This window comes from Dromaius novaehollandiae, chromosome 1 (assembly GCF_036370855.1).
Source record: "Dromaius novaehollandiae isolate bDroNov1 chromosome 1, bDroNov1.hap1, whole genome shotgun sequence".
Classification (NCBI taxonomy): Eukaryota; Metazoa; Chordata; class Aves; order Casuariiformes; family Dromaiidae; genus Dromaius; species Dromaius novaehollandiae.
The window spans coordinates 86,297,168-86,433,336 of NC_088098.1; the positions used below are offsets into that span (position 1 = coordinate 86,297,168).

At 43.3% G+C, this 136,169-nt stretch overlaps 3 protein-coding genes and 1 long non-coding RNA gene across 8 annotated transcripts; 2 read left to right on the forward strand and 2 right to left on the reverse strand.

The window, feature by feature from the left end:
* The first annotated feature begins 1,330 nt into the window (after positions 1-1,330).
* A2M (alpha-2-macroglobulin) lies at positions 1,331-33,185 on the forward strand. 3 transcript variants are annotated; one of them, XM_064518519.1, is made up of 36 exons: positions 1,365-1,531; positions 3,285-3,468; positions 4,551-4,710; positions 5,628-5,680; positions 6,238-6,258; positions 6,593-6,761; positions 8,018-8,102; positions 8,977-9,100; positions 10,401-10,515; positions 10,746-10,855; positions 11,348-11,506; positions 12,985-13,212; positions 13,552-13,615; positions 14,121-14,263; positions 16,101-16,250; positions 16,923-17,093; positions 17,727-17,874; positions 19,685-19,793; positions 20,144-20,372; positions 20,643-20,769; positions 22,152-22,273; positions 23,558-23,609; positions 24,168-24,251; positions 24,674-24,850; positions 25,335-25,419; positions 26,494-26,650; positions 26,999-27,073; positions 27,335-27,500; positions 28,107-28,330; positions 28,890-29,108; positions 29,419-29,546; positions 29,914-30,004; positions 30,624-30,692; positions 31,124-31,226; positions 32,134-32,175; positions 33,008-33,185. In XM_064518519.1, the coding sequence occupies exons 1-36, from the start codon at positions 1,443-1,445 to the stop codon at positions 33,031-33,033; spliced, it is 4,458 nt and encodes a 1,485-aa protein (XP_064374589.1). In that variant the 5' UTR covers positions 1,365-1,442; the 3' UTR covers positions 33,034-33,185. The 3 variants fall into 3 exon arrangements, with proteins under 3 accessions (XP_025974570.2, XP_064374586.1, XP_064374589.1); XM_026118785.2 differs by lacking the exon at positions 33,008-33,185 and having other exon boundaries at positions 1,331-1,531; positions 31,991-32,172; XM_064518516.1 differs by lacking the exons at positions 32,134-32,175; positions 33,008-33,185 and adding an exon at positions 31,822-31,853 and having other exon boundaries at positions 1,331-1,531.
* A 2,505-nt stretch (positions 33,186-35,690) lies between these two features.
* Positions 35,691-76,164, reverse strand: LOC112993889 (alpha-2-macroglobulin-like). Of its 3 annotated transcripts, XM_064518576.1 has the most exons (36): positions 76,032-76,164; positions 70,584-70,767; positions 69,583-69,739; positions 68,967-69,019; positions 68,192-68,212; positions 65,034-65,202; positions 62,975-63,059; positions 62,114-62,237; positions 61,317-61,431; positions 61,069-61,178; positions 60,039-60,200; positions 59,521-59,748; positions 57,763-57,826; positions 56,323-56,465; positions 55,805-55,954; positions 55,412-55,582; positions 54,590-54,689; positions 52,918-53,044; positions 52,404-52,632; positions 51,177-51,303; positions 50,469-50,590; positions 47,663-47,714; positions 46,951-47,034; positions 46,646-46,822; positions 46,077-46,161; positions 44,846-45,002; positions 44,423-44,497; positions 43,996-44,161; positions 43,166-43,389; positions 42,388-42,606; positions 41,950-42,077; positions 41,492-41,582; positions 40,804-40,872; positions 40,270-40,372; positions 39,321-39,362; positions 35,691-36,907 (listed from the first exon to the last, which is right to left on the reverse strand). In XM_064518576.1, exons 1-36 carry the CDS (start codon positions 76,118-76,120, stop codon positions 36,882-36,884), a joined length of 4,428 nt encoding a protein of 1,475 aa, XP_064374646.1. In that variant the 5' UTR covers positions 76,121-76,164; the 3' UTR covers positions 35,691-36,881. The 3 variants fall into 3 exon arrangements, with proteins under 3 accessions (XP_064374646.1, XP_064374651.1, XP_064374653.1); XM_064518581.1 differs by lacking the exon at positions 35,691-36,907 and having other exon boundaries at positions 39,324-39,505; XM_064518583.1 differs by lacking the exons at positions 35,691-36,907; positions 39,321-39,362 and adding an exon at positions 39,526-39,674.
* LOC135329638 (uncharacterized) lies at positions 75,152-102,973 on the forward strand. Its single transcript, XR_010391176.1, has 5 exons — positions 75,152-75,687; positions 76,027-76,138; positions 83,444-83,569; positions 101,395-101,460; positions 102,862-102,973. It is a non-coding gene; the product is annotated as an uncharacterized LOC135329638 (long non-coding RNA).
* On the reverse strand, positions 88,225-115,429 carry LOC112993887 (ovostatin-like). The gene is given in 35 exon segments (XM_026117873.2): positions 88,225-88,293; positions 88,654-88,759; positions 89,687-89,755; positions 90,336-90,426; positions 90,785-90,909; positions 91,066-91,281; positions 91,893-92,113; positions 92,394-92,559; positions 93,611-93,685; positions 94,099-94,255; positions 94,744-94,825; positions 95,350-95,526; positions 96,446-96,529; positions 97,340-97,391; positions 97,847-97,965; positions 98,306-98,429; positions 99,766-99,994; positions 100,464-100,560; positions 101,167-101,299; positions 101,607-101,777; positions 102,344-102,493; positions 103,628-103,773; positions 104,334-104,391; positions 104,948-105,175; positions 105,544-105,702; positions 107,349-107,458; positions 107,671-107,785; positions 108,770-108,881; positions 109,697-109,781; positions 110,336-110,504; positions 111,575-111,595; positions 112,543-112,595; positions 114,094-114,250; positions 114,598-114,781; positions 115,308-115,429. Coding segments are annotated over 35 exon segments (4,425 nt in total). The 3' UTR covers positions 88,225-88,231.
* Between the last annotated feature and the right edge of the window lie 20,740 nt (positions 115,430-136,169).

A 136,169-nucleotide genomic window follows, 5' to 3' on the forward strand; every position in this document is an offset into this window, starting at 1 on the left:
AGAGAAGCCTTAAAGCACCAGATGGAGAAGGCAGAACACAAGCCTGGGCTGTCTTTTTTGTTTGTTTGTTTTTTGTTTTGTTTTTGTTTTTTTGTGCAGTCCCCAAGAAGTTAGGCATACATTGGTATCCTCTTCTCTCACTCATGCAGGGTCACTGCAGGGCAGAGGTGGTCTCCAATGAAGGTTTATTATCTCGTTGCACTTGGATTTCTTAACTCTAAGGTCCCTGAGCTTAGCAAACTTCTGAGGATAGTAGGAAATAGGAAGGACAGAGAGAATCATTTTACCCTGTACCCTTCTTAATCCACAAATTATGCTTTATGTCCTCTAACACAGACCTCTATTTGGAGTCTGGGTTAGGAGTATGAGTAAGAGAGATGTCATACTGCAACTTTCAAGGGTAATTACCAGAGCTATTGATCCTCCTGCTGCAAAGTAAGGTGACTATAGTAGAGCCAGAAGTCAAGAAGAAATTTCCCTCCATGACACAACATTACCCATCATAGTGCATTATATGGATTTTCACCTCCATTCTGAAGCAAATAGCATGGCCCCCATTAGACAGCAATAAGTTGTCTAGATGTGCTGGTAACTTGATCTGGAACAAGAGCCAGCATAGACAAAGCAAGACACACACATCTGTTCTGTTGTGTTAGGGTAACTGCTGCTCTGTGGAACTGGTTAATATGTTACATGATGTTAACGGGATGAACTTTTGGCAGCTTCCTGTCATGTTACTGTCCCTGTTCCAGTCAGTGTGAAGGTCAGATTATCTCAGAGAGGTGATTGTCCAGCTACTCTCTGGCCCCTCTTCCCAGCATTAGCTCTGATGGGACCAGGAATGGAGAGCACAAAAGATTACAGTGGGTGGAGGGGGAAGGTTTTCACGAAGTTTACATTCAAGATTTTCAGATCCAGCAGGACTGCTCTAGCCATCATGCCCATAAGTGGGGGCTGGGTACATGATCAGCGTAGAAGCACTATCTCAACCGGGTTGAAGGAAACATTGCCTCCTCCAGCAGCCTCCATGATCAGTGCAGTGGCCAGCTTCATATATAGAGCTCTGCCAGAAATAGAGGCTTTCCCCTTTTCCCCTGCTGTCTTCTTCCCTTTAGCTACCACCTTCCCTCTTCCATTACTGCTCTCCCCTGAAAGAGAGGCAGCTCCAGGCTGTCAGGCTCCCTTCCCCCCTCTTCCCTAGTGCCTGGCCTTTTGCCAGGAATTCAGAACTGCTAGTTCTAGCTCCTCCTTACATTCCTCTCCCCATTTCCGGGTGGGCCTTGGCCCCCAGCCCATATCTCCTCCAGCCCATGGGCTGTTTGCTGCGGAGACTATAAAGGGGTTGATCCATGAGAGGGCAGAGGAGGAGTACAAGGTGCACAGAAACAGCAGCACCAGACCAGGCTGGTATTTGCTTGACTCACCACGTCCTGCTCTGCACCATGAGGGAGGACAGGCTGCTCAGCAAACCAAGCATCTTCCTCCTTCTCCTCTTCTTCCTCTCTGGAAACACCTCATCCACCACAGAACCGTAAGCTAAACATGGGGATCTTTGGGCAGGCAAGAGACCTGAGTAGTATTCTTGACTCTGTCCTCCCTCTGTCATCTTCTGCCAGCTTTCTTTTATCTGGGAATAAAGACAATAGAGCTGGGTAAAATGTTTTCAACAAACAGGAGTTCTAGTGTTTCAAAGGGGCCCAAAACAGTCTGTGCAATTGGGATATCTGTAAATAACTTCAACCAAAAAAAGAAAGAGAGAGAAGGTGCTATAAGAATACCTTTTACTGCTTGAGCAAATAGTTTGAAAACATTTCAGCAAAACTTTCTGCTCAGTATTGAACCTGTAGTTAAAAAGTGACTTTTTATAACTGTTTACACACACAGCCAGGTTTTCTTAAAAGATATATATATATTTTAAGACAATGAAAGGCTTCACTTCGGGTTGACTCCCTACTCCGAGTTCATAATGCCCACAGGAAGGGATTGTTTATTTGTTTCACTGACAACAAGAAAAAAGGAACAAATAACAGATCTGACATGACCAGATTTCTTTCTATTCATATTTTTCAATTCAGCCAATGGAGTGAAAACTTCCTTCTCAGACAGGATTATGTAACACTGTTAAAACAGGCGTATGACTGTTAAGGTCTGTGAGGTGCTAGCAGACTGCAAGGGTGGTGTATTATACCACGTCCTTTCTTCACTTCCTTTTGCCCCTAGCTGCTTGTATATGAAAGAGTGTGTGTTTTGTGTAAGTGTATGGCTGGAGGAGTGCACAAGGGGTACTGACATCCCAGAGACTTTCCTATTGGGCTTTTTGGCAATGTCCCTTCCTCCCCAGCAAAGTAAGTCTGTGCTGCAATACTTTGATTAAACACAGGGTAAGCAGATAGCAAGGTCAAGAGCAAGAGGGTCAGAGCTTTCTCCCTGAAAACTGACTGAAGGACATAAGAGAGCTGTGCCAGGGCTTCCCTTAGCCTCCGAGGTGAACACCCTACATTGCTATCGAGATGTTGAGGGCTCTTCTTCCAGCCGCTCACTGCTCTGGGGATGCCAGTGACTACTGAAAAGGCCAGCCTAGCTCATCCAAAAGGAAGCATTGTTTTCATTAGGAGACTCAGGTTTGATTCCTAGACACACGGCTGTGCACCACGACACCATTAGCAAGTTGCTAGTGCTCAGCCACGACCAGGACTGGGTAAGGCAGAGCAGGGCCCCCTCACTCAGGCTGAGCCTGAGGCGTGTTGCTTCTCAGTGGAAAAGTAATTTGCTCCAGCATTTTTGCTTAAGATCTGGCACCACGCTGTGGCCGTTTTTGGTCTCTGCAAGGAATGAGAATAATGCTACGGACAGTTGGCAGAGTGGAGTCAATGCCGTTTATTCGCAAGCTACCAACACTTGTGTGGCTCCTGAATCCTGCTAACATTGTCTAGCAAAGGCGGCAACTGACTTTTTGTTCTTCCCCATACTGGCAGTATTTTGGGGTCCCGGGAGGAAGTGCTGCTATTGTGCCAAAACCTGGTATCCCTTCCAGACATTTGCTTTGAGGATTTCCAGCTGTATTTTACTTTCGAGCCTGGTTCCTGTGCTTTCCCCTGCTGTTAGAGAGATGATGGAAAGCTTGTTACACTCCTATAAATTGCACCTCTCTCTCTGTATAGTGAAGGCTGCAGTCATCAGACTGGTTTACTTGCTCTTTTGGTACAGTTCCTGTTACCTCTTCCTGCTTCTGCACTTCCCCATCTGTGGTTCCATGTTTGATCAATGCTTCCCCTTCTTCCTAGGCAGTACATGGTGCTATTGCCCTTTCTGATATCCACTGGCACTCGTGAGAAGGTCTGTGTTCAGTTGACCCACCTGAATGAGTCTGTGACGCTGAGTGCCACAATGGAGTACCAAGGGGAAAACAGGAGCTTGATTGATGATGTGGTGTCAGAGAAGGATGTGTTCACCTGTATCCCTTTTTCAGTGAGTATCTGATGCTTGTAGGCTGACTGCTTGTGTCAGGGATAAACTGTAAGGGCTCTGAGTATTAACAGAGAGAGCAACACTGTACAGGTGTTCACTTCCCTCTTGATCACATTCATGTCCATCCTCAGCATCTTCTCATGGCTTAGCTCTCCTTAGCATCCTACCTGAATGGGAAATGCTGACTCCTGAAAATCCAGGTCCTCTCTAGAACAGGAGCAGGAGAGGCCAAGAGGAAGAAGTGGATTTAGTTTTCACACTCCTGATGGCTGTTTGGTGGACATGTTACTCTGATGGTTCTTCATGCCATCCTTCAGCAGCCACAGACTGTCATATGGGGGGCCTCAGTCTGGGGTAGAGCTTTTGTACCTGAAATGCCTTTTGCCTTGTGGATACAGTACACTGAATTAATGTGAGAACATGGAGATGTAATTGCCTGTGTTTGAAAAACAGGGAAGCAGGGAATTCATACCTTAATGTAACTGAGAGCCCCAAGGATTTAATGTTAATTAATGTAACTGAGAGCCCAAGTCCTGGGCAACTAGGAGAGTTAGTCAGCTGACTCAGACAATAGATTATATCTTTGGCCTAAAGGTTGAAGAACTGGCCTTCGGGACACTGAATATGTTGGCTGGGTTTTTCAGATACAGACTGAAGATTGAATTTGTCATTTAGAGAGAGGTGTACAGGGGTCTATTATGTCTGGTTTGGAAAAGGAAACCTTCTGCAGGGACTAAGGACAGTATCTGAGAGAAAAGGGGGATGATTCTATCTCCCCAGAGATGGCAAAAGGAAAAGGACAAAAACATTTTGGTCAAGGCAGTAAGAAGTTTCTAAAATTGGGTGGCAGGGCTGGAAGTTCATTTGTTGCGCAATACTTGCATAACCACTGCACAGCATTAGGAAAGAGTAGGAATATGGGCCAAGTAAAGATCAGTCTCTTGTTCCTGATTCCAGTTCCCCTCACCTCTGTGTTGGGTCCATCAGGATTATGTCAGACCCGTCATTTCACAAAGGCCAGTTCAGTTCAATAGGCCTTTACAAATGATCACTAACACAGTTGTCTTCTTACCATTCTCCAGCTTCCAAAATCAAATAGCCAGTCACAAGTCACATTTATCACCGTACTGGTGAAAGGAGCGACACTGGAGTTCAGGAGCCGCAAGTCAGTGCTGGTCAAGAATTCTGAAAGTTTAGTCTTCGTCCAGACAGACAAACCCATCTACAAGCCTGGACAGACAGGTACCAGGGAATGCGTGGACATTTGCATTCAAAGGAGAAATTCCTCTTGAAATTGTCGAGCTGTGCTGGCCAGATGTTGACAGTGCAGTCAGCGAGGGTCAGAACAACAGTCTGTCATGACTGAAGCATGTGTTTTAAATGCTCTGTGTGGGAATACCTTGGGGAACTGTAAGATACACACATGTACCCAAAGGCACCTGCACATGCTCCCTCTAGCCTTGGGAGCTCTGCCCATGCAATTTTGATCCCCTTCCATAACGTTTTGATCCTCTTTGCCAAAACCACCAAAACTTTAACAATGACTAGATATTTGTCCATTAGAGAACAGGGCCAAAGTTCAGGCTAGCTCATAAAATAGCTCTCAAAGTGGCAGCTGATTTTGCTCACTGAAAACATGAAGTTAGGACTATATAAGCCATTTCTTCCGGGCTATTCATCCCCTAAATTTGTCCTGGACAGGGACTAATGTCCTAAAAGAGACACTGAATACCCTGTCTGTCCAGAACTAACAAGAACTTGCAACCAGTGCTGGAATGGTTTCCTTGCATTCATCCTTCCTAAGAAGTCAGTCTGGTTAGAACAAAATTGGAAGACCCGTGTTAACTGCAATGTAAAAATGCATCTTTGCAGCTGAAGTAGACAAATACAACCTAAGTGTAACTTTGATTGTGATTAGCCAGTTTCTGATGCCCGTGGTCAGAAAGATATTCACACTGCCTGTGGACATGCTCTTAGCATCCTGTTATTAATATTGTTTCTCACATGGGCAACCTTCTCACCTGACTTAGCTTTCTAATGAATGGAATTTCCTTAGAAGAGACTGACTCTGTTCTCTGTTGTACCATGTGTGTTTGCAACTGATATTTTCTGGTTGGTGGCTGCACTGTGGAACCTCACTGTCTGCCTTTCTCCACCAGTTCTGTTCAGAATTGTTTCACTGGATGAAAACTTCCATCCCTTGAATGAGGTGGTAAGTATGGCACTTCCTTTTCAATAGTTGTTTGGCCTTAAGCCACATTTGTGGGAAAAGGGAGGAAAGAGATGTCATCTGGGGAGAACTCCCACTATGCTGACGTAGTTAGGCAGCTTATAGGCTACCTCAGCTCTTGTTAACCAGATCTCTTCTTCAGATTTCTGTGTAAGGCTGCCTTCTGCATTCTTGGAAAGGTTTGAGAATGAAACTGCAAGTGGACAACACTGGTGTAAACACCTCAGGAGTGAACAAATCTGCCATGTACACATGGGCTTGGTTAGCCTACTCTAATTGGTATTCCAGATCATCCAGAGTTAGTAATTTCAGCTGACTTTTCTGTCTTGGTTGAATGGCTGAGACAAAGAAGTGCCACTCCCTTGATGCACCTCATAATGCTCTGTTGCTCTATATCAGAGTCTTTCTTCCTTATCCCTTTGGGTGGTTAGTTTGTTCCCTGAAATGTGATGGCCTTAATCGTGGTCATTTGATCTTATTGCTTGCACTCTGTCTAAATGTGAATTCTAAATATACTGTTTCATTTCTTCTCTTTCTAGTTTCCATTGGTCTATATTGAGGTATGTATGGGCATTTAGTTGAAGTTCAGATCTATCATACTGCAACCTGGACTGGATGATTCTTGCTTATATAGAAGGCCCATAGCATTAATTCGAATATGCAAAGCTTTAACTCATATGGTGGCAACCATGTACTCTGTACCAAAGTTACAGCTGATTCTGTTGTCCAGCCCTGGGCTCCCCACATAGCTCTGCTAGTGCCCCTCACTTCCACCCAGCAGCCCTTTGCAACCCTGGGATTGGGCGTCCCTTCACTGCCTTTGCCAGTGCTTTTTAGTTCTCCTTGGAGCCACTCACCATTGTCACCATGACCTTATGGTCTTGTTTTCTGTAGGATCCCAAGAAAAACCGTGTGTACCAGTGGACAAAGGCAGAGTTAAAAGGGGGGTTAATCCAGATGTTCTTCAACCTCACCTCTGAGCCCATTCAAGGGACCTACACAGTTGTGGCACAGAAGGCTTCTGGGAAGACAATCCAACATCCCTTCTCTGTGGAGGAGTATGGTAACTACTGCTGCTGTACACAGTTTCAAGTCCCTGGCAACTAACCCAGTGGGGCATGAAAAGTTCAATTGAACAGTGTAGTAGATCTGAGCAGGATACCCAGCATGGCTGAAAAAGTGTCTCTGTGCCTTCTCCCTCCCCAGCATCATCCCCTTCTGAGGAGTGAAGACTGAAGGACTGAACTAGCACTCTCTGCTCCTCCCAAAGCCTCAGGCCATACAAGCATTCCTCCCCAGAGAAATCTGGCTGCCCACCTCAGCAAGGGTCTCATCAAGAGCGAGTATAATTAGGCAGTCAGTGCTGGCAGTCAGCTGCACCACCTTTGAGAGGTGGTTTAAGACCACAGCTCCATCTCCAGATAGTTCCACACCTAAGTGCCATGTTGTGAGTCTGGGTCTCCTCTCTGTGAGTCCCAAGCTCTGACCTTTTGGTTTAGGCTGGGGCCATAAGTTCAGATCCTGCCTGCCCTCCCCCCAGAACTAAGCTGGTAGCTCACACATTGCCTTAGCCTTTCTCTGGTGCTCTCATCCCCACGCCAGCCCATCTGGTTGGCTAGAAAATGGGATCCCAACTCCCCCACACAATGGCCTCCCTCCTTCCCATGCAACAAGCACAGCCTCCGTCACACCTCAGCAAGCCAGCTGCAGCCCCGGTTACATCGTCTGGAACGATCTGGCTCATGCAGCAGAGATGAGACTTCTGAAAGTCCTTTGTCCTCTTTCAATTGTATGACTGTTCCACTTCCCTGAATCCTTCCTAGTTTTTCCAAGACAGTCACTATCCGCTTCCCCTCCTGCATCTGGCTTTGGATGTGATGTCACCACGTGGTGAGTGCGTCACCAGGGAAGCTGTGTAGTTTTTTCTGTTTTGCAAATTGGTAAGATCTGTATGCCTTGGAAATGCAGACACTAGGCTGTGGTCCCAGCTTTGTATGTCTGTGGGAGATTTCTGCTGAACAATTCTATATTTATGTATATCCTACCTCTGTGGGACTGATAACTCATGTGCTACCTAAGAAGCTGCTGTATTTTAACAGTAATAGTCCTGTCTTTTTAACCTGGCACAGTGATTTGCTAAGTACTTGTGGCTTTCATTGACTTCAGTGGGACTTACAGGTGACCCAGGCCTCTAAAATCTGACTAGTTAGATGTGAAAGGCTTTCAGGACCTTTGTGAAAAGAGGGCTAAGCAGCCTTCATGTCTCACTCCTATGTTATTCGCCATCACATCCACTCGTTCCCATTGGTTCTGCTGCAGTGCTGCCGAAATTCGAAGTTACGGTGAAAATGCCCAGGGTGATCACCATTCTTGATGAGAAGCTGAAGGTGACAGTTTGTGGTCTGTGAGTCTGATTCTTCTTTCAATCCTTCTTGGTTCCAACTTTTACTTCAGCTGCTGCTAAAGGCCTGGTTGGGGTACTGAGATGTGATGCTTCATTATTTTTCTCAATAATTTTCATGGGGAGGTAATAGACAGAGAGGTGTGAAGTCCCAGGTCCAAACAGATTACATCTACCATTAAAAAAAAAGGTTTTGTAACAATTATTGCTTGGGGCAATTTGTCTGTAGCATGTAGAAACATTCATTGCTCTTCTGTTTGTTGGGGTTTTTTTACATGTTTACTGACGTGAGAATCATAGAGTATTTAAGACTGGCTGCAGTGCTAAGGAGGAGGCTTTCAGTATAGTTTAACTGGGAAAGACATTTTAAGCATGCTTTCTTCTGTCATTGCTGAGGGGAAAGTAATGGAGCTGCCCTATTTCCTTTGGACCACCTCATTCGATTCTACGTGGTGTGTTCCCAGCATCCTAAAGGGAGAGTCACAGCAGGTGCTGCAAACTGAGCTGAAAGAGGCAATGCAAATACATACACAAAACAGTTGTATCAGAATCAGGTGGTGGCATAGATACTTGCAACATATTCTCTAAGACAAGTTCTGCTCTCAAATATGCATTATGGTAAATGGTTTCTTCAGACTTATGTTTTATTCACAGACAGGAAATCATGACTATAAGATTCAGTGTCAAGCCATCGCCAGGCTTGATCCTAAAATACTATCAAATTTTTTGACACCTTATACTTGTAATGACCCTGATGCATCTTGGAGGCAGCTCTAGGGAAGAGTCCTGGCTCCCCTAGGGGTAGGCTAATCATTTTTCTCCATCCCTCTTACATTCCTAATGGTTATGCTTTTCTTTCAACCCTCCTTGCTGGTAGATACACCTTTGGAAAGCCTGTTCCTGGCTTTGTGAGCTTCCGTGTATGCCGAAAGTTTGAATACCCAGCCACCACCTGCTATGGTGAAGAGGCAAAGGCAGTGTGCGATGACTTCTCTGGGCAGGTGAATCATGATTACTCTTGTGGGCAGGGTGGTGTGAGAGAATATTGTGTACTGAATGTGTCCTGTAGGCACAGGTTTGCTCTGATGGAGTATATACTTGCATGAATATGAAGAGAGAAGAGATTCTAAGTATTTTAAGGAAGACTGAGGGAAGAAGGAAGATCGGGTGCAAGATAAAATGTATAAAATGAGAAGGTTTGTGCAATCAGAGGATCACAGAATGGTCGAGGTTGGAAGGGACTTCTGGAGATCATCTAGTCCAACCCCCCTGCTCAAGCAGGGTCATCTAGAGCACATTGCCCAGGATCGCATCCTGGCGGGTTTTGAGTATCTCCAGAGAAGGAGACTCCACAATAAGAAAGATATGTGTAAAGGCAAGAAGCCGATGGAGAAGGAAAATGTGAAAGAAACAGTAAAAGTTTAGGTGGAATGTAGAGAGTATCAGGGAGAAATGAGATAAAATAAGCTTGAACATTGAGAGCAGAATTGGGGTTGGCTTACACTAGAGACAGTGTGTGGATGTGTGTTTGATACAAAAACCCCCAAAACTAGGGGAGGGATGATGCAGTTTGAGCAAGGAGGAAAGGAATATGATTTTAGTAGCACTGATTAGGACAGACAGACAAGAAAAAAAAAGTTCACTCTTCAGGCTAAGAGCAAAATGGAAGCTGGTTTGCACAGGCAAATGCTACAGTGCTAGCTTCACTGATAGAAGCTAATGTAATAAGAGCTATGTAAAAGTTACGGGACAAGAGAACAAGCAGAAGACATGCATATAGTCGTGGGGCTTTCTACAGCATCATCTCTACAACTCTGTCACTGCTATTGTTATCCATGCTAAAAAAGAATGGGAACACAGCAGTTCTAACCTCTGTTCCAAGCAGCCCTTTCCTTTACTGTGAAGACCTGTCTTGTAGACAAAGAGGCTGAAGACAGCTGTCAAGCTTTGGAAAGCTGTCATCTTCTCTCTACATGTACCTAGGCTGTGGCTTATGTATCATTCATACTGCTTTTGCATTTTAAGCCAGCGGCTATAATCTAATGTGCCTGATACTTGGCAAACATTTCCACTACAACATATACCTAAATAATTTCCTGTGCTTTTATATCAACTATTTAGAATTTCAAAATTCACAAGTTATATTCTTTTCCAATCTTGCTAAAAAGTAATGAAGAGAATGCTCTGTGAAGTTATGGGTTTATCTTCCACTTCAAGGCAGTACACAGTGATGGATTCATTAGGTTGCATAAAAGTTGTGTACATGAGACAATAAGAATCTTGTTTGTTTTCCCCTAACAGACAGACAACCATGGCTGTGTTTCTGAACTGGTAAAGACCAAGTTATTTCAGCTCAAGAGAACTGGATATCAGAATAAGCTCCATGTGGAGGCTAAGATTAAAGAGGAGGAGACAGGTATGAATCATTTGGGTCAAAGAGCTGTGTAAGCAGCCCAGGAGCAGACTAGCACAGGGGCCTGCCAGGTAGGGGACAAAAGCAGACTCCCAGTTCTAGAATCCTGAAGTTTTCCTCTGGAGTCTAGGAACATCAATAGAATTGCTTGTCCAGCAAAGGAGAGTTGGCCAGGAGGCAGAGTAATTCTGGTCAGGCAGAGTCAAATTAATTCTTGATGATTCTTCCTGCAGGAGTGGAGTTGACTGGAGCAAGCTTCTCAGAGATCACAACCACGATTAGCAAAATCACCTTTGAGCAGACAGACTCCCACTACAAACCTGGAATCCCCTTCTTTGGGCAGGTAAGGAAGCCATGAGGAGTGGAATTTCGTGAGTGCCAATCATGCTACTGAACCTGTTGGATGGATACATGGCCCCCTCTGTGAAAGATGCTGGACCTCAGTAAATCCCTGGGGGCCTCCTCTCCTCGGCAGGCTCTGGAGTAAGGGTACAGCAGCTGAGAGCATGGACCTCATTCTGCTTACCCCTCTATCCTTGGGCTTCCTCTTCTTAAGGCAAGTCAAGGTTCTGCTTCTCTGGTGTTCTCTTGACCAGGAAGCCTAACAGCTGTGAGGATATGTCATCTCCGTGTCCACTACTCTGACCCAGGGTTGGAGATAATAAGATTCAGAAAGTTTGCAGCTCTCTGAAAAAGAGAAGTGATGCACATGCAGAGTACAGTGGAGACTTCCCTGTCTGACATGGACCCAACACTCTTAGCCCCATGGCATATCAGTCTGCTCAACTGGCAGGTATTGTTTTCCTTCTATACTGAACTGTTTTTGCTCCTCCAGGTGAAACTAGAGGATGGGTCTGGTACTCCAATTGCCAATGAAACCATAAAGATTTCTTTAAATGGAGGCCAGGAGACCAACTACACAACAAATGAAGAGGGCCGAGCATGGTTTGCCCTGAACACTTCCATGTTTTCTTTCAATTCTATTGGAATTAGAGTAAGTCCTGGGGGCCAAGGAGGTGATGAAGTGATCGGCAGGGCTAGAAGAGGAGTAGCGCTGATGTTTGTACTATATATGCAAAAGAGCTTAGATTCTTGTTCCTGGTTGTTCATGCCAGCCTTGACATCAGTGTGGTGGAAATAGCCATACAGCAAACCAAGTTCCCATGTGACAGTTGTATTTAGCTTTTAACTACTTGATTTCTGCTTGGCTATAGCAATATAAGGTTGGAAGGAATTTCAAGAGATCATATAGTCTGTTCTGCTTCAAGGGATCACTAACCATACCTGGACAAATCTGCCTTAGGGTAGTCTATCCTATTTTTAAAAACCTCCCATAGTACAGATTCTACAACCTCTCTAAATAAGCACTGCTGGTGCTTTGCTGTCTTTCAGTTAGATGATTTCCCAATTATCTCATCTAAATATCCATTGTGGTTGGTTAGAGCAATCTGTACCTCTCAGGGTTTAATTTAGCATTCTAAATCTCTGAGCCCTCCTCTTTCTTCTTCTTTTTTTTTTCCTGCCATATAGAGAAAAAGAATATGAACCTTTTAAAAAAATTCTCTGTGTGGTGTGTAATTTGTTAATCTAGAATAAATAAGTGCTGCTGAGTATCCTTTTGTTGGTGGGAAATGCAATGTGTGTGTAATATGCAAGTTTTCTAGTATCTCAGAGTGGAAGAGGGCAGGTTGTCTAGAATTATATTCTGTCTTCTCCTTATAATTCTCTTGTCACGGATTAAGACCTGTGAAATTTTCCAGAAATTACTACAATGTGTGTGAAGTTTTCATAAGTTTACAGGGTGAAGAAAAAGCAAGAATTCCCAAGTATAGTGAGAAAGATAAAGAAATGAGAGAATGCTTGACACACAAAATGCTGAAATAACACCCTTGCAAATGCAAAATATCATCTCCTTGCTCTCATTGCTAATAAGACCTGGACTCTCTCACCTTCTGAACTTATGTTTGATTTAGGCTTTTTAATTCTCCAGGCAGACACTTTTCCTCTGTGTCCATAGCATCCTTAGCTTGATCTTGGCACTCTTAAACCCCTATATGAACAGCCCCATCCTTTCTTCACCACCATTAACAATAATGAGAAGAAAAGTATGAATTAGCTTCTTTTCTCATTAAACTAACTGGGAATTAGGGTAGGATATTCTGGCAAAGAGCTCTTGAGCTGATACTAATAGTAAATAAACAAATGATATGATACAGCTTGTCTGAGCCAAACCCCAGCTTCTCTGGCAGTGAGATCATTCCCAGTGATTTGCTGAGGATGCGCCCATTGCCTTGCATCTTCCGAACTCTTTTTTCTGTTGTTGTTGTTGTAGACTATCTGATTGTTCTTTGTAGTCTATCTGTTTTTTTTAAATACAGGAAATACCAAACCTTGAATATTGGGCCATGAAATTTGGCTCCAGTTCAGCACCCTGTAGTTGAGGATCTATGTCAATATTTTCTCCTTTTCCAGGCAACTCACAAAACACAGTCCTACTGCTATGACCATTCTTGGGTTATTCCATATTATGAACAAGGATATCTCCAAGTACAGCGCTTTTACTCCCCCAGTAAGAGCTTCCTCAAAATTGAGCCCAAGTCTGAGACACTAAGCTGTGGCTCCACCACGGAGGTACGAGTGCACTATATCCTTACACCAGAGGCCATAGAAGAGGAGAAGAAAATTGTCTTTTACTACCTGGTAAGCTGGCACCTGCCAAACAATCAAGTTGTCTTTGGTAATTGTAGGGGGGCACAGAAATGGAAATTGTGGTTTGAGGCAGCAGGCTTTAAACAGTTTCCCATCATCCTTCACATGTTCTTTTCCCCAGAAAAAGAGGGCCTGAGTTAGGAGCAGAAGAGGGAGGATGTCCCACTGCCCCTGGGGTGAGCACTGGGATTCTACTGCAGAAGGACAGAGAGCAGCTGAGCAGAGTGCAACCAGCAGACATGGCTCAGTTGTTCCCCTCTCAGGTTCCCTTTCTTTAAGGGCTGACTCATGCATAACCTCAATCACAGGAGGGTTTCTCCTTTTGTTCAGGTCATGGCCAAAGGAATCATTAAGCGAGTGGGCACAAACACTCTGGATTTGGACCATGAAAGTGGTGAGTTCCGTTCACCCCTCAAATTATGTCTGTCCTGGGAGGCTGTATGACTGTGGCAGATACACAGGCTGCTTCCTCTTGCAATTCAGAGGTCTGCATCTCCCTGTCCCCTAAGACAGGAGAAGTGTGGAGGCTTTCTTTTCTCTACTTTTATTTTGGGCTTTGCACAGACTTTGCTCTAATGCCATGTGCCAGCTCTCTTTCTTCTAATTACTGCATTCCTTGTGGCTCCAAAGCTTTTAGGACATACAGTTTGATGGTCTGATTACAGATGTTGGACCAAAAGTCAGCATGCTTGTGCAGTGGAAAGCAGGGCTTGAACCAGGCCTTATCACTCAGACAGTGAGGCTTATACATCTCTGTGGGCACAAATGCATCCTGCTTGGTGTTCTGGGGTTTCATCATGGCTGGGATGAAGTTCAGCATGAAGTCAAACCTAGAAATTTGGATGCTCCAGGAACAAGTTTCCTGTCCCTCAGCTTTTTGCTCTTGTTTTGTTTGCTAGCCAATGGGGTCTTCTTGCTACAGCTGCCTGTACAAGCTGACATTGCTCCAGTGGCCCAAGTACTTGTCTACACTATTTCCCCCAGCAGGGAGGTTATCGCTGATTCAGCCAAGTTCAAGGTAGAAAGATGTTTCAGCCATAAGGTAAGTGTTCATTTCTTGAGGGAGCAGCCATCAGACTGAAGTCTGGACAAGCTCATTTATTTAGATTTATTATCACCGGACAAGCCACGTATCAAAAGTTCTAGGTAGCTCCATTGCTTACTGGTTTGTGCTAGCTTGGAGGAGATCAACTGCTGGAAAAGGTGCTAACAAAGACCACACAGCTAAAACTCCTCTTCGCAGCAAGTCACACCCACTGATCTCTCTGCTGGCCCTGTGTAAGAGAAAGGGAGGCCACTTATATGCCTTTTAGTCATACTGCAGCCCATGTGTTTCATTCCTTTTCCTGCAAAGTCATTCCAGCCACAGTGTGGCAGCTTCTGTGGTCATGGAGTACAAGCAAAACACACATGTAGCCTCAATCCAAGAAGCAGAGCTAGCATCTGTTGGATTTTTCATCTCCCCTACATCCCATCCTCTCACTGTAATTTTTGATGTGTGAAAATGGAGCTAAATCTTGCCTGCATATGCCATCTGCATATGAGCAATAAACAGTGCTTCAGTAGCACTGGTGAGACTGAAAGAGACCGGAAGAAAAAAGCCTTCTGTTAACATGTGTACCATGATTCCCTTATGACCCCACATATTCCTCCTGTAGAAGAGTAGAATGATGTATGAGCAGTCCTCAGAACAGAGGAGCCTCACAGCTGCCCTGGGGGATTTCATAATGGTAGACAGGACACTGCTATATACAGCCCTTTGTCTTGTTTGAAGCCAAGCTGAATGATTTCTTGAGACAGGTGTCACTGTATAAGCTTGGTCACCTGAACTTTGTTTATATCTCAGACGTCAATCTATGCACTGCAGCTAGGTCTGGGTGCAAACTGACAAGTGTCAAGTGATTTATGTGCTTATGTACTGTTTTTCTTTCCAAAAGCTTCCTGGATTCAGAGCCAGTGTCAGTACAGCTAGCACAGACTTTGGACCATATCTATGGTAGATGTTTTTTCCAGTAGCAATTTTACTGAGGCTCTTGTTCTGCCATTTCCTGAAGAATATTGCTTTTTTATTCTTAGTGTGGTGAGACTGCCCTAGGAGAGGTGGGAGTGTCAGCAGAAGGCATATTGTGCTCTGGTTGGGACACTGACGGCTTGTTCTGCTTTGTCAGGGAACGTGTTTACTCTGAGGATGCTTTGAAGGTTTTATGTCAGGGAAGAATTTCTGCTGTTGAGGAGAGGGAAAATGTATGCAGAACAGCCATCTTATTACAAAATCGTGTGAGATGTGATGAAAAACACCTTCTGCTAGGAAGAACTTGCAGGGCAGAGCTCGGTAGGGGGGTGTTAGAGTTATGAGTTAGGTTTTGGGGAGGGCAGTCCGGTCTGGCAGTGGGATGCACCCAGCAGGCCTGTTCTTCAGAACCATTGCCAGACAGCAAATATTACAATATTTCTCTAAGATGTCACTGCTTCTTGTGTTACCAGAAAATATGCCAAGTAAGCTCTCTGCAGGACTGTTGCCCCTTCACATGCAGTATCTGGGTGCAGCACAGAAGCTGAACCTGGCTTCAGACCATGCCCAACTGCCTAAACAGATCTAGCCACTCTGTGGGATTATCTCATTACATCCACAGTGGCCAGAACATCCTGAACTGCTTTTAAAGTCATATGAGTAATCCTTGTATTGAAGTTGCAAGAATTGTTAGTGTTGATTCTTCTGCCACTGCAGGAAGAAAACCCAACTCTGCAGTAGGAAAGAGGGAAGTGTGAGTGTGCATCTGTGTGTGGGATTCTTAAGGTTAGAACTGATGCACTCAACTGAAGGGAGAAGTCTTGCAAGACTTAGGGTATCTGAGACACAGCTTTTCCTGTGGCTACAGGTGGACTTGAGCTTCTCTCCTTCTGAAGGACTGCCTTCTTCTGACACTCACCTACTGTTCAGAGCCTCCCCAAACTCCCTTTGCGCCGTCCGTGCTGTGGACAAGAGTGTTCTCCTCATGAAGCCAGAAGCTGAACTGTCACCCATCTCTGTAAGTGCTAAGTCTGTGCACTAACTCAGGGCCTGGCCTCAGAGCAAGAGCAGCCTAGTGCTGGGGTGAAAACAGTGATCAATCCTTCTTGTCAGTGCTGGCACAAGAATGTTCTCCTGCCATGTTTCTCGTTTTCCTTCAATGGGCAAAAAGAACTGGGCAGCAGATGTTTCTTAAGGATTTTGCATGACTGTAGGGATAGTAATTGGGAAGCTCTTTCAATGGGGCTGCTTCCCTTGGCCAGAGCCAAAAACTGTCTTATGTTTAATGATAGTTATTTAGTTATTCTCTCTGGCCATGGATTTATTTTCTTGGAGTAGTGTCTGGAAGTGTCAGAGAGTTTACTCCCCTCATGCCAAGCAGGAAACAACAATCCCTGAACAGAGACAAAGGGCTGCAGCTGGGCCTGCCAGAGTATATAATTATTAACATATCTGAGCTATAATAACCAGACCAACATGCTGCTCATAACAAAAGAGGGAGTATCTCCAAATTTGGGTCTACTTTTCTGGACTTCCAAATTCCCATTGCTCCCACCACAGGGAGGACCATGGTTGTATGGATACATGTGCAGGTGATGTGGCTGTTATGGTGCTTGCACCCATCTCCCTCAGCTGTGTTTTGTGACAGTGGGCACTGAAAATGCAACTTACCCTGGCTCTTTCTGCCCAGGTGTATAATTTGCTGCCAGTGAAGGAATTGCATGACTATCGCTATGGCCCACACATGATCTTGGATGATCCCCTAGAGGACTGCACCCCTTTGAAGAAGATAATTCTGAATGGAATCACCTATTCTCCAGTAGTGGATGTGAACGAAGAGGACACTTACAGCATCCTAAAGGTATGGCTCTCTTCCCTTGTTGGGGGTTGGAGTGGGGGTAGGACTGAGGCTGCTTAAGCCTTCTGTGGCAGCTGCAATATAACAAGGGAAAGGCTTCTGAATCTGAATGGCTGGACACTAATTTTTATCCAGAGGCAAGTTCAGTGAGGGCCATAAATTTCACCTGTCTTGACAGCTTTGCCTCTGACTTGGTAGAAAAGAGATTTGCCTATATGAGGTTTTCTTCTTACAGAAGAAGCTTTGGGTTGACTTGACATGAGGTTCTAACTGGAGACTTTGAAGTTAAATATTCAAGGGCCATTACAATTACCCCAAATAAATCAACACACCCTTGAGCTGCATCGTAGCCCAGATGTCTCCTTCCAGAGAGAAGATTTCATATCTACTTCCTGCCTCATCCTGACTGCATGTCTGGAACTGGACTGGAACCAGTGCCCTAGACAGGAGGATCTGTTTTTTGATCTCTGAGCCTCCTAGGCACCCAGAGCCAGGTTTGGGGGGATCAGCTCAAAGTGCAGTCCACAGACAGTAGCAGGTTCTGCTTCTGAGGCGATAAAATACCAATGTCTGGTCTGTTGTGTAAACCTCAATGAGAATCAGTAACAAAAATCATGTTGTTTTTTTCTCCCATAGGAAATGGGTTTAAAGGTTTTTACAAACTCCAAGGTGAGGAAACCTTGGTATTGCAGCACTGGGAATCATGCATTTCTAGAATCCAGCCCTGCATCAAGTGCAATCCTGACTGGAGCTGGAGCACCTATGCATGCACTCAGGACAAGTGGTAAAGGACCAGGGCCTTGCTATCACCTCTGTTCTGGGCAGAGATCCTGTCTGTATTTCAGGGTGAACACTCAAACAAGGGCTGAGGTTGTGCATTGAACCTTTGGAAACAGTACTGTTGCAGTGGGTCTACAGATGTCAGCTCCTGCATTGGTGTGGGGCATGTCTCTTGCTGGGTTGTGGAAGCCTGCAGACTAACTTTGGTAACTCCCCATTAGAAGTCAGTAAGACCAGACTCTTTCCAGAAGCTCCGACAGAGCACAGGATATTACTGTGCTGCTGAATTCTCTGTTTACTAGGCTTTTACACTGGACTTTGCTTCCCAGCTATCACTTAAGGGGTCTCCAACACCATCTTCAGCCCGTCCTCACTGAGTCATCCAGTCTTCTGAGAGGCTAAAACCAAATGAAGTAGATGAGAAAATTTTCAGCGACAAATACATAGGCTCCGCTCTGGGGACTTAGAACAGTAAGATGCAGGTGGCAGAAGCCTCGGCTGCAATGGTCCCATTCTGTTTCTAAGGGCTGTCTTAACTCTTACCCTGAAGCTTTTTGGGAGGCAGAGTTGGCCATATTATGCTTCCAAGTCTTAATCAGTGGGTTTATTAAGGGTTACATGCTGGAAAATCTGAGTTATTTTTGCTGGATAACTGATTCAGAGTCTTCCCTTGGCATATGAACCTGCTCTTTTGTAGATATTCAGTTTTATATCCATACATATCCAGTTTTAAGACAATTTCAGCTTATGACACCGGTTGCTAAAATGCAGGATGGATACTTTTTAATTATTTTAACTTGAAACAGATAGCACTGAGAAGACTGAAATACCTTGCTAGAAAGAAAACTACAAGCAGACCACCTGTCACTCCTGCTGTCCTAGGAGCTATGTGATACAGCTGTGATAGCATCTTTGACTCCTTCCCCAAGACTTTCTCAGACTCTGGAGGTGCCCACTAATATGGATAATATTGATCCCTGAAACCTTCACAGTTTTTATCCAAACGTAGAAAGAAATTTAGCCTAACTAAAGATGATCAGAAATAGAGTTTAGCTCGAACACTTCAGCATGTGGAAAATGGGAACTTTTCATCTTTATTGGTTTGTTTGGAAGAATTTCTATTTTCTTTTGTCCAAGACAAGCAAACCCATCCCCCCTCCCTCCACTTTTTTTTTCCCAAGCTGTTCAAAATCAAAGTAAAACAAAGGCTTTTTTTTTTTAACAAAATTTCTTCCAAATTCAGAATATTTTCTTCAGAATGAGTTTTGCATGTGAAAACTTCCTTTTAGTCAAAAAGTCTATTTTCATCCCTCTTATTCCCAAATTTCAAAGGCATATTTTTAGTCTGTGCATCCCTCAGCCTAGTTATTTTGGAGGCCATACATCTGTCAGGGGGGTAGTTTCCCCTGGCATAGTAACCCTGCAAAAACTACTGCAACACAGGATGTTCCATTGCTAGCTGGTCTGATAGGATGGAGAAGGATTTCATGCTAAGACAGTGTACCTGAAAGGGAAAGGGCTGCAGGCACAGAAGGTCATAAATGGCTTTGTGCTTTAACATGCTTGCTTTAATCTCACATTATGAGTAGTTCTGGAGACCAGTGGGAAATTCTGGAGAGAGAGCCCTTGCTAATAAATCCTGTCCCTCCTACTATTGGTACCAGTGCTCACTGATCAGCAACTATCTACTGCCAGCACAGCTTCTGATTACCACATAGATTGTCACTTTCTCAGACTACAGTATCATGCTGATGTAGATCTTTGTTGTTAGGAATCACTGGTAGTGGATTTCTTTTCCATCTCATCACATTCAGGTCCACAGGGGGATAGGCTGTATAGTACATTAAGCACTCCTGAAGAGCTGACAGAGACAGTTCGAAAGTATTTCCCAGAAACTTGGATTTGGAGTTTAGTATCTGTGAGGTGAGTGGCTTGTGCTGGTTCCTTCCTTCCTTTTTTAATTAAATGGGTTTTATAAGGTGAATGAATCTCACATGTTTGCTAGGCCTTTTCAGTTCAAAAAAAGTCTGTCATTGTTTGCAGACATTACTTGGCAATCCACTGAGATGGAATTGCCTACAACTGTGGTTAGATTTGTCCAAGCAGTGGCAGGGGGCTGGAAGGAGATACATGGGAATGGCCCTCCAATAACAAACATACGGTGCCCCATCATTCACACAGGGAGTACTGTTTAGTAGGCTGAAAAGTATACAGATAGTCACCAAAATAACATAAAAATCCCCACTCTATCCTTGCTCTCTGTCCCTCACCAGCTCAGAGGGAAATGCTGAGCTAGATGTGACCATCCCTGACACCATCACCGAATGGAAAGCCAATGCGTTCTGCACCTCGGCAGATGCTGGCTTTGGCCTATCCCCGACCGTGTCCCTCAGAGCCTTCCAGCCCTTCTTCGTAGAGCTCACCCTGCCCTACTCTGTGGTGCGTGGTGAGGCCTTCGTGCTGAAAGCCACCGTTTTCAACTACTTGACAGCCTGCATCAGGGTAAGGGGTGTTTAAATCCTTCTGTGTACTTGTGTGCCTTCTTATACACCTCTTTCCTCCACCTACTCTCTATCTCATCTCTGAGTAGCCTTATACCTCTCACCCCTGAAACCATTATAGCTCCTACATTCTCTGAACACACAAATCCACCATTCCAGTTCCTCCTCCTTTGCTACAAGACTACTGTTGATTCTTCCTAGCTCCCTGATGTGCTCTCGCTGTCTCTCTTGATCACCCCTCCCTGATTACACCTCTCTCTACAACTGGCAGGTCAGTCTGACTCTAGCTCAATCTACTAATTTCCTGGCTACCCCAGTGGAAAAGGAAGAAGAATCTTATTGTCTCTGTGAGAATGGAAGAAAAACAGTGGCTTGGCTGGTGACTTCCAGATCTCTAGGTAAAAGCCTGAGGGCACTGAAATCTCTGCAGGGAGGCGTGAAGTTTTCTCAAACATTTCTTTTCTTCTTTTTTTTTTTTTTTTTTCCCCAGGGCTGTAGAGGGGGAGGAAGGAGAGGATCAGATTCTCCATTTCTCCGTAGTAGTTGTAGAGGGATGGATGTTCATTGTTCTTGTTCCTCCTGTCAGGTGACACTGACCAGAGTAGACTTCCAGAAATGTCTCTCTTGAAAGAGGAATGGGCTTACTGGACAAGAAGCCAGGACACCTCTGTCTGGTCATGGGTACCCTGTGTGTATTCATACTGGCACCTTGCAGAGTCTTGCCACTGTCTTCACTCTGTACTAGTATTTGGCCCTGGCTCTGTTCCTTCAGGAATTCAGCAGCCTCAGATACAGTTTTGGTTCTACACATGTTCCCTTTATTAGAAAGCATAGATCACAATACAGATTAGCAGCCACTTTGACCAAGGAGGGGAAAATATGCTAAATTAAAGCCTGGTAGGAAGTCAATCCATCAGCCAAACACCTTTGATCTTGGTGGATGTGATCATTTGAACCAGACCTGGCTGCAAAACTGTCATGGACTCATTTTACCATGAGCAAATAGGCATAGTAATGAGGTTAACCACCCCTTGCCTCTTGGGTACCTTCTACTTTTTCTTTTGCTCTGATAGGTTAGCAAGAAATTAGCCTTTAAGCAAATGCATCTCCCAGCGAAAGCCCCTGCTCTCCTTGGTTAACCAACTTGTCAAAGAGAAGGGTTTCTCCATGCTGTTCTCCCAGTTCAGTATCTAGTGTTAGAAGTACACAATTTCCTGGGAAATACTGGGCAGCTGGCTGACTGTGTCATTTTGCTTCACCTAGGAAGCAAAAGCTAGCAGACTCATAGTGTCTAAGGTCAAGTTTGGCACCACATGCAATATCACCAAACCTTATCGCCATTGGACAACACCTTCTGAAGCCAGAGACATTGCTGGCAGCAGGGACATTCTCCCAGCTAATCCAGAGATTAGACAAGTGCTCTATGGGACCCTTGCACTTTTCTTTCACTGGTGTTGATATGTACTGTGGTAACAGCTATGGTGTGCATGTGGAGTGACAGCGTGCTGAATGACAGTGGGACTGGTGAGTCCCACCATTGTGGTGTCCAAGGTTCTGGAAAAAAGGTGTCAAAACTTAGTCACCTTTCATTATAGTGCAGTCCCTCTGCTCCAGGATGGATCCTGATATAGTTGTGTTGTAATGGAGAAGAAGCAGGGGCCAGGTGCTATGGGATATCCCCACCCGTGGACCTGCAGACTGAAACTCCCAGAACTGGCAGTGAGTGACTCCCACTCCCCTGCACTGCCTGACATAAGTGGCTGACCCCTCTTTCTTCCAGGGCAGGTGGAGTTCTCGGTGAGCACTGAGGCTCTGCAGGATCAGCAGCCCTGTGGGAACGCAATAGTGGAGACCCCTGAGAAAGGACGGAAGGACACAGTGATAAGGCAGCTGCTAGTGGAGGTATGTGTGCTGTGGATGGGGAATAACTGAGCTTTGCCACAGACTAAAGCTTACATTGTGTAGCTGTGTGAAACAGAACTCTATGAGTTCTCTGTGCAATGTGATGATCTGATAGTCTGGCATCATCTTTAAACTTTGACAAGGCTGCATAAAGACTGCAGCTTAATAACACTGGGCAATGTATCTTCCCTGACACTCTGAATGTGCCCCATCTCCTACTGAAACAGAACTCCTCCTCCAATCCTTCCTTCCCTATATCTCCTACCTGTGACCTCCTATTGCAATAAACCCTCTTTACAGCTTCTCTCCTCTTTCCATGACATCCCCAGTATGTTTGGCCTGTCAGCACATTTTGCAGCTCTGCTAGCTGACTGGTCAAGCAAACTGCCTCTTAAACAGAGTATTATGCAGTTCTGATCTGCTACATAGTCTGGTACCAGGAAGAAGGTGGGGAATTCAGAAGCACCTATGGGAGTTAGATGCCTGTAGAAAACTCCCCCCAAACTCCAGATACTAAAAAAGCCCATGGTAAAGTGGCAAGATTTTACAGATTATTCTTTTCACATGGAAAGGGCAGTTGTTGATATTATTATGTTGTACAGAATTAAATACCACATAGCAGTACTGCATATTTTCCTTAGGAAAATGCTAGCTTGCTATACTTGGTGTTGTAATCTGACAGCTAGATGCTGTGTTCTTAACTCTTCTTTGTGTCATAAGATACTAGTGCTTGCCTGCTGCATTGTATGGTATCAGTAATGTCACCAGATGTTACAGTATGTCTCCAGATGCACAACATCTTCCCTCTCTATTATCAATATTCACAGTTCTTTCCCTAAAGCAGCATTATAATAAATAGTACTGCAGACATCTCTCCAGGAAAACTCTTTAGCTTTACTGTGACCTGTGCGGTTTGTGGTCTGTTGTTAACAAAAGCCCTTGTTGTAACACTGCAGTCCTCTTGTTACAGGGACGTAAGACTCTCTCACTGCATACAGCAGTTGCAGGTCACCCATGTGACAGTCCTGCAGTGTTCTCCCTTTCCTTTTCCTATCCTCACTCCATATTCAACACCAATCATTTATTATGATCATGTGTCTTTAACTTGTTTAGCATTTCAGATTTCTCTGTATACATTTCAGGGAGTGTCTATGAGTGCACCTCTTTCTCCACTCAGCCTGCCTTTCACTTTCCCCTCTGTCCTTACTAAGGATCCCTTTGTCTGTCTGTGCTTCCTATCTCACTAACTTCTTACCTCTCTTGTTTTCCTTTGTCCCACCCAAGCCTGAAGGGATTGAAAAGGAAACAGCTGAGAACTATGTGCTCTGTGTAAAAGGTAAGGCCTTCTCTCCTTCCTCTCCACTTGTTCCTTTGTGGGATGAAGAATGGGACATCCCTAGAGGAGGAAGATAGTGCTGTCTCTACAGTCTTCCAGACAGGGTGATATTTCTAGATAACCAAGGTATGTCTCCTGATTGCCTGGAAGCTAATGCAGAAAGCCGTAGGGAAGGGACTGTAGTGAGCAAGCCTAGGCACCAGGATATGACCTAGCTGGGATTTAGCATGACTGTTCCCATCCTTGATCTCTTGTTCTCTGGCATTGGAGTTTTGTCTCCTGTCCCTCTGTCTCCTGTCTTCCAGCTCCCCCAGGAAAAATCTTAGAGACAAGATCTGTAGTGCCTAGCAGTGGCTGTGGGTGTTCTCATGCAGAGACTGCCTCATAGCCAGGGAAAAATGAAATGAGTGAGGTCAGGACGTTTCTAGGAAGGGATGAAGGGAAAAGGAAGCTTATCTTCCTTTGTTTCAGTATTCACTGTGTTCCAGCGAGGCCCATTCCCTGCTGGGCATTTCTGGGGGCTGCACTAAAACTGTTTGGGTCTTGTTTCCCTCTCAGGAGAGCCTGCAAAAGCAAAGATTTCCCTCTCGCTCCCCTCAAATGTGGTACAAGACTCAGCCAGAGCGTATTTCTCAGTGCTGGGTGAGTGAGCAACCTGTGAAGGATTTGATGTGAGAAATGCCATTGTACTGTTTCTGCTTCTCTGCCTGATGGTGTCAGCCTCCTCCCTCACAGCTTTTTCTCCTGCATTTCAGCACAGCTCCTTTCTGTCTTCCATCACTTCTTTCACAAGGACCTTTCCTTCCAGTTCTGCTCTTCCTTTCCTCCTTTCTAAATCTCTTTCTGTTTTGGTTCTCTGCCTTGGTTACCGTGCCTTAAACTTTCTCTCCTTTCCCTCCTTTCCTTTTGTTTGCTCTGTGGTTCATTACAGGATCTTTATCAATATAAATTTTCTTTCTATTCTTCTCTGTCATCTCCTACTTCTCTTGTTCTGTAACTCCCTCTGATTCTGCCAGCCAGCCCTGAGTTTTGCTCATCTGCATGTGGTATCTCCTTTTCCTTAGGTGATATCATGGGCACTGCCATGCAGAACCTGCACCAGCTTCTCCGCATGCCATTTGGCTGTGGGGAGCAGAACATGGTCCTGTTTGCACCCAACATCTACATCTTGGACTATCTGAACAAGACAGAGCAGCTGAGTGAGGAGGTCAAATCCAAGGCCATTGGATACTTAGTGAGCGGTGAGCTGGGACACAGCTTTTGCTTCTGCGTTGGCTTTTTTGCAGATGCTGTCTGGAGCGCTTCTATCAATGGCTGCCAGATATGCAAAGAGAGCTTTTCCTTTACTCAGATGGTCTCTGCTGAGAAGCCCCTTCCATGCTCTTCTTTCACTATTCTCTGCTGCTTAATCATCAGGGTACCCGGTTATTGCATCCACTTTTCTGTGCTCCCTCACAGAGCTGCAATGCAGTGTACCCTTGTCAGGTGACCTGCTACAGTGGCTTGTCTGTTGTAATCAATGTGCCCTGCCTTTATTTTAAAGAAGGCAGGGATTCCTTCTCCTCCTGCAGTAGAAACTACTAGGTGTGCAGTGCTCCCTACTAGTAGGACCGACCTGCTCTTCTCTCCTTTTGTCTCTGCTGATACAGCTGGGGGGTTTTTGTTCCCACATCCCTCAGCAGACTTTCGCTGACATCTGAATCTTGCTTCAACTTTACGTTGCAGGTTATCAGAGGCAGCTGAACTACAAGCACCCAGATGGCTCTTACAGCACCTTTGGACCACGTTATGGCCAACCAGGAAACACCTGGTGAGATTTCAGTGTTGCCCATGCCTCCCCCTACATGCTCCTCCTTCTCAGCTACACAGTTACAGTAAATGTTGCATGACAGTAAATGTGACCAGCAGGCTTATGGCCACTGTGCTGCCTCCCCGTTGATGAAATAGGCTTCATCAGCTGATTGTGTAGCTGAAGCACCTCTTCCCACCAGCAGCTCTCAAGACCATGATAGGCAAGGCAGAAATAGAGAGCAATTGGGGAAGAAGGGAGCAGGGGTTTCACATCCCAACAGAGGAAGGCTGAAGAGTTGCAGTGGCAGCTCTTCTAGACTAGAATCTGCTGAGAAAGTGTCTCCATATAAGTGGAAAGGATGATAATGATTATATACTCTCTGCAGAAGAGTATATGTTGCCAGTGTGACTGCAAAGCCTTGAGCTGCTCCAGCATCTCCTTGCCTTGCATTTTGAACTTTGGATAAGGGTAAAAATGGATGATTTCATTACCTTCTGTTTGCTCTTGGTTTCTGAACCAGTCCTTGGGTCTTGACAGCACCTTGGCTTCTCTCCACATACCTCACTCTCTCTCATAGCTGCTTGTAAGAGCTCTAGCAAAGACTCTTTTAATCTCTTCTTCCTTATCCACAGTTTTACTGACAAATCTGGGGATTTCTGAGAAATCCGTGAGACATGGATTGCCAATGCAGGACTCCTGCCAGCAGACCATGAGCTTCCAGGGATTTAATTATTCTTCCCTGCCATTTTGACTTTTATTGTCATGCAGATGCTGAGTTAATTGACATGCAATTACCTGCTTTTTCCAGAGAGATCTGTTTAGATATAGATCAATGCTTATTGTCCTCCTAACTGTAACTTCAACACAGACGGACCACAGGGTTTTATGAGCCGAGAGAGAAGAAATGAAGGCAAGAAACACTGGACAGGTTTTCTGAGGTGAAGATGTAATATACTTGTGGTACAACTCATCGGCCTTGAGCTCTCCAGGCCTTCTTGCCTCCCTCCAGACAGGTGATGCCCACATGGGCCCTTTCACCTAAGATGGATACAGGGCATGGTCAGGCACTCTCACTGTTCTCTGTCCTTACAGGCTCACAGCCTTTGTCCTCAAGTCCTTTGCCCAGGCCCGGCCTCACATCTTCATAGATGAGAAGCACATCCAGGATGCCTTGGTCTGGCTCTCCTACAAACAGAGGGAGAATGGCTGTTTCCGCAGTTCTGGGACACTCCTGAACAATGCCATGAAGGTAATGTGTCTGCCTGATTGGCTTCACCTGAGCTTTGTGAGACTGGAACTTGCCAGTAAGTCAGATGGGTCCAGCTGAGCTTCTTGACATAGGCAGATGGGGAATTCTCATGCCCATGGCAACAGTGAAGGAGTCAGAGGCCATCCTGTATGCAAGCCATGATAGCAAGGAGAATGAAGGCAAACCCGCAGTACATAAATGGCATTGATACCTCCATGTGACCTGCAGGGGGAAAGAGATGATCTAAGGGTCTACAGTGCAGAGCAGAATATTCCAATAGAAATGGGAGAAGAGACTGAAGAAGAGAAGCTATGTGGCGTCAACATATACCATTGTGGTTCCCCACAGGGTGGAGTGGACAGTGAGGTCACGCTGACAGCCTACATCACTATTGCATTGCTGGAGATTCCTCTGCCTGTAACTGTACGTGACTGCACCCCAACCTGAGACACACTATACTGGCACAGTACAGGCCAGTAACTATTCCATATTGGAAAGATAAGGTGGTTACTGGGCCCTGTGATATGAAAGTAATGTGATGTCACTTTTGGCATCCCTGGAAACGATGGTACTGTGCTTGTTCCTACACCTCATTCTGACAGATGTTTCCTCAGTATGCTGGGGAACAATGGACACAAGCCTCACTTCTCCCTCACATTCCAAACACTAGTTATCTCTTCCCAGCACTCCATGGTGCGTAATGCTCTCTTCTGCCTGGAGACGGCAGCAGATGAGAAAGGAAGCCATGTGTACACCAAGGCATTGCTGGCATATGCCTTCACCCTGGCCAGGAAGGAGGAGAAGCGGAAGGCGCTGCTTGGCTCACTTAAAGAGGAAGCTGTGAAAAAGGGTGAGTGCTCCTGGTGAGACATCTCTTTCTTCCAGCCCACTAGCCTCACACCTTCCATTGATAAAATGTCTTCTGTGGGAGGGGAAAGCTCTTAAGGAGGTGAAATACTTGTGCAAAGACACAGGTCAAGCTGGTGTCATGCTAAATGGTTACATTTTTGAAAAAAACCTCTCAGTCCACAGTCCTGCATCTCTGCTCTGAGGAAGGTGATCATGGAACACTATGCACCTTCCCCATCTCTGCTGAAGAGAAGGGTAGCTCTGCTAGCATCTCACCTCAGTCAGGTCCTCTTGTCACACCAGGCACTGCTTAGCAAATGAACACTCCTTCCAGTGGACCCGCTCAGCACAGAACAAAGTTTGCTTTGCACATCGCAAGGGAAAATGTGAAGAGCTGCATGTGCTGAGGGAGAAAGCCATTATGCAGATCACTTCAGAGGTCCTGGTTTAAGCTCTGAGTGTTCCAGGGAATTGTGTGACAACTCAGAACCACCCTGGTAAAATCAGGTTGGACAGTCTGTTTAGGCAAATGTTGAGTAGCATGGTTGTGAAGGAAATATCACCATTCCTTTTTGTCTTCTCTCCACACCCCCTGCCTCTTGTGAAGATGGGTCTGTTCATTGGCAGAGGCCTGGGAGAGAGCCAGAGGTTGATCTCCCATACTATCACTACCGAGCTCCCTCTGCTGAAGTGGAGATGACAGCCTATGTGCTCCTTGCTCACCTCGCCCCACAGCCTGCACCTTCCCAGGATGAGCTGTCATTTGCATCACTTATTGCAAAGTGGATCATCAGTCAGCAGAATCCCAATGGAGGCTTCTCTTCCACCCAGGTGAGCTGCTTCCTTCCTGCAGCCTCACACATCAATGTCAGAAGATAAGAAGTGTACGAGACCAAGGTGGGAGCATGGTAAGGTATGCCAGTGTGGGCACTATCTCCCTGTGGTACATACCATGATTACCAAGTTTCCAAGAGGCTAGAGGCTAGTGTTTCAAGAAACACCTCTGGGAATGACTGGTATTTCCAGTAACAACCTGGCTTCCTTGAAGCAGTGGGGCAGAAGGTAGAGACATGAGGGATCTGTTTCTGTGCCTTTGGAGGGAACTCCCACTACAGTTTGTTTGTGCGTACAAAGTTGTTATTTCACCCTAGATGTTAGTGGAGTGTGAGTGAAGGCTGCTCTGAGCTCCACAGCAGGGAGTTCAGGGAACATGGACCTACTGTGCAGAGGACAAAGGAACAGAATGGAAACATGCAAAAGCTGATCTTCCTGTCTCTCTCTCTCTATTTAAAACCGGAGAAAGTCAAGGAGAGTACGTGCTGACAGCAAAGGACAGGCATAGGGAATGGCTAACTGTATTCCTCTGGGTGCTGTGACCTACTTCTTGCAGGACACTGTGGTGGCTCTCCAAGCCCTGTCCCTGTATGGAGCTGTCACCTATGCCAAGAGTGGAGCATCTTCCAAAGTGACCCTGCGATCTGGAGGGGACTTCCAGCAAGACTTCCAAGTGGATCCCACAAACCGGCTGCTGCTCCAGCGCGTGCCACTGCCCACAGTGCCCGGGGAATACAGCACAGAGGTGTCCGGTGAAGGATGCATCTACCTGCAGGTGAGGGTGATGGGGACAGGTGCTATCCTGGACCACGAGCTATAAGGGGAGCCCATTTCCAGGCAGAAGTCAGGGAGAAGGCGGAAGGGAAAGAGGAGAAGGGAGGAGTGAGAGAGAAGGCTCTGGGGAGAGGGAAGAGGAGAAGAGTAGAGGTATGTGGAGGTGAAAGAGTGGGGAGGACAGAGGGGAAGAACAGGGAGCATGGAGCAGCTGTAAGAAAGGGCAAAGTGGGGGAGGCTGGGCAGGGAGAAGGTGGTCTCTCTCACATGTGAGCACGCACACACTCACACAGCTGCTGGCTCTCCCCTAGACAAGCCTGAGGTACAACGTGCAGCCCTCGCAGGAGAATGCACCGTTCATGCTCCAAGTGCACACAATCCCAGAGACGTGTGATGACTTGAAGGCTCACAAGATCTTTGACATAGCCATAAATGTCAGGTAAGTCCACGTTTGGCTTGGAGACTCCTTGAGAAGCTGAGGGAGCTGGAGAAGGTCTGGTGGCCCAGGGTGAGCCACCTGGAAGCCCTGGACGGGCAGGGCACCTCCCCGGGAAAGTGGGCAGGAAGCAGCTGGGCTGGGTGGAGAAGCTGTGGAGGATGGGGTTGTCCAGCACGGGTCAGGCTGTGTGGGGAGCCTAGGGCTGGGCTAGTAAGGATGTGCATGGATGATTGGGGGGCACTGACAGAGCTGAAGAAGAAGGTGCTGGATTTCTAGGAAGTGGAGGGATGTCAAGTTATGTGGAAAAGGTGGAAGTGTCCCAGCTTTGACCTGAGGTGCAATAAATCTTTGTTGCTCGGTTCCTTAGTTACACTGGGGAGCGCAATGTCTCCAACATGGTGATTGTTGACGTGAAGATGCTGTCAGGATTCATCCCTGTGAAGTCCTCAGTGAGGAAGGTATGAGCCTGTGTGATGTTTTTCCTCTGAATGTATCGGTCCTGCATCAATTCCCTTTTTTAAAGGAGCATTTCGTTAATTGCCTGGTATCTTCTCCATTGTTAGCCCTGCCCCTCAGCTGCCTCTTCTGCCCATCAGCTGCCCCCAGAGCTCCCGTGATGCATGAGAAATTCCAGTAGCAGCACTCCCTTCCCTTCTCTAACTGCTTGTGATAGTTTACATTAGCTTACATATATCCACAGTGAGGCCCTAAGCCCGAGAGGTGGGAGGAGACCATCACATCTAAGTTTCAGGGACTCGGAAGCCTCAGAAGACTTGATGGCTGTGAAAATGCCAGTCTCTCATTCCATGTTCTTGCAGGAGAGCTACCAGAGTATGAGATGGTGGGAACTGGGGGAAGACTTATGACATGGGGCTCTTCACAAGGACTCTCCCTGTACTTTAGTTCTCAGCATCCACCTGCCAAAGCTTCATGGTTGGGAAGAGGCTTGGAAGAGTTGAAGGAGGGTTAACTAGTTTCTCTTTGGATCATCGAATAGAGCGTCCCACCCATAGAGCTCTGCAAGGGGTACAGAGAGACCACCCTCAACTCAGTAACATCTTTCTCTCCTTTTTTCAGCTGGAAGGCAACCAGCTTATTGAGCGTACAGAATTGAGTACCAACCATGTCCTAGTGTATCTGGAGAAGGTGAGCATCTGCCTGGATATGGGATGAGAAAGGGAAACACGTATCTTGGGACACTTGGCTGCTTGGAGCAGAAGACCTAGGCCTAAAAAAACCCAAGCATCTACCAAGAATAAGAAAGAATCTCACGCTGAATTTTCCCCCTCTTAACCTTACTGGTACCTTCCTCCAAACCCTTGGCATGCTTTCCCTCCACCCCTGCACACAGATCGGGCTCTGACCTCCCCCCCAAACAGAGGCTCCCCCAATGTGGGGAAGGGCCCAGGGCTTCCCCTCGCCCCTCATCCAGGCCTGCAGCCCCATGCACACCCCTGGGCCTGGGATGCTGGTGACAGGGAAGAGTGAGGGAACCTTGGGGGGAAGTGAAGAGGTAGTGAGGGAACCTGGGGTAGATGCAGAACTAACCATGAGTCTCCACCCCTTCCTTTCCCAAGCTGAGTAACACGACCCTGAACTTCTCCTTTGCGGTGGAGCGGGACATCCCCGTGCAGGGCCTAAAGCCAGCTCAAGTGAAGGTCTATGACTACTATGAGACAGGTGAGTGCTGGTGGGGGAGGGTACCCACAGGAGTGAGTCCTGGACATAGGCCATGCTGAGATACACAGGAACTTTTGGGACACACAGCTGCCCCTGGCCTCAAGCTCTCCGTCATCCTCAGCCCTTTCCCACCCCGCCTCAGCAGTGCTTTCTGAGAGCAGAGGGGCCCCTGGACTCTACCAGCCTTCAAACCCACAGTGCCAACAGCCTAGACAGATGGAGGCAACCGCTCTCCTCCTTTCTGCTCCTGCCCAGGCAGGGCCCTGCAACAATAATGGGGCACAGGCATGGGCAGTGTAGATCCCCACATAGCTGTCCTCACCTGTGGGAGCCACCATGCAGCTGTCCTCACCTGAGGCAGAAGGTGAAGGCTGTGAGGTCCTAGGGGGGAGGCCATCCTCTCCAGTCCTCAAACTCTCCCCTTGGGATCATGGTGCCTGTAAGCCTTTCCTGCATCCTCAGAGAAAGGAACCAGGCCCTGGGGTAGACCCAAGGATGCTGGGAGGAGTCCTGTGTTCAGATCCTGCCCCAGATTGCAAACATGCATGTGATTCCAGGGCAGATGCTGCATCTCCTTGTGCTTCTGTTTTCCCAGCTGCTACGTCAGGGTGACAGAGCCAGAGACCCTCTGTGTGTTTGAGGCAAGGCATCCGAGCAGGCCTTGGGCACAAGGCAGAGACCTGCTAGGGCTGTCTGTGCAGAGTCGCTCTGCCTTGCTGACACGGTACCTGGATGGGGCTGTGATTGGGGGTCTCTCCCCCCAGGGCTGGGATCTCTGCAGGGAAATCAGGGATGGTGCTAGCCGTCTGCTGTGGGACATGGGAGAAGTGTCTCTCTGGAAGCCCTCTGCCAGGAATGCTGAGGGGGTCTGACAGCCCTGCTCTCTCCCTTCCCTTGTGTCTTCCAGATGAGTTTGCTGTTGAGGAATACAATGCTCCCTGCACCACAGGTAGAGTACATAGGAACAACTGAGGTGTTTCAGCAAGGGCTATCACATCTTAGTTTCTATAAGGATCTGTGCAGACCTTGGGTTTCCTTAGCCTGGGTAGAATCTCAAGATTTGTCTTCACCATGCCCAGAGCAGTCTCTCAGCACATCTCAGTGCAGAGAGGGAAACTAAATCCACCTCCCCATGTCCTGTAAAGGTTAGATACAACTTTGCTTCTGGCTTGCTTGGGCTAGCAATCCCAGTGTTATTTCCTTCACTCACACAGAGCTCCTTGTTTTTTCCTGTGTGTATATGTGTCACATGGTACAAATAAGATTGAACTCTTCCTTAGGACCGAACCTAACACTCAGCCTTTAGAGCTTTGCCCTTTCCTTGGCCACTTTCACCCACACTGTGGACACAGAATCATCTTGAAGCACCATCTCCCAAGCATAAGCATCTTGGTGCAACGTTGAGATTGTTCACATCTTCAGTGGGGACCTTTCAAACTCTGCACTGGGTAGTTTTTGCCCTGTTTTGGAGAATCCAGGTGTTGAGAGAGAACGTGTGTACTGGGCTAGCTCATGCTCTCCAGAGCAGATGTCTCTGCCTCCCCTCCCCTCTCTGTAGCATGGATATCTTGAAAGTGACCAGCCATTGCCATTATGTTGTCTGTCTGTGACCAGGCATTTTTTAGGTGAAGCAGATGCCCAGATTTTAACAGGGAATTTAACAAGGTCTTGAACTTATGTAACATGCAAGAATGGGCCAGCTGAACATAGGAAAGATGTCCAGGGCTCTGAACACTGCTTCTCAGGAATCCTCTCTCACCGTGTCCTTTTCCCTACTCCAGCCAAGGCTGAACAGGGAAATGCCTGAAGAGCAATCTTGTCTGAGCCCTGCTGGATCAGCTATCTTATCTCTGTCCCTAAAGGATCCCCTTGGTACGGTGGCCTATTGAAATATTGGAGAAGAACACCTTAACACCAAGAAAGAAGTAATATTATAAATAAATTAAGTCTTGATTCTCATCAGCTGCCTCTAGCCTGTTTTTTGTTAATGGGTCTTTTGGTGAGCCTTGTCCCTCTTCCCATCCACAGCTAAGACTGTGGAATGATCTGAGGTTTAGATCCAGAGCCATCCATGGCAAGCAGGTTTTTGGCAAGTCCTCAGGAACACTAGGAGGCAGATAGCTTTCACAGTGTGGAAGGTTCAACTACGTATTTGCCAGTCCTCCAAGAGGAGAAGAAATCCTGCCTGATCCATTATCCCCTGGAGACTTGGTTCCGTATCTTTAAATGTGGGTGTTTTCTGTGAGATAATCCTTGAACATAAATGTGTCCTCCCATAACTTGTGTGATCTCACTGTGAAATCACTGCTATGAACAGAGTAGAACCTGCCCTAGTAGATCTTTCGCAGCAAGCCAGATACAAGTGAAGGAAGGAGTTGTGGACAATAGTTGTGCATTATAAAGGCAGGGAGACCAAGGACATGCCATGCTGCGGTGGAACTGGTGGAGCCACCACTCAGATCACCTTGGTAAGGACAAAATACTATAGTGCTGTGTTCACATCTTCTCCCCAAAATGTCACTTCTCTAAAAAGTGCACTCCTTGGAGGAAGAAAACCATTATTTGTGAGCAGGAATTAAAGGCTTCTCACAGATTAGGAATCTTAAAAAAAGAGAGCTATTCCATTGGCAGACCTATTTGCTACTGACATGGTCACAAAGTTTCCCTCACTTTGTTCTCTGTAAAATAGCCTGGAATGCTCCATCTGAGTTGTCACCAACAAATGAAGAACTGTTCACATCCAGGACTTCCATAAGTGACTCAACCCTCTGACAAGTCCATGAGCTCACAGCATATCACTAGCCATTATACTGGACTGTAGGTTGTGATCACTGCTGCCTGTAGGGTGGGTGATATATATGGTTCTCCATGACTGGAGAACCTTGTGGCATCCTGTAAAGACAGAGGGTCTTCATTCCAACCTGGAAGTGCTGACTGAGACCCACCCTTCTATAAATCAGCTGTGAGTTTGAACTTCATTTTTCCTTGAAGTTCCTTAACCTCCATGAAACCAATTCAATATGTTGAGTTATTCTGGACCTGTGGCTTTGGCTTTATGTCCAAAGTAGAGGTTCACTCAAATAAGGATTATCTAAACAGGTTATGAACAGCATTGCTATTTTTTACTTACTAGATGCAGTGCTTGTTCTCTTACCAGCTGATCCTTACACAGTTCACAAGGGTCTAGCCTGCTGGTTTCAGAGAGGTCCCCAGACCCCAGACCTGGAATTTGATTCATACAGTCATTCATCACCACTCTGTTGATCTGGCTCCTTGGGCAGATGCTCAGTTTGGCAAAGCCATCATGCAATCACTATTTAGACAGGGACTCATGCCACATCAAGCATGTCATTGTAGATGGGTTGGCAAACAGCTGTAGAGAGGGAGCAGTGTACTTATTTCAATCACCCTGAAAGCTTTTTGAGTTGTCATTGCCCACATGAGTGTCTCAAAAACCCTTTCATGAGCTAGAATTCCTCACTGAGGAAAGCAGTTAGTTCTGTTGTCTTTCATAGCTTCCCCACTGTTATAGGGTCATAAGAGACTGTACTGGAGATACACAGTCCCAGCTGAGACTGTCAGTTAAGGCCAAGCAAATTCAAAAGTGCCAGGCCTGCATACTTGTATGTATGCACACTTGTGCACAGAAACAAAGGTCTGCAAATACAGACCCTCCTTTACAACAGGCTGTACATGGATGGCAACAGCTCCTTTATTTCCAGTCACTTTTTGTCAAGTGCTCTGCTATGATTATGTTGGATCTTTGGATCTTTACATTAGATCACAAAGTGATCATCATGATAATTTATTAAAAAAAAAAATCTGTAAAAATCATTCAAGCATGTTCCATTCGCACAGTTTTGATGATGTTTTTTGTTTTCTACCATGGAAAGAGTTAACACAGTATATTGCTGCTGCCCAGTTTTAAATTAGACAACACATAAGTGTAGTCCATAAACAGCCATATCTATCATCTTCCAGGGCTCACTTGCAAGCCCACATCTTCTGCAAAGCAGTTTAACACCCCTCTGCCTGACCAGGCTGTGAATCATCAAAGTCACATGCTTGCAAGTCCTCCATGGCATACCACATGGGACACTTCAGCAAAGCTACCTTAGAAAAACACAGGAATGTCTGAACATTGAATTTCTACCCCTATGGAGCACGCATTGAAAGCTTCAGGCAGATCACAATGATCTGAAATCAAAACAGTTTCATTCAGCAACTGAAAATTAAGTACATTGTTTAGAGAGCTTGGAAAAGTCATTGTCTCATGGTAGGGAATGAAACCATTCTATTATTTCTAAATCAAATCAAAATGTAATTAGTATCTTTGCTTGTTTATGAATTTTGCTCAACTGTCACTGAACCCAGTTCATTCTGTAAGCTCTTTTAAATGTGAGGTGTTGATAATGTTTTAAGTGAGTAGACACCAAAGACCACAGGAGACAAAACCAAATGAAATAATATTAAAATCTAGCGAAATATATGAAGAACTTTATTTTTTCTGAATAATACTGTTTGGATGGGCAAACTAAGACCAGATTGGATGTAACAACTAGCTGTGCATACTTTGGGTACACAATAAGTCATGATAACCAGCAATAAGCATTTAATGAGAATAAACACAGTCATACAGGAAGATTCTCCATGCCATTCAAAAGGTTAAAAGCAGAAATGAATGTGACAAAACCAAGAAAATGGGAACGTTCCTGGTGACATCTAACTGTGAGAGGACTATGGACAGTTTCCTCAAAGCAACTCAGTAATTTAAATAAATGAGTCATTTAAACTAGACTTAGGTAGGTAGGTTACTGGAAAATGCTTCTAGGCCAACCTACTTGCCACACAAGTGTTTACCCATGACTGCCTGGGAATCTTCCAGAAACAGCAGGCATGAAATATGGAAGTTTTCATAAGAAGGACCAAGCTTGAGCTGGAGGACAGGCCATTATAAATTAGCATCTGAAGGCATAATGCATGCATGCACCCATTTGCACTTGTACAACCTCCTCATGCACACTCTAATCTTTATATACACAGAAGAGTGCAGACTGTGTATCTCCTCCCACTTTTTTACAAACAGGAAACAATCCTGCAAGGGGTGTCTACTGGGCACAGCAGAGAGATTTAATTTCACCTAACATTAGCTAGCCATCCAGCCTGCCTCCAGGCAGGAGACATGGTCAGGCACCTGCAGAGAACAATTCAGCTAAGTCATGGTGCCTAAGACAAGGGAGAGAATTTTTTCTCAAGAAGTACCTGTCCTCCATTGATTAGACAGGATCTCAGATGATAAGTTTAGAGTACATAACACCGAGAGGGCAATATAAGAGAGGCGGAACCCAACTTACATCATTCTCCTCTATCTCTTTTTTTAACCTGTCAGCCTTCTTGCTCTTCATAGAAGTGTGGCTAAGTGTGATGCTCTTCATCTTAAAAAGCCAGGGAGATTAAAGATGTGACTGGAGGCTAAGCAGGAGGAAACAGGATTGGGAATAAACTGTTCTAAAATCATTGGTCAGTACTGTTAATTTATTTGTAAAGTTCATTCCACATTCCTTGCAGTTATTTCCATGTCACTCCATCCTATCCCCTCAGCCTGGCTGGTGGTGGCGGTGAGGCCATTGGGGGTCCAGCAGCTTGGAATATTCCTCATGCATTGCCCTGATCTACTTGCTCTGCAAGAATGAAAGGAGAAAGGAAGTAAGAGTTAGAGAGAGATGCCAGTTTCCTCTCTCAGGCCTACAGTCAGAAAGGCATGGATGTGGGAAGCAAGCTGATATGTGAAGCACAGCACAGGAGAGTGAGTTGCTGTTTCACTGGAGATGATGTGTTCCTTCACCATCCATGGTGCAGGGGATATCTCAGGCTGTCAAGGATCATCCATAACATTCAACACTCATGTCACCTTCAACGTCATGTGGCGTTGAGAGAGGGCTGAGACTCTTTTTTGACCCAGTGGGACAGATACACAGAAGGGAATTTAGTACAACTGGGTTGGACACAGGGCCAAAGCACGAGCAGGCAGCAAGGACGTTCACTGTGGCAATAAGAAATGCTCTTCAAGTGTATTTCTCTGCAAAGGATGGAAGAAGTCTGCTGCCCCAGTGGACAGCACTGTTCAAGGCAGAGAAGGCAGCTTTCTACTGTGCAACTGAGATCTGCTTTTTAGTCAGTGCAGAGCACCTTGTAAGCCAAAACACAGTCCCTTTGACACCTAGACCAGGGGATGGACCTCTGAACTAGCAATATGCCATGATCCTTTCCCAGGAGGGTGAAATCTCTGCCTTTTAGTGCACATGGGGAAAAAGTAGCCCAAAACCTAAAGCTTTTCCCCGGTCTCAGACTGGACAACCAGATCACACCAACATACCCTTTAGGCTTACTTTATTGTCCATCCAGTGTCTATCTCAGGCCTTGCGCACCTTTTTCCATTGAGGGAGTCTGTAGGCCCAGCATCAGCAGAGCCCAGCTGTACTAAGGGAAACAGCTCAGGGTAGCAAATGGCATGGGATAAAAACGTGGGAGCTCAAGTGCTTTTTCAAGACCAGATAAGAACATAAAAGGAGATACATTTTATCATTTGCCACCAGCGAGAGACAAAACTTTCCTCTTTTCCCTATGAAAACTACTTTTTCTCTGCTTTCTCAGATATCCCATGGGCCACAGCCAGCCCCTGGGGAAAACCACTTCTCAGGGCCTCAGTGCTTTCCAGGAACCTCTATACTCCAAACACCTGAAACTGGTCAACTGACAGCAAGCCAGATCTAGGTTGTCATGAACCCAAGACAAAGACTTCACATAGGACAGGAGAAGAATCCCTAGTGAGGGCCTTCCACAGAAACCCCTGCATGTATTCCTGAGTCGACCACATGGGGCCTTGCGTTGCAGACACCCCCACCAAAGATCACAGCCGTTCTGTCCTGCCAGCTCAAACTCCAAATCAAGACTGAAGGCTGGCTGCCCAGGCACATACAGCCAACCTGGGATAAACAACACAGTGCAAGTGATGCCAGAAAAGGAAATGACCAAATAAAGAAACAGCATGCTTAAACACTCGTTAGCAGGAATGTGAAATGGGCAGCAAGTCTGTGAGTCACGATGAACACCTACTTCCTGTGGTTGTCACCTCCTGCTTGGGCAGCATGGTGGCTGAGCAGGAAGCAGCATATGCTGGGCTACAACCATCTTGGGCTTTACTATAGGCAAAAGGTTACTAGGTAGATTGCAGTTTCCATGCTGGAGAACTATGTCATGTTCCCCTCTGCTCCCCCCCCCCCCCCCAACCGCCGATGAATGACTTGGCTGTGTTTACAGGTGTAGGTCTGCCACCAGGACATCTTTCTGTCACCATGCAAGAGAGGCAAGTTGAAGTTCCCATAATGACCAAATGCTTACCTCTTCCATAAGAAGGGTTGGGAGGGATTCCTCTGTGATGAGGACTCCCCACTGATGGTACAGCTATGTGCTCAGAGTAGGAACTGAGGGGCTAAGAGTAGTACTTACGCTACAGCTTTAGTGAAAAGCAATTCCAAGTTTGGGCAGGAGGTCCTAGAATATGGTGTGAAATCATGGTAGGTCAGATCATGATATACTGCTTTGTGGGATATGTTTTGGTGGCCTTGATTTGCTCTAGACAGAGCACCCCAGTGAAGAGAATGCCAGGTGGTTTAAAAGGGCCAAGCCCCATCAGTATGATTCCACAGCTACACCAGCAGAAGCTCTCAGGAAGGAGCAGGAGATACCCCAATGCCAAGACAATGCAAACAATATGAGAAACATGAACTTAAAGCAAAATTCCAAAGGGTACTAAGAGGAAAATACAGACAGTCTTCATTCAAGCTAGGAAAACCTGAGTATGGAAACCAGGTTAAAAATTCAGGGACAGTGGATTTGAATTAATGAACACCCCTGTGCCTCTTGTGCCTTCTGTGCTCCCAGTTTTGTATCCAAAATCTGTGTCTCTGAGTTGGGCCATTCTCATCTGAATTATCTATTGAGCATGCAGAGACAATCATGGGCTGGAAGAACAAATGTAGAATGAAGAAGATATGGAGGACTATGAAGAGGAAAAAGCTCTTAATACTCTACCTGTGGTGCAGGGAGCATTGTATTCCTCAACAGCAAACTCATCTGGAAGACACAAGGGAAGGGAGAGAGCAGGGCTGTCAGACCCCCTCAGCATTCCTGGCAGAGGGCTTCCAGAGAGACACTTCTCCCATGTCCCACAGCAGACGGCTAGCACCATCCCTGATTTCCCTGCAGAGATCCCAGCCCTGGGGGGAGAGACCCCCAATCACAGCCCCATCCAGGTACCGTGTCAGCAAGGCAGAGCGACTCTGCACAGACAGCCCTAGCAGGTCTCTGCCTTGTGCCCAAGGCCTGCTCGGATGCCTTGCCTCAAACACACAGAGGGTCTCTGGCTCTGTCACCCTGACGTAGCAGCTGGGAAAACAGAAGCACAAGGAGATGCAGCATCTGCCCTGGAATCACATGCATGTTTGCAATCTGGGGCAGGATCTGAACACAGGACTCCTCCCAGCATCCTTGGGTCTACCCCAGGGCCTGGTTCCTTTCTCTGAGGATGCAGGAAAGGCTTACAGGCACCATGATCCCAAGGGGAGAGTTTGAGGACTGGAGAGGATGGCCTCCCCCCTAGGACCTCACAGCCTTCACCTTCTGCCTCAGGTGAGGACAGCTGCATGGTGGCTCCCACAGGTGAGGACAGCTATGTGGGGATCTACACTGCCCATGCCTGTGCCCCATTATTGTTGCAGGGCCCTGCCTGGGCAGGAGCAGAAAGGAGGAGAGCGGTTGCCTCCATCTGTCTAGGCTGTTGGCACTGTGGGTTTGAAGGCTGGTAGAGTCCAGGGGCCCCTCTGCTCTCAGAAAGCACTGCTGAGGCGGGGTGGGAAAGGGCTGAGGATGACGGAGAGCTTGAGGCCAGGGGCAGCTGTGTGTCCCAAAAGTTCCTGTGTATCTCAGCATGGCCTATGTCCAGGACTCACTCCTGTGGGTACCCTCCCCCACCAGCACTCACCTGTCTCATAGTAGTCATAGACCTTCACTTGAGCTGGCTTTAGGCCCTGCACGGGGATGTCCCGCTCCACCGCAAAGGAGAAGTTCAGGGTCGTGTTACTCAGCTTGGGAAAGGAAGGGGTGGAGACTCATGGTTAGTTCTGCATCTACCCCAGGTTCCCTCACTACCTCTTCACTTCCCCCCAAGGTTCCCTCACTCTTCCCTGTCACCAGCATCCCAGGCCCAGGGGTGTGCATGGGGCTGCAGGCCTGGATGAGGGGCGAGGGGAAGCCCTGGGCCCTTCCCCACATTGGGGGAGCCTCTGTTTGGGGGGGAGGTCAGAGCCCGATCTGTGTGCAGGGGTGGAGGGAAAGCATGCCAAGGGTTTGGAGGAAGGTACCAGTAAGGTTAAGAGGGGGAAAATTCAGCGTGAGATTCTTTCTTATTCTTGGTAGATGCTTGGGTTTTTTTAGGCCTAGGTCTTCTGCTCCAAGCAGCCAAGTGTCCCAAGATACGTGTTTCCCTTTCTCATCCCATATCCAGGCAGATGCTCACCTTCTCCAGATACACTAGGACATGGTTGGTACTCAATTCTGTACGCTCAATAAGCTGGTTGCCTTCCAGCTGAAAAAAGGAGAGAAAGATGTTACTGAGTTGAGGGTGGTCTCTCTGTACCCCTTGCAGAGCTCTATGGGTGGGACGCTCTATTCGATGATCCAAAGAGAAACTAGTTAACCCTCCTTCAACTCTTCCAAGCCTCTTCCCAACCATGAAGCTTTGGCAGGTGGATGCTGAGAACTAAAGTACAGGGAGAGTCCTTGTGAAGAGCCCCATGTCATAAGTCTTCCCCCAGTTCCCACCATCTCATACTCTGGTAGCTCTCCTGCAAGAACATGGAATGAGAGACTGGCATTTTCACAGCCATCAAGTCTTCTGAGGCTTCCGAGTCCCTGAAACTTAGATGTGATGGTCTCCTCCCACCTCTCGGGCTTAGGGCCTCACTGTGGATATATGTAAGCTAATGTAAACTATCACAAGCAGTTAGAGAAGGGAAGGGAGTGCTGCTACTGGAATTTCTCATGCATCATGGGAGCTCTGGGGGCAGCTGATGGGCAGAAGAGGCAGCTGAGGGGCAGGGCTAACAATGGAGAAGATACCAGGCAATTAACGAAATGCTCCTTTAAAAAAGGGAATTGATGCAGGACCGATACATTCAGAGGAAAAACATCACACAGGCTCATACCTTCCTCACTGAGGACTTCACAGGGATGAATCCTGACAGCATCTTCACGTCAACAATCACCATGTTGGAGACATTGCGCTCCCCAGTGTAACTAAGGAACCGAGCAACAAAGATTTATTGCACCTCAGGTCAAAGCTGGGACACTTCCACCTTTTCCACATAACTTGACATCCCTCCACTTCCTAGAAATCCAGCACCTTCTTCTTCAGCTCTGTCAGTGCCCCCCAATCATCCATGCACATCCTTACTAGCCCAGCCCTAGGCTCCCCACACAGCCTGACCCGTGCTGGACAACCCCATCCTCCACAGCTTCTCCACCCAGCCCAGCTGCTTCCTGCCCACTTTCCCGGGGAGGTGCCCTGCCCGTCCAGGGCTTCCAGGTGGCTCACCCTGGGCCACCAGACCTTCTCCAGCTCCCTCAGCTTCTCAAGGCGTCTCCAAGCCAAACGTGGACTTACCTGACATTTATGGCTATGTCAAAGATCTTGTGAGCCTTCAAGTCATCACACGTCTCTGGGATTGTGTGCACTTGGAGCATGAACGGTGCATTCTCCTGCGAGGGCTGCACGTTGTACCTCAGGCTTGTCTAGGGGAGAGCCAGCAGCTGTGTGAGTGTGTGCGTGCTCACATGTGAGAGAGACCACCTTCTCCCTGCCCAGCCTCCCCCACTTTGCCCTTTCTTACAGCTGCTCCATGCTCCCTGTTCTTCCCCTCTGTCCTCCCCACTCTTTCACCTCCACATACCTCTACTCTTCTCCTCTTCCCTCTCCCCAGAGCCTTCTCTCTCACTCCTCCCTTCTCCTCTTTCCCTTCCGCCTTCTCCCTGACTTCTGCCTGGAAATGGGCTCCCCTTATAGCTCGTGGTCCAGGATAGCACCTGTCCCCATCACCCTCACCTGCAGGTAGATGCATCCTTCACCGGACACCTCTGTGCTGTATTCCCCGGGCACTGTGGGCAGTGGCACGCGCTGGAGCAGCAGCCGGTTTGTGGGATCCACTTGGAAGTCTTGCTGGAAGTCCCCTCCAGATCGCAGGGTCACTTTGGAAGATGCTCCACTCTTGGCATAGGTGACAGCTCCATACAGGGACAGGGCTTGGAGAGCCACCACAGTGTCCTGCAAGAAGTAGGTCACAGCACCCAGAGGAATACAGTTAGCCATTCCCTATGCCTGTCCTTTGCTGTCAGCACGTACTCTCCTTGACTTTCTCCGGTTTTAAATAGAGAGAGAGAGACAGGAAGATCAGCTTTTGCATGTTTCCATTCTGTTCCTTTGTCCTCTGCACAGTAGGTCCATGTTCCCTGAACTCCCTGCTGTGGAGCTCAGAGCAGCCTTCACTCACACTCCACTAACATCTAGGGTGAAATAACAACTTTGTACGCACAAACAAACTGTAGTGGGAGTTCCCTCCAAAGGCACAGAAACAGATCCCTCATGTCTCTACCTTCTGCCCCACTGCTTCAAGGAAGCCAGGTTGTTACTGGAAATACCAGTCATTCCCAGAGGTGTTTCTTGAAACACTAGCCTCTAGCCTCTTGGAAACTTGGTAATCATGGTATGTACCACAGGGAGATAGTGCCCACACTGGCATACCTTACCATGCTCCCACCTTGGTCTCGTACACTTCTTATCTTCTGACATTGATGTGTGAGGCTGCAGGAAGGAAGCAGCTCACCTGGGTGGAAGAGAAGCCTCCATTGGGATTCTGCTGACTGATGATCCACTTTGCAATAAGTGATGCAAATGACAGCTCATCCTGGGAAGGTGCAGGCTGTGGGGCGAGGTGAGCAAGGAGCACATAGGCTGTCATCTCCACTTCAGCAGAGGGAGCTCGGTAGTGATAGTATGGGAGATCAACCTCTGGCTCTCTCCCAGGCCTCTGCCAATGAACAGACCCATCTTCACAAGAGGCAGGGGGTGTGGAGAGAAGACAAAAAGGAATGGTGATATTTCCTTCACAACCATGCTACTCAACATTTGCCTAAACAGACTGTCCAACCTGATTTTACCAGGGTGGTTCTGAGTTGTCACACAATTCCCTGGAACACTCAGAGCTTAAACCAGGACCTCTGAAGTGATCTGCATAATGGCTTTCTCCCTCAGCACATGCAGCTCTTCACATTTTCCCTTGCGATGTGCAAAGCAAACTTTGTTCTGTGCTGAGCGGGTCCACTGGAAGGAGTGTTCATTTGCTAAGCAGTGCCTGGTGTGACAAGAGGACCTGACTGAGGTGAGATGCTAGCAGAGCTACCCTTCTCTTCAGCAGAGATGGGGAAGGTGCATAGTGTTCCATGATCACCTTCCTCAGAGCAGAGATGCAGGACTGTGGACTGAGAGGTTTTTTTCAAAAATGTAACCATTTAGCATGACACCAGCTTGACCTGTGTCTTTGCACAAGTATTTCACCTCCTTAAGAGCTTTCCCCTCCCACAGAAGACATTTTATCAATGGAAGGTGTGAGGCTAGTGGGCTGGAAGAAAGAGATGTCTCACCAGGAGCACTCACCCTTTTTCACAGCTTCCTCTTTAAGTGAGCCAAGCAGCGCCTTCCGCTTCTCCTCCTTCCTGGCCAGGGTGAAGGCATATGCCAGCAATGCCTTGGTGTACACATGGCTTCCTTTCTCATCTGCTGCCGTCTCCAGGCAGAAGAGAGCATTACGCACCATGGAGTGCTGGGAAGAGATAACTAGTGTTTGGAATGTGAGGGAGAAGTGAGGCTTGTGTCCATTGTTCCCCAGCATACTGAGGAAACATCTGTCAGAATGAGGTGTAGGAACAAGCACAGTACCATCGTTTCCAGGGATGCCAAAAGTGACATCACATTACTTTCATATCACAGGGCCCAGTAACCACCTTATCTTTCCAATATGGAATAGTTACTGGCCTGTACTGTGCCAGTATAGTGTGTCTCAGGTTGGGGTGCAGTCACGTACAGTTACAGGCAGAGGAATCTCCAGCAATGCAATAGTGATGTAGGCTGTCAGCGTGACCTCACTGTCCACTCCACCCTGTGGGGAACCACAATGGTATATGTTGACGCCACATAGCTTCTCTTCTTCAGTCTCTTCTCCCATTTCTATTGGAATATTCTGCTCTGCACTGTAGACCCTTAGATCATCTCTTTCCCCCTGCAGGTCACATGGAGGTATCAATGCCATTTATGTACTGCGGGTTTGCCTTCATTCTCCTTGCTATCATGGCTTGCATACAGGATGGCCTCTGACTCCTTCACTGTTGCCATGGGCATGAGAATTCCCCATCTGCCTATGTCAAGAAGCTCAGCTGGACCCATCTGACTTACTGGCAAGTTCCAGTCTCACAAAGCTCAGGTGAAGCCAATCAGGCAGACACATTACCTTCATGGCATTGTTCAGGAGTGTCCCAGAACTGCGGAAACAGCCATTCTCCCTCTGTTTGTAGGAGAGCCAGACCAAGGCATCCTGGATGTGCTTCTCATCTATGAAGATGTGAGGCCGGGCCTGGGCAAAGGACTTGAGGACAAAGGCTGTGAGCCTGTAAGGACAGAGAACAGTGAGAGTGCCTGACCATGCCCTGTATCCATCTTAGGTGAAAGGGCCCATGTGGGCATCACCTGTCTGGAGGGAGGCAAGAAGGCCTGGAGAGCTCAAGGCCGATGAGTTGTACCACAAGTATATTACATCTTCACCTCAGAAAACCTGTCCAGTGTTTCTTGCCTTCATTTCTTCTCTCTCGGCTCATAAAACCCTGTGGTCCGTCTGTGTTGAAGTTACAGTTAGGAGGACAATAAGCATTGATCTATATCTAAACAGATCTCTCTGGAAAAAGCAGGTAATTGCATGTCAATTAACTCAGCATCTGCATGACAATAAAAGTCAAAATGGCAGGGAAGAATAATTAAATCCCTGGAAGCTCATGGTCTGCTGGCAGGAGTCCTGCATTGGCAATCCATGTCTCACGGATTTCTCAGAAATCCCCAGATTTGTCAGTAAAACTGTGGATAAGGAAGAAGAGATTAAAAGAGTCTTTGCTAGAGCTCTTACAAGCAGCTATGAGAGAGAGTGAGGTATGTGGAGAGAAGCCAAGGTGCTGTCAAGACCCAAGGACTGGTTCAGAAACCAAGAGCAAACAGAAGGTAATGAAATCATCCATTTTTACCCTTATCCAAAGTTCAAAATGCAAGGCAAGGAGATGCTGGAGCAGCTCAAGGCTTTGCAGTCACACTGGCAACATATACTCTTCTGCAGAGAGTATATAATCATTATCATCCTTTCCACTTATATGGAGACACTTTCTCAGCAGATTCTAGTCTAGAAGAGCTGCCACTGCAACTCTTCAGCCTTCCTCTGTTGGGATGTGAAACCCCTGCTCCCTTCTTCCCCAATTGCTCTCTATTTCTGCCTTGCCTATCATGGTCTTGAGAGCTGCTGGTGGGAAGAGGTGCTTCAGCTACACAATCAGCTGATGAAGCCTATTTCATCAACGGGGAGGCAGCACAGTGGCCATAAGCCTGCTGGTCACATTTACTGTCATGCAACATTTACTGTAACTGTGTAGCTGAGAAGGAGGAGCATGTAGGGGGAGGCATGGGCAACACTGAAATCTCACCAGGTGTTTCCTGGTTGGCCATAACGTGGTCCAAAGGTGCTGTAAGAGCCATCTGGGTGCTTGTAGTTCAGCTGCCTCTGATAACCTGCAACGTAAAGTTGAAGCAAGATTCAGATGTCAGCGAAAGTCTGCTGAGGGATGTGGGAACAAAAACCCCCCAGCTGTATCAGCAGAGACAAAAGGAGAGAAGAGCAGGTCGGTCCTACTAGTAGGGAGCACTGCACACCTAGTAGTTTCTACTGCAGGAGGAGAAGGAATCCCTGCCTTCTTTAAAATAAAGGCAGGGCACATTGATTACAACAGACAAGCCACTGTAGCAGGTCACCTGACAAGGGTACACTGCATTGCAGCTCTGTGAGGGAGCACAGAAAAGTGGATGCAATAACCGGGTACCCTGATGATTAAGCAGCAGAGAATAGTGAAAGAAGAGCATGGAAGGGGCTTCTCAGCAGAGACCATCTGAGTAAAGGAAAAGCTCTCTTTGCATATCTGGCAGCCATTGATAGAAGCGCTCCAGACAGCATCTGCAAAAAAGCCAACGCAGAAGCAAAAGCTGTGTCCCAGCTCACCGCTCACTAAGTATCCAATGGCCTTGGATTTGACCTCCTCACTCAGCTGCTCTGTCTTGTTCAGATAGTCCAAGATGTAGATGTTGGGTGCAAACAGGACCATGTTCTGCTCCCCACAGCCAAATGGCATGCGGAGAAGCTGGTGCAGGTTCTGCATGGCAGTGCCCATGATGTCGCCTGGGGAATGGGAGAATTGCCAGGGTATATAGTTCAGGGCTGGCCAGTGGACTCAGCACAGGCTGAGGAAGAATGGCAGTGCTTTAGCACAGCATATGACACTTTGAGATGCAGACTGTTTCACTTACCCAGCACTGAGAAATATGCTCTGGCTGAGCCATCCACCACATTCTCTGGGAGAACCAGGGCAACTAGCTCTGACGTTGACTTTTCTGGGAAGAAGAAACAGATCAATTTGGTTACAGTTCCTGATAGGTCTGCATGCATGGGTACCAGCTCAGAAGCCATGACATCCCCTCCACACAGGCCCCTTGCCTTCAGCAAATGCACTCATCTTTATTTTTGTTGCAAAATACTCCCATCCTGCACATTCTGCATTGGGTGTGCAATGCCCTCATGTACAGACTGCCACAGACTTCTATGTGGCACTGTTGTTTAGCCATGATTGACAAATACATTTTCCAGAATATCTTTCTGTCCCCTTTTGCTTTGGTGGGAACACCTGGCAGACAATAGAGTCCAGGTTGCGATTTTACTCCCATAGGATGAAAGAACTTAGAGATAACCCTGTAAAATCTCAGATATTATCTCCCCACAGGGTCCAGACCGGCTTCACTTCCTAAAAGCCATGCTTCTGCCTCTGTCATTGCAGGGAAAACTACACACAATCACATCTCCTTTGAGAAGAATTAGTTTCAGTTTCAGCTGGACATACCTCTACTTTGTTCAGTTTTATCACATCCCTACCCTTTTCCTCTGAGACGACTTCCTCTCAATCCTTGTCTTTTTTCTCTGTCTTTCCCTTGACAAAGAGAGTCCCAGGAAAGAAGATGCTCTTACCAGATGCACAAAGCACGGAATTGTAGGTAGTTTCCATCTCAGTCCCTTCTGGCTTTGGGGAAAAGGGAATAAAAAAGTGAAAAATAAGAAACAGAAAGAAAAAAGAAAGATTTGTACAAAAGTGATGAGGAAAAATAGCAGGAGAATGAAGATGGGGAAGCAGGCATGTAAAAAAGCAGGGAAAAAATATCAAGAAGGAAGATAAGAAAATGAAATACTTATAAACTGTCCTGTGATAACTTCATCATACTGAAAACTGTTTAGAAATTGCTTACAAAATCATTTCCTCCATGCAACAAGGGAAGAGTATTACAGGATTATAGCTAATTATGGCTAATTACAAACATGCAATTTAATATGTGTTCTTTCCTTTCTTATCACCCAGAGAGACCTTGTAGCTTCACAGGTTATGATGTTCATAGCATACAAGGTAACATTACAGATGACAGTGCTAATAGACCCACAGGGCTCTATCTTCCAAAGTGTTATTTGCCTTGGTGAGGTCTAGCAGAACATTTTAGACTGTGATTACATCTGAGTGTCAGTGATACTGATATGTGTGCAAGAGTTTTGCTGGGTGATGACTAAAGCACTTCAGTGCTCCCACAAACAACATACTAAAGCACTCAAAATGTAAATACATGGCACAGTCAGCTGGTGATTTATGGCTATATTTAAAGAAGGTAACTTGTATCCCTCTGTTTCAAAAGCATCTGGCCCAATTTTTGAAGTCAGAAAAGACGCCCTATGATCTGTAGATCTGGTCCAAAACATTCTGCATAAAACTCAGGAATCAAATCTTTACCAGAAAGCATTTTTATTGGAAGTTATTTCAGTGAGATCCCTTCATCCATTCTTTTAAACTCCAAATAGGAGAGTTCTCCCACTTCATTATTGATTTCCACCTTTTGCCAGCTAAAACTTTTTTCCAACATGAAAAATGATATTACCTTCACTTTCTCAAACAGTTAAAACACATTCTCTCATTCTTCAATATGAAAATACAGAGAAAGATTAAAAGTGTGGGAAAAATCTAAAGTTAAAAAAAAGAAAAAAGAACTCTGAACATTAAGGATAAACTAAGATCTAAATGCTTTTATTTGTAAAGACTTCTGCTTGTTTGTTTCAGTATGTCACTTTGCAATGTAACTAAACAAGAAATCCACTGATTTTGAACATTTCAACAGGAAATTAAAATCTATGAAATCATAACTATTTGAAAGATTTTCCTTTCCAGCTGAGAAATTCTTGAGTGAAAAAAAAATCCTGTTTCTCAACTAGCTCTCATTAAGGGTCAGTTTCCCCAGGGTCAAGAAGGTACCTCAGGGACTCTAGCACAATCCCTTTTCACTCCCCAGAATGCACTGCCTGCTGCAGGGGATACTGTCATCCCTGTGTCTGGGACTATGCAGCTCCACCCCCAAGCAAATTACACTGCATCCACCCTTGCTAATTAACTGTTAAGCCTTATAAGCTAATTCCTGATTCTCTCCAGTCAGAGCTAGTTATACATTAACTACTTCATTACAATAACAGGATAAGACTAGTAAAACCTCTTGTACACTTTGATAAAATTGCTTTAATGCCCATTCTGTTATTTGCACTCCTTCACCATCTGGGAGAAAACACTCTGATTCAGACTCGGTTATCTTCAAGGAACAAAGTAAATACTCTTTTTCCTAAAGGCATGTATGAATTCGGGAAAATTTCCTGAAATGTTCGACAGTTCTTCATGCCCCAGTATATGGAATGCACTACACAATCAAGTTCATTTGTAAATAAGCTAAATTGTTATTATTATTATTATTATTAATAAATAATATAATAATAATAATAATAATAATAATATAATAAGTAATATAATAATAATAATAAATAATAATATAATAATAAAGAGGTCTAATAGATAGGATTGTTGTACCGTTCTTACATTCAGGTTAATAAAACATTTTATGAAGTGCTATATTACATGAATCCTAGCTCTACCTTACTGAAAATTGGGATGTCTGTAATACAAGGAGGCATTTCAATGTCATCTATTACTCCTGATTTAACTTTACTAAATACAAGATTATTTCTTCCCTGTCACGCATAGGAGTGACAATGTTATAACATCTGATAGTGTATAGATCTCACTACACAACAAGCAAATACTATTTTTCTTGCCACTATTGTCACAAGGAGTCTTATACAATGGATTAATTTTAAGACTATTATTTATCATGGAAAAAGCTGTGATTTTATCATTGCAAAACACTGCTTGAGAAAAAGCTGTAGAAAAGAATGAAAAAAAGGACTTAGTTCCTATTGTTTTGGATATTTTTAAAAGTATAATAAAAACAATTACAAACAATGATGGTAGTTTTGCTTGGAAATATTTGTAGATTGTGGTGACTGTTCCACATTCCAGAATATTGGCCATGTGCTGAAGGAGACACATAAGGTTTCTGGGAAGGCTTCCATTTACAATCTATTCCTCTGATTTATTACAGGCAAAACCAAGGAGTTCTCATTGTTGTCTCAGATGATGTGTCTAGGACAGAGCTATCATTATTGTTTATTATTTCAATCCCAGTATTCAATACAATACCCTGCTTTTACAATAAGATGGTAACATTATGAGTTATGGGCTCTATTGGCAGGTGTGAGATATATCAATAATTGTTTTACGCATGTGTGAAGAATAAAAGTCACAAAGTCCATTAGGGCTGCTACCATTGATAAAAGAGAAGATCAGCAACAGTGGCTATGGAGCATGAAATTATCACTACTCTTCTATGCAACCAAAACTCATTAGCCCACATACCTCCACTAGCAGCTGCCTGATCACTGTGTCCTTCCGTCCTTTCTCAGGTGTCTCCACTACTGTTTTCCCACAGAGCTGCTTGTCCTGCAGAGCCTCAGTGCTCACCGAGAACTCCACCTGTCCTGGAAGAAAGAGAGGTCAGCCACTTACGTCAGGCAGCTCAAGGGAAATATGGGTTTCTGTTTGTTGTAGGCCCTCTCTGATGTGTTACAGAGAATCTTTTGAGGACAGCTAAACTCAAGGCAGTATTTTATCTTGATCCAGCGGCCTCCTCCTTTGCGATGGCCACACATGCTGGGGTTAGCCAGGCAGCAGGAAGAGCTGTGGAGGGGCAAGTCTTCTAACTCAAACACTCTTATTCTGGGAGGCTTCAGAGAAAGCAATTTTTGATTCAAATATTTCAGACCCAGCCACACTGAGGTACTTCTCAGGTCAACAATAGGAATGTCTGAGCACTTTGCATGCCCCAGGAAATTTGTGATTTTTATTGAAGCGTTGAGAAAACCACAGCCCATAGCCCTTCAATAGTTTGTCTACACCCTGGTAACTGCATCCTAATGGAGTGTCTCAGCCCCAGTGGACTCCCCACTTCTAGCATGGATGAGTTCCTTCCAGATAGGTTTGGAGTCACCTACTTTCTCACACCAAGCATCTGATGTCATCCACAGATACCTGATCTCAGGATTTTCTTGTTGTCCAGCCTCTTACCTAGAGATTTTGGTGTTACTGCCCAAGCCACAGTTTTCCTTTCATTTATGCAGATGCAATAAGATTCTTCTTCCTTCTCCACTGGAGTAGCCAGGAAATGAGTAGATTTAGCTAGAGACACGCTGACCTGCCAGTTGTACAGGAAATTGTCATGGAGGTAGAATTGAAGTGAGGTTGGGGTTACTGGAGACAGAGGAGTATGTAGGAATGGATAGTGGAGCTGGTTATATTGTGGGACAGAGAGCCTTTACAGACATGGCAGAGTAAGAGCTGGATGATAAAGCAGAAAAAGACTGCGGTGTGAATGATTACAAGAGATTAGGAAGGGAAATGTAGAGAACAGGACATGTGTTCTTGGAAAAAGAATTCATTTTGGGGAAATGAGAGTATAGATAATCTGTGTGAATAAAGGCAAAGCAATAACTACAAAATTATCACCTTCACATAAATTAAAGACCCTCCTCATAATTAATTAGTGGAAGAGGTAAAACTTTGCCAAAGAGTTCCTGGTAAGGAAACAAGGGAGGGTGGAACAAAGAACCTAAAGTAGCAGACAAAGCAGGAAAGACAGCAAAATATATGAGACTGCATTGGAATGACTGGATCAGTGCCCCTTCATGTTTCTGCTTCATTCCTTTTGGAATGAAAGTCTGTGTTTGTAAAACTACAAGCAAAGACGATTCAGATTGTATTGGAATCTCCTCCCAGGTTCTTTCTGGTCTTTCAGCTGATGAAAGAACGCAGAGGAGAACAGGGAAGCTATAGAGCTCTGCTTAGTGCCTTAGGGATGGATGCAATAAATCACAGGAAGTCTGTATATCCTGGTGTGATACTTTGTGAGATGTTTTTGTGAGGTGAAGCTAATGACTGAACAAGTGTATCCACTTTTGTGACCCTGGAATTTGCATGTGGGTATGCAATAACACTGTGGATAACCCAAGTTCTGTGTTTCTACAGGTTTATGACATAAATCTAAGAGGTCAAAGGCCAGGGACCTTCAGCAGCAAAGCTTTAGGTTCTGGATCCACCTTTCAAAACTTTGTCAGAAAAACATATTTCTCCCCCCCCACACTCCCTGATGAAATTCACAGAGAATTCCTCCTCTCATACATCTCTCTGAAATTATAGTTAGAGATCAGTCAACTGGTTTGGAAAACTATGCCATAACTGGCCCACTGAATTCTTCCCTAAGCTGTCAGTCTGAGCAAAGTTGTAGATGTCTCTTACCCTGATGCAGGCTGCCAGGTAGTTGAAAACAGTGGCTTTCAGCACGAAGACTTCACCACGCACCACAGAGTAGGGCAGGGTGAGCTCTACGAAGAAGGGCTGGAAGGCTCTGAGGGACATGGTCGGGGACAGGCCAAAGCCAGCATCTGCTGAGGTGCAGAATGCATTGGCTTTCCATTCGGTGATGGTGTCAGGGATGGTTACATCTAGTTCAGCATTTCCTTCTGAGCTGGTGAGGGACAGAAAGCAAGATTTTGATCATATTTTGGTGATCATCTATATTTTTCTCAGCCTACTGAAAAATGCTTACTGACAGCAAGTTCCTGAGCAGCTGGAATATGGGCATTGTCTTTTGCCTATCTTTCCAAAGCATCCTCTGCTTAGTGACCTTAAACAATCCCTCTGTCTATTAGAAATACCCCTCTCATGGAAGTGCAGGCACTTTCATTGAAGCTTAAAAATCTCCTGAGGTTTTATCCAACTGACCACACTCTCCATTCCCATAAACACTTACTTCACTGAAACTACCTCCCAGATCCATGTTTCAGGGAAATACTTCCGGACGGTCTCCACAGGTTCACCAATATCAATCTGTTTCATCATTGTATAGTCTGAATCTTCAACCAGTCCCAATGCACTGACTAACAAATTTATTTAAAGGAAGAAAGAAAGAAAAATAAATGTCAAACTTTATTTTATAGCAGGAGGACACATTTCTTCCAGTTAGTGGCCATTCTGAGCTAAGATTTTAAAGTTGAAAGAACAGCTTTCAAACCTTGGCCATGGCCAGACTTGCAGATTCAAACTTTGAACTGTGTCCATCTGTAATTAATCACAGCATTCCCTGTACTACAGTCTTAGCCTCACATTAACTGCTTTCTTTAGAAGCCACTGAAACATATGTATCGCTCTCTTGTGACCTGAATATTTTACTGTTCCTAATGCTGCTGCTCTTCTAACAGATGCTGGGTAGGGTTGATAATTCTTCCCCCACCAAAAAACCTATGAATGCGAAAACAGCCAGTTATGTTGACTCTACTGAGGGAGAGTCAACCTTTCTACTGCAATATAGAAGTCAAATGTGGAGTTCACTGCTTCCAGATACTACAGTTTTATATAGTTTATTAAATTCAGTTTAACAATTGATTGTGTTTATCTATGACCAGAAGCAGCAGCCACTTATCTGTCACCCCTTCTGTCTAAGATTATTCTGAGTCGAACAAGTGTCCTTATATTTCTGGACATTAGCAAATGTCACAAAATAGGGAGACCCCTTCTTACAATATCGCATACTGTTGTGCCTTATGGAAGGCTTTCAATCAGCCTTAGAAAGCTTTCCATGTCCTCAAAAGCAGCCAGCTGTCTCAGATCATGCTCTGAGGAAGGAAACTGCATTTCAAAGCCAAAGATCCAATCTGTTATGACTAGAAGACAGGCTATTACCAGGCCAAAAGCTATTGCTTTTTAATAGGACCTGGGATACTGCACAAGAAAAGTCAGTGATAGGAAGTGATGCAACTGAGAGTGTTATATAGGCTTTTTAATCTCAGAGCTCATCAGAAAAATAAATAATGACATTATTCTGTTTTCACAGTCACTGAAGCTGCAAAGAAGTGAAGTGATATACCTTGACTCCTGTAGTCACATGAGTGGGAGAGCTTGGAACAGAATCCAAATTTCTCAGCTCTCAGTGGTAAAGCATCTACCCACAGAATTGTGTCACCCGCTCATTTATCTTGGCACACTCTTGCCTTAGTTGTTCCTCTAGTTACTGCTGTAAGGTGAGCACCTAGAGGCAGAGATTGTCCTTTTCTAGGGTTCTGCAGCTGGACTCAGATTTGATGGAACAAAGCTGTTTTATGCTGGCACAGTCTGTCCAGTGTAGGTGGACTGCATTAGGGCCTACATGATCCCTATTGTATGGCCTGGCACGGGAATCACTGAGCATATGCAGTTCTAGCCAGGCACATCTGCCTCGCTGGAGATAAGCAGGCAAATGTGTATGAGTTTCATATTTCAGCATGGAGTCCAGAAGGGAGCAATTCTGAATTAAACCAGCATATCTGAGAACAGAATCTGGTCTGGCTCATGTAATTAATATTCAAATAAACAAAGGACAGGAAAGACACAGGAAGGGTAAATTTTAGGCAGTTGTGTGGGAGGCAAAATGAAGCAGGCCTTCTTACTAGAACCACTGTAACTCCTTTCCATCATGTGTCCTGTGTAACGCTGGCAGATTTGAGGCTTATGGATCTTGCTGCTAGTGAAGACTTTTAAGCCCAATTCCTATTAAAAGAAAGGAAAAGAACAAAAAATATGCAAACACACTCGAAAGCAAACAATGTTTAACATGTCAAGAAGTAGATGTACATACATCTAGAATCAATCAGAACCACAAAGTCTTCCATATAAATGCCAAATAAGGTGGTTCAACACAGTTCTTGAAACTTGCTCATGTTGTTATACTAATTCTAAGGCTAAATCCTGGTATGATCAGGTAGAAAGCTAAGGCCACAGGTCTACCTTGAGAACACCTGTTTGGGTGAAAATGACACATGTGCAAAGCACTGGTCTGAGAATACCCAAAAGATCTCATGCAGGATTCTCTAGATGTGTACAGGAGTGTTCGTGGGTTATCACAAGAACTGATACTTTTTTAAAGTTTATCTACACCACAGAGAGAGAGAGAACATGCATGATCAAGGAAGGGTCTCTAATATTATGACACCAGGGATCAATTCCCAGGACTGTTTCCTTACTTGAGCCTTTAGAGGTTTCTCCACTAGCAGTGGGGAGACCTTTCAAAGGTTTAATGTCTGAAAGAAGCATTCAGGCACCAATGATGAGCCCATAGATGCAGGGTCTGGGCCTGGTTATCAACTTTCATACACAGGTTAGCAAACTCATAGTAAAGTTCACTGGAAAAGACATTCAGGACAGGGGAGAAAAGGAGAGGATACTATGTTCCAAAAAGGAATAGCAAAGAAAAATGTAGGGCTAGTGCTCACTTTGAGAATGTCATAGGCATCTCCTTCACCATCAGGAGAAATGGGTGTGTAGAGGAATCCATTTAATAATATATTGTCAAGTGACACACAAGGGTTTGCACTGTCTTCTTCCAGATAGTAGTCCTTGAACCTATAGCCCCGGATTTCCTTCAGCTGGAGCAGATCATACACCTGGGGAGATGCAAACACCCAAGGAAAAGTGTGGCAGGGTCAGCACTCACAGAGACACAGGCACTACCTAACACCCCCTTGATAAAAGTGAGCTTCTAAAAAATAAGTGGAGTGAGAACAGACTCAAGCTTTAATAACATATGTCCTCATGTCCGTTCTGGTGTTTATAGGTACCTGATTGGTTCTTGTACTTGCTCATTACCAGAAATAGCCAAGACTTACGGAGCTGGCAGAGACCTCATCTTCTGGCTTCACAAGGAGAACACTTTTGTCCACAGCACGGAGGGCACACAGGGACCTTGGTGAGGTATGCAGTTGCAAGCGCATGTTGGACGAGGGGAGACCCTCCTGAGATGCAAAATGCAAGCTGACCTGCAACCCCAAAAGGGATTTAAAGGAGCAACTTCTCCAGACATTGTTACATGCTATTATACTGAGGCATCTAGCCTTGTGAACTGAGCTCTGCTAGTGCAGCTCCTGCCCTGCAGCTTTTCTGATATATTCAACTTTGATCAATGTAATCCATATTGACCAGCAATTCTTTTCCTTATTCTGTCTTGCTCCAGCTTTTATAGTTACAGCCATAATTTATTCTGGAGATTCAGTCACTAATCCACAGTCAACATCTGATCAAACCACTTCATGAACCCACTGTGAAGTCTGCCTCCATTCTGAAACTGATGATTGAGTTACTGCCTAAGAGACAAACTTGGGCTGCATAATCAATGACTTATACTCACTTTATTGGGGAGGCAATTTTCAACCTGGAAATCTGCTGAACTGGTGATGACTTCCCCACTGGGTAAAGTGGTGTACGTGAGCATCCGTGCCAGAGGAGCAATTGCTGCCTCCACAGGAAAGGTCAACAGAAATGTCCCATAAGCTAACAGAGAGAAGAAAAGCTAAGCTGCATGTAAGAAATTCCAGTTCATGTATTTGCTCTCCCCAGAAGCCGGGTTCACTTTTGCTGAAAATTTTCAGTTAGCACAGGCAGGAATATTGATACATAACTGAAGTCTATGCTTCTTACTGAAGACACCCGCATTCAAACACTGATCATACAATAGCCAAGTGAGATGAGTTTGGTAGGCCTCAACATGCCTTCTAGATTCTCTCCAGTTAACATCTGGCATCATTTCCAGCTGTTCCCAACCCCTTCCTTCCTCAAGTTCCAAGACTTTCTGAGCTCTCCCCCCACCCCCACCCCCACCCCAAAAAAAGAGGGAAAAACAGAAAGGGGACTGTAGTAATGGCTGGAAGCAGTGAAGGTTGCAGACTGGCTGGAAGAATAACTTACCAAAGTTACTTCCAAGCTAGTATTTAGCTGGAATACCAATACTAATATTCCAGCCACACTGGGAAATGCCCTTCTGTTGAGTGACTTTTCCTAGCTGGGCCTCAGTTCCATGTCACATCTGGATGAAGGTGATATAACATCTCTTGACATGAGCCAGGGTGTTAGTTTAGTACTGAATCAGGAAGCAGAACTTTCTATGAACCCCCCAAAATCACTTTGTGCAGCATCCAAGACCTTTTCCTTTCATGCACTATTCACACCTGCTGCAGTATAACTCCTTCTTGTAAACTTCCAAAATGGTCTCCCTCATCTCATTGTCCAAAGACTTTCAAAGACGAATCTTATCCAGCCAGTCTCAGTGACTGAAATGTGTAAATTCCTGAACATTTATACGAATGAAATTAAAAGTATAGGTTAGAATATATCTATATATGTATATGTGTATATATATATATATATATACATGCATGTTTGCATGTTTATAAGGGAGTGACAATACTAAAAGAAATGAAGAAGAGTGAGACAGAGAAAGAAAATGAGATACACTCTTCTTTCTGCTCACTGTACGTGTAGGTGTCACAACATAGGTACCCATGATCAGAATAGTGTACAATGGTCAGCAGAAAGCATTTGGTTTGAGAAAAAAAACGATCAAAGTGTTCTTCATACTTTCTGTTGAGTTTTCTAAAAACATTCTGGTCAAAAACATAGCAACAGAAAAAATTCTGAGAACACACAACTAACCCAAACTACTTCATTTAAAATTATTTAAATTTCAAAATGCCTTTCTACTTTGCCAAATGTTTGAATTGAAGTAATTTCACTACATCCCCTAGTCCCCAAATTTTCATCAGAGATGCTAAAAATGCATAGTTCTGCTCACCCTTTCCAGGATTCACAGTCAGATCATGGGTGTCTGCTAACATAATGCCTCCCTTGGCCATTACCTGTATGACAGAGAAAACTTCCTGTGACTGCTGCTATAGGTGATGAGGGGAAGAGGAATGAACGTTCATTGTGTTCATCTGTAGAGTGTGAGCATGAATAGCACTGCTGACTGTGAGGAAAACCAGAGAGATACTAAGGAAGAGTCTGACTGGCCTTTATTGGGTCTTTAAAGCCAGAAATGTTCACTTCTAGGAGGACCAGTATTTCCTCACTGGTCAGATCTTGCTTCCCTTTTGTATACATTGCATGTATACAACAGGTTAAAATACATTTTGCCTCTGAGTACACAAAAGTTTGGTGGGTCATATACACTTTTCTAACATTTTGGAACACACTAATCAAAGATTCTCCTTGCTGCACTCTCACTTGCACTGTGAAACAGTGTGGAGGAAAATTAAATCAGGATTAGCTTCAGAACGCACATAAAGTTAGAATAAAAGATCACAGGCTATAAATGAAAAGATCTTGGACAAGGTACCTGAAATCAGGCAGGAAAAAATGGCCTGAAAACTAGCTGTAATGTCCTTATTTCTGGAAATAGTTTCCTTTTTCCCAAACTAAAAAGACCTTTTATACAACTACTGTCCATGCAGGATATGTAGTCAATAGCATCATTTTTAGTTTCAAGGAGTGGCATACATACCTATAAAAATATAAGTTCCCTCACCGTTTGTTCACCTGCTGTATGTATATATTTAAGATCAGCTTTTCCCAGCTATGGTGATAAGCAGGAATCTTGTGCTTTAATTTATTGTTAGCGGTCTTGAAAATAAGCATGTGGACATCTCTGCCACAAGTTTCTTTCTTGTAATCTCACTCTAACACCCCCAAGTGTTCTGTACATGACTCCATCAGAACAGAAGAAATACCTGTTCCACTGATTTCTTCTAGCTGTGCAAAGCTACTCTATGTCTCGTCTCTTCTGCTAGTATAATTAAACTGGATAAACAAGAAAACAAATTTAGAGGGAAAGAAGTTCTATTTGAATACTCATCTGTTTCTTCCTGTTTTCCCAAGTGAGAGTGACAGATCATTGTTCAGTCACAGCTGAATTAGTCTCTCTACTTGACACCCCCAAAATGAATCAATTCATGGCTTTCAAGGCCAGCAGGTCATAGTCTGTTCCAGTTGCATTTGCTCTGGAACACCAAACTTTCCATCATTGTTCATTATGCAATCTAACCTCCAAGCTTATTGGGCTTTGCTGCTGCTGTGGTTGGAGGTGTTGCTTTCATTTCAGTGGTCAGGTAACCGTCAAAGGACAAAACTGAGCAGGAGAAAGGGTCCCACCTCATTTTTCATTTTTTTGTAGGATGCTGGTTTCTGCACTGTGACCATATATGAACCAGAATTTTGAATGGGGGAAATTGGGAGTGTAGTATTAAGAAATTAGAGTTTTGTATGACTGCATCCAAGACAATGCTATACCACCATTTTGTCCCCCTTCTGCTCTTGATAAAACATGGACACCCTACCCACACCTGCACCTGGGAGACAACATGGGAAACATAGGAAATATTATGGGAATGTCCTTATTTCCTGCTGCTATGGGCTACATTTTCAGCTTCAACTTCCCTCTCCCATTGCTGGCTAAAGACTGACACTATATAATGGCTGTTGATCATGGAAGGTCACTATACTGCATCAGTGTTCTCTGTGGCCACAGATCAAAGTAACCACAAATACTTCTTACCAAATAGTAAATGACGACTTTCTTCTGCTCTCCTATGGCCTCTGGTGTGAAGATATAGTGCACCCGGATCTCTGTGGTGCAGCCACAGCTTAATGTCTCAGGCTTGGGCTCAATTTTGAGGAAGCTCTTACTGGGGGAGTAAAATCGACTTAATCTCTGCACTGCATGCTCGTATGAAGGCGTGACCCAGTTGCTGTCATAACAGTTTAGTTCAGGTTTATGATCAGCCTGATAAAGAAGAACAAAAACTTTACAGCTGACCAAAAACAGGTAACAAGTCACATGAATGTCCATAGGAAAACACCAGGTATGTTCTGTATTTCCCATTCTTAGGTGAAGATAAATAGAGGGTTGTAGGAGAACATGCACAGGAGACAGACAGACGAGAGATTCCCCACCAAGAAACTTTCTTCATCTCCTGATTGGCCGAAAGACTGATAATCTGTGGACAGATACCTCTTCTGCTTATCAGTAAGATAGGTTTACTCCAGTCCCTCTGCCCTGTCTCTGCCACTCACTTGTATTTCCAAGGAGACTTCTGTGAAGGTGGTAGTGTCTATGGAAAACCAAGATTGTCCCTGCTCATCTGTAGTGTAATTGCCTTTGTATCTGTCTCCATCCACAGAAATTATGATGGTTTCATTGGCGATTGGAGCATCAGTCCCATCTACCAGCTTCACCTAATAGAGCAAAACCAAACTTTAGGTTTTAGACTACAAATAGAAACTAATTCCCAAGTCCTAAAGACTTTTACCCCTTTTCCTCCTTGCCAGGCAGGATGTTTCCTAAGGAGAAGAGCAAAAGACAGGGACACAGGAATGCGTGGGGTGAGTCCTGAGTTGCCTGAGGCAGGAGATCATCCTCAGCAATATAATCCGTTCATCCCATAGAAATTACTTGTCAGGATCCTGAGCTGGTCAGTAGGTCTTAATTTCCCAAAAAGCTTCACCTGAGACACCACCATTTATCATCTGTCCATTGGTTTAGGAACTCCATCTGAGCTCAGGAACTCCACCTGATTGCCTCAATCCTTGCCTAAGCTATGTTTTAGGTAGATGTATGTCTAGCCCTTTCTCCTGCTATTCCTGCCTTGTTGATTGGACTTTCTGGATTGAGCTCAGCCCCGACTAATCAACTCACATTGTCTGGTGATCACTGAACTGTTGGTGGAACCTGTTTCTGTCACCACCCTTGCTCTGCTCAGCCTTCTTGTATACTGTGGGACTACACCCTCATTGGTGAGGTCAATACTCCTACCTGTGCTGTGGTCACCCTTAGCTCTTGGCTCATATTCCTTTGTAGAGCAGCCCAATCTTACATTATTCTCATGTGTCAGAACAATGGGCCTTTTATTCTGTACCAAGCTGTTTATTGGGAGCTGCAGGGACATCTGTTAGAATGCTCTGACTCATGGCGATTAGTTTGCCTGTGCAGAGGCAAAAGAAAGTGGACCATGTCATCTGCACACACTGTCATTACATCTGATGGGATTGTGTACATGTGAGTTTGCTTTGCCATTCATGGTGAAAGGTCTCAAAAGTTCCCTACCTTCCCAAAGAGTGGGATCCCTGGTCTGTAATAAGAGCCCAACAGCTCAAAGCTGACTTTACTCATGATGGATGTGATTTCACAGGAGCCTGTTCCGGTCATCTCTATTCCTGAGACAGAGCACAGCAAAGAGAGATTATTAATGAGTTGCAGCATTTCTGGATATGCCACTCCACCTTCCTCATCTTTGCCAGGCCCTTCTGTTACTGTGGCCTGCCATCTCTTTGTCATTCCCATGCAATACGTACCTGTGCCATCCTCTATGATCTTGCCTTGCACCTCAATGCTCATCTCGTATCCTCTGTGCTGGAGTTGAAATATCTTGGTCCTTACTACATCAGAGACACACCCATGAGCATCTGCCTAAGAAGGGGATTGGGGAGAAACCCAAAATTCAGTGAACAAGTTTCATGCCTTGTGGAACAGGAATAGATACTGCAATACCCAACGTGCCCAACTTCTGTTCACTATAATCCCAGCTTTATGTTTCAGGGCTGTCTCCAAGACCAAAACTTGTTTGCAATTTTGTTCCTAGTGTTTCATTCACATATTTTCTATGTTCTGTGTGGCATTTCTAGCTCAATTCTCCAAGGTTTTCTTGTTAACAATTCCAATAGTTTTCTTGTTAACTCCCCTCTGTCTTACTTCTGTTTCTGCTGCTTCTATTGTCTCTTCCTTATCACTCTTTCTTCTTACAAATTCTATATTGATTCCTTGCTTTCTACTCATCTTCTTTGCTCTTTGCTCCCTGTCAGTCTCTCCCAGTTACAAAAACCTTTCAAGATTCCTTTCTCATTTTGGGTTTCAATGCTGGGGACCCCACAGCTGCTAACTGCAGATTTGTCATTAATTTTAATTGGATCAGGATTTCAGCTGAGGGGGTTTCTTCATCATTTCTATTTCCAGGCCAATGACTCAGGGCCTAACAATGTCTTCCTCTGAGCACATCTGCTTTTCCATGGACAGAGTCATATCGTTGATGTCCTACTATCTCCCAACACAGGTACAGATTTGCCCACCCCTAGATTTTAATCTTGGGACTCACTTGCTTAGTGAATTCCTCACATACTGCTTCTGCTTCTTTCCCATAACAGTTTGAACTAGAATGGGAAAATTTCCGGCACACTTGGACATTCACCAAACCAGGAACAGGTTTCCCATATGTGTATCTATAATCACAGAACATTAAAGAATATACTAAGTGATGAGACAAGCAGACAGAGTCACACTCAGACACAACAGACAGTTTCTTCTGTTAATCTCCCTGAGGACCACTGTGGATAGTTCCCTAATATTTTTTCTCTAAAGCCCAGCTAATCTTATATTTTAATGATTCTAGCGATTACTTTTCATCATTTCCCTGGTTAGACCCTTATATTATCCACGAGAATCTGTTCTAGGTGGCAGTTGTCTTCAGGAATGCAGAAAGAGATTATCTGTAGAAAATTATTTTCATCCTGGAGTGAGTAGCTTTGTACCAGGTATCCATTCACAAACTGCAGTGCGTTCAGTGAAGAGGTAGAAGGGTGACTAGGGGCTCAGAAGGAGTGAAATTAAGAATAAGAGTACAGGGTTTGTACCTCCCAGTACATCTCCAAGTACTGAAGGAGCCAGGAATAGTACAGAAGCTCTAGCTGAAGAAATGTAAAAACAGAAAGGAGAAAATGTAGAGTAAATTGGGAGGAGAAATCTCCTGATTGGTTTGTCATCACCTTTTAAACAGTGTGGAGAAGCCCCTTCATTTTCTCTGTTCAAGCTGTAGGCTCAGAATAAATAGAGTGGAAAAAGTCTATACCAGATGTCTTGGGAAAGCATGAAGAGCCTACCCCAGATCTTCTTTCTGTCCTCAGAAGAAAGGAAGAATGAAGAATGAGAGAGGGAGGTGTACTCCAGTTTTGTGACTCACAGACCACAGACAGACACTGGAAACTCCTTGTCCTCAATAGTGATCAGCTTGGGCAGCTTCACCAACACCTCATACTTGGGCAGCACTAGATGGGAGAGAGAAGGATTGATATGAGGAGAGTGAAGGAAAACTCTACTACACAGCTATCTCCTTGCTGGGTGGGAGACACAACAGCTACCTTCTGCTGCCCTGAGACACAGAGCCAGAATCAGCCTAATATGAACCCTCACCTTTCCACAGTCTTCAGGACAGCTCTGCTATTCCTCCCCTACCTTTTTTTTGCCAGCCTTCACCATCATTTAGGTTTGAAGGAAGTTAAGGAAAGCTGTAGCCCCTACCTTCTCTGATTTTCAGCACATGCTCCTGTGATTCTTCTGGTGCCAGACAGCTTTGTAGACCCCTTACCTCTGCCCACACAGAGGATCATGCCATTCTTGTGTGTTGTGCTCCGTATTTTATAATACATAATTTGCAATTAGGACTTGGAGCAGCACATTCACCACCTGTGTCATTTACCACATTGAAAGAGCTTGAATAATTGGCCTCCTCTGGCTGTTTCTTATTGTTCTGGAGATTCAAAGTTGCTGTTAGGGTCCCTAATATGTGTCATTTCTAAACTGTCCTGCATATCCAGACTCTTCTAGTGAATCTAGCTCTGGAATCTCAGATCTACATTTTCAAGTGAATTAGGCAGCAATAAAGCCTGATAAGGGCTGGCAAGTAAAAAGCATATTGTGCCCCTGAGTGTTAGGTTACACTCTTGTTCCCATATTGCATGCTGGAATCCTAAGCCCCCAACTACTCAACTTGAGGACTGGACTGAAACATGTAATGGCTTGCTTCCAGCCTGTGCATCTGACTTTTTTTCCCAATGCAAAGAAGTGAGAGGAGAGAGGGTGCACCCCCAGACCCAGGAACTGGAAAGTACTCCTGGGTTATACTGTTTAAACATAAATTTGCCTCTAAGATGGAAGGCAGAGCTCAGTGTCTCAACCGCAGGGTGCATTTCCTCAAAAGGCTTTGCCTAAGCTGTAAGAGAGGTAGCAACAGGCAAGATTCCTGTGGATAAGACTAGAGATCAAACAAAATAAAAGCTAGTTTAGTATGAGGCTATATGACTTGGACTGGGGAGGTCAGATAGATCTTTGTGGAAGGAGGCACAGCTCATCTTTTACCATGGCAGGTTAAAGCCTATAACCGAGTTTACATTCAGACTATTCACTGTGCTCATACTAGCCTCAATGCCTAATTTTCAACCAAATAAGGCAGCTCCAAAAGACTTCAGTTACAATCTTTTTTGGGTATGCACCTCATATATTCCAAAAAGAGCAGGTTCTGAGTAATGCTCTGGATAATTCTGTTTCTATATACTGCTTGGAGGAGCAGTGGGAGAATCACTGCAAAACAGTACAGGACAAGCAGGTTCCTCAAAGGCATGCAGATTAGTCAGAGCACACTTCTGTAAGGACCTGAAAAAATTTGGTGCAGAACTGTGGATTAGAGTGGTTCTCAGGACAACATTTGCTTGTAACATTTCTGGAATGTTCTTCTTTGAACTGAAGTTTTCTATGGCTCACCTCTGACCAAAGATATTTTCTTAACTTTTGTAGAAACAAGGAAGGAAAGGTAAAAGAGAAGGCTACAAGTGGAAAAACAGAACCGATGCAGAAATAAGAAAGGCAAGCCGGGGTCAAGAAAAATCATCATTGCTTCCTCTATCCAGTGTTGCTTGCAACATGCTGCTGGGTTGAAAAGCAGCTGAAACAAAGTTAGCTGAAACTAGCATCACAGGCCACGTGCAGGAAGCCTGTCAGACAAGTCCTGTACTCCCAAGAGTGCTGTGAGCAAATTGAATTTGGGGAGACAGCAGAGGGGCCAGAAAGTGACAAACCACCTTTGGCATTTAGTGCCTTCTAGGTCAGCTCCTCTGGACCCCCATTGCCTATGTGTTCAGAATCCTTCCTTTCCCCATGCTGTCCCCAGGAAATCCCAAATCCTGAGCCCACAGCAAAAGGCATTTCTGTCAGCCCCACTTGCAGCCGCTATGTCCTTTCCTTACCGTATTCCTCCACACCGAAGGAATGTTCTACATGAGACATCAAGCTCTTCTGCACGACTATTTTGTAGGAGCCATGGATGGGGTCAGAGGTGAGGGGGAAGGCAAGCTGTATAAGGCCAGTCTCTAGTTCCACCCCCTGCCATTGGTACACACGGTTCTTCTGAGGATCCTGCAAGTGAGGATAACTCAGGGTCAGAAGACAGGATTTACACTCTCCGGAAGTTTGGTGTGGGAAACTTCCAGGGCCATAGCAGTGGAGTATCCAGCAAATATACAGTAAATACTTGTTTATTCCCTTTTCTACAATTGAGGACAATGTCTTGGCTGGGAAGTGCCTGGCTGTAACTACTCAATAACCTGTGAGGATCTGTAACATCAGGAGCACTTACCTGTAAATTCTGCGTAACTGTCATGCAAGAAAGCGGACAAAATATTAATCACAGAGCTCCTGTGTTGTCTCCCTCTCAGCTCTACATGCATGCTTACCAAGAATGGGGACAGGAAAATGGGAAAGAGAGGCTGACAAGGTAACAAGATAAAAAAAAGTAGCCAGCAGGATTTAGTGGAGCACAGCGAAAAAGAAGGGAAGTTTCAGACAGTCTCCTTCAGTGAGTGTACAGCCTGCTGCAAGGTTTTTTCTGTGCTTGAAATAGCTACCATTTGAGAATCAGTGCACAGCTTGCTGAGGAATGAGACACCTGATTTATCTATGGGACAGAAAAATCTGTGTGTTTAAGAGCCGAAAGCTTGTGGTGGGGAGGGGAAGTGTGAAGAGGAACAGAAGAAAGTATATCCCACATATCTGCATCCAGTAAGAGATGAAATCTCATCCCTACAACAGGTGAGTGTTCATTATGAATTGACTATCGGTAGGCTGAATCAATGGACCAGACTGGGTGTGAGGTGATCAGCTCAACCCCAAATTTCCAAAAAAGGCCACTGAATAAAAGCAGTGGTGCTGTGTAGCTTGATGTACCCTTTCCAGGCCCCTCAACAGGATGGTTAATGTTTACCATCTTTCATTTTCTGTCTGCATTATCCATTGTACCTTGGCTGTCACCAAAAGTCTATTTACTTTAGATAGCTGATAGGTAGTGAGTGACTGCTGATGGGCTGTATTTACTTCACTGTGATTTTATCCCTGTGCTCAGGGAAAGGGTGATGTAAATGACATCCCGGTTGAAGGACATGGTTCTGAGTGCAGAAGAGTAGGCCAGCTGAGAGTACTGTGAAGGCACAATCAGTAAAACATCCCGTGGCTCTGACCAAATCCTCTGTCATCACATTTCAAGCCTGAGGAAAAGCTCAACACTTACTGTGAAGAAATGCACCGGATCTCTTAGAAAAGGAATTCAGAAAATGTTTACAGCTGGGCTTATAATCTTGTTGTCATTTTTTGACGGATTTAAGGGAAGGCCTGGAATTAAGTTTGCTTGGTTTTGCCCAGAAAGGCTTTCTTATTTAAATGGCAGAAACAATAGGTTAGAACAATGGGTTGGAAATAAGTTCATACTAACAGCTGCCTTTGTGATTGACTGTAATCAGTTAGTGAGGCAGCTGTTAAAGGTGCGGACTGATGAACACTTCTTTCCTGGGCACTGCTAATATAAGCTGTCACCTTCCTTCAGTCTTGTCACCCCCTCCTTGGGACCAGTCCAAATTTTGTACAAGTGTGTGGTAAACTGCACTGGGGGATCTGATCTGGCTCAAAAAAGAATACCCTAGAGAAAAAACAAATGGTTGTTTTGCTGCCAGTTGAGCTTCCCAGTCTGTGAGACACTGCCTCATAGACAGCTTTGAAAGCAAAACGAAGGCCAGTGCTGGACTGAGAAAGGACAGAGAGGAAGGGAGGGGTGACGGATGCCAGGGCCTACATAAGCTGGTTTAAACAGCACTGACAAACACTGCACCTCATAGCCTGAGGCTGGAAACTCAGGATATCATTCCTAGTGATTTAAAATCGAAGTCTGTCATGGCATCAACACAGAGAAAGTTATGAAATTACTCAGCTTTCTGGACAAAGGCATGATGAGATATCAGGAGGCCATGGACAGGGTTTCTTTCCTCCTGTTCCCTTTATGGAATTTATGTACTCAGTCAAATGTCATCTCATTGAAAGGGAAGGGACCTCTTCCTGTGGGACTTCAACTCTGTGAGTGAGACCTCAGCAGATGGCATTGCTGAGATGCTTTCCTACACCTGCTATCTCACACCAGATACTCTTACCCTCTTTCCTCCCACTGTTCACAGGCCCTCAGTGGCTCTGCAGCTCTGTTCTGGTAGTTTGCTGAGAGGAAAAAAGAGTGACAGGACACCGAGAGGAGGGTAGAAAAGATGAGTGTAACCCACTCATGGCCCACATTCTGCCTCCCCTACTGTGACAGCACTCTCCCACTGTGAGGAGAGACTGGGCAGAGCAGCAACAGAGACACAGCAACCCTAAGCAGCAAGGAGCACTGCTAGGACTGTACAGACTAATCATGGAAACCAGCTTAAGATTTGTGCATACTAATTTCAGCATTTTTTGTGCTTCTGTCATGGCTTCAGAATATTGCCCATTACTGGGTCCTTCCCATCATAGTTCTCCACTAGAAGATGTCCCAGAGAGTAATTGTAAACTCTGGTTTCTCAGCTGAAAAGGTGCATACTTGAATCATTGACAGAAACACACTTCCTATCAGCTGTTTGTCTGTCACTGAAGTTTAACTGTTAAAACAAACAAACAAGCAAAAAAAGAGGTATTTTCAGGAATATAGAGAATGTCTACTTATATAATTTTATTTCTTTAATTTTGCCAGTTTTTTGAAAGCAGTTCTATGGTTTCGGCCACACTTAGCAGACAGAAAATCTTAGTTCTGCTTGAGAAGAGGAATAAGCCATCCTGATATGATCTTTAGGCATGTGTAAATTTGCTCACAGCAAGGCTCGCACTGGTTAACTATTTTGGCCCTACAGCACACTCCTCACTGAAAGAACCTTTATTGGAACTTATTTTGATGCCCAACCATTCAACCTTCCTTTACACAAAGAAAAAAGGTCATGAGCCCATTTTCCTCACTTGTACCTCATCCTAAAAACACCATTACTGGAGACAAATATTTCTGTGCCTGCACATTCTACTAATAGCTTAAATTATATACATGCAGTTATCCACTCACCTGAACATAGACAAACGGAAACTGTGGGGAGAGAATAGAGGAAAATCAGAGTTAGAAATATAGGTCACACTTGGACTGAAGTAATCTCCACATTTGGACTGAAGGGCAGAAGAACAATATACTGAGAGGTCCTTTGGGTTCTTCCTTCTCTGTATTTGCTCTAGTCTCTCAGTCCTTGATAATTAAGGGAATCTCCACTAATCCTCTATAATATTTTAGAGCCCCATTTTTTTGTCAGACTACAGTATGAATGTGATGGAGTAAGAGTTTTCAAGGAACTTTTCTGCATGAGGAACTGATTGCTAAATAAGCTAAAAGCTGGACTTACACCCTTGACCAGTTCCGTCAAACCAAGCTCCCTTCATGCTCTGTATGTCTGTAAGCATGTGGTTGTATCCACTGCTATAAACACCTGCACATCTATCATGTTCAATGGAAACTTGCCTCATCCATTTTTTTGCTAATGAGATCTCTGCCTGCATGGTTAGCCACATACATTCCTTTGCAAATTTAGTTTTAAACACCTATATCCCTTTAAAAAAAGGGAGCTAGGTTTCTCAGTCAATGGAGACAGATAGAGTGTATCCCAGGAGACAACAGGAGCCATGGGCTGAGTCAAGGATGGTATGAGTGCGAAAGGGTCATTTGCTTTAAAGCGTCTCTTCAGTATTTCTGGATGGGGACAGTAATAGTGTTCAGTTCCTTGGGACTTATGAAGGACTTTAAAACAGCAACATTAAGTCTCCTGGTTAGCAACAAGGAATCACAGCTCTACCTTCTCATTCAGGGGATGGAATTCTTCATCCAGAGAGATGATCCGAAACAGAACTGAGGAGTGTAATGGAAAAAAAGGAAATTCAGTGTTAGGTTCGTAGCCATTATCAGGAAACTTCAGTATTTCAATGATTTATGACCCAATTTCATTCCACTGACCAGAAGGCTGCTATCTGAGATCCCTAAGTTATGGAAGCAATTACTTCAGGCACTCTCTCTGGCTGGTGGAGAGAGGCAGATAACTCTAGGGGGAGAAACAGATCTTGGCTGAACTGAATTGTCTTTTGGGAATGCCTGTCCTGCTCTGTTGTTGATTCAAGTGCAGCTAAAGGAAATTATGCTTTGAAGTCAGCCCTGGTATGTGCCTGTAGTTGTGTTGGATGAGTCTGAGCCTGTGTCTACAGCTGGTTGAGATGTTGTGCCTGGAAGATAGAGAATAGGAGTGATGAATGTACCATTTGCCCTAGATTTCAGTGGGCAGAAAGAAGATTTACTGTGAGTTTTAATTCCTCACAATAAAGAAGTCTGAAAACTTTAATAAAAGCAAGAGGCCTCTTGGGAATCAAACCCAGAAGATTTTCTGCTCTCAGAGTCAGCACCAACCCAATTCCATGTACCTGTCTGTCCAGGCTTGTAAATGGGTTTGTCTGTCTGGACAAAGACCAAACTCTCAGAACTCTTGACCAGCACTGACTTGCGGCTCTTGAACTCCAGTGTTGCCCCTTTCACCAGCACAGTGAGAAGTGCTGCTGATGTACTATTCGATTTCGGAAACTGGGGAAAAAGAAAAGGAAAACTACCTTACTAATTCACACAACTGCAATAAGCCTTTGAAGGGTGGAATATTAGCTAGGTCCCAAAATTCCCTAAAGGGACACCCAAGACTTAATGTGAATTTGGAGGGTTCATCTCCTTTATCTCAGGAAAGTCTTCTCTTTCCCTCAGGGATTGTTACAATGATAGATCTTCCACCACTTCCTTGCATCTTCTCCATGCTTCTCTTGCCTCTTCTACCATACTGGAAGCCTTTCTCCTTCTTTCATTCATACTCTTTCCTCAGAGAAATATTCAAGCTGATCTTGCTCCATCCTACGATTTATGAAAGTAGAAGTCATTCCAAATTCCAAATCTTTCGAGGGGTGGGACCAGTTGCTTACATTATCCCACCAACAAGCCATGGGTGCTGCAGGGAACAATCATGAATGACACCCAGGAAGAGAAGATGACCTCGTGGACTTTACTTTCTTTAACCACTTCCACAACTTCTAGAGTTCTCATTCCACCTCATTATTTTTCCTCTGAGGCTTATGCAGAAAAACAAACTAGCTCTGCTTTAAAGTCAGTCAAAATTCTGGGAGTGAAGCATTCCAAAAGAGTTCCCTAAGCCCTGCATGCACGAAAACATTATGTGGGGCATAGAATTTGGTAATGGTGGAAAATTGTTTCTCACAAGGCTACCACAGTCAGTTGTCCATATCAAATCTATATTTTGCTTGGCTTAGCTTAGAAGTCTCTGACTGCAATATGTCTTTTCTTTTTAATTTCTGAAACTGTTTAGTTCTACCATGTCATTTTAGTTAAACACAGGGCAATCAGCCCATAAAAATGAGGTACTCACAGAGAAAGGGATACATGTGAACAAATCCTTCTCTGACACCATATCATCAATCAAGCTCCTGTTTTCCCCTTGGTACTCCATCGTGGCACTCAGCATCACAGACTCATTCAGGTGGGTCAGCTGAACACAGATTTTCTCAGGAGCACCAGTGCGTATCAGAAAAGGTAGTAGCACCATGTACTGCCTAGGAAGAGGTGGGAAGAAAGGATCAGAAATGTGAAACAGTATTAATGAAAGGAATTTAACAAATTGGCAACCTAATCCATACTATCCCTGTGGGCCGCAGTACATATAGACATGAACATTCATTTTATTTTGTGCTTATACATATTAAACTGCCTAACTAAACTGCCAGTTAGCCTAAAAGCAGGAAAATGTTTGAAGTAGAAGGAACAATTTCTATGCTAATAGAGAGTCCTTTATAAAGGATGTTTTGTTCAGCTTTGTAGCAGGGAGTAAGGGTGACTTGAAAAGTTACAGGTTGTTAATTTATTTTTGTATATCCCACAATATCCTATTGAGAATCAAAGGCATTAGCTAAAATAGGTCAGAAATTCATCAGTTTTAGGGTTGAAAAAAATACCTGCTTCTCTGGATGCTCCTGTCTTTGCCTACCTGGCTTTACAAACCTTTTTCAGGCTGAGCAAAAATGTGTGTGTTTACAGTTTTGGACCTTATTAAGATGAGCATAGAAAGGATTTCGAAGAGTAGTGGTTTATTACAACACAAGTGTATTTGCATTTTCAAAGAGCTTTTGACAAAGAACCTCACAAAACACCCTTAAACTAAGCTTCCATGCTATAAAAGAGATCCCTTCATTATTTTGTATTTTGTATTAATAAATCCATTTATTAATTCTGATCTGATTTAATGATTGGTAAAAAATAGGATGAAAAGGGTATGAACAAATAGTGCAATTGCACAGTGGAAGATGGTTACCTATGAGAATCTCAGGAATCTATATTAGGATCCTTGTTGTTCAGTAGACTGCTAAATAGTCTGAAAAGTACAATATTCTGATAATTATCCAGGGTAAGAAAACATCTAAAATTGACTTAGATCAGTTGTGGAAAACCCTTATCATATTGTGGGACTGCATAGCAAGAACTGCAAATGAAAATCAGTGTTCCTAACGGGAAAATAATGAATACAGGAAGAGAAAAACACCCCAACTGTGTATAGTCATGTTTATCACTAAGTGGGCTGTTACCACTTAGAGATGAGCCCTATGGGTCACTCTAAGAAAATGTTCATTCAGTGTGGATGGACAAAAGGACTTTTGCCATTGTTTAATTATAAAGTACATCAACATCTTGAATATGGTGTGCTGTGTTGCTCCCATTTCAAAAATGGATTTAGTAGGAGAGCTACAGAGAAAGATGGCAAAGATGATGTGAAGTCTGGAACAATTTCCATACAAGGAAACACTGCATAGATTGAGACTCTTCAGCCTGGGAAAAGGCATGATGGAAGCTATAACGTCATGATTTGCACAAACATGACTTAGCACGAGCTAAACAACACTGGGTGAAAATATTAAGCAGCTGGCTTAGAGCAAATAGAAGGAAGCACAAGCTTTTTCACCAAGTACAAAATTAAATTGAGGAATTTAATGCTACTAGGTACTATAAAGCCCTAAAGTATAGTTCTGGCCAGCCTGTGGATCTTGAGGCCCCTGGTGCTCTCAAGCAGCCCAAGAATGGCTCACATACCCAGGCTACATTATGTGATGAACAACAGGGCTGTACTGACAAAGAGGATTCTGCATAATCTTTGTCTTTGGGTCAGGGACAAAAGGATACTGTAGGTGCCACTCACTTGGATGACTGGGGCCCTACCTGCATGTCCCCCTAAGTGCAGGTCCTTAAAAAAGTTGCTACTCCACACCTGCCAATTACTCCAGGAGCTCTCCAAGGTACACTGCATGTAACAGCATCAGATGCATAAAGATTTTGGTATGAGGCTTACAAGAGCAAGAAGGTCAGTTACTCCTGGTATGAAGGTTACCAAAAATGGCCTGGATAAATGCCAAGAAAGGCTAGAAAACACAGCAGCACAAGTTTAATCCCTGCCACAGGAAGACCTTAAATCACTGATTGGTAGAAGCTCCAGAAAGGCAAAGAAGATGGAAAACTCATTTGCACAGTACCTTGCTCCTGAACTCTGTCCCTCAGGACCTATGACTGACCACTGGTGCAGGCAGAATACAGACCTATATGGTCCTCTGGCTTGATGCAGGCTCACTTTTATGGATCTGCTATTCCTCTTTCCCTGGGCAAATCCAAATTCTCTAGCAGCAGCAGCAGCAGCAGTTCCTGGCGGCAATTAAATCAGTAGGGTATGTTCATCACTGCGTGTATGGGAGGAAACCTGTGGTCAGGACTGCTCACACTGCTTTGCCAGAATCCCTTCAGTAGGGAAGGCTGATGTGCACTTTGCCAGATGGTTAGAAAGAATATTCTGTAAAGATCACACAGTCACAAGTGACCTAGGAAAAAGCATGGTGATGTCAGGTACTAAGAGCTTTGTTGAGGGATGGGAGTCATACCTAGGGCAGAAGAGCAAAGAAATGGTCTTTCACAGGACTGAATGTACTCAGGGAGAGCTGATGTGAGAAGTGTAGAAACTGAATGTTCTTCTTTCAGCCCTGGGGAGAGATATAGTGGAGTCCATCTAGAGCGACATTATTGCCTGGGTTTTGAGCTTTTGGGAAGGCAGTAGAATTCAGACAGTGCCTCCAACTCCCTCACAACTAGGCCATGGGTTAAAGTGTGGAGAGGGGCCAGGAGGCAACTCTGGCCAGTAGGTGCAGCTGCAGAGTCAGTGAAAGAAGGGACCTCCAACCACCCAGGGAATGACTTACAGATTGCGATTAAGCTGTTCTGATTAGCTATTTGCTCCAATCCTCCCCTTCCTGCACAGTATCCTCACCATAGCTTCACTCTGTGCCTTCTTCCCCTAATCTCATCTTCCCTACTCTGTGTCAGTGGCACTGTCAATATGACCATAATGCTCAGTCTACTGAAGGGACAGTGTGACCTAGTTCATGTGGAATTTGGCCTCATTCCTCTTCCTGTTCTCTATTTCACTAGAAATTTGGCCAACATGAAAAATATCCCCCTACATCAGCTTTCCTGTCTTTGAAACAAGGATATGAAATATGCTGTTTATACAGCTCCTTTTAGCTGCCTTGGGATGTGTTGGTGAAAAGGGTTATCTAAATTAAAATACTGTGAGAGCTTTAAATAGCTTGGGTCACATAGTCCAAATATGGACATTCCAGGACAAAATGCTTTTGACTACCAAAAGAGACCTCACAAGCCTTGCAGCATGCAGCTCAGTATTCTGAAAACAGAGGCAGTGAGAAAGTAGCTCACTATTATGAAAATAGAGAAAGTGGCTGATGCAAAAATGAGGGTTTTGTTGATACAGAGAAGTTACCCAGCACAAACTCCCAACCAAAGAAGCCAGTGGATTTCATCAGTTCCCAGTCTTACTCCACACCTGCCAATTCACGTAACATCATAAGCTTGCATTCTGACCATGTGCAATATATTCACAAGCATGCACCTTACATTGTAAAATAACTTGAATTCGCAGCCACATATCAGAACAGGAGGACAATGCCTCCTGTTGAATTCTACCAGAAAAGATCCAGAATAAAAAAGAATAAAATCATACAGTCCATATGTCACAAAATCATAAAAGTGTTGGTTGAAAGGGCCCTCTGGAGATCTTAAGCCCAACTTCTCCTTTGGAACATGATTGTTGTGAAGACCTCCATGGATGGAGATTTCACTGTCTATCTGGATGACCTGTTCCAGTGCTGCACTAACCTCCTGGTGAAGAAGTTTTTTTCTAGTATTTAAACTAAACTTTAATTGTCTCTCCTATGCAACCGGACACATCTGAAATGCAAATAGCACCAACTTCTGCTCAAAAAGAGGCTATCACTCTGCTTGTGCAGGGCACAGGAAGCAAGTCTTAGTTAGAAGCTTCATCTTATATTGATTGGAAGGTATTCAGTTCAAGAGAAGCTTTCCTTTTCTGTTATGCACATCATCTGACCAATCCAGCAGCACTTAAACCAGTCAGAATCAAGTGTGAGAGAGATCCATTACTCTCACACCTACTTAGCAATTCACTGCTTAGACTCCATCACCTCCATAGACTGCCCAGCTGTTCACTTTGCTCTGTTTCCTATCTTAATTCTGTGGATCTCAACTATATTTCTATTTCTCCCCCATCTCTCTTCTCAGTCCTTCCTCTCTTCTCCCCTCACAAAATGATGCTCAAGTCAGACAAAAAGAGCAGCACATTTCTCATAGGAGGAGAGGACTGAGTGGTATGGACTCATTCCCTTTCCACCTGATCTTGGGCAGGGATATCATCAGATTGCTGTGAGAAGATCAGAGAGCTCTGCCTGACCCCAAAGCAGCCTTGGCTGCCTGATCTACCCCAGGACCAGCCAAATAGGGCAGATGAACAACCAGAGGTTGATGTTACTCTGTGAGTCGAAAGTCTTTCAGCTCTGAGTCAGCCACCACTTCACCTCTGACCACACAGTAAGCAACAGCAACAGCAGTCACACTGCACTTTCTGCTACCGCTACTAATGTTAACACAGCGCTCTTGGCATGAAATCTCTGTTGCAGGCATTATGAGACTAGATTCAGAAGTGCAGTGGTGAAAACTGCACTTTTGTCACCACACCAAGGGGCATAGCACGTGACAGCAGAGAGAGTCTGAATCCCATCTGGCTCCCATCTGGACTACAGGCTCTGGAACAACCCTCTGGTAGGCAAGGCTGCAGTGGAGATGGGCAGACTCGTGTCTGGCCTTGCTGTCTGAGGCAGCCCCTCTCCTTAGGGCCCTCAACAGAATGGACGCTGTAACCGTGCTGCTCATTCGCAGAGCCCAGAGGTGGATATTGCCCTGGTGACTGCCCAGTGCCAGACTCTGCACTCTTGGAAGAGAATCTAGGTCACAGATTCTCTTTGGGAACAAGTACATCTTATGCTGCCAAGGGAAACAAACTGGCTTGAAAGAAATAGGAGAAAGGGGAGAAATGACTGAGTGTTCAAAACAAGGACACTACAGAAAAGGTAAGTACATGGATTCTGGCATCAAGCCTGCAAAACCCCAAGAGAACCTGATGATTTCTAGTATACTTAGAGATGTTGTGAGGATTCCAGGGCTGGACTAGCAGGGGGCTGCAGGGCAGGAGTATGGAAACAGGCAGAGCTATGTGGGGATCCCAAGGCTGGACTAGCAGGGGGTTGCAGGGCAGGATTGTGGGCATGAGCAGAGCTGTGCAGTGAGCTCAGGGCTGGACTAGCAGTGGGATGCAGGGTATGAATGGTGGCGCTGGCAGAGTTATTTGAAGAATGATAGAAAGGAAGCAAACTGAAGAAGAGCACTAAAACCCCCATCCCTGTGTTTAGCTTACGGTTCTGTGGTGGATGAGGTGTTTCCAGGAAGGAAGAAGAGGAGAAGAAGGAAGATGTTTGGTTTGCTGAGCAGCCTGTCCTTCCCCATGGTGCAGAGCAGGACGTGGTGAGTCAAGCAGACACCGGTTTTGTCTGCTGCTGCTGTTTCCCTGCACCTTGTAATTCCCCTCCACTCTCTGCTGGCTCAGCCTCTTTATAACTGCTCTCTGTAAATAGCCCATGGGCTGGAGGAGATAAGGGCTGGGGGCCAGGGCGCATCCGGAAATGGAGAGAGAAGTGTAAGGGGGAGCTGGGGCTAGCAGTTCTGAATCCTAATAGAGGGAGGGTGTTTGGCCAGACATTTTAAAAGTGGGGGAGGGGTATTAACTGGGTAGTGTTTGTGTTAGAAATCTTTGAGCCATTTACACCCTCCTTTCTTTAATCCAGGAAAAATTGTCGGTTTGTTCCCTGAGTGTGGTGTCCAATCACAGCACTCTGATGGGGGGTACTGTGATCTTCTGAAGCCACAATCCAGGTTTATAGATATTTTAAGAACAAAAGGAAACCCATAGGCAGACATGTTTTCCATATTATGCAAACAGAATACTGCAGTAATTTGCTGATACAGTTGCAAAAAAAGGCCAACTATGGATTAGACAATTAACCTCTCTGGAATATAATCCAAACTGAGGTGAGGTACTGGTCTAGACAGGCAAATAAATTCTGTTTCTACTGTGAATATGCATAAATAATATGCAAAGCCACTAGGAGACATCCTTGCTTCCCCGTTATCATGATTATCCTCCATCGTTCTGTGCAGCTTACTCTGGGTCTCTCTGGTATGGAGACCAAACAGTGTAGGTGCCAGGTGTTCCAAGTGGCTTCTCCTACCCTTTGTCAGGTTCAGAATGGCGCTCATCTGACCTAGCTTTGCAACAGAAGTCACTCAGAAAAAGCATTGCTCACTTGACTTGGTCTCCTATTAACCTCTTTTTGGAGCTTGTCCAGAATTTGAATCTGGTAAGAAAAAAGCTTGATAAATTCCAGTGGATCGATGAACAGAAATATTCAGTCCAAACTATCTGCACTCCCTGAGTAGCCTGACTAGATGGGATATTTGTACCAGCCCATGGAAGAAACACTTACATATTTGTAAATTCCAGCTGATGAAAGGAGAGGCTCTCATCATGCCCTGTAATTCCTTGTGCAGTGAAATGATTCAGTATCCTCCTGTATAGAGAGATTCATGATCTCTGTGAAAAGTTCTATAGTATAAGAATAAGCCAGGAGAGAAAATGCTTCGGCACAAGCCACCTTGAATGTGTTTATATGAAGCCACATTAATAGCAGAGATTCTCTGCTCCATATAAGAGAGCTTACTAGATCACACCAGCAAAGGTAGCCCTATTTGCTCTTTAGTTGAAGATTAAGACTTGAAAAAGAGTGAATATTAAGGTTGAACAGTAGGTATGTAGCGTGTTGTAGGAGCACTGCAAAGGAGCAGGAAAAATGTCTGGGGATGAAAGGAGGCTGAAGAAGGCATTAAAAATAGAGAATAGCCTCTGAGGGATTAAAATATAACACCTTCTATATGCCACAAAAATTAGGAAAACAATCAAGAGGCAACCAGTGTCTGCTGGGGGGAAGTTCTATATAAATTTCAGGCATAGAAGGAACGAACACAGACACACATTCATGCAAACAAAAACATTTAGCAGATTATCAGTTAGAGATGGAAATACTGATAAAAAAGTGGCTGTGTAACCACTGTATATATATAAATAATAAAAAGCATACAGATTTTTCTCCAGAAATGCCCCCTATCATCTGTCCTCTCACTCCCATCTCTGTCCTCTACAGTAAATAATTGGTGCAAAGTAGCAATCTTCAAGGCTATGGTGTCCTGACCATTTATTGGAAAACATGACTCACCCCAAGCTGCCTGTTTTCATTCAGGATGTTGTAAACTAAAACCAGAAAGAAATGAGAGTGGAGGCATGCAAAGTGTCCTTTAAAGATGAGCATGCAAAACTGAAATTCATATCTCTACAGGATCATCAAAATCATGGATTCAGTGGAGATCCTGATCACTATAATCTTCTTTCTTCTGCTAACCTATTCATCATTCATAAAATGTCAGCTTCTCAGTCCCCCAGAAACTGCTTATCAGGTCTGTGACACTCTAATGTCCACTTTTCTCCAGAAGTACAAACTGCCTTTTATCTCAGGTTGTCTAACTAGTAAATAATATATTAAATAATTATTAATATTATATTTCTATTATCTATTATTCTATTTTTAATTTAATTTAATTTTTATTATTTTATTTTATTATTTATTAATATTATATATTAAATAATAAATTAAGTTCAGAACAATTGTTCTAAACTTATATTTAGCTTGAAAATCTTTTGGTTCTATTTCAGACCGAAAGGAGAGTTGGTTTATCCAAACGATTGGCTACTTCTTCCAACAAGGCTAGCTGGTCTAATAAAAGATTAGATAAATAAAATTAATTGATGGGATTAATAAAAGATTATTAGAGCACCCTGTTCTGCCTATATCCTTTGAACACAACAGTTGCAATAAATTTATCACCCTGTTTTAACCAGCAATTGAAAGCTGCATGCTCAAAACCAATCAAGAACATTTGCTGGAAAAGGAATGCAAAATATTTGTCAAACACAGCCATGACTTGAGTGAATTGGCAGTCATAATTCTAACCAGAGGAAAGATATTTCCTCTTAAGATAGCATTCCTTCCCAGAACTTACCCAAACATGTCAGACGTCACTGCACACCTGATAGGTCAAGACACAATCTGTGCATAGCTAATACTTTCAGTAACTAGTCCTCATATTAAATGAGTACAAAAGCTAGATGGACCATTTTGCCTAAATGTTGATCACAAAGAATTTAAATTAGGCCATGCCACATTAAATGGTCACTATAGCCAAAACGCTTAAATCAAATTTCTTATAATCCTCCAAGCAGAGTCAGTTTCTATACTGAATGATAGTAATGGATTTTGATTCATCCTGCTAGAAAAGAAGTGCTAACATAAGTTTACTCTCACTTTTAAAAGTAGCATATATTTTGACTGTTCCATAAAAGGTTCCTGGAACTTCTTTATTTCCACTGCAAAATAAAAATATAATAATATTCTAAAACTTCATTTTGTTCCATTATATATGTTTGGTCATATATTGCTGCAAGAACATTTGGGAAAATCGGCTTAATTCTAAAAAATTATCAGAGAAGCCATAGTGCTATACTGGTAAGTTATAGATGCTGATACACTGGGTTTCCTTTCTAGACATTATCATATTGAAATGGGGCAAGACAGCAGATCAGGAAGAAACAGATGCCATGGTAGCACTTCTACTTTGCCTGAATGTATTATTGTTATTATCTTTTTTATGTTCTGGAATGCTTCATTCTCTGTCACGCTTTCTTTGCAGGCTTCTTTCCCACTCACTCCTTTTAAATATATTATTTTGAATTGGACTGACTCACACAAAAGATGCAATTAATAAGTTAACACAGACCATCATAAATGTAGATAAATCCTGATCACAGCAAACCTCATTCTGCAAAAGTTCCTATGAACCACACAGTCTTGACTGCAGTGCCTTGCAAAAAGACAGAAAATTTTGAAGTGTTCTATGCCTCCAAGGTTATGACTGCTATAGAGACCAAGTATATTTTTCTTTCCCATGAAAATAAAGTAAGATATTGAGCTGTGCATTTTTAATTACCATAACCCAGTTGTGGTGTATTTTCTTCTCACTTCTTTTCAGTTTCTATTGTTCAGTCCAAGACCAATTGTCCAATGACAAAGTGGCTCACCAGTCACTGCAACCTCAGGAAAAAAGGATATCTGTGGGTGGGTGCAAGTACCCTCAGTACTAACCAGATGCTATTATATGCAGGAATCCTTGTCTGTCCCAACAGTCTTAAGCGATTTTGAAGCTACTGTTACCAAATATAAATAATCCCAAGAAAGAGTATTGTTTCTTTACTATGTTACTGTTCTTCCTCTTCAAGGTCTGTAGCATAATGCTCAGCCTTTGAATCAAGACCAAAGCAATAAACTGAACTTCAACCTTTGGCTTGCAATAAGAGTCCTATGCTAAAAGAAGAAGCTCAGGAAACAGTTCTTGGTAACATCAGTATCATGCCTGAGACAGTCAATGCAGTTTCACATAAGAACCCCTGGTGGAAACCTTGTGGTGATTGTTTAGAGTCAGCAGATTTAGTAAAGGACTCTCTCTCTCTTCAGTACCTGCATCAACTCTGCATGGAGACTGGTGAGAAAATAGTCATCTTAAATGTGGGATAGTGTTATACTAACAGATTAACATATAAAGATTAATAATAAAGATTAACAAAAGTGTGTTAACCGTGCAACTAAAGGCTTAAGAACACTCCTGCAAATTAAATATTTTTAATATTTTTATTTATTTTTATTTTAAATGCAAATAATGATATTATTTTTCCTGGCTTATGTATCTAAAGCAAACAAACCCCAAACAATTTATTTCAAATGGCAAAAAAGCATTACAAGGAAAAGTACTAGCAAAAATCAATATGGATAACAACAATATCCAGAGAGATCAAAGAGTATTTCTTACTGGGTGGGAAACAAACTATTTCACAGGCCATAGTGAAGAGAAGCTCCTCTATAACTTATTAGGAAAACTCAGAAAATACGAATGTTACACAACTGCAACATGCAAATAAATGAAGATATGCAGTTTTTATTCAAATGAAATATCATAAAAAAGTCACATCAACAAGTCTTCAAATCAAACTGAAAATTTCAGAGTAAGTAAAGATTATCCACTCTAGTATGTGCTGAATATCTTAACCTGACAGAAGGCCCTGGTGGCAGATTAACTACCTTTCCTAAGTGAAAACAGCTAGGCTGTCAAATATAACTCATATATCTTTCTGTGGTGTTGTGTGGACATGAGTAAATTCAGTTATGGCAAAGATAAATTATTTTAATTTTAATGTACTTTGTAGACTAAATTGCAAACCAAATGTGTAGCTGGATTTTATAAATAGTTCTGTGACCATCTTTCAGTGTGATGCTGGGTAAGTCCATTTGTAAGGCAAGACCTACCTGATTTAGCCTTTATCCACTTTTCCCAGCTGTACTATAGTAATAAAAAACATTACCTCTATGTATAAACTTTGTCTTGCCTTAAAAGACACTTAGACTGTATGTTGCAAAACAGTCTGCAACCAAGGTTGTTAACCCTGAGGTGTTAGAAATCTGCAGTGTGTCTGTCTGAGATTTATAGCATACAGTGCACATAGAGTAAGATCATTTGTTGAAATCCCCCAATTAAATCCATTAAAGGTAATAAGTGAACAATATATGTATTTTTTTAGATATATAACTAAGAAATTAGCTGTTTGCATGTTCACAGATATGTATTTGATATTACAGAGAAATGAAGAAAGTTCTTGTTGTAATAAAGAATGAAAAGATATTAGATCCATATTCCTCAGACTGTTTCCAAGGAAGGGAAAATCCAAAGTGTTTACAAATGTGTCTGAAAATAGCACTTGGTGCAATTAAGAATATTCTTCATAAGTCATATTACTCCTCTTTTCAGAACAAACTTTACCCTATAAGAAGACATACAAAATGTATATAAAACTCCATATTTAGCTTTCGCTTTAGCCTTATCTTTGTGATGTTATTATTTGGACTGCTTCTCAGATGAGATACAGGCACCTCTTGAAGGTGATTCTGTCTTTTCCAAAGCCGGTGCTCAAGACACGTGGAATGAAGACAGAGCCAGGCTCTTCTCAGACATGCACAACAAGAGGACCAGGGGAAATTCTGATTAGAATTATAAAAAGCACTTCCTCACGAGGGTGGTGCAGTTCTAGAGCAGGTGCTCAGAGGGGCTCCATCCCTGGAGACTGTCCAAACTTCATGGCACAATGCCCTCAGCAAGAGAGCCTTCACAGAAGACTGTGCTAACATGGCAGAGGTGTTTCAAAACATCCATGTGTGACCTTGCTTCTCAAACATTTTTCTCATTTAGCTTTTGATGTTAGTTCATATAGCTACAAAAAGGTGAAGACCAAAATCACTGGCCCTCTTCTGGCTGAATGGCCTTGCTAGAAAAAGCAGCAGCAATCTGTGTCAATGCCACCTGCCAGCTGGAGTAAGTTGTACTTGCCCTCTGCAACACCAGTTTTCTCCTACAGCTGTGCAATGGGTATTGCTCCTCCATTAGTCCTGGGAGGGAATGCTGGCCTTCTGCCACAGACACCTCGGGGCCCATATCGTGGCTGGCTGATCACAAATGGGAGGGAAAGGCTTTATGCTTAGCTCAGTTACTGACTTGCTGGGTAACACCAGGCAAGGCCAGGCCTCTCTCTGTGCTGCAGTTGAGACAGCTGTAATTTGTTGCTCATGATATGGATCTTTCCCCAGTGCAGAGAAGTGGGATTTACCTTATAAATGTTTGTTCAGACTTTTGAGATCCTCTGATGGAAGACGCTATAGGAAAGCAAGACAAAAACCCCAACGGAGTAGAAGGCAAGGAAATCAGATATTCTTACAGTTAATCCTTTCCCATACACCTCTGCATTGTTCTGTTCCGTCTTGTTAGGCATTACAGAGTTGGCCATATTTAGCCCTTTGGGTCAGGGAAAGGGGTATGAGCCGTGATGCTAGAATGCAGCTGGAAAACATGTCATCTAGCATCTCTTTTGAACACGGTGTCCTACTACATAGCCTGCCTTGACTGCATTACACCACTGCACTTCCCTGCTGTTTTGGAACACCCTTCACTGGACACAAGTGTTTGGTAGGGAACAGAACAAGCTGTAAATGCACAAGGCTTAGCTTAAGCTGTGCAGGGGTGGGATGTGAGGAGAGAGCCAGCTGTGTGTCCCATGCTTGATGCGTAAGACTTCCCAGATGTGCTTTACTTTAGCATAAACTTCAGGTCACTGAGTAACTGTGGATACACCTTGCCGTGACAGGAAGGACAGCAATGGGAAGAATACGTGTCAAGTGATAACATCAGACCAGGAGGGCCTAAAGCTAGTCACTTCCAGTAAAGTGAAGTAGAAAAGGCAAACGTGGTGCAGTTATGCAATTGCCTCTGGTAATAACCCAGCCTTCACCTCCCAGTGGGTACTGAGCCAGAGAGTGGGAGGCTGAAAAAAATGTGCGAGGTTAGCAGTTTAATGGCATGCATACAGAGTCCTGCCAATAGAGAGTATGGTGATTTTTATTCCCTCCACCTCTGCCTGTCATGTTCATATTTACCCTCCCTTCACTCTCAAACATGAATTTTTTAATCTCCCAGCTGTCAGGTTATATACACAGTGTAGCAACACAGGGTCAGGGAGCTCTGATGAAATCAAGTTCTTAAGGGAGGTCCTGGTTTGCCCAGCAGGAATGCTAATATGGTGGAAGGAGAAGAGGAGGACTACAGGCCAGGAGTGAACGGCAGCAGGAAACCTGTGTGTTGAAGTTACAAGAAGAACAGGAAGCGGACAAGGGACAAGTTTCCTTGAAGGAGGTTTGTAGGTCCTGTATTCAACATGTTGCTTTTACTTTGTTTTTATGATCTCCTTGACCCTCAAAAGGTGACCCTTTAGGAGGCTGAGCAGAAAAAAGTGTCTTGCTGTTCAGCTGCAAGACTAACCGAAAATATGTTGCTTCTCCATGTGAGGAATTTATTGAGAAGAGCCAAAACCTTTCATTGTCATTGTAAACAATTACAATTGTAGATGAGCGAGAAAGACAGAAAAAAAAAAAAAAACTTTGGGAAAATGGAAACTTTTTTCCTTTTTCTTAGGACTTTTTTGAGCTTGTTCCTCAGAGAGTTCTTTTGTGATGCTGTGATTTCACATCCAGTAGTGCCACAGAAGTGGCCAGGCCTCCATGCTACCTGACTGATGAATCAGGTAGCATGGGTCATCTGACTGTACATGTAGATATAGCTCCCTAACAGCCCACCATGGAGATGGTAAATGAACTCAGAGAGCAAGCTAAGCTTAGTTGTTTTCTTAGACCATTTTAACACAACAACATTTTTTTGATAGAAGGTTCCTCTGGAACATTTCTAGTCATCTCTAATCAACAAATTGGTTGGTCAGTACTGACACACTTCATATTTGACACAGACAGAGCGTGCTCAGGAGAAGACCCGAAGATCAGTAAATATTAAACAAGATTTGAAAAACAAGAGAAGTCATACAGCACAGTATTTGCTGTGCTGTCATTTAACAGTTTGGTACTATTAACAGTTTACACTGAAGGGGATCACAGTGAGTTTGAGTCAAAAGGTGGATCAACCAAATGCCCTGGACCAGGGGCTGATTTTGCTAATGAGAGTACTGGGTAAGCAACAGAAAGGCCTCAGCAAGTGAACGCAGCTGCACTGCAGCTCATCCTTCCAGGAAAGGTCCATTTGTTTTTTCTCTAGATTTTGCATCCTGCTGCGCACATTGTGGGGGAGACCCATCATCTATAGTAAAAAAGGTCATGTTTAATTTTCAGAACATCTGTGGCATTTACAAGTCCTCCTCTTTTTACTAGGCCATCACATCAGGCTTTAACAGATTCTTCAGTGTGAATGCCACACGAGTAGCAAAGCAATTCATTGACCCCATGACACAAATAATCTCTACAGAGAAGCTTAAACAGAAAGGGAAATAAACATGATGGAGCATTTTAGTCATGGACATTCTCATGTGATCATACTCTTTGTTATCCCTTTCTTACTCATATGAATGTGCTTTTCAGAATAGCTTTAAAAGCATTTTTAACAGAGCTATGCACAGAGCTATAGGACAGCTGGGAGATGCAAGGCTCGCATGAGGGCACTGGCAGAACACTACAATGAAATTTTGTATTTCCCATTTCTCACAGTATTGATGACTTAATCCAAGGACCTGCATACCAGTTTCACTGGATACTCATAACTATCTCCATTCTCTGAGAGCTTTTATAAACTGAGTTGTTTACCACTTGAGCACAGTAAGCCACCGTCTGTGCCAAAGAAATGGAAGCAGCAGGGCAGTTCAGAGTACCTCTTGGGCTAGTGGGCCTGATTTTCTCACACTTGGGGAAATTGAGTTTGTCTAGCCTTGCCAAAATTAAAGTAGTTCTGGCCTTCTGAGGCCTAGAACACTTTCTAAATCTCTGTGATTGAATGATACAATACTTCAAGGTTATTGGATTACAGAATAAGAAATGGCATTCAGTCCCTGTAACAAACTTTTGGTTTCAGGTACATGCCATGAAACATGTAGCTAAAACATGGCATCCAGGTTCCAGAACTCTGTGAGGCATTGAAATGTATTCTGAGAAATATTGCTATTCCCTGTATGAACACAGAACCAGGAAGAACATGGCCTGCACGTAAAAATCTGGAGGAAGAGTCTGACAATGGGATGTTTATTATATCTGACTGCAACCAGCAATTATCAGTTTGGCAATCACAGGATAAAATCAGGTTATAAATATTACTTTTCCAGTATGAAGAGGAAGAGCCTGCAGCAGGAAATATGTTTTTGATATTTTAATAGTTTGGATTTGGCCTAAGAGGAAAAGAAGGCTCTACAAGAATGATAAAAATGTACCTTTTTTTTCAGAACCCTGTTTCTTCCCAGAAAACTATGTTTGGCTGAACAGAATGACATGACATTTGGCCAGACCTGAAGGGGATTTTTATAAGTTCCATGTGGGATAAACCATAGCCTTGGCTTAATGGGTTCAAAAGCCCCAGAAAGATGCACATCCTATATCCATATATATTCAGACTGCTCTCCTTTTCAACCCTGTTGTTCTAACTATTGATTTCACTTGCTAGTCCTGTTTGATGTTGGTGTAAACTAAATCAGAATGTAGCCTAGTTGCTACAGTTTTGGGTGTGTCAGCAAAACAAAATTTATAGTCTTCCTCGCTTCCCTCCTACAGCCAGTAAAGTTTTAATTTTGGAGTTTAGGATAGAAATCTGCACTCTATACAAAGCAATTTCATGCCCCACAAATTCCTCTTGTCTATGAAACTTCCTGAAATGCCTTTTCATAACATTGGTATCATGCAGATCCTGAATGGCCAACCCTTCACAGTTCTAAAATCACACGTAGCCAAGGAATCCTATGAGTATTTGAGTAGCTTGCTACCTGTGGAGATTCAGACATCAGAACGGGTGGTGGCTTCTCCCAGCACTCGAGACCCGCGCGGTGCCGCGCACGGGCAGCCCCGCGCCGGCACACCCAGAAACCCACGCGCAACGCCCAGCACCTCTTGCGCGGAGCTGCGGCGCCATCCGCTGGGCGAGGGCGGAGCTGCGCGGCGGAGTGCTGCGCGGCAGGGTGCTGTGCGACCCCACCGTGCCCCCCGCGGAGCTCGGCCGCGCCGCCCTGCCGCTAGACAGGTCCCGAGGCATCCAGGCTCCACACCGCTCTCCAGCCAGGTGCCATCGGGTCCATACATGCTTTGGGCATGGGCTGTAGGTGTGGTTATTCTTCGTGGATAAGAGCAGCAGAATTCATATTTCCCCAAGAGCAGGCACAGAACCACTCTCTTCCCACCCCTTATGCATGCATTACTGCCCAGTCTCCCCATCCTTTTGTCCTCTCTGCCAGAACACCTGTAGCGGCTGGTTCACTCTCTGATGTCTGTGTGTAACACTGATTGCTGTCTGAATCAGAGGCCAGCAGTGATACTTCTGGCAGCATTCAATTTCCTTTCATCAACAGGTGTATGCAGAGGGAACTGCACACTGCCTTCCCTCTGATTTACAGCATGTTTTGTGACTGACTGAGCCTTGAGGCCTGCACTGTGCAGTACATGCTACAGGACCCTAGAAGGCAGCACAGGGAACATACTTTTTTATTAGAGTTGTAGGGGCAATCCCTTGGTAAGGCTGGGGAAGGACTGCTCAGTAGCCACGGGAAATCAGGCCTAAACTCAGGAGATGGGAAACTGGGCTGTGACTGAACATACTGTGTATTATAGTAGTCACTAGCAGTATGAGTTGTAGCTGGGAGAGAAAGCTGGGTGCTGCAGCCAGGGCAAATATGTTCCTCTCCTCTTCCTGCCCCAACCAGCAACCATGACATGTGGACTGTCATTCTGTGACCCTGAAAAAAAACAATGCCTGATGTAAAAGGAAGGTTTGTTGATGGAAAGGGACACATGATTATGATACAGATCTGGAGAGAAGTGCCATGAAAAGAAACAAAGAATCATATGCTAGCTCAAATGATGTCACAGGCTTCCACGCTGATTAGTAAGGTGAAATAGCTCTTTCTGGGACTGAATCACAGAAGAGAATAAGGTGCTTTACCACTTGTTCAACATTTATAATGGTTCTGCAGGGGAAAATCAAAAAAAAAAAAAAAAAAAAAAAAAGCTCAGTGACCCAAGAATGACCCAACAGGTGCAAAATATAAAGGGTTGTTTCAAGATACTGCAAAAACAGCCCATTCTGTGCAAAACAGACAAGAGCTGGATCAAGGGCTGACAGCAAGCTATGCCTATACTTCCAGAGAGTTGCTGAGCAGATAACAGCCAGTATAACTGCTGTGTTGAGCAGGACACAGACCTGAACCTCCCCTGCAGCAAGGTGACATTGTACCTCTGACTAGCGAATGCACCACCTCCATGCTTCATGTCACCTGATATGTTCTCCTCAGAAAATGTGTTAGCTATCCTGAAAAGGTTTTCTGTGAGTCCATGTGAAATACCCTGCCTATGCCTATGAAAGATAGGCTTTAAAGGGCAGACTTTGAAGGGAAGCTATAGGTGGAATATTAAGTTAAGTGTTGATGCTTTTGAGGAAACTCTGAAGGTGTTTTTCCATCCGTTTTTCTGCACTTTGGCTCTCACCCTATAGGGAAGGTGAGCTCTTCCCGTGAAAAGCAAAGTGGTCTCCACTCTGAGGCCACAGTGCATGTGGCACAGGACAGGATCTGGCCACTGTCTTTTGCTGATCCCTGAGAAGCCTGGTGGAAACTGATGACTCCTTTCCTGCAAGACTAGCTATCATTCTACCCACCATGTCAGTCTCTGGTTCATGTAGTCAGTTCCAAGGTTCAGGCAGCTTTATATTTCACTATCTTACTTTTCTTTTTACTTTCTAATTGTTCACTCTTCTTTCCCTCTCTTCTTCTTCTGCCTTATTTCTGCTTGTTTTTTTATGTCTTTCACTTACCTTTTGTAACTATTAGCCCATTCCTGCAGCAGCCTCTTTGCAAGGTGATTTGTACTCAGCAACAGCATACTCTTCTGGAAAAGAAGGAAAGTAATGCTTCCATTATTCTGGGGACACTTCCTGTCGCTTTTCCTGGAGGTGGATATGCACCACACAAGCTTAACCTGAAGCTCCTTGAAATCTCCTTAGTTCTTGGACATGCATTTTTGTAGCTCTCCAGTCATGCCAACTTGTCACCTTGGACATGATACAAAGTTCCCGAGAGTAAAATGAATCTCTGAATCTCTCCCTCTGGCACCAGCTGCAGCTCCTGGTACAGTTCAGGAGAGAGTTAGTTCCAGAAAGGCTGGTCCTTTGGCTGTCTTAATGCATATAGTATCTGTTCCTGTCCCTCCCCCTCCCACACTTCATGCTTGCAAAAATCAAAAATCTACCTGTTTCATAGTAATCATAGATCTGCACAGGAGCTGGCTTTGGATTGGTCACTACAAACTCCTGCTCAACTGAGAAGGTGATTTCTTTGCTTTTCTTCTGCAAGATCTGGGAATGGAGGGACAGGGTTGTCATAAGTCTTTTTATTCATGTAACAACCTCTAGAGCAGACCAAAATGGGTAGCCAACAGAGCATATATTTCAAACCCTACTGGTGTCCTACATACATATGCATGACATCCATTATTTACCTGCCAAACTCAGACCAGAAACATGTTTAGAGAGTCCAAAGTGAAAATGAAGTGAAGAGTTATGGATTTCTTATCCCACTTATGTTGTCATATTCTATAGTTATTGCACATTTTATTACGCCAAGGCTAGAGGGAGAAAAAAGTCACAAAGGACAGAGCCTAAATTTTCCAGGATCTCCCAAGAGTCAGGACAATAAGGTCTGGTATTCTAACCCCTCCCATTTCAGACATGAACATTATGTGCCACCAGGAAACTGGAATCAATAGGTACCCTCCAGATATTGGCTTCTGTTGTTAGTCCTGCAGGGCCATCAGCAAATGTACTTTTGATTTGCAAATTCTGATCCAGGGATTAGATTACTTGCTAGGGAATTTTAGATTGGAAATGAATTGGAGGAAGAGAAGTAGTGGAAATCTTTCCAGAGGAGATCAGAATAGTGATCCAGGTCCTGTTAGAAGGCCTGAGATACAGCAGAAGCCTGCCAAGGGGACATACATGCAAGGGAACCTCCTTCCTGGTCTTTATCAGCTTTTTACTAAATAGAGCAAGAATTTTGATTAATTTCTTTGTGCTAATAGGACAAACATCAGTTTGAAGCTATTTGGGCATTTGGAATGTTACATACACTTTGAGGAGTAAGCAGGTTTGTGAGTAGAGGGCAAAACTGATAGGGAAGGAACCATGATAAATTCACTTTATAAAGTGTATCTGCTCTGTAGGTGCATCTATTACATGCTGTTTTCGTGCACCTTTCAGACCAAATAATCAGAGTTCAGAACTTACATTTTCCAGATAAAAGAGAACATGTTTTTTCTTGTTTTCTACTTGCGTCACTGTATGGTCATCAATGAGCTTTAAAATAAGGAAATGGAGACAAACCGATATTTTTATAAACCATTAGAAAATAAGTGCTACCTCAGAACCTATCACTCTAGCTGTGGGATTCACTCTGTGCCTAGCTAGGTATTGAGGGCCAGCTGATTTTTAGAGTCTAAATGTTGCTGGATAGGTAGAGGAGACTAAGAAAAAACTGTCACTTGATTTAGTGCATTTAACGAGCACTTCCCAAAACGAGATGCACTGCAGTTCATTAGGGAAATACTGCCCATCTACAGTGTTGTATAGGTTTCAAAGCTAGTCTGGTAGATTTCTACCCTTTTCCTACTTGGGTAGTGCCAGGTCCCAGTCTCAGTTGCCATCTGGCTAGGCTCTAGCTCTTATTTTTTAATACAGCAAGGTCTGTATTATGTGTTTAAAGCTCTCTGTAGGGCATGCTCTCAATTCAATAATAAAGACAATGTAACCATGCAAATACCTCACACAGTCTGTGTTTAAATTATTCTTAACTAGGCCTCTGCTTTCATCCAGCTGTTGTATGACTAGTCATCTCTGTCCCTGGGGTGACTCATTTAATCTTGCTCCTACAGTTTACCTTATCCAGAGAAGACTTAACAGGAACAAAGCCAGAGAGCATCTTCACATCAATAATGACCATGTTGGAGCCACTGCGCTTCCCTGTCTAACTGAAATAACAGAGACCTCCATCAGTCTGGCCCTTGTCTGGGGAAGCCAGTCTTACTGTCTGTTCCTGGCCTCGTAAGATGTGGGAAGACTGGAGTGAATCACACATACTTGGTCACTGGCTAGCATGGGAGATGCTGGAGAGGCCCCTTGTATGCAGGGGCCAAGTATATGCTAACACAATCAATTACCTGGGGTATCACAAGATCTTTGGGCAAATGTCTTACAGGCTGATATCATCGCCACCCTCCAGCACTGATCAGCTCATGGTTCTTCACTTTAAGCAGAACTGAATTCACACATAAATCTTCTCTGCACGTCTTGTCATCTGTGTGGTTGGACTTCTGGATGGCACATTACCTGCTTATGAGGACAATATCAAATTTTGCCGGTCGGTCCAATGGGCAGGAGGCATTTGCTATCTGTACTAAGAGAAAAAATCCAAAGGCCCCCTCTGGAAGGTGAATGTTGTATCTCAGTGCTGTCTGGAAGAGGAAGAAGATGAGGAAAAGACTGTCTTAAAGACTTTAGGGAAGTCAAATAACTAGGAAAAGTAAAGAAAAGTTGGATGGAGAATCATCAGAAACATGGCTGTACTATGTGCAGAATGTGAGACAATGAAGAGGAAGGCAGATACTTACTTGCATAAGAACACATCCACTGCCATTCACTGTTAGGTTGTAAGTCCCAGGGACCTCAGGAAGGGAAATCTGTTGCAGCAGGAGCCTATTCTCATTATCGACAATAAATATCTTCTCAAAATGCTTTTTGGAAGTTATCTTAACTACATTTTGCATAACAGAATTGTAGGTGGCCTCACCATAAGCAGCAAGGGCTTGAAGAGTAATGACTGTGTCCTGGACGAAAGGAAAATAATAAAAGACAATTAGCTACTCAGTGTGCCTGGTGAAGAAGAAATCAAAGTCATAGCTGCAATACAAAGCAAAGTCACTTCATTTTGGCTAGAAAAGCCCTGAACTTGTGTATAATTCCAGGGTTCCCATTTATAGGGTGCCGTTTAGTTCTGGCATGCACATTTTAGGGAGGAAAAAATCTCTCTACTTATAATGAAGGTCTCAGAACATCAAATCTGAGCACTAGAGCACACTTTTGATTTTTTCAGCTGAATATTTCTAGTGGCAAAGCATGTGTCTCTTAGGCAACCGCAGAACACTTCTTGGTCATTTATTGTCTGGAACTTGGAAATTAGGCTAATTCCTCACATAAGTATCTGCACTTGTTGCTAGTCAGCTTACTATTGTATGAATTTCAGCTTTCTACATGAAATTAAGAAGAGAAAACAAAGGACCTTGGGACCTCTAAGAAAAATGTTTGATCTCTGTATATATGAGACAGCAGATACAAGAGAGAAATAACACTAGGTCTGCTTAGTCACAGCCCCGCTGGCACACTGAGTGAGCATCCAGATTCCTAGAAATGACTGGGGAGATGAAGGGTGTTATTGCACCTGGGTGGAAGAGAAACCTCCATAGGGATTCTGTTGTCTGATGATCCATTGCACAATCCCTGAGGCTTTTGTGAGGTCCTCTTGATTCTAGTTGGGTTTGTAAAGCAATGCCAACAGCACATAACTCGTGATTTCAACTTCAGCTGATGGGGCATGGTCAAGGAAGGAGGGGGATTTTTCTGATGGGGATCTCCGCTCCTGCTCCCAGTGCATTGAGCCACCTGATAAAAGCAAAGAGAGAGTGAGAAGGAACTGGAATGGATTACCAATGTCACTGCTTTATGCTGCCCCATAGACGTACTGTGTCCTTGTATCTTTCTCACAAATACTTATTACAGAGCAACAGATGTGCCGTAAATTCACCGCACAGATTATCTGGGGACATCTGATGGTTGATGCATGTGCCTAAATTCTCAGTTTTGTCAAGGTTAGACCATATGCCATCAGTAAGATCTATTCCCTCTCCCCACCTTCCAAATACCCCGAACAGCTGAAACTCACCAAGTTTCTTTGCTGATTTCTGTAACTGTCTGAGGAAAGATGCACATTTTTCCATCTTTCCGGCTAAGCAGAAAGCATAGGCCATGAGTGCTTGAGTGTAAATATCACTGATATTCTTCTCAGATGCAGTCTCCAGGCAAAAAAAGGAATTTCGGACTACAAGGTACTTTAAAGAAAAAAGTAATACATGGGTGTGAATTCAGTACAGTTGTTTTCGCCTGGCCAAACATTTCTTTTCTTTGAATCTGTTTTTTATCCTGTTACTACCATAGCAATGAAAATGGGACCTTCAGTTTGTATAGTGACTTCAGGAGAGAGTATATAGAAATCATTAGGGAGGGATTTCAGACTAAAACATCATACAAATAAAGTAGCTTTTCAATGTGTTCTTGAAGATTTTGGTGTATAAATAGAAGACTCTCCTTTTTATTTTGAATGAAGCTAATTCCTTCTGGTTACCTCTATGATAACAATTCACCCTGTGTTTTACAGTCAAGAGTCTGTTGTCTTGAACAAATCCAACTTTATGGGGCCGATTCTATCCTCAGTTACTCTAGTGTAACTTCAGTTACTTCTATGCAGACGTACTATCTTAACACCAAACAAAAGAGCTTCAGCAATAACCCTGAGACCACAGTGTGACTCCATGTCCTCACTAATGCACTATCTAATCTGGAAGGTCCTCAAAAACATGACAAATTGAAGACAATAAAACTCATATATTGAAGTCTAACATCCCAGCTTTACTCTACTTTGTACTAGCCACTTAAAAAAAATGGAACATTTGTTTTTCATTCTGCTGAATCTTCCTTTTCCCAGGATGGCTATATAAGTTCCATTGGAAACTTTATGGATCTACCTACAATACTTTATCTTCATAACTGAGCCATGTTTGAGGATAAGCCATAGTGCATGGCTATTACTTGACAAGTTTTTTTTTTTTTTAAACTGGAAATTAAGAGATGTCATTTAATATCCTGCACCTCCCAAACAGAAGATCAGATCTCACTGAGATCTGTGGAATTTCTGCTTGAATATGGATGGTGTTGGAAGAGGTATTGAGATATCATAGCAACTAAGGAAGATACAGTTTGTGCAAGGGCCCCTGGGAGCTCCCTATCTCTCTCTGTAGTACCTAGACAATTTTTAGGAGACACTGAAGCCAAGCCAGCAATGGGGAACCAATTCCAACTGAATACCAGTAGTGAAGATCTTACCGAGCTGGAGTGCCCAGCTTCTAGCATGGCAACAGTGATGTAGGCAGAAAGTGACAGTTCATCATCTACTCCTCCCTGAAAAGGACATGGAGAGAGGAATAATCAGTGAATGGCATGAGTAAGAAGCCTTTAAATATGAATTGCAATCTCCCAGCTTGAAGAGTGTGGCCAGCTCTGGAGGCAGCCCAAAGAGGAGGAGAGCAAACACATAGCTGGGCTAGCTCTTAAACTCAGAGAAGCCCATTGCTGTCACCTCAAAAAACATTACTCCCTCAAGCTCACAGTTCTGTAATCCTCTCTTATTTGCTCATGAGATGTAAAATATAGCATGGGGAAGCTGACTGAGTTGAAAATAGTCTGTGTAATGTGTGGAGAGTTAGCCCTTGGCAAAGGACAGGAATTTGGAGAAAAGTATAATATTTAGCAGTGATGGGAGAACATCTCAATTACAAGAGGGTAAACTTGACCAAGAAGTAATTGTCTACCACCTTCAAGGCGTTGTTGAAGAGTGTCCCAAAGCTTCGGAAGCAGCCATCTGGCTTCTGTTTGCTTGCCAGCCACATCAGAGTTTGAGCCTGGACATTGGCATCAATATAGATGAAGCGATTAGCTTGTGCAAATGATTTGTACACAAAGGCAGTGAGCCTGCAAAGGAAACATGAAGCTGTGACTGAGCACTGGAGCTAGGAGCAGAAAGAAACAGCCCTTCTGCTTGTGCTAGGCACAAGGCTAAAGAGTTATGGTCAATTTGTTGCTGACTTGTTTTGTCCATCTCTGCTCCTTCAGGAGATGGTAGCAAAAGGAATAGTAGTTAGCTGGGGCCCAGGAAGGAAGTCCAGCACACTCTGAAGCTGATCCTAGCTACAGAGCACCACAGGGCATTTTTTTTTTCACTTCTAACAGGAAACAGGAGGAGTGGCAATCAAAAAAGCAGCTGAGTCTTTAGGGATCACCTTCCCTCTGCACACACCCCCTGACAGGGGGCAGAGAGCCTTGTTCTTAGTACGTACTTAAGAGTCCTAGTCCTGGCCACCTCTGTACCTCTGATTTAGCTAGTAAAGATGTCTTTTACCTGCAGCATGTGAATTGAATGCAAGTTAATCTCTGATCCATTTCCACTCCCAGTCACTAACCAGGTGTTCCCTTCTTTATCTCTGGTGCCAAAGATGCTGTAGGACCCATCTGGATGTTTGAATGACAGCTGTTTCTGGTATCCTGCAAGCACATGGAACAGGAATTGTTCTCTAACTTGGAAACAAAACCCTATTCTGTTTGCTATCAGATATGTCTGGAACCATAGTGGGAAATAAGGAAAGGTAACATCCACCAAGCAGAGAGTACTCTACTGCAGCCCCAGGGGAGCTTAGATGTAGTCATGGAACATCTTGTCCTCCAGAAATGCTAACTAAGACAAAGAATAGGCAAAGCTTCATCAGTGCCGTGCTCCACCTAAGGTAACAGGATCAGGTTAGGCGTTGTGCCTAGGTGGAAGAGGAGGAAGGGAATGAAAGACAGAACCTCAAAGCAAACATGACAACTGAGCCTAGGAAAAACAGGATGAGGAAAGAAGGAATATAAAGCAAAGATAGTAAAGGTCATAGTTAGGGCATTTCCTTGGGTCATTGTGCTGTGCTACAGTGGCAGGGCCTTACTGCTAGGATAGCCATGCTACTGTTTCTGCTCACTGGGCCTCAGTGGGGATTTTAGCACACAGCATAAGGGAAGGACAGTACTCTCACCGCTTGCTAAGTATCCAATGGCCTTTGATTTGACTTCCTCACTCAGCTGCTCTGTCTTGTTCAGATAGTCCAGGACATAGATGTTGGGTGCAAACAGGGCCATGTTCTGCTCCCCACAGCCAAATGGCATCCGGAGGAGCTGTTGCACATTCTGCATGGCAGTGCCCATGATGTCGCCTGGGAAATGGGAGATGCCAGGGGAGATTAGCACAACTCAGGGCCACTGAAATAAACAGTAATTTCAGTTCAGTAGGCAGAGTCCTGGAAGATCCTGGCTGGGCTTGCAAGCCTCTATGGTACCACACAGCTTTCTAACAAGCCTGAAATTCTCAGTACTGAATGGTTTGTTCTGTTCTGCTTTACAGTCAACAAAGAAATCCCTCTCCCACCTCTTATTACTTAGACTAAATTGCGCACACCAGAAACACGAGTTATTTTAGTGCCACTTCAAGCAGATGCTTCTTATTAGAAATGAAAACAAGAACCGCCAGGAAACTCTTCTTCTTCCATGTATGATGGAGGGGAGAGAGGAGCAACAGACCAGAGATACTGCAGAGTTAACATCTAATGCTGAACAGAAACCTTGGTTATGTAGATGTATCACAAACCATATCTAAATTGTTATTCTTAGGAAAGAGAGTAGATACATGCCCAAAAAGGTTTTTTTGGGATGACCAGAATCACAAACATATCAAAGCAAAAATTTTGTTATATGTGAGTAATGTAACCAGCTCAGGTCCTATCCACTAAAAGACTGAAAAGATTTCACTAACATCTCTGATTTGCAGGTGGATAAATGGAAGAAAACCTTACTGGCATGAGTCTGGCTGAGGCCATAACTCAGAAATGTGATATTTCTGAGAAAAACATTCAAATGCCAATAAACTTAAACAGAAAATTGAGGGATGTGACCAATATTTAGAAATTTGATTTCTCTGATGCAGCAAAGAGCTTTGCTGGGCAGGACAAGAATCAGTCTCTTTGCTCAAAAGTTTTGTATTCCAAGAATGAAAAATCACATCTTGAATCCCAACAAAGCTTTTATTCTATATTTTCATATTTTCTTTCTTTCTATTTCTATTATTTTTATATTTACCAACAATAGAAAATGAGGCACTGTCTGATCCTTTCACCACATTTATAGGTAGATCTAGAGCAACACCATGAGAAACCGTATCATCTGTAGAGAAAAATATTGAGGATATTGTGGTCATTTGTATAGCAACATTGATCATAGCAGCAAAATGCTTCTAGTAGAAACTGCACAGTGAAAAGGTACACACAGGAGACAGCAATAGACAGAAACCCAACCACAGATGTCACCAAGAACATAGCTTTCAGGAGAGAAAGAGGCATAGGAAAACCAAATTAGTGAAAAACAGACCAAATGGTGCAGTAACTGTCATTGCGCAACGGAAACCAGTTGAACAGGGTGCTCACTGGCTGTAATGTCCATGAACCCTGAAGAGCTCTTCAGTGAGACATTGGGGAGATCTGATTGGTGAGGGTCAGGGCTGCCATTATGCCTTATTCAGGCAGGACTTCCAGAAAGCTTTGGAAAACATTTGCAATCAGCACCAAGATGGCATGGAGGGAAACGTCTGTATTTGCTTTCCCATCTCTGCTAGAAGTGGAAAGCTACAAGCTACAGTTATCTTTGGAAGCTGGGACACCAATCAAAATGAGTGCATGGAGACCACGATAGATTTTGCACAGAAAGATTCTCTCTCTCAGATACCTTCATAGCAGCCTTCCCTTCAGTATCTGAGCACCTCTGACTGCAGCACAGACACTGCCTAAGTGACGTGCGCCAGATCACATGTGAAGTTTGTAGCAAGGAATTGATCTGTAAGCACTCACACTCATACTAGTTGCCATTTACACAGTGACCTGGGTGCCTCGGGGAGAAAGGGAGGGACAGCATGAATGAGCACTGCAGGAAAGAGTGCAAACCTTTCTTTCAGATCCTCTCAGAATGTAAGGCCCTTACCTTTTGTGCAGATGAGGGAGTTTTGAGTCTCTTCCCTTCTGATGCCTTCAGGCTGGATGATGATGGGAAAAAGAGACACACACAGCAGATGAGAACAAAGCATGCAGAAGTAAATAATGTAGTGACAGAAGCACCAGCCCCCAAACCCATCCTCCTGCATCATAAGAAGGCTGGATTCAAACAGTAGTTCACAGATTAATACTTAATGTGGCTCCTACCATAGAGGAGTTCCCATCAAATGGAATCCCTCATTTCCAGTTTCTCCTCTGCATGAGGAAGATGTGCATTTACCAACACCCACTGATCCTCATGGAAGAGGACTTCAGATGGGAATGGACTTGTTTTTAGCTTGAACAGACAGATGCTGTCTCAGCTAGGTGGAGGTGGAGCTAAACCAAGAGTTCTTTAGGGAACCTGAAGAACTTTTACTTGCTTTTGATACTTTTGCTGCATTATTTTTTTCGTGGATGGGAGTAAAGGGAAAACAGAAAGAGCTGTCAACAGTACCTCTACCAACAATGTTCTGATCTGGGTGTCCCTGTAGTCAATACTGATGTTCCTGGCTGCTTTATCTCCACAAGCTGTACCATCCTTGGTCTCTGCAGTAATACTGAATAGCACATCACCTTAAATGGTAGAAGAAAAGGAGAAGAAAGTGACCTTTTTCCTACAGAATGATGGTCAAACTAAGTATTTTCATCTGGTAATGAATCTCCACAGATACTGAATAAGGTAACATAATGAATTGTCAGTGACTCTAGGTGAGACATAGAGGGAAGAGAACTGATATCTATAAATGGGAACAATAACTGCACTGCAGTTCTACAGGAGCTCTTTGGCCCGGAGAGCTGAAACAGTGGTAGACCAGGTTCTGAAGCCTGGAAGTAGGTTCAGTTTTCAGGGGAGGTATAAATTGATTTGCATCAACCTCAGGACAGAAAACTGGATGGACTCACAGACACTTACCAATTTCTTTGGGGAAAACATTCCAAACATAAGTCTTTCTTTGTTTGACACATACGCATCCATCATCCTCTGGGGAGATGAGTTTGGCTTCATAATCAAGGGAATCTGACAGCAAAACATCTACCTGAGAATAGAAATAAAAATGGGATGGGATGAAGATTCTGCACCATAGGCAAATGTTGCTTTTTTGTTAGGGGAAAATGAGATCTCTGCTTGTGCCCAGTGTTAACAGTGTAGAGCAGAATTAAGGCCTGGGATGCTGCTGCTGTTAGATGAATCATCCATCAGAGGAAACCATAACAGTGTTATCTGTCAGCTTGTACTGACATTCTCAATGTTAAATATCCCATGCATGCATATGATTCCTGATCAGGGTATTAAGTTATGTTCAGCTGACCTGGTGCTAATGTCTTTGAACTGACTTGCAAAGCAAAATACTGCCTAATGTTTTGTTTTATTACTCCAGGAATTCTTGAAAAATGAGGTTAAGAAATGAAAGCCTCACAATGCACATCTTTTTCTAGAACGTTTACCCTAGTCCTTTTTGCTTTTTTTTAGGCCAAACTGTTAACAAAAAATTTGGAAAAATGTTTCTAAATTGTGTCTTGATTTTTCTTCCTTTGGTGGTGATCTGCTTGTGAGACAGGCGAGCTGATTTTCATCATTCAAATGAAGCAAACAAAATCTAGACTCTCTTCCTCCTCCTCTTTTCATGATTCCTAGATACAACATATAGGAGGGCAAAAAAGAAAGCACCCAGACAGAAAATGTCTGTTTTTCTTTCTTCAAGTAACATTTATACAGTGCATAAGCTCCCTCAGTGCAGAAGTGCCATGAACCTATGGTCTAGAGGCATTTTTTGTGGAAAGTACTAAGTACTGGGAGTATGATCTCCCAGAGTTTGGGAGCAATAGAGAGTCTCTAGCTGAACAGACATTCCCTAGGAGAAGTACTGGGACTTTTCCACTCCCTGTTTTGGTATTTTTGAGGGCTTTTTCCAGAGAGAAGTGGGGATTATCTGCTCTCCACTTCTGCCTTTTCCCCACTTCTTGCTTTTTCCCTCTTTCTTCTGTTTGGGAGGCACAAGTTCTCCAGTTCTTCGCACCTTCATATATAGTTCTAAAGACCCCACCAAAACCATTGATGGCTTGCAGAACTGTGAAGGGTTAATGATATGTTTTGCAAAACAGTTGTTTCCTTCCTCTGTGGACCTCTGGAGAAGCTTGCTTGTACATCAAGACTAGACACATTTCAAACATATCTTCCTCTGCTTGATAGTAGCTTAGGAGAAAAAATCATCAGGATAATCTTTCATGAGATAGACAGAGCAATTCACCAGTCAAGACCAAAGACAGCTCTGATCATGTACACCAATTATGTCACTCTTTTTTTCAGACTACAAGGGCTGCAACTTCTTTAGAGATGGAGTAGGGACTAAAAATGTGGACATAAGTACATACCTTCATGCAGTGGTTGAGGTAGCTGAAGACATTGGCTCTAAGTAGGAAATCTTCTCCACGGATGATAGAGTATGGCAAAGTCAAGTCCACAAAGAAAGGCTGGAAGGCAATTAGGGTGGCAGGCACAGAGATACCAAATCCAACCAAGTCTTCCACACAGAAGGCAGTGGCCTTCCATTCAGTGATCGTGTCAGGGATGGTGTATGGAATACTTGCTTTTCCAGTAGAGCTGATGGGAATGGATAGAGAATGAGTTTGGAAAAGAGAAGTTTCACATACTTAGTTCTCAGTACAGACAACACTGTCCCTATCAGCACTGCCCCTACTCTGTTTGCAGAAATTCCACATTCAAGTCCCCAGAACTCATCACCTAAATCATCTAAGGACAGGTCATTTGAAAGTACTTCTGCCCATCATTTCCCTGAGTTTGGAAAGAAAATTTGGAATTCATGTTTTGCAGACCAGAGGAGTTCCTGTTTTTAAGAGAGAAGTATGACTTACGATACACACTTTGTGAGAATAAATCTCTTTGGAAACAGGGTAATTTTGTCATGGAAAAGGGGAAGGCAAGAGGTTAGGTGATGACTGAAGCAGCTAGGTCTTCCAGGCCTTTATTATCACTTTGTGGGACATCATTTTGCAAGCATATTTAGTAGCTCTTAAAAGCAAGGCAAAAGAAGAAGAGAAGCAGTACTCACTTTATTGGGACTATATCCCAAATCCAAGTTTCAGGGAAGAATTCTCGAATAGTCTCAACTATGAGTCTCTTCCCACGTTCCTCCCTAGCAACTTCAACTGCTAAGAGATAATGGGAGATTAGGTCAAACCTGCTTCACATAGCGAAGATTCCCAGGAAAGACAGGCTTTAATATGCTTGGGCTAGTATGAAGGATGATTAGTGTTTACCCAGCTCTTGCTACTTGATACTGTCAATATTTCCACACAAGTATTAATGTCACTAATAGATGTCTGAGGTAGGTATAACTTGATACCACGGATAAAGAAAATGTTGCTGGAATTGCCTTTGGCTCTTAGGTCTGTGTGCCAGCTGTAGTCACACTGTATCTCCAAACAGGCTCTAGTCAGAAGAGAATCAGTGCCAACAGTACCAATTTTGTGTGATGCTCCTGGTTGCCAACACTTCATAGCATGGAACTGAACATGAATCAAAGGTTTAGACCTGAAAAGCTTCTTTTGACATTGGCCATTATCCTAAGCTGTCCCATTCTGTGCCAGACTAGGATTCAAGTGAAGCACCATAAAGATTTGAACATTGTCAAATGATATTCATGAGTACTGTCCATGCTACCTTTCTTTTCCACAGAAATATCTGTTCATTTAAGGAGAAAAATGCAGTTTTTCTATACCCTGTATTAAAGTTTTTTCTTTACCCTCTGTTACCTGATGATTTGACATGATGTGTAGAAGCTGCAAATCCCACATTCAAGAAATATGGCTGAGGTCTTACAGTCTCGCTAGCACACACAACTGGTTGCTGTACCTTTGAGTTGGTAAAAAATTTCATGCCCATATCCTGTAAAAAATACATCATGGTATCAGACACAAATATAATGTAGTGTGGGTTTATTCTGCTCTTCTTTCTTTCGCATTATTTCCTTTCTCCCACAGAGAAGCCCAAGACAGAATATTCTACATGGCGACCTGTGGGAGTTTTGCACATGCTGGAAAATCACGGTATGTATAGGAGTCAATTCAGTGCATATCCACACAGAGAGTTTGTCACATATGAGTTTTGCTGACAGTGCCATTTGCAGAAAGATTTGGAATTTCATCAATGGAATCTGGCTGCAAAAGATTTAAGTAACTTGTAGGACATTTACCCTGAGGAACTGATATACATCTGGGCCTAATCCAGACATTACAGGGGTATAATACAAGCCATTGTGAAAGATGTTGTCAGATGAGATACATGGGTCTTGGGGGTCATCTTCTAGGTTGAGCCCATTGAAGACGTAGCCTTGTAGATCTTGCAGGGGATGCAGGCTGTATACCTGTGAGAGGGAAGAAAAAATAAAACTAGTGCGTGGAAAGATAACTGTGATTATACAGTCATGTGCCGGCCATCACCAGAGCTGAGATGCTGGCCTTTTTGAAACCATGCTCTTCTCACATGACAAAAGGATAATGGGATTGCTACCTAGAGAATATGCTAGGGCTTCTTTTTCCTTTTTGGGTTCTTACTCTTTATGAAATGTCTTTTCTTGTTCTTGGCCTTTCTGAGTATATAATACCCAGGATACATCTCATACCTGTATGAGGCTGTGGTATATAGTAGAATGCTCACACTTGTTGACTTGTGATCATCTACTGAAGCATCCAGAATGATTGTGTGAACCTCTAAATTACTGGTTAGTCCAAATCCCACATGAAAGCAAGATTCTGACTACCAAGGAACAAGAGCTATGTATTGCACATGACAGATGGTGAATGACCATCAGGTGCAAAAAGCAGTAGAAGAAAGCACAGTGTAACAATCACGAACTGAGAGATACTGTAATAGAGGAGAAGGAAGTAGCGCCGCAGTAGAAGGAGAAGATGTATTTTTTGGGTAGCTTACAGTTTCAGCAGACAGCTCTGTCTCAGACTTCAGGAGCAGGATGCTCTGATCCACAGCCCTCACAGCACAGAAGGAGTTGGCAGCAGCTTCAATGACTAAGCTGACATTGGAAGCTGAAAGTATCTGCTTTTCAGAGAATTTCAGCTGGACCTGAAACTGATCAGAAACTTGCTGGTATGGCTAATCCCTACTGCTCAGGGCTGCTCAGTATGTGTGTGTGGATGGGAGGGCAAGAAGAAGAGCAGAAGGCTCTTCTGTTAAATTACAGTACGGATCATCTGACTGGGTAGGGATGCCTAGTCTCCAATGTCTCTGCTGACTCAGCCTCCACTGTAATGAGAGCTTAGACACTGAAGACACGTAGAGACTTCTACATTGTGATAACTTAAATGAAGACTACTTCAAGTGATTTAAAATAAAGTGTGATTCTGTTGCTCTTCTTCTTATCAAATCTAATCTTATTATGATGCTGATGACATGTAATATGCACTACAGTGAGCAAATCATATTTTCACTAGGTCCATGACTGACCTCAGGAAATATAAAACAGATTCTGCTTTGAGTCTATTCAGAGCAAAATCTATTTCAAATCTGTGCTGCAAAAGAGGGAAAAAGTAGGAGGGAAGACCACATCAGGTAAATAGAAACATTTAATTTAACACCAATTGTTTTGTCCTCTCCTTATGTTTTATTTCATATTTGGATATCCTTTACCTTTTAAGAATTTAAGATTAGAAAAATGTTAAAGGTGAAATCTCATTTCAATTTGACAAATTAAAATGTTTAATTGAAACTAAATATGTAAATAACACCTAAAAAAACCCAAGATTTTTATTTTTGCTTTCTTTTCTATATGTGTTTGGTTGTGATAAAACAAAATTACATTTTTCAGCAAATAAGCTATGGACTGTAAGAAATAAAAGTACAGAGCAAAGTGAGGTAGAATAAAGTGTGTTCACTACATTAAAGAACAGACAATCCAATCCAAATAGGACACTAGCGTAGGTCAAGAGAGGCAAGCACAATTTGGGAGTAGTGCAGATTTCTTGAAAAAGTAGTTTTTTAATGTTAAAGAGGATTTACCCTTTGGAGATAAGGCCAGGTAGAGGTGGTTGTAGGAGAAAGATACAAGGCCAAGGGAAAAAGTGAAGAATGAAGAGAGTAATAGTGAGAGAAGTAGATGGAAAGAAGAAATAAGTCTGGAAATCTGTAGTGGATGTGTGTGCAAAGAATTCGCATTTATTTGACAGCAGGTAATACTAGAAATATCTTAGTGACTCTCACCTTGTTTTTGAAGCACTTCTCAACTGGAAATCTGACACTATCTGCTACCAGCTCCTTTGCAAGGTGTAAGGTATATACTAGCAACCGAAGGGCTGGAGCCATTTTCTCATTGACCACAAGTGGGATGGCAAAAGTGCCGTTTTGATCTGTCAGTAGAAGGAAAGGGACTAATACACAGAGAAACCCAAAGATCTGCTGTTGCAGTAGCAATCCTAGGCTGACATACAGGTGTATCAGTCAATGGAGCAATTTGTACTTGGATAATAAACTGAAGAATCTTAGAGTGACATGGAGTTACCTGGATGTGACACACATCGATTCAGACAAAAATGTCCTCAGATTTATTGTGGGTTTGAACATGTGTCCAGATTCAGACAGCCTCTCAAGCCAGACACTCTGCTTTCCCTCCCACTGTCCTTTATGGAGATCTTTACAGGACACTGCTTCTTGGCTAGTATCAGCTGATTCCTTTTTTTTTTTTTTTTTTGCCTCTGTGTTGAGGTTGTTGGACTTAACCTGACTGTATAGTGATCTTACTGGTAATGCTAGTATCATGTACACATGCAAGTATGGAAAAAGATAAAGCCCTCCCAGTAGCTGCTACGTACATCCAAATTTTGTCTTGGTACACAGTTCACCCATCCTTTCTCCCCCCTCCCCCTGCCTTTTTTTTTTGTATAGAACTGTACACAGCTACTTCACTTACCAGTTCTGATATTAATTTTAATTTCCCCTGTAAGGATTATCTTGCCTTTTGCCATGCCCTGTGCAGAGAACAGAAACATATTTCTGGGTTGGTGAAGGTTGGAGGAAGAAAATTGTCACTTTCAGTGCCAAATCCAGTTCAAGAAGTGGCATGTACATTGGGATGGCTTCAGATGCTTAAGCATCAACCCTAGGGCTTGCTGGATGCTGCCACCGCTGCCACTGCTGCTGCTACAGCTATGGCTGTGTACACTGCTCAGAAAACAGCAGAAAAAGGGAGTGACCAGGTAGCAGGAAAGGCACAGAATACTGTAAAGAGCTGCTTGGAGAGAAGGGATAAGAATCCTTGCGTGTGACATTATAAAAGTGGTTCCTTACTGTGAAATGGAGTAACATGGCCAGAAATGGATCTGATTTTGCCTGCACAAGCAGCTTTACCAAGCCACCTCAGTGCTGTTTCTGTCCTCAGGTTGTTGATCAAGGATGTATGTATTGGGCTGGCTGGTAATTCAAAGGCTAGAAGAGCACTCACTGCCATAACTGCTGTGAATGGATTGCCAGATAGATCCCTGGTCAAGCTCTTTCAGCAAAGCCATGTAACAACCCCACACTCACCACATAATAGAAGTTCATGGTGGTGATGCTCTCATATTCTTCTGTATTCAAGATGTAGTGCACAGTGATCAGCCTCTTTTGCCCACAGCTCAGATCTTTCCACAACGGCTCAATCCTCACAAAACTGTTAGTCCAGGAGTAGAAGTGCTGGACAGAGACAGATGCATTGGGGTAGGAAGGCTCTATCCAGCCTTCAGAATGGCACTGGTCACTGGTTTTAGATGTCACCTGATCAGGACAGGAAGCAGGGAAGAAAAACAAAACAAATATAGCTCACTAGGGAATGGCAAGGCATTATCACAGACTGACATCAGAATGATCAGTTCACAAAATTCACAAGTCTGAGCATTGCATTTAGAGCCAAACAGGTAAGGAAGAAGTAGCACAACGGTCTTGCAGCCTTGGAGCCTACCATTGCATTGAAACAATTCAGGTATTTTCCTCACTTCTTTTATGGTATATTTGAGAGCTCTGGAACATGAAATAAGCCACTGAAAGCACATTTTATTACTAGAACTAAAACTTCATCCCATCTCTTTTGGGTTCAGTTTGAGATTAGCCCTTTCTCTCCCTATTCAGCCTTGTTTTGTACTTACTTTTAGACTGATCTCAGGATCAAACATTTCAGATGTGTCAATGCTAAAATCAATGATGCCATTAACATCAGTGGTGAAGTTGTCTGTGTTCTTGTTATTCACAAATAGCTGAACAACCTCGTTGGAAATAGGAGAATTGTCTTTGTCTACCAGTTTGATCTGTAGAAGAGAATGCCAGACATGTTCAGCTTGGTATCTTTCTGTATATAGATACTCATGTTTTGCACCACTTTGCTCTCTACACATCAAAACTGCTTTTTTTCTTCCCCCTTCCAAGCAATACTTAAGAACTAAAATGCCTTAGTTTGTGGCAGCCCTCTTTGGCTATTTGGAATAGAAGCTTCCTCAGATGCTGCATCATTGATGACATCCTTTTGTAAAGCAAAAACTTATTTCTCATCTCTTTTCTGCCCAGTCCCTTCTCACTACACATTTCCGGTGTAAGGATACACTTCCTGTCCTCCATTTTTTTCCTTTCTTGGTCTTTAGAGTCTGCTGCTGGTACTTTTCATGTCTGAAGACCTTTCATCCAGATCTTTGCTTTGACAACTTTTATGGTTCTATCTCCACTACCTGTGCTATTTATGTGTTAAATTAACAAGTAAGAAATATCAGAGACCATTAGGTAAATTCTAAGCTGCTAGAACTGAACATCTATTTTGAGTTTTTCCAGAAAAGATGACAGAGGTAACAACATATTAAATACAAACTTAAGAGACTGACTACCCTTACTGCCCAGAAACAGCATGGAGACAAGTTATCTCTGGAAAAAGAAGAAAAAAAAAAAGTAAAAGTCATGCAGATGGATGTTGACATTGGTGGGACTGAATGTACCGGAAGTGAAGGCATGCAGAATATGCCAGCAGCAAATGATAGTGCTTCATTGTGCAGGGGAGAACTGTGAATGACATGTGACTGGGACAGCACAAGGGCTAGGATCTGCTGCATTTTGAGGAAGTGTGGGTGTCAGTGGCTCCACGATAACAGTCCCCCTGATTTAAGCTGCAAGTCTTCTTTTTTTTTTTTCCGCACAGAAGCAAAGAAACTGCCTAAAGTTATCGTCAACACCTTGTCTCTGAGATGTGACATCCCAGCCTCCTACCAAGAGTCTTCTATCATGTTTAACATCTAGTGTGTGTGAGAATGTCCGTGTGTTTTGTAGGAATTCACTGTGGCACATCAGCCCAGGAAGCCTGTTGACCCCCCTTCTCCAGTAAGGAGTAATGAGGTGCCCAGCAAACTGAGGAATGGGTGTGGGAGAGAGTGAGAAAGTTATACAGGCATCTTACGGGGTGTGTGGGGGGAAATCCTTAAAAGAGAATTATTTCCCCTGCTTCAGTGCTACTTGTAAGATGTCCCCCTTTTCCTTTCCTCATTGAGAAAAATGGTAATTGAATGAAAGAGAAAGAAAACAAGATTTACCCCACCCCATTGAACCACTGACAAAGTTATGCAGGATTTGTCATTAAACAGCATTTCTGTCCAGTCATCTGTGTCTGGGATATCATTGTCAATTCTGAAAGGAGAGCAGCAAGTTAAATCAAGCTGAAAATGCAAGTAAGAAAAATGCTAATTAATAATTTGTTTTGATTCAAAATATTCACAGATTCAAAGTGAAAAGGGCTCAGAATAAATTTATACTTCTAAGCATTCAGAATTACTAATATGGCAACCAATATGTAAAGAGAGAAGCTTTGGCAGAAAAAAAATCCCCCAAACAGTCACCCAGATGTTTCTGTCACTGTTGTCATATGATCTCTCTTCAATCATTTTCAACACAAGGAGCTCTCTATCTCCTTGCTTACCTGTCCAAAGTAAGGAATTCCTCTTCTGTAGTGATGATCCATGTTCTCGAACTGTATACTACTCATCACTCGAGTTATCGGAATAGACCGACTAGCTGTAAGTTGCAGGCCTGTAAGACATGTCTGGAATCAGGAGAAGATGTACTTTGTCTTGTGTATAGCTTCAACAGAGTCAGAGTGCTTGCCTGGAGATGTGCTTATAAAAATTGATCTTCTCCTTCAGGAAGGGATCCTTGTGATCAGCAGGCAGAGACCGAATAGCTCTTACTCTCTTCTTTGCCCATACCACTATCGTTATTTCTGACTATCCAAAAGGGATTACCTGTTCCTTTCTCTGTGACAGTGGCTTTCACATCAAGATTCCTCATGTAACCAATGCGGTTTAGCTCAAAGATGTTGGAACTGAAAACACGGGAGAGGCAGCCCTCTGAATCCAACTGAAAAGGGAAGAAAACAAATGCTGTTAACAAGGTTCATAGCTTACAAAGGATACTGGCTGTATCCTGGACTCTGCTTTAGTGAAATCTTTTGTTGTTAAAGCATTCAGTGTTTGTAACTCCATTACAGGTCCATTTGCTGTGCCTCAGGAAAGGTTCTGAGGGCTAACATTGACAGACAGTGATGGAGAGTGGGTCACACTGGGCGGAAGACTTCATCTTTCAAGTGAGCTGTGAGGAAATCTGCTCCCATCTGTTTCTTTGTGAGAGAAAGGAAGAAACTCTTGCAGACAATTGTCTTCCTCTTCCTGTCAGACAAATCTTGACTCTGCCTGGGAGATTACTGATGCATGCACACAGTTGTGTATGCATCCCATGTTCTCCTTTATTCCCATTGTTACATTAGAATTTCTTAGTCTATAGATATGGAAATACAGTGCTGCATACCGTAGTGTATGAACACAGCAATGTTTAACTAGATAGGTAATTAACCAGTGAAACAAAGTATATCTGTATGTCTGTATCTTCTATAACTGGGAAATAGTTCCTAAAGAATGGCAGGCCTTCCACAGCAGAGTGAAAAATGGGGGAAAAAGTGGTTAGTGGATTTTATCAGTGAAAATGAGTGTTCAACTGTCAAGAGACTAGAGAAACAATTCATCTTCCATCACTTTCAAACAGGGGTCTTTTCCCACAGCTTTCAAAGTTGTTTATATAGGACTGACAGAAGCATCACTGTCTACACTTTTCAGGTGGGAAACTGAGACATGAAAAAAAGAACATGTCAGTCCCCCTTCAGGCTTGAAGGAAAACCAAGAAGAAAAGCTGTGTGTCCTGAGTTTCTAGCTAGTGATCTGAACAACAGAAAAATGGAGTGAAGTGAAGCATCAGGGAAAGAAAGAAAAGCGCAGTGAGAAAAGCGAGAGAAGGCAGAACACAGGGGAGAGGGTAAACACAGAGAGAAATAATCATTACATATCATACGTCTTTGGTAAATGATTGACAAACTGGGCTTTTCTTGCACTGCCCATATGAATCAAAATCCCTGCACATGCTGAGCTGGACTTTCCCCTCAACAGGCTGGCCATAGGTGTACCTGGTGAAAGAGGAAATAGGTCCATGAGCTGATGCTTGAAAAATTGACTTAAGCGAACTTACTCAGGGATAGACCCAGGATGAGCACTGACCTGGGAAGCCAGAGGCTGGAGTAGTTTCACTGTCTTTTTCCTTACTCCCTTTCTGTTGCAGAAAGGTAATACAACTTGGAAATTAAAATATTGAGGAGTTTTATTTCACCCCTAAACCCATGAAACAAAACCACAGTTTAAGCCTCAAAACGATAATATCTATAAACATGATGGCTAGACATGGCTATCGAACAAATTACTACTGTTGTCTCCAATCTTCACCTTAGAGTGAGTCATGGACTTACTGAAATCAAAGTAAAACTCGTATCTGCAAGGGGATCAGGATTTTAGCACTGGATTCTAAATTACAAGATCTCAGTATAAGAGTAACCAAGATCCTTCTGAAGGACTAAGCCTAGTGGGGGAATTAAAGCCAGCTAGAACCCTAAAACCCCTGCTAGAATTTAACAGTTGTCTGCTGCATAAAGGCCTCCTTCTCATGTGGGTTATTGGAAAAGAACACCTCCTTCTATAGCAGGGGACCCCTCAAAAGATTTGGGCAACCCACTAAACACCAATGTGAAAAGAATACTCAGAAAATACAATGAGATGTGAGAAAACACAAGTAAATGGAAGCTCCAACCACTAAGGCAATCCTGACTAACCTCTTCTGAGGCCCTGTTTATATTGCTCTCTTTTCTCTCTAAGCCCTTTCTGTTTCCCCATCTTTGGGAAGTTCTTGCTCTTCAGTGTATTTCCTAATCATTCTGTGTCTGGTACTTACACTCCACAGACTTTCACTGTGAAATCTATATCCATGACTGTAAGGCTTTCTGGTGCAGTGACAATAACATCAAATTTTGGCAACACTAGGATGAAGAAAAAGAGAAAATAAAACCACCAACACATTGTCAGGTTGCAGGCCCTCCCAATATGAAAGAGAGGAGGAGGATATATCATCAGCATTAGTCACAGATGGAGTGAGACCTCTCAGAACTGAGGTGTCAAAATGATCAAGAAAATGTCTTCATCTGTGAAGGTTCATGATGATTAAAAGCTCCATTTAACTATTTCAACAAACTCTTGGAGGGAAGTCAGGGGCTTCTGAGATTAATCCTGCAATGTTTAGATGCTTTGCAGAGCTATGACCAAAGAAATTTGTGGGCGTGGCTGGGAGGTTAGTTGGGCACAGTGAGTTTTTCATTCAGCTTGCTGATTTATTACGCAGCTTTTTTCCCTGGCTGAATCTGTGTGAAATGGATAATTCCTCTTCTTTTGGTTTTTTACTCTTTTTACCTCCAGTTCTTAATACCAATTAATTAAAGATGATGTTTGAAGTATTAGCAATCAAAAAGATTGAGTGGTAGGGTCTCATCTCTAATAATGTTTTCTATTCTAAATAAAAACAGCGGGTGGCATTTACCATATTCCTCCACAAGGAATGAGTGATTTGTTTTATCTCCAGATCTCTTTGCTATGGTAATTTTGTAGTTCCCCAGGATAGGCTCTTCAGTTAATGGGAATTCAATCTGGACGATGTTCATCTCTGATGTCACATTTTGCCACTGAAAGATCCTGTTGCCCCTTGGATCCTGAAAGAAAAAGAATACAGATTCACAGTTTATTTCCCTTGGAAAATTTTTGCTACTAGCATACAAAACCAGAAACAAAGAAGCAAATAGGGCAAGTTGCTTGAAATCCTTGGGAAAGCTGCTTACTGCATATGCTTTGAGCTAAATTCTGCCACAGTAATCCTATTAATACTGCTATATTCTTGTCTGTTGATTTCAGATTTAGTCATCCTCTCCCATCCCAGGTACAACTCTCAATGACCAGAGAAAGTTGCACTATATTGTCCTTCCCCACTCTTTAATATATATATCTAGTTTTGTGTAAAGGGCGGAAAGCAAGAAAATCCCTTCTTTTTGCTACTCCTTCAGACTAGCTTGCTCCACACAAATCTTGTCCCTTAGCAGCCCCATTTTTTTTTTCAGCTGTGAAATGAAGGAAGGGAACATTTCTTCTGCATTTGGGGGGGGGGGGTGTCATTTGCTTCTGATTTTATTTCATGCTAGATTGGTTAAACAAAATGCATTTACACCATTTCCTTGAACTCTTTAGAGCACTGACTGCAAAAGATGCAGGTAAGCTCCAAATATTTATGTTTCTCTGAAAAAAAATGCAAAAAAGTGACTTACCTTCACTGTCAAACCTTCACATCCAAACCAAAACATCAAATCTTGCAGGAATGCTGCCTAGATTTGGACTACTATTTTGATTTAAAAAAACACCACGAAGTGCCTTGGAAATGCTAACATAGCTAGCAATTCTATCCCTTGCCTCTATTTGTGCATAGTTTTCAGCAGCCTTGAGTTATGAAAAGATATACACCAAAATGAAGTGAACAAACTGGAGGAGGCAGAGGGAAGTCAAAGATACGCATAAGAACAGGGCAACTTTTGTGGCTGCTGAGATGAATGTAGATATATTTTCCATGTTAGTAAAGCTCAGACAGCATTCTTGAATTCCATGGGGTTACTGTTAATCCCTGAAAGTCTACTCAGGAGCAGAATTTGGCCATGTGTATAAACACACAAACTGATGTAAGCTTTAGATTTTATCTTCATAGATACAATACATTACAAAGAGAAAAATCTCTTACCTGAATTGCAATCAAAGGGTACTGAAAAAGTTAAAAAAAAAAAAAAAAAAAAGAAAGGGAGAAGAGATTAAGTGTTTGAATAAATACAAGTAAGTTTCTTTCAGGATTGCAAGAACTGAATATATCAATATAATACCAATTATAAGAGAACCTAATTTCTTATTATAGTTAGCTTAAATACTTGAATAGCAAGGCTTCATAAAGGGAACAGAGGAAATGAGAATTCTGGCCAAGAAATGAGCAGATTCTGACCATACTGGACTTAGTGCAAGCCAGGAGCATTTGAATAAAGAGAGTTATAGGGATGCAAATGAGCTGTGATCTGGGTTTCTTTGATCCCCATATCCTCATTCTGCTTATCTAGCACCCGCTCTTTGGGTAACACCTTGCTCTCTTCAGCTTTACAACTGAGTGAAAGAAGGCCAGTAAATATCCTTCCATCTTTTGGCTTATGCCCTATCTGTCTGAAGACTGCTTGCTGGCAATGAAAAGAGTGCACCTCTGATGAGATGATACAGATGGTTGTGGTAAGTTTTCCTTTTCATTTCCCCATTTCTAAAATGGGTGAAGTACCATAGATGGATGACTTTGGTATTGTTGCAAGCAAAAATTGCTGAACAGTAATAGCAGGAAACTGTCAAGCAGGCTTTCTGGTCAGAGCTATGAGTAATGTCTGGAACAACAAAGCAGAGGGTTTTTTGAGCCTCTTTCTCAGCAATAGCAGGAGGTTTTGTGTCAGGAATACAATCTACTACACACTTGTACTGTTCCGTGCGACTCTGAGGTAAGGGTAGAATATTGCATGTGCTCAGGAAATTGTGTTTATCCTTTGGCATTTAGTTTATGCAAAAGCTTGTTTTATCCACAGCAACTGTTTATGTAAAGTTTGAGTGGAGGTTGTCTCCCAACAATTTTAAAAATGGGAGGGGTAACTTGTAAAATCTGCTTTCTGCTTTCTTTTCACTCACCATCTCCTGAACAGGTTTAAAATTGAAATCCAGAGCAACAACACGAAACATCACTGGAAAGACAAGGAACAAGATATTAGCATTAGCTGGAGTTTGTTTGGCTGAGCATGATGTTTTCATTTCACTAGTACTCCCAGTTTCATTGGATTTTCTAACACTTCTTGCAAAAAGATGCAGGTGATAAACTTTAAGGGCAGAAGAATCCTGCAGAGACTTTACTTAGTGCAGCACGGAGTTATCACACTCTTTCATTGAAAGTTTGCTTAGCATCAGAAGGAAGGGGTGACTTGATTAATAAGGACTGCAGTGTACTCAGGTGGCCTCAAGTGACAATCATAATTTTTCAATGGCTGTCTGCATGCTGTGTACTCAGGTGGCCTCAAGTGACAATCATAATTTTTCAATGGCTGTCTGCATGCTGTAGGCAATTTTTCCCCCTTTTTATTTCCCATCTTTACAACAGAGTTTATTACTGTGAACATATGAAAGTTCCAAATATTACTGGAGCTAGGTGAAGTGTCGGTTTTCTCTAATGAAGTATAATTCTTGTTAATTCATTTTTTTCTCATCTTGCAGAAGTTTTTTCCTTACCTTTCTTTTATTTACAAAAGAAAAACTGAAAGGAGAATAATGAATTACAGCACAATGAAAAACAGGAAAACATGGTTCAAAAATGTCCTTTTTGGAATTTAATTTAATCTACTGCTCTTCCCACCTCAAAACCAAGCAATCTGACAGTTAATCAAGACATGTTTGTGAGACACCTTAGGAGAATTTGCCACCAATTTCTGATTGAAAAGCTTTCCTTTGTGCTATGTATTATGATGGAACTCAGCATTAATTAAAGTATACCTGATTCAGGCAAACTGGTGTGTTCTTTGGCTGCCCTCCTAGTTTTTCCTACAGGGTTCTAGTTGTGTCCTAGAAATCTGAAAGTCTAGCAGTGAATTAAGGAACATATCTGGACAAATAGTTCTTTATATATACATGAAGGTCTGTTCTACAGCCAGATAAGAAGTATGGACAGTGGAATGGCATAAGTGTCCAACCCTTACAGGAAATATATCCATGAAAATATACAGTTCAAAAACCTCAGAACTCAGAGGGTAAATCTCATGAATTCATCTTTTAAAAAGTTATATTTCATTTTTAAATCGTGGATATGACTCTTGTTCCTTAGGCTGTCTTTGATGCTGGCTGGTATCACAGACAGGAGACTGTCGGAGCAGTTTTTTATGCTAGGCATGTAAGTAGTGATCTAATCACTTCTTTCCACTTGCTTGGCCTGCCACCAGTAATAAAACAGTGGCAGTAAAAGCTCCCCTCTTCATTCATCTGGGAAGAAGGGACAAAGTAAATGAACAGACCATGGAATGACATTCTCTGGCCATCCTAAAGGTGTCTCTCTGAGCTCCACAGCAAACACTCACAAACATTTTAACAGAAACTCTAAAGAAACTGAACTCAACCCGAAGAACACCTAGCAAAGAAATTCCATCTGAAGAAATTGCTTGATAAAGCAAATACTATTAAGTAAAACTTTCTATTCACCACTTTGTCCTGGTTTGTAGATGGGTTTGTCCATCTGCACAAAGACAATACTCTCCATGTTGCAAATCATAACTGACCGTCGCTCTTCCAGGCTGACTGTGGTGCCGTTGGCAGAGAAGGAAATGAAAGCCAACAGGACAGAACTGATGGGAGGAATCTGTAAGGAAACAGAAAAACAAAGGAGAGGTTGCTAGTCTCGAAGTCATTAGCTCAAGAACCGATTGGACAGCTCAGCCTATAGCCTTGGTTCCTGCAAGGATACACTCTGCACACTTCTACTACCTATTAAAAATCTCTACTTGTCTCTCACTGTATCTCGCTTTTTTGCTTCTGTTTTCCTTCAGCATGTCTTATTCCTTTCATTGCTTCTTCCTCTATTCTGCTCCCTGGTCTATATTCTTTCCTCCTCCTTACCTTCCTCATAACTGTCTGACATCAGGTATTCCAACATGCGCTTTCTCTGTTATGATTTTTCCATTGGGACATAAATAAAAATTAATTTACCGTGAAGCTGAAGCACTGTAAACCATTGCTTTCCATCATGGTCTTCTCAAAAATAGTGGTGTTAACAGCACCATATTCTAGGATGACTCTTAGGGATATCATCTGATTGAGGTTGAGGAACTGCAAGCAAACCTGACCCGCAGACTCATTCTGGAGGACTGCAGGCACCATCAGGACATACTGCCTGTGAGATCCAAACAGCACATTGATCATATCATAGAGAATGGAAAAAGTAGCCTTATCAGCAGGAACAAATGGAAAGTATTGAGGGATTACTTTTCATTGCTCAATACCCATTGATTAGTTCAGATCAAAACAGAATCCACACACTCTGCCAGTGCCCTTTGTTCCTGCCCTGCAGCCCTCAAATAGCCTAGCCTAAGCTCCCCACACAGCTCTGCCATTGCCCCCACATTTGTCCTTTAGCCCGTTACCTGAGGTCTGGATGCACCTGCTATTACTGCTGCTATTGCCTCTTTCTGAACATAGACATCAACTTCTAAGAAAATTCTGCAATAGGTAGAAGGTCTATTTGGTATTAAGTGAGAACCACTCACTTGCCACCCACATTCCAGCTGAACTTAGCTCTTCAGATGTAAAAGGTGAGTCATAGCAATATTTAATATTTGAAGTAAAAACAGCAGCACCAATTAGCATTGCCTTTAAGGCCTTACAGTGAACACTATTAGTAATAATGTGGTAGTTCTTACAGCTCAGGTTCCTTTGCAGCTGTTATATGTAGGAGAAAAATAGCCAAAAGAAACTTTAGCCACATTTTTCTCCCAGGGAGACAGAAGGAAGAGGTGAATTTTCTTCCCAAGAAACAATGCATTGCCCACTAGTTTAACAGCCCTGCAACATTCCTCACTGAGAGTTCCAGAGGAAAGGAGTCTGCCCTTCAACTCCTCCCTGGCTCCTTCCTTAGATGCTAGTGCCTTTATATTTGCAGCAAGGGGTGGAGATCCTAGTCTATCCCACTGCTTTCAAGAACCTCCCCTTACCCTACTTCAACCTAAACCAACTGTCTTCAGATTGAAACACCTTGCAACAGTTCTCAGAATGTTTGTGCAAAATGTCTGTAATGGTTTTGTTTTCAAGGTGAGAGGCTTTGCTTCTTATACTGATGCTTGGCGCAGAAAAGCACGAAATGATCCAAAGTAGAATGAGTTTGTCAAATTATTAGATTAATATTTGAGGGTTTTCCCTAGCATACTCAGAATTTGCCTACTGGATTCACAGGTTGAGTGAAGCAGGCTAACTTTCTATATTTCAACACTTGTTTCTCATCGAAATAATCTGTTGATCTGTCTTTTTTCTTGCTTCATAGAGATTTTGAATATTGAATATAATAATGAGATGGAGTAATAGGAAAAAAGAGATAGAAAGAGATCTAAAAAGTCTTAGTTATTTCTACCCTGGACATTGAGCACTTTTCTTTGCAGTGTTGCTGAAAGTTTGTTTATTTCAGAATGATATTAACCAATTGATGGGTCCATAGAGATTTGTCAGTGCCCTAAAATTCTGATTTTCCCATCTTTATGGAGGCTATATAGGTTTTTTAGGCAAAATAAAACTGCTTGCAGCTGATGGCCTTATTTTAGAATAAAAGTCCTCCTTTTGTTCTCTCTCGTCCTGAAGAGAAAATAAAACGCCGGTCATCTCTCTCCTGTTGCCCACAAGAAAAGCAATGCTGGAAAGCAGTTGCTTAATAATTATAATTCCTTTTTTTCTATTCATCTTGGTATGTTAGCAACATGGTTAAATTTCATAGACCTGAATCCAGAGACATATGGTTTCAAAGACAGAGCATCTGCATAGGAATGTGCTTTTCTCTACTCTCCTGATTTGCTGTTTGACTGTCACTTCTTATTTCTTCCCAGGGTGTGATGCAGAGAACTTTAGTATTTGCCTCACAGGGCAACTATGAAATTATCTTCATCGATGTCTGTAATTTTTCACGCAGATATCAAATCGTACAAAGCTGGAACAGAGCAGCAGCAACTGGTGGTCCCACAGTGATCTCTGTGGCATGCTGTGGTTGCTTAGATCCTACTGCAGAGCACACTATGATTTTCTGCTCTGAAAGCCCAGCTCTCTATCATTTTTATTAAAGAGGATTTCCGTGAGCTTTAACAGTTCAGGAGCTTCACTAGGGATCAGGCTTGATTTTCTCTCTGATAGATACTGGCACCAGGAGCACTCAAGAACAGAAATTCACTGACAAAGGCTTGAAATTGAGTTGAAATTGTAAAATAAGTGAATACTGTCCAGTGATCAGTGTTGCACATTCTTGCTCTTTCTAGGTTTCACAGATAGATATGAATTTATTGCAACATAATACAGTAACAAGCCTATTTGTTAATCATTGCAGTCAGCATCCTTATGCAGAGAGTAATTTTCTGGGGCGAATTTTGAAAGTTTAATCAAGAAATCAAGTGGATTAGGTGACACTCAAAGGCTGTACAAATAGGGTGGGGTAGCTGTGTGTATTCTTCTGTTACAATGTACAGGTTTTTTTTGCCCAAATATAGATTGGATTCTGGCCTTGATTAGAAAGTCCACACTCATATCTCCAGGAACTACCACTAGCCACAGTGCTTTCTGTGCCTATTTGTCTTCTGGATGGTAACTAAATGCAAGACAGAAATGATCTATGCATCCCATATCCACATAACTCACTGGACTAATTTAAACTCTTTGCTAACCATAAAGGAAATAGTAAATGTACTTGTGAAATAAGCAAAAATGAGAGATGCAATTTTCTGGAATACAAAAATTATTGGACTAATATGTTTGCAGGTGAAAAATTCCCTTTATGAAAAAATGCCACTACCCTTTATCACAATAAATGAAACTAGAGGTCAGCTCATCTCCTTGGCAATAACACAGAGCTATTTAGCTTTCACAGGAACATCAAACACCATTCCATTTTATAAAACAATTCTAACAAAATGCTTGTTTTCAGGACACACATTTATAAAATCATCAAAGTTACACATTCAGAATACTAGACTGTTCCTGCTGCTGACTGAATCTCCTTGCTCTTCAAACCCTACCTATTCCACTTAGCTCATTTATGCATACATAAGAAGTTCGTGGAGATTGTTCTAAAAGGAAATTAGAGATGTTACTTCATCATAGGTCAAAAGACTATATTTGAGGAAAATAGCTTTCTTCCACTTAAATAACCCTGCTGCAGGCATAGTTGAACTATAAAAAAATGTGCCTTTATGGTTGTGGTTTAGTTTATTTGAGGCACTGGGTCTCTTCTACCAACAAAAGCTTATCTTTGCTAATAGAAGCTGTGTTAGGATTATAGACTATACTAATACAATGCAATTGCAAAATTTTCTTCATGGAGACCTGGTCATAGTGATTTCTATGTAAAGGAGTGGCCTGGTCTCAAATTTCACTCACTGTCACTGCAAAGAGCCCTAGTTCTTTCCTACAGGAGTCATAAAATGGCACTAGGAAAATTCCAGTGATCTCTAGAAGTCCATATTTTTTTCTCTTTTTGTAGCTGCTTACATTTCAATGCCTTCTGGTACTCCTTCTTTCTATTGCAGTCTATTGTCCTCCTCCAACCATTCTTTGTGCTTGACTGAAGCAGTGTCTTTCTATTGCAGTCTATTGTCCTCCTCCAACCATTCTTTGTGCTTGACTGAAGCAGTGGAGAGTGGCAATACTGTGAGAGTTTACACAGCACATCAGAACTAGCTTTAAAATAGCTAGTAGATAGTGGCATGACCTCTGGCAAAACCCATTTGAGGAGTTCTATGTTTGCCTTGCTTGCAGCACCCCAGCTGGCAGTCTGAAGCCAACTTGCATATGTCTGCAAGAGCTGTAGATGTATCTTTGTGGTATAGACAAGCACTGACACCTTTCTAGTAAATGGGTTAATTGCTGCATTCCGAGGAAGATCAACACAAAGAAACTTGGTCATTACAGAAAGGAAGATTAACCGAAAAGCACTGAAGCGATCTGTGACTTTGACTATGACTGCTTCCTATAAAACCTTTTTCAGGCAGATTAGATTTTAACATTTCGTTTAGGCGTAGTAAAGGTCGAAATGCTTGGTTTGGTCCAGGTGTCTGCGAAACAATGCTGAAACATGGTAACTACAGGTAAAGTCCTGTTTGACCAATAGGCTCTCCAGTCAAGCATACAAGCTTTCTTTCATTGTTCTAAGACATGTGGGCCCTGGCAAAGCTCTCTAGCATCTCAGCAAGTTAAGAAGATGTTGAGCTCATTAAAGAAAATATGTATATCCCTAGAAGAAAAGTTATAGCTTGCAATAATTTTGATGAGGGATAGAATTTCATTTAACAAAATGTGTATGTGTTTGTGTGGGGGGATGCTGAGATTTATTTCAATGGTCTATGATGTTTTTATTCTTGGAGAAGGCAGTAGTGTAAGAGATCGAATGTGATGGTCAGCCAGTTGCAAGGAGTCAGGGAATTCTGCTATTCCAGGGACTCTTGTAAGTGTGGATGAGTCTTCCTGAACCTGTTTTTAAAATTGGGACATTTGTCCTCCTATGTGAGGAGGCTCAGGTCTAAGCATAAATAGCTCTGTGTAAGCTAAAGTAGTAAGATTGTTTTTCCTGTGCAGTTTTTCTGGCAAAAGTGCCAGTCAAAGGTGTGTAGAATTGGAATCTGACTGCTGTCATTGCACCTGTTTTAAGATCAGCTGCGGATGCTGTTATACTAATGAAATTAACTCTCCTAGTTATATACAGTTTACATGGCAGAGCATGGACTAAGTTACACATGCAGTGGTCTAGTTAGGCTGTCATGTTAGTCTGCACTTATTCTGGGAGTTCTTCGTTATTATACTACTCACCTTGTATGGACAGGACCATTCAACCCCGCTTTCTGCCTGGTCTTAAGAAGCAGCAACAAGGGTCAGGTTCAAATGTAAAACGGTCACTAGAAAAAAACACCGAATAAGCCCCAAGAAAAATCTCTGGTACTTAGTAAGTGCATTCTTCCCACTTGTAAATGTGAATCAAGATTTTATTAAAGGGGGAGGGGGGTGAAGAAAAATACTTAACAAGAGGGGAACTTTTGATACCTAATTGCCAAAATATAACTAGTCCAGTCCTCCCCTTTGGTGAGACAACTAGGCTGGCTGTATGCTCTCTCCTCAAAGATTCATGCTAACTCGCAACTCATGGTTGGAAGTAGGAAATCTTCTTGTCTACCAAAAGCTGACACAAGCTGCGTATGATGTTGCCATGTATTCGCTCTTATGACCATCATGGCACTTGAGACTAAAACAGCCCTCTCTAGCAGGCTGAAAATTGCCAAACACGTTCTTTCACACTTCAGCCCATAAGCAAACATCAGCTCCTTGTTCCTCCTCCACAGCTATGCACAGTTCTCCTCTCTTCTGAGTTGTACCCGCACTCCATAGGTAGAAGCATTTGCTTTAATTTCAGGTGACAACTCATCCCAATCACATGTAGCAAGAACTAGTCCCAGGCTTTTGTATTGCAATGACTTTTCCCTGCTTTATGGAAAGCCTGTTTTCTAATTTCCCTCTGCAGAAATGCCTCACAAATACATTGTAAAAACAGATTTAATCTATATGTGTTCAGGTCTCTCCATTAGTCCCTGTTATTTACCTCTCCTTTCCTTCATTAGGTAACAGTGGGATCTCAGTCATTAGACTACAAAACCTACAAAAGCTTTACTGACACATTTGTACCTCTAAAACCTTTTAATGGAGTTGCAAACACTATTAACATAACATAGAATCACAGAATGGATGAGGCTGGAAGGGACCTCTGGAGACCGTTTAGCTCTACCCCCCTGCTCAAGCAGGGTCACCTACAGCATGTTGCCCAGGATCGTGTCCAGATGGTTTTCGAATATCTCAACCTCTCTGGGCAACCTGTTTCAGTGCTTAGTCAACCTCACAGTAAAAAAGTTTTTCCTTGTGTTCAGACGGAGCTTCCTGTGTTTCAGTTTTTGCCTGTTGCCTCTCGTCCTATCATTGGGCACCACTGAAAAGAGTCAGGCTCCATCCTCTTCTCTACACCCTTTCTTCAGATATTTATACACACTGATAAGATCCCCTCTCAGTCTTCCCTTCTCCAGGCTGAACAGGCCCAGCTTTCTCAGCCTTTCCTCGTAGGAGAGATGCTCCAGTGCCTTAATCATCTTCGTAGCCCTAGGCTGGACTCACTCCAGTAGCTCCATATCTCTCTTGTATTGGGGAGCCCAGAACTGGACACAGTACTCCAGATGCGGCCTCCTCAGGGCTGAAGAGAGGGGGAGGATCACCTCCCTCGACCTGCTGGCAACACTCTTCCTAATGCAGTGCAGGATACCATTGGCCTTCTTGGCTACGAGGGCACATTGCTGTCTCATGGTCAGCTTGTCCACCAGGACTCCCAGGTCCTTCTCTGCAGAGCTGCTTTCCAGCACGTCAGCCCCCAGCCTGTACTGGTTCATGGGGTTATTCCTCCCGAGGTGCAGGACCTTGCACTTGCCTTTGTTGAGCTTCATGAGGTTCCCCTCTGCCCATCTCTCCAGCCTGTTGAGGTCCCTCTGAATGGCAGCACAGCCCTCTGGTGTATAAGCCACTTGTCCCAGTTTTGTATCATCAACAAACTTGCTGGGGGTGCACTCTGTCCTTTCATCTAGGTCATTGATGAATAAGTTGAACAGGACTGGACCCAATATTGACCCCTGGGGGACACCGCTAGCTGCAGGCCTCCAACTAGACTCTGCACTGCTGATCACAGCCCTCTGAGCTTTCTGGCCATTCAGCCAGCTTTCAGTCCACCTCACTGTCTGCTCATCTAGCCTTCCTGAGCTTGCCTATGAGGATGTTATGGGAGACAGTGCTGAAAGCCTTACAGAAGTCAAGGTAGAGAACATCCACTGCTCTCCCCTCATCTACCCAGCGAGTCATTCCAGCACAGAAGGCTCTCAGGTTGGTGAAGCATGATTTTCCCTTTGTGAATCCATGCTGACTACTCCTGATTACCTTCTTATCCCCCACACACTTGGAGATGGCATCCAGGATGAGCTGCTCCATCACTTTTTCAGGGTTTGAGGTCAGACTGACTGGCCTGTAGTTCTCTGGGTCCTCCTTCTTGCCATTTTTGAAGACTGGAGTGACACTGGCTTTCTTCCAGTCCTCAGGCACCTCTCCTGATTGTCATGACTTTTCAAAGATGATTGAGAGTGGCCTAGCAATGATGTCCGCTAGCTCCCTCAGCACTTGTGGGTGCATCCCATCAGGACCCATGGATCTGTGGGTGTCAGGTTTCCCTAAATGATCTCTAACTTGATCCTCCTCGACCAAGGGAAAGTCTTCCTTTCTCCAGACTTCCTCCCTAGTCCCCAGGGTCTGGGATTCCTGAGGGCTGGCCTTAGCAGTAAAGACTGAAACAAAGAAAGCATTCAGTATCTCTGCCTTCTCTGTATCCTTTGTCACCAGGGCCCCTGCCCCATTCGGTGGTGGGTCCACATTTTCCCTAGTCTTCCTTTTGTTGCCAGCGTAGTTTTAGAAGCCCTTCTTGTTATCCTTGACATCCTTTGCTGGATTAAACTCTAGATGGGCCTTGGCCTTCCTAGCCCCATCCCTGCATACACAAACATAATGCCTATATTCCTCCCAGGTTATCTGTCCCTGCTTCTACCTTCTGTATACTTTCTTCCTATGTTAGAATTTTGCCAGGAGCTCCTTGTTCATCCATGCAGATCTCCTGCCCCCTTTTCCTGACTTCTTGCTCATTGGGATGGACCATTCTTGAGCTTGGAAGAGGTGATTGTTGAATATCAACCAGTTTTCTTGGACCCCTCTTCCTTTTAGGGCCCTAACCCATGGGGTTGTTCCAAGCAAATCTCTGAAGAAGCCAAAGTTTGTTCTCTTGAATTTCAAGGTTGTGATCCTGCTCTTTGCCCTGCTCTCTCCTCACAAGATCCTGAACTCCACCATCTCGTGGTCACTGCAGCCAAGGTTGCCCCCATCCTTCACATATCTAACCAGCCTTTACTTGTTTGTAAGTATGAGGTCCTGTAGAGCACCTGTCCTCATTGGATTCTCTATCACCTGTATCAGGAAATTGTCATGGATGCTCTCCAAGAACCTCCTGGACTGCTTGTGCCCTGCTGTGTTGTCTCTCCAGCAGATATCAGGGTGGTTCAAGACCCCCATGAGGACCAGGGCCTGTGAATGTGAGGCAACTTCCAGCTGTCTGTAGAAGGCCTCATCTAATTCTTTGTCTTGATCAGGTGGCCTGTAGCAAACACCCACAACAGTGTCACACGTTTTAGTCTTCCACTTAATTCTTACCCATAAGCTCTCGACCAGTCATCCACCCTAGGCAGAGCTCCATACATTCCAGCTGCTCTCTCACATAAAGGGTGACTCCTCCTCCTCACCTTCCTTGCCTGTCCTTCCTAAAGAAGAAGATGGCTGTAGCCATCCATTGCAGCATTCCAGTCATGCGAGCTGTCCCACCATGCCTCCGTAATCACAATGAGATCATACTCCTGCAGCTGCACACAGAGCTTTAATTCCTCCTGTTTATTCCCCAGGCTGTGTGCATTTGTGTACAGGCACTTCAGAGAGGTATTGAAGCATGCTGATTTCCCAGGAGGGGTTCAAGAGGTTTCCCCATAGTCTTGTGTTATACACACTTCCTTGCCTGCATGCAAGTGCTGGAAGTACCCTCACTTAAGTCCTGTTTTGTTGATTGTGTGGTCCCTATAACTCTCTCCTTCCCCTGTCTTTCCTAGTTTAAAGCCCTCCTTGCCAGGTTAGCCAGCCTGTTGGTAAAGATGTTTTTGTCCAGCGTAATGAAGTGTATCCCATCTCTCCCAAGCAGATGTCACTCTTCAGACAGAGTCCCATGATTACAGAAATCAAAATCCTGTTGCCAGCACCAGCTGCACAGCCAATTGCTGACTTATGGTATGTATCCACTCCTCCTCCCGTGTTTCCCCCTCACTGGCAGGATCAAGGAGAAAAACACCTTGGCATACCCCTGACCACCACCCCGGAGCTCTGTAGTCATGCTTGACACATTCCAAATTGCCCCTGCCAATATTATTGGTGCCCACATAGAAGAGCAGCAGGGGGTAAGAGTCTGAGGGCCAGACAAGCCCCAGCAGTCTATCCACAAGATCCAGGATCCATGCCTCCGTCAAGCAGCAAACCTCTCTAGACAGCAGGTCAGGTTGGCAGATGGATGTAACTTCCCCTGCAGCAAGAAGTCACCCACTACTATCACTTGCCACTTCCTTTTGGTGCTCCTACATGGCACAGGGTTCAGTGACCCAGATGCTTCACTCGAATGTGCACCCAGCTCCTTCTCAGCTTGGAAGGCAATGAACCTCTTCAGTAGCTTCGAACCTTCAGGAGGAGTAGAAGCCTTCCTTCTCATATGAGAACTCACCATCTTCCAGCTTTCACCTTCCTCAGAGTTACCACTTACTGTCTTGCAAGGCACAGACTCTACCTGCGTCTCCACTGCAGCTGGGAGTTGAGGCTCTTGCACCTGTAGGGTCTCTGAGAATACCCTATCTATCTCTCACTCATCCTCTGTGATGCTGCACAGCCTACTGACTTCCTCCTGTAACTCCTTTACTTGGTGACACAATTCATCAACAACAGCACACCTTCTGCAGGAAGGATGACTGTCAACCCCAGCTTTTTTTCGTTTCTCAGACATATTTTCATGTTTGGGGCTGGAAGAAAATGTATGACTGTTCCAGCTGTTCTGAGTAGGAAAGGGTAAAGCTTGAAGCTGTTAAACCTTCAAGCTGTTAAACAATGATGTTTCCAAAACCAGGAGTTCATAGAAGATGACAAACACAAGAAATGGAACTTCCATCTTCAAGAGAAGATGATGCCTCTTCTCATTTCTTTCAAGCCTGTCTTCTACGCAGGCATGGTATCGCTAGGACTCCAATGTGAAAAAACAAAAGAAACTTAGGAGTACTCCCTTTGGTAACTGCAAATGTTGGAGGCTGCAGTCTCTTTAGGAGTACAAAGGCATCATTTTGAGCTCTTGCCATTGAGCAGTTTCTAGCCTCCAAAACCATTTTGTCTATTGCAAAGACTTTTTTTTTTTCCGCCTTGACATACCAGAAATTAAATCTGCTCCAGTCACATTATGGGAGGTATGCAAATGCTATTCAGAGCCTGCAGGTTTCTCTACATTTATCTGTTATTATTATCTGATTGGCAGCACCACAATACTCTTATGTTACCTGATATATTAATTGCACTAATTTAAGGATGCCCCTCAGGGAGAGTCTGTGTTTCTCTCTCCCATTCCTGACCTCATGCTTAACAAGTTTTCTGGTCTCATTCGTCACACATAAAGGATATTCCTGCTTCTTCTCCAGTGCTAATATAGTCTGCAGCTACATAATTAACTGCTGAGCATGATACAGAACAAGCTGAGAATGTTTCCTTGATGAAGAGCTGTCAAACCTTATTATCTTCTATTATCTTTCTAAACATCTGATGCTTCTGAGTGGGCTCAGGGCTCCATTTTAATTGTTTCAGGCAAAAAAATGAGTAAGAGACAGTCCTTGTTGCAAAGTTTTCCTTTTCAGTGAACTAGGTATTTTTAAGGTTACTGGTTCATAAAACACCAGTGACAGGAAAGGCTGCTGAAGGGCACTGGGCAGAGATCAGTGAGGGACTGGAGAGTGTGACTCCATCCATGTGTAATGTCACTCCTAGTTGCTAGTTTGATGTGAGCACAAGGGCTTTAGTATTACACAAAGTGAAAAGAAATTCTGTTACCATAAGCAGCAAAGGCCTGGCTGCTCACCTTTCTAAAGAAAGCTTTCAGAGTCTTCCCTGTCATGTTCAGGTGGATGGCAGCACATATTGATCCTGTATGAAATGCTGGATGAAATGGGAGCAGATGGGTAACATTTTCTTCCACTGTAAGTTAAAGAAAAGATTGATCAATGATAGGAGTAAGGTTCTGGAGCACCTTTTTAAGCAGAGTAATCAGAGTAACCAAACATGACCCAACTCACTTGTTTTTAAGACAGAGCATGCCAGTTTGGGGAAAAAAAAAAAAAAAAAAAAAAACTATGGCAAGCGTGGCTGTGACAGGAGAGCCATTGGTCCTATCAGTCCTGTGTTTCTGTGTAAAAGCTCAGCAGACTTCAAATCCTTCCAAAGTACAGCAAAGTCAAGAGCAAGATTGACATTGGCTTCGGTAGGAACCAGACTCTACAAATGGATGGATACAGCAATAATGAAGCCAATGAGAGGCTGTTCATTAGAGCTATGCTGAATAAATATAGCCTGTGTGATTTACATTTAAACTGAATTGGCAGTTATACCTCAGGAATTGTTCTGAATTCAGAATATCCTAAGATTTCTTTATTAAAGATACAGCGAGCATATTTTTTTAAATTTTTTAAATCAATTAAAAATTAATAAAATAAAAAGTAAAACCACAAAAAATCCTTTTTCTTTATCTGGCAAAAATAAAATGAAGGAGCAACCAGGCACTGTTGGATCCCCCAAATGTGTTTTATTTATAGACTCTAGCCTGCAAGGCCTCAGTGTAATACCTGCCTTTCCCATGGCTGGTAACTGCTTGTTTTTGAAATACAAAATAAGGATATTTTCTAAGTAAGGTTCATGCAACATCTAAGGAGATATTACTCTGTTGGTGCATGCCAAAAGAGACAAAGTTGATCGTTAGAAGAAATTGAAGGAAACAGAACCATAGTGGTATGGCCTCGAGTCACCTCTTCAAAGTCTGGTTATCAGATGAGAATTACAAGGTTGGAGTCCTTTTTAATCTCTGACACATCCATCAGAAATTCAGTGGAGGAAATAATGAAGCAGTCAGGAATCTTAAGGATACTAGGCCAAGGATCCCTATAAACTGTGATGATAAATAGCATTATGGGAAGGTTCCCTGTTGTTTTTCAAACTTGAATACAGGTAGATGTAGTTGAAAAGACTTTTCTAAAAAAACTCATTTTGCTCAGTGATAATTTCTAACAAGATCATTTCACAAAATCATAGGCCTGCGTGGACAATGAACAATGTTTTTAGATACTTAGTAAATCCTTCTAGGGCTGTGTCCTTTTCTTCTTGGCACCTGGACTGGTACAGAATCACAGGAGTGTCTGTAATCTTCCTTTCTGAAATGAGTTTTTGCCATTAAGCAAAAATCTGTTTTCCAAGTGAACCCGAAAGAATAAATCAATGTCTCTGAAACTGGTGTTGCTTATTTTAAGGCTTTTCTTTTTCTTCCTTCCAGAAATGACAAATGCAGATTGAAGTCACTGTGAGATAGCAGGGAGGTATCCTAGGGGTGGAATACCAGAGGGATGCTATGGGACAAGAAGGGGAGATGCTGGCAGAACCATGTTGCTGGGGACTGTCTCCTGCTTATATTGACTCTGAAAAATGGGATAATGGTTCTGGAAGGTTTTTATGTTCAAAAGATTGATTTACATATACAATTTTTATTAACATTTATTGTATATAACTGCAATTTAAATCAAATATATTTAAATATAACTGTTTTAAACTTTTATTTATTTTAAATTAATAACATTAAATGTATTAAATAATCTTTGAAGTGTATATTCAATTAAAATTGAATTTAAATTAAATTTAAATGGCATTAATTAAAAAATATATCTATATCTGTGTCCTGCAATACTGAAGTGATACCGTTTACCTGTTTTTCCCATTCATATAACCCAGTGTTTATGTGTTTGGAACTGGAAACTGATTCTCTCTGTGTTATGTCCTTATAACACAGCTGTTGAAATACCCTTTGCATAAGGATCAGGCTCCCTTCTCAGGGTGCAGTTACTGACTTTATGGAGTACTGCATTCCAAACATTTCAAGTGTTCTGCTGAGTAGAGCTGGTTGGGCAAGAGAGTGCCAGAAGCAGTCAGTGAAGCAAACATTAGTGATAGGCAGCTCTGTGGGGCTGAGATCGACCCACTTTGCTGACTTCTTGATTTCTCTGGCTCACCTTTGCTCTGGCTTTCCATCATTTTGTTTCCTGCAGTATATACCAATAGGCTTGACTCTTTATTATTTTGTGTGGCCTCCACTGACACTGGCAGGATTTTCTATTTCAAGAATTAGCCACAAAAGCAATAGGAAATGTGGCTAGGACTTGTATGTTTGAATAGATCCAGAAAATGTGCAATTTTGGGACCCAACAGTCCCTGCATTTCTCATGCATTTCATTTTTACACCATTTTTTGCAGTGTTTATTTTCATTTTTTTTCAAATATCTACACTAACTCTTACTTCTGCTCTAATGCTGTGACTCCCTCCTGCTGATCCTATAATTAAATCATTTATCTATCTCCTATTCCAAATATCAAAATCCAGACAGTTGACATTGAAAAAGAAATTCCTAAGTGTCTCAAAACTAACACAACTTTACTAAAGGTAAGACCAAGGAGTACTTCTTTTTTTTTTATTGTTATTTTGGAGGAATAGTTTATTTTCCAAAAAAATGCAGTTTTGGTAAAGCTTTGGGTATTTGCATGTTTGCCAAACCACTTCAGCTGCACATACATTATTAGGCCCTGAGTCACAAAAGGGAAGGATGACTGCACCCTTTTCCCCAAAAATTTAAGTAGAAATAGAGTGAGTTCTACATCTGTCTGAGCTCTCCAGGGCGAAGGTGAGTCTCAGGCTCTCCATTTGCAACTCTCCACTTCGCATGCTAAGCACAGCTACTCACTGAGGTAGCAAAAGAATGACACTAGGTAAGCAGAGGATCTCCTGTGTCCCACACCTCATTCAATGACTATTCCAGCATTCCAATCTGTAGTAAGAGCTAAGAACACCCTGCAGCTTTAACCTGAACGCAGAGCAGTGGTCAGTGATTCATTGAGACAGTGGTTCAGCTCTTGGTTCTGACTCTCGTATAGCATGAATTTGAACTTGGATATTTCCTATTTCCCATACCATTCACCAGGTGGAAAGCATTCAGAGGTGGAGCTGCCTCAGTCTCCTTTCCTGCAGCCCAGGCAATTTAAATACAGATTGAAGCAAAGACTGGAAACCAGTTGTCCCATCTCAGTGGATAAGTGTCCTGATCAAATGCTGTTGTCAAATTTTTCCCTGGCTTTGGCTCAGTGAAGTTTTCATTATTTACTAGGGTGTACTTGCAAAAACATTCACAGTCAGGGAAAAAAAAAAAAAAAGGCATCAAGACGGTTCTCAGTAAGTATTAAAAGATACTCTTAGTTTTTCAATAACAGAAAATGTAAAAGACCTAGAACCTGAAGTGCTTCTTAGAACACAATATTTTAATGTTACCCGTTAGTGTTATCCATGCCAGAAAATTCACATGCATTCTGGCCTTCAGGGCAGTGATTGTATGATCTGTCTGAGCAAAGGCAAACAGGCACCCTAGAGGGAAATCACATGCCTCAAGCTGCCTCTTCACTATAATGTGAGGCATGCTTGGACACAGAAATCTCTACCTTCTGGGCACTGCTCAGTAAATGGATTTATCAGCCTGCCATACAAGTGATGTTACTATATCCATACACAGAGAGCAATTCCCACAGAAAAGCTTGAGAACAGTCCCTCCTGAGAACAAGAACACAGCACAGCACAAACTGGAATTCTCAGCTTTTCTATGCAGGGGAATCAAGATTTAGTCCTTCATTTTTATTGATCTACATTTTTAAAGTTGGCAGTGGTTTGTTGTAAGACGTGACTCATTCTTTTTATTGTGAAATAGTAAATCTTTTACATTTTACTCTGACATTAATTGATAATTTTGAGGAATTAAGAAAAAAAAGCACCTTGCCAAAAAAACAAAGTTTTTTTCACACATCCTTCATCTGTAGTGTCAGTTCTTTCCATAAGTGCATTATGCACTCATCTTAGCTATGTCAATGCTGTAAGTGTTGAAAAAAACCTAATTTTTAAATCAGTGACTGTTATAATTAGTACTGAAAATTCCTTTGACATGGAATGCGTCAGAAACCTTGAACCCAGGGATTCTATTCTACAGCTATTCAAATATAGAATGAGGATAGGCTTATGAGTACAATGAATATAGGAGTGCTCTCCTTAGCTGGGCAAAATTTGATCATTAGTAGATACTGTGCATTCAGTGCATTTTTCCCTTGACCTTTCAGTGATTAAGCCCTTCTGGTTGAGCTTTACATCTATCATGACTTTTTCATTGTTCTCTGGTGAGTTTTTTATTCTTGCTGACACTTGGTTTGGTTGAGTGTGAATGCTTGGAGGGGATTCAGTGACTTAGCATTGTTCAAGTTACGCTCCTACTGTTTTTACATCAAACAAACAGTGATGACATGGACTAGCATGATCTGAGACATGATCCTGTAAACAGTTGGCATATTGAAAGCACACACACACCTACCTTTCATATTTATGGAGCCCAAGAAGACTAAGTGGAGATTAGGAAGGAGACATAATGCACAGAAACTAAATAAAAAAAATCTGGGTTAGATTCTTGTTTGTTTCTTGGATATACGTGAATCCTACCTTTGATTATCAGAAGAGATTAGCTCCTACATAAGGAGCTGGAATGAATTGTCAAGGATGTTCAGAAGAATTTCAACCATTTCAACCACAAACTGCTCACTCCATTCTGATGCTAGGTGTATCTCTGAAAATGTGCCTCATAATGTGTAGTCAGACAAGAATTATGACCAGCAGATTTGCTAAATAATGCTCTTTAAATTAATTCTAGCCTCTTCCTGATATCATGGGGCTACCCAGCCCTTTTCTGACTCTTCCAGAAGTATTCTCTCTGGTACAAAAAGCCATTCAAAACCTCACTTTGAAAAATGAAATAAAAGCAAGACCAAAGATACTACAGACACAGAAAGAAAATGCCTAGGAAAGCCAAGCAGGCCGGAGGTCTAAAGTCATGGAACACGAGAAGGATGTGGGGGAAGAGTTCCTCAGTTTAATGAATTGTTCAGACTGATCTCCAGAAGGAAGGTCCTTAGAAGAATACACTATACCAGCACATATATCAGACAAATCTTTTCTACTCCCTGTTACTCTGTGCAAGGAAGTACAAAGTAGATGTTACTTCAGTAGTTTTAGTCGAATAGTTCCAATGGTGGCTGTAGTTAGGAGAAATGGATTTTCTCCAACAGTCAATTGCTCTGCTTATTTCAGAGCAAAGAGATGAGATTGCATGGATTAGGTCTGAGATTAAAGAACATCCTGCTGACAGTTCAGAAAATACTAAGGTAACCTACCTAAATTTTGATAAAGTAAGATTGTCTTAGGGTTGTGGCACTTTGATTTTCAGATCAGAGTCTTAGTCTAGACTAGATGCCTAGGAAGGGCATACAGATCTCTCTTTGAAATATTGGAGGTCTGTTTTTATTTGTCCCTTCCTCATTCATGCCTCCATGTCTAGTTCTTTGGTCAATTACCCTCTGTCTCCAGGGGCTCCTTGCCAATGGCTTTTTACTTTTCCCTAATAAATGCAAAGAAAATGTGGACAAGAAGGAAAGAATAAAGGTTAAAGGAAAGAGAAACTCTACAACTTATTTATTGGAGACAAGGAGTTGCAGAAGAGCCAGAAATCAAGACGAGTGAAACAGTGCAACTAATGCTGCATGTGCTTGCTCTGGGAGAGGCTACTGAGCAGGGCAAATCTACTAGCCACGAGTTCAGTATAGCTTCAGGCATCAATTTAGGGCTTCCACAAGATGGCTGAGCTGAGGGGTCCATGGGGATGGTCACTGAGTTGGAGGCATTTCCTAAAATCTCGCCTGGTAGCCAGGTGTTGCTGCTAAAAGAATCAGACTATTACTTAGGCTTTTAAAAAGGTAGGCCATTTCATACATGCTCAAAAGACAGGTGCATGTGTACAAACTAAAGAACTGAGTGCAAACATGTTGTGTTTGGCATCTAATGAGAAAATATTTAACATTTTTCGAGGCTGGAGGGAACCCAACCTGTTGACTCACATGATACTAAAAGCTCTCTATGTGAAGTTTCTGGCAACTGTAACATCTTTTCATCTGAAATTTGAACAAAAACTCCTTTGGTTCAGGGTTTCGTGTGTTTTTTGGAATCCAAAAGGGAGTGAAGATTATTATACCTTCCCAGTGCCTTAGGTCTTCATAGGTGCCTTTGTGGGAGGACACAGACTGCATACGCTGAGTGATCTTTTTGGGTACAGTAATGTCCCTTTTCCATCTTGCCCTGGGAAACAGAACAGAAGGTCCTTTCTAGGCAACTTTCAAACAATGTGGAAAACAACATTTTTATTTACTGGCTGAGATAGGACACAAAAGCTGCATCCTATGCTAGTGAAAAAGGGCCTAATTAAAATGGCTTCTAGAGACTTGTCTGAGACATCAAGAGTGAGAACCATTTGACCCTCTCTCACTCCCAAATTGATCTTTCAGGCTTATGTGGAATTTCTAGAGATTTCTTCTGCATCTGCACACTGCATCTTTCATCTATTTTTTACTTTACCACTTAAAGTAAGATTTTCATTATTTTTTTTCTACAGGAAGGAATTGTCTGTCTTTCTGTAAGGCTGTGCTTAGAGTTGGGTGGCTCAGTCATGTGCAAAAGAGATGGAACTCATAAGGAAAAAAACTGTAGTGGACAACCAACTGGTCAATAGCAAGGTGACATGTTTGTTACTGCATGTGATATGTTTCTGCTGTAGATATGCAGCATCTAATTTTTTGCATCATTTTAAAAATAAAGAGTTTCTTACAGAGCTCATAAAACTCCTATACGTAAAATTGCTTAGGTAGCAATGCTTGGGGAGAAAGAATGTAAAACTGCGTAATGTGGAGGTAGCCATATTTCTCAACTTCACAAGTTACAGAAAGATATGCAGAAGTATCACAGTAAGCCCAGGCCAAGAGCACTAATGCCCAAAGCACTATTTTTTACCTCTGACAAATGAATGAAATGCAAGTCTCAATGCAATGAGAGCTTGGAATATAGTTCATCTTGTCTGACTTGCATTGGGATTGAGCAAACTCCTGAGCTCCCACATCAGGAACTTGACATGATACAAGCTCCGTGAGAACAAATTAACTAGGTCACAGCACTAGTTGTGCTAACAGTAGAAGAGGAAAGTTCTAGAGGAAAAGAAAGCTATAAAAAGCAGATTTTGCTAGATATTGCTGGCATTGTCCCAGCCACTCCCTCTCAGCCCAGAACACATTGCCTGGGGTTTTGGAGCTCTGTAACAAGATGTAAATTGCACTTTCAAAAGAAGTTGTATTTCATATCAGTTTTCATCTGCCCAAGCTTGCAGCTGGCCATTGACTGGAATCACATTAAACAAAGGCTTTTGTTCAGTAGCAGGTTAAGCGTACACAGCTGAATAAGGTAGTTTGTGCTAGCCTGACTGACCCCTCTTGAAGCTCACATGATCTTTTCTGATGACAGGTATGGGAGTGGGAGCCTGGGGTCACTGAACAGCAGGTTGGTACCATAATATCTTCACAGTCGTAGCTGATTCCTCAGCAATTTTCAAGCATCATTCTCAGGGAGAAGCTTCTGATGGGAACAGAAAGACTAGGGGTAGGATCTCTGGGGTTTTAGCAGAATTAGGCTAGTTAACCTCCAGCTTTCATCTGGAACATGTCTGTCCCATGTGGATTTGGGCAGAAGGATTTTGGTTTGTCTGTACCTGTTGATGCATGACCAAACAGAGACAGCTCAGCCATACACAGAGCCATTCGTTGGCCTCAGGGTATGAAACCATCTTCACAGAGAAAACTGTGGAAATTACTGAAATTTGAGACCCAACAGACACTGGGACCCTGCAGGGAGAGGAGATTCATCTTTTTTTTTTTTTTTTTTTTTTTTAAGTCCTTCATATCTTCAGAACATAGCTCAGCTTACTCACAGCTACGATTTCATTGGACATGTGAGGAAATAGAAATGGATTTCCAAGGAGAAGAAGAGGATGGACTCTTATTTGTCTAGAAATACCATGGTTCAGACCATTTCTCTTTCTAGATGATACCTAGCATTCAGGTACCAAGGCTGTCACAAAACACATGTCTATTACCACCTTTGTGATCTGAGCTCTGAGCAGTCAGAGACCAGAGCTCTCTGGCTTTGTTATATTGGACCAGGACATTATTTTTAAATCCACAAACATAAGCAGGCAAATTATGGCAATGGAAAGGAAGACTTACTGTGTCACTGGGTGTCTGAATGGAGAGAGGGAGGGACTTAAGAGTTTTTATAAATCACACAGGAAACCACAACTGTGACTCGAAGCAGATGCCACAGCGCACACACTGAGGCAGGACTGTGCCTGACCCCAGTGAGCCATTCAAAGAGATCAAAGGGAACAACCATACTTTATTTCTAAATCACATCAGTTTTTAGTTGGCTCCTTGTCTCTGACCTGCTACCTGAGGGATCAGGTTGATCACTAGCACCAGCCTAAGGGTCAGGAGTGCATGGATGTGAGGGAAAGTAGGAAAAGCTGAGCAGGACTGACACAGCCCCATTCTGCAACACTTACCTTCTTGGCTGGCTTAACTGCAATGTAATTTGGCATCCCAGAGAGCTGGAGTCTCATTAGTAGCTTCTCTGGGAGTATGAGCTATGAGACTGCAGCCTCCAGCCCCTGCCCCTTATCCAGGAAGGCACTTGAGCAGAGGTCGTTCACAAAGACTGTCCAAGACAAGAACAGTGACTGTCCTTGCATCCCCACAATCCCTTCACTCACAGAGGAGTCAAGGCTCATAATGAGGGGTAATGTATATGACTAAACCAAAGACAGAGCTGTAATAACCCAACCTTTATTGGAGCACATGAACCCTACTGCAGGTCTGAACTTGCAGAAAACTGTGCAAATGCATGCATAAGTTAACAACAGAGCAACTCCAAGGAGAAAGTCCGCTTCAGGAAAGTAAGGTTCCATATAATGTGGCTAGAAGCTCAGCACAGATGATCTCTAGCATTGTTCTTTTGTTGTAATGATGTCAATAAAATTTTGCCCACCTTTAAGTTATTGACTTTGTGTTTCAGGTTCTGGGGTCTTATCTCAATGAAGATATTTGGTGCTAAATATGCTTTCAGTTCTTTTTAAAAAGTTTTTGACATAAAGACATAAAGAAGAAGAGAAGTCGTTTTCAGGGTTACAGGTTATATTTTTAAATCTTTCATGGAAAATATCCTTCCTTTCTTTCCCTCCTTACCCTCCTGAGTCTTTCCTCAGGGAACCCCCTGGCTGCCCACCTTTTACAATGAAATGAAGGAGACACCATGACTGTTTTTGGCTGCAAGGAGAACTAGTGTTTAGTAGATTGTTTGGAACACGTATTGTTCAAGTCCAGGCCTGTGTGCTGTGGAATAATAATGACAGAAAACTTACAAAAGGGGAAAACTGCAGACCAGCAAATGGCAGCTTTGCTTATAGTGGAGGTCTGGCATTTCCTTGCAGCCTTCCTGCTAAAGGAACAGAGGCCTAGAACAAAGCTCTCAGACCTGACATACTCTTACCAGCATCACGTGATAAAGCTTCATTGCTTTACTTGTCTTGGTAATCACAGAGGAATTTCAAAAGATGAAGGTATCTCAGTCATGCTAGCTGGACATGAGAAAGTGAAAAGGAAAGCAGGGAAAAAGAAGAGAGAGTTTGGAGTATGTAGTGATGCAGTATGGTGGAGGGACATGACCAAACACACAGGCTTTAGTAGTGGAGATGGGAATGGGCAACATTTTCTGATTTGACTGGGATCTGCAACAGTAAGTGCAGAGGACACTGGGTGATGAATAGGGCTGGACACAGGTCTCAATGTGATCTGGTAGCTTGAGTCATGTGTCTAGATACAGAGACATTACTCGCAGCTGGACTTTGCCTTGGAGAACTTGCATTCCACAGGCCACTTTGTCCAGTGTTGACAGCTGCAGGGTGCTGAGTTCCTGGGAACTCAGTAGAGGTTCTTCCTTCACAGCTGTCTGCTTCTCTGTGTTGCAGGTTTCTGCTGGGTAGTTCTGATTGGAGCAGGAGGTTTCAGTTGATGTCCTCCACAGGTCCCTTCCAAACCAACATTTCTGTGTTTCTATAGCTTCCAAAGTTCTTTTTCATTGTTCCAGGTTGAGACTGACCCTGTGGATTTCTGTCATGGTGTGGCTTGGCACAAAGCTTCCAGTACTGCTCAGTGCAGTAGGGTCAGTTGCACTTAAGTCATTTCTGGGCAAGCCTGACACCCCACTGAACAGTGCTCTCAGGGTGTTCAGAAGGCTTCTCCTCTCCTACCACTACCTGTGCTGTTGTTCCTTTTATGGCCCCCCTCATAGCAGACACATTGCTGTTGGAATTAAGTGCTTGTTTGTAGGAATCAAAATCTGCTTAGAGAAGCTCATCTTCGTGGTAAATAAGATAGTTTCCTGCACAACTAGTCAGGACTATGTTCTAGCACCCCCAGTGGAGTTGTAGCAGCTGAGCAGTATGATTCAATAGGCAGATGTCTGCTCAAATTGTTATGGATATGTGGGTGGTTTCTGCATTTTTCCCCTAGTGTAGTGTGGTCAGGACAAGTCATTTCAGGTCCAGGAAGACTATGAGTGCCTGTAGCCACAGTGTGTG

Bases quoted from the DNA above. Each gene is read 5' to 3' on its own strand.
- LOC112993889 (XM_064518576.1), bottom strand. From the start codon at position 76,120: ATGGGGAAGGACAGGCTGCTCAGCAAACCAAACATCTTCCTTCTTCTC. The intron at 54,690-55,411 runs GTGAGCACTAGC...TTCTTTTAATAG, and splicing joins ATGCCTATGACATTCTCAAA to GAATTGGGCTTAAAAGTCTT. The intron at 44,498-44,845 runs GTAATGTGTCTG...GGTTCCCCACAG, and splicing joins TCCTGAACAATGCCATGAAG to GGTGGAGTGGACAGTGAGGT.
- A2M (XM_026118785.2), top strand. From the start codon at position 1,350: ATGAGAGGGCAGAGGAGGAGTACAAGGTGCACAGAAACAGCAGCACCA. The intron at 6,762-8,017 runs GTAACTACTGCT...GTTCTGCTGCAG, and splicing joins CTTCTCTGTGGAGGAGTATG to TGCTGCCGAAATTCGAAGTT. The intron at 11,507-12,984 runs GTAAGTCCTGGG...CTCCTTTTCCAG, and splicing joins TCAATTCTATTGGAATTAGA to GCAACTCACAAAACACAGTC.